General features: G+C 38.7%; 2 protein-coding genes across 2 annotated transcripts; both read left to right on the top strand.

Moving 5' to 3' along the window:
- Positions 1 to 27,698: 27,698 nt before the first annotated feature.
- Positions 27,699 to 114,011, top strand: LOC135470669 (uncharacterized). The gene is made up of 26 exons (XM_064749704.1): positions 27,699 to 27,786; positions 28,524 to 28,631; positions 29,004 to 29,113; positions 30,010 to 30,144; positions 30,640 to 30,774; positions 32,168 to 32,232; positions 33,425 to 33,486; positions 33,853 to 33,959; positions 34,512 to 34,698; positions 35,135 to 35,212; positions 35,571 to 35,725; positions 37,353 to 37,514; positions 39,628 to 39,786; positions 43,086 to 43,170; positions 44,595 to 44,782; positions 45,519 to 45,602; positions 46,120 to 46,335; positions 48,316 to 48,440; positions 48,765 to 48,783; positions 49,850 to 49,954; positions 50,188 to 50,306; positions 51,351 to 51,485; positions 58,062 to 58,143; positions 62,466 to 62,580; positions 97,433 to 97,641; positions 112,707 to 114,011. The coding sequence occupies exons 1-25, from the start codon at positions 27,699 to 27,701 to the stop codon at positions 97,636 to 97,638; spliced, it is 3,030 nt and encodes a 1,009-aa protein (XP_064605774.1). The 3' UTR covers positions 97,639 to 97,641; positions 112,707 to 114,011.
- Positions 114,012 to 132,252: 18,241 nt separating this feature from the next.
- LOC135469979 (Krueppel-like factor 4) lies at positions 132,253 to 136,873 on the top strand. The gene is made up of 2 exons (XM_064748656.1): positions 132,253 to 132,466; positions 134,139 to 136,873. Exons 1-2 carry the CDS (start codon positions 132,368 to 132,370, stop codon positions 135,327 to 135,329), a joined length of 1,290 nt encoding a protein of 429 aa, XP_064604726.1. The 5' UTR covers positions 132,253 to 132,367; the 3' UTR covers positions 135,330 to 136,873.
- Positions 136,874 to 144,179: the final 7,306 nt, after the last annotated feature.

Raw genomic sequence — 144,179 nt, 5'->3', positions numbered from 1 at the left:
CCACTAATTCTGCATCCCTGACTTCATACCTTAGTAAATTTCATTTTGTTCGGCACCAACGGCATTTTCTATCGGAACCTCTACGAGTCGAGTTCCGGTTCTAACGGTGCTGGCTTGGTGAAAGTAAAATCCATTATATTCTTTAAAAGACGCACCTGGAAATCGGTTAATGAATACCATTTCCTTTGAAACAGCAGCATGGGCTTCAGGTAACTGTTCACAAAATAGTGACGATGCAGATTTTTAGGTCGAACCTAGGTGATAATGACTTTTAGTTATTGTTGTCAAAAGAAGCTTATAAAAAAACTGGATTTGACATATCGGTGTTCACACGTATGTCTTTTCATCATTGAAAACTGCTATCTCTACTTCCAGGTATATTGATTTACCACTTGACAGCCTTAGCTGTGATCTGGATACTTCGTTTACTCTTATAATGAGGTTGAGGTAACAGATTGTCGCTTACATTTGAACCACAACAAATGCCTAATCTCTCGCTGAAAGTGATATTTCTATACCTCATGCATTTAATATCGTTATTATCATTATCTTTGTTTTCCATACTTCTGTTTCTTAGAATCTGCGTAATGTTTAATTAACAATTTTCCAACCAGACAAATTCCTTAAAGGTGGAGAAAACATAAACATCACATAAGGTTTAGATGAAAGAGTGTGAAAAATTAGTTGTAAATGTGATCTTCTTTATATTGTACGATTTTGTTTAAAGAGAAAAAGACAATTAAAAATAATTTTTGTATGATGGGTATTTGGGACCACCTCTTGGTATTATGTTGTCATATAATGAGGATGTAACAAATGTTTAAAGAATATATTTGCACTAGAATTTGTACTTTTCAGCTAACAAATGTGTTCAACCTGGACTTTGATCATATTTATATTTTTAATATGTGGTTGTCCCAAACACCCACCCTACACAAATATTTTAAAATACCCTTTTTTTCCGAAAACAAAAAATCGTGAAAGATTCATATTTTACAAAAAAAATTTCACGCTTTTTCATCTGAGTTTGGCGTCATTTTGAGGTTTCTTCTCCTTTAACAGCGATTGTCTCTATGAGATGCATAGAACAGACGGAATTATGTAGATCTCCTGAGAACTCCTACATGTAGTTATGTTATTGACGGGCGAGCCATAGCTATCAGTGTCACGCAGCTTGGCCACAGACAGCCCACTTATCACTTTCCCCATATAGTTAACTGGATGGATCAAAGTCATTTACTGGGACTGTATAACATTCAAAGAGTGAGTTTAAATTCTGATTGACTTAGACAGCCAGGGGAACATGTGTTGATTAATCCATGCAAAATTCAATACTCATGATTCCAGCAGAAGATAATCACATCTGATCTGCGTCATATAAAATGAAGTGAGCCAAGAGGGAGTGAAGACCTCAAATGTAAGTACAATCGTGATTACGCTAAGATCTGATTACACGTTGGTCATAATGAAGGAATTTCAATCAACGTCGGAAGTTATTAGTGCAAAGACCATAAGTCAAGGTTATTTCATCAAACGCCTTCACTCTAATAAGCTTAACTTATACAATGAGTATTATTTTCTTTAAGTAAATATTGACAGAGCGTCCATAATCTTTGGCAGTCAGCCTTATGATCGTGTCTAATTCCGCTTGACTTGGGGCTAGATGCTGGCTGTTCCTTATGCTAAATTAGATCGTCTCGTGAGATATGTGAACAGATGCATTCAAAGTGCAACTTAGATACGGGCTTGTCTCTAACTAGATAGAAAGATAAATACATAGTCTCAGTCGGTCCAATGATGGCTTTATTCAGTTGTTGCCCTAGTAGCTTGGGAAGTGAAAGTTTTAAAACTTCGTTCATACATATACCACCTTAGTTGAAATGAATTGCACAATCCATTTTGAGTTGTCCGCTTTTTGAAACTATATCTGTATTATAGGATGACCGTAAAAAAGTAACACCAAAGCGTTTTTTTTTATCTTTCAATGGGCACCTCACTTCTGTGAAGCGTTCACAGAAAATTAATTTTGCAATACAATAACCTCGCCCCAGTTATATTGCTATTTATTTCCTAATTTGGTTTATTGCCAAGATGATCCGGATGTGTAAGTTGATAAGGTTTTACATGAACAATTATAATAAAACCCTGATCAAGTTAAATTCACAAGACTCCAATGGTAACGTGTGTCCATATGCCAACTGTCACATTGTCATTGTTCCTCTTGTTTTACTCCCAATCCTGTAATCATAACATGTATATAGTTCTGATCTGGAAATAGTGACAAGAAGCTACCTTTAGAGTTTATTAATCCATTATACTCCCATCAAGTCCAGCCATTTTCACATAATGTGTTCCCTAAATTCATAATTGTGTTAAGCAGTATGACTGATTTATTATAGAAAGACTGTGTTAATAGCTATAAATACCTGAATACGAACTTTTTCCCTAGCGGAAGTACCACTGCCTCTGCAACATTGTTTCCAGAAGGTCATCAATCTAATTCACCCTTGACTTGACAGGTGTGTCAGAGGTCCTCCTATTTCACGGTGTATTCAATAGTCTACAGCTGGCGCTCTAGATATAATTAAAGACGTACAGCATAGGTAGCTGCGCCCATGTTTAGCTTGTGTTTTAATCGCGACAACAGGGAATGTCACGTTCATATTCATGTTTTATAGACCACAGGTTAATATTTGCACAAAAAGGAGAATAGGTCTCCAATTGATTGGGTAGAGGATAAAAAGACTTAGAAAACAGGCGTCATTCGCTGTTTTAATCTTCAATGTCAGTGTGAAATTGGACAATTAAGTGACAGAGAAAGTGAACCACAAGTATGCATTATGTACACAAGGTTGGAATATTTCCGCCTGGAGGCCGCTTCGTTCATGCATGTGTTGTTTTGTTACAGGGAGACGCGCAATAGAATCAGGGGAATGCCGGGAAAACGTGATAGTACCGGAAATACAAGATAATAAGGGACAGAACATAACAGGTCAAACGAGTGGAAAGAGAAGATGGGCTATTAACGTCCTATTTATCTAGCCGGGCACACACGCATGAAGTCCATGAAACCCATGTCGATAAGCATCATATGTCCATGCGTTACAACGATAGATCCTAAACGTGGATGCTTATTAAGGATCAGAAATTACAAAGATGTCCTGATGTTAGGCCGTGACATCATTCGCTACTGGATGGCATCTGGATCTGTGTCATAGTTTACAGACATGTGGACCATACTAGTGATTCGGTCCTCCATTTGCCTGATATTGTGGGCTATCCGAATCGCCAGCTCCTCCAAAGTGACTATTCTCTGCTTGTTTGACAGTGACATCACAGAAACCTGCCGGGAAGCACTATCTGACCTGCCTAGTGCCCAAGACACCAGTGTTAACATCTCGTTCAGCGCACTGACGCTGAAGGTGGGTAAAGATCTGACGTCATCTGTGGCTGATATTCAAGCCTCTGTCAACTCAGAAGTTCCAGATGTGATATTTACTATGGGCAGTATATACACGGCGAATGCGGCGTCTATGTTTGCAGAGTTTCTGGCTATTCCCCAGGTTTCATTAACTATGGATTCCATGACCTATCCGGTAAGGTGTCATCGACATTTTAAGCGTCTTCAACTCTTTGGTATCTAAGTTTGTTTTATGTGTAACCCTGTGCATATTTGTTTAGCGATCACTCGAAATAGGTCTTAGATGTGTTATCTCCAAACGATGTTTTGACATGTTGGAAGTCATCTGGGCGTGGACGAGATTTCACCTGTATTGATCTGTACTTCTGCGAAACACACAAAATGAATTAATTTTGATTTATTGCATGCTGTATTCCATTGTATTTCTGTTGATGAATGTTGTTAGTTACGCCACAGAGTCGGTTAGAGACCAAACGCTGAGTTCATACCCATGCTGCACGACATGTAACATTCAGATAATATACATGCTGTAATCCGGCAGTTTACGTGTAGTGTTGAAAAAAGCCGTGTTTAAAAAAGCAGTGAGAGGAATCTGTGCTAGACCACTCAAATTGAGGGACGTACCGTCTAGATGTAATATTTGATGTGGACAATATCTGATGACTTTATCATCGATATTACGTAACTATACATTATTCTTTTTTTCCTTTTTTTTTTAATATCCAGGAAATATTGTGTCTTGCCATTGCAAAACAAATTACTCAAATTACGCCCATTTGTCCAACATGGTGTTGTTTTGAATATTTATGACGTTACCCAAGTCAATGAGCTCTTCGTGTCGAAAACAAGCTGATGTAGTTAAACATCATGAATTAGAAAAAATATTCTACCTGCAATATTATGGACCTGCACAATAGTAATGTTGCCAAGATGAAATATTATGCAATGTTCAATGTACCTATTTCCAGAAGACATTGCTAGGCTTTCGATAACTACAAAGACGTCAGTTTACTAAATAAATAAATAAATAAATAAATAAATAAAATTACAGATTATATTTTCTCATAATGCAAAGAATGTGTCCCACAGATTTCCTGTAGGAAAATGTATAACTCATGACTACCATGGCATAACACTAATTCCTTCACAAAACGTACGCCTCTCCGGCCGTATGTCTTCCAGCAACTTGCGGATGGTCGTTTGTTTCCCCCGGGCCTCTGCCCGGTTTCCTCCCACCATCATGCTGGCCGCCATCGTATAAGTGAAGTATTCTTGAGTACGGCGTAAAAGACCAATCAAATAAATAAATAAAATATCAATCAAGTAAATAAAATAAATAAATTAATACGTACGTAACACTAAAACAGCAGTGAGTTTTCATTTTTTTTCCTGTTGACAGCTTATACTATGACAACGTGGTACGATTTGGACCAAATGAATTGGATATGGCGGAGGCATTTTTTTCATCTCATCGACACGCAAAATACCTCTGATATTAGTGTTATTTACGAAGATCATGCCTTCGATGAATTTCCGTTTCACATGAAACAGCTTGCATTAAAACGCCCGCATCTGAAACGCTTTAAACTTTTTAGGAGTTCCGAAAAAGGTTGTGAAGAACAAAACTTTTTGAGGAAATTGATTGCACTAAGGGACAATGGGTCTCAGCTCATCATACTGCATAGCGGACCGGAAACGGCGAAACATATATTACGCTGCGCAATCAAGCACAACCTTTTTCAATCTGGACATGTGTGGGTATCGACGAAAGGAGACTTTCGGCACGGCAGTGACGTCACAGGTTTACCTGTAGGTTTTTTAGCCCTGGAATACTCACCCAGCATAGGCTTTAAAACGGAGATTCGCGATGGACTGTCCGCCATTGTTTCAACATGGAGGCTGCTTTACCTGGAGGATGGGATAATTGACTGTAATGGTTCTGGAAAAGACTTGGGGGGAGCCCAGCGTTTTGTAAAGTAAGAAAATATATAGTGATACTCTATAATCTACTTGATTTCAAGATTACAGTTTAAATGATTTGATACTTGAATAGAGACTGAGTATTACGAATGAGTAATTATATTTTAAAATTCAAGAGTTTATTAAACATGTAAATGTATCACCTAAAACAGAGCTAAAACAAACACATTTATATAACCTATACCTTAAATGTTAGAGCTACACTTATGGTTATATAAAATATATAAATTTTCTGCCAGCAGTACTTATTTGAGTATTTCGTCGGTAAACATCGAAGGCTTAGACGTGTCCTTAGGAAGCCATTTTAATAGATTATTTGCACATGCGTCATCGTCCTTTGCTTTGCCTACTAACTCTTGAAGGCTTGGCATTCCGGACACATTTTATTTATTTATCCATTTGATTGTTGTTTTACGCTGTGTTCAAGAAAATTTCACTTATACAATAACGGCCAGCATTATGGTGGAGGAAACCGGGCAGAGCGCGGGGGAAACCCACGACCATCCACAGGTTGCTGACAGACCTTCCCACTTACGACGGACACATTTTGGCAGCCCACATCCACGCATGTAGACATGATGTGGCCCTCTTATATATACCAAACTCTTCCTTTGTCAAGTTGGCTTTCACACAGCTTGAAATGTGTGACGATATGCGTACGTGTTTCGCTGAGAATGGAACTGCACGCTGATTATATGGTAGGAGTAAAACCTTAAGCACGGTGACGTCACAATGAATATTCAAGAGGAAGAAAGGGGGTTTTCATGGGACATAGGTATAGGTCGTGTAAATGTGTTCATCTGAAGTTTAACAGCTTTGAAGCAATGACTGATACCTTTAATACCATGAGCTTTATTATCTGAATTCCTATTGCAATTTTGTCCACTTGTGTATCTATGTTTAGAAACATGCTTTTCGTTTGGAGGAACTACTATATTGTATGCTGGCTTGAACCAGGATTCTGCTGGTTGACTAAGCATCCGCGAGGCCTGGAGCTGGTTTCATGAAGCTCACTTAGCTAAGTGAGCCCTGGACTACCATGACAACGTATCTTGTAGAGATGTAAAGTGCACTTAGCTGAGGGCAACTTAACATCAAGTAACCTTCATGAAACCTGTCCCTGTTTACTGTGATTGTACATGTGTGTAAAATGTGACGAAAACGCAATATTTTGAAGAATTTTAAAACAAGTCTCGGCTTACAACTTGCCATATTTATCACTGCAATATCTTAAACATAATTCTGCTCAAGTCATGCGTCCAGGGGGCGATAATACGTGTTATTCACCGATAATACGTGTGACCATTTGCCAAGTATCAGACTGTCGTCCCAAGCTGTGAGTGCGTTATTTTTATATATTGTTATATTGCTAAGAAAATCGCTTCCCGTTATGGTTATGCTAAAGTTATGCTTTTCTCTCCGTTGCATTCAGGGCAATGGAAGCGAGTTGGAAGAAACCAAAAGTGACGTACAATCTGAAAAATCTGGTGCGTGAAGGTAACAGCTCTAGCTGGCGTATTGTCGGAAAAGTCCAGCGGAACTCGATTATAGTGGACACAATCATTTGGCCTGGAGGAGTTATCTATGGGCCGATTATCGTCCGTAAGAAGTTCTTGCGGGTTGCCACGGTTCCGGCACCTCCATTTGTTCAGTTCCGGGATCCGGATGATGACGAAGAAAAGTGCTACACGGATACACCTTGCCTAGAGCTCAAGAAAACGGACCGAGTGATAGACTACCTGGACGCATTTGTGAAAGGAGGGCCGCCGGAGGACAAGCAATTCACTTTTCTCTGCTGCTCAGGACTATCCGTTGATCTTCTGAACCGGATCTCTCAGGACTTGGACTTTGAGTTTATACTGTACTTTTTCCCCGCTAATGTCAACCGCATTGGAAAACTGGTAAATAACACATGGGATGGTGCCATTGGGCAGGTTTATTATGGCACGGCTGATATTATGATAGGGGCTTTTAGTATTACAGCCGCAAGGTCAGCCTGGATTGATTTTACGGAGCCGTTTTACCAGTCTGGTTTCACTATGCTGTCAGTGGCACAGGACCAGCAACCATCAATCGATGCATTTCTGAAGCCGTTCTCAACGGCGGTGTGGCTGTGTATACTGCTTGCAGCAACGTTAACCGCAGTCATATCATCGTATCTGGAGTGGAGGAGTCCCTACGGCTTGAATCCTTGGGGAAGAAAGCGAAACAAGAATTACACCCTGGGTTCTTCTCTCGTCGCTGTCTATTCCGTGGCTTTTGGTCATACGTTTGCAACAAAGTCACCCAAAAGCTGGCCCAGCCGCTTTATCCTCAACGTTTGGGCTTTGTGTTCAATCTTTATGATTGCCAGCTATACCGCCAATCTCGCCGCCTTTCTGGCGGGTAAGGAAAACGTCGTCTTTTACAAAAGCCCGACGGATCCTCGAGTGAGTGGAACGTTATTTTAAAAATTATCTCGAAGTAATCCCCATTAAATTACCAAGTACAAATTGAGTGAACGATCAACTAAGCAGCTATCATTTTTTCTAACAACAGTGGTGTCGGACCAGGATGGACTCAGGGGCCCAGGGCTCCGACACGTTTCAAGGGGGTGGGACTCAAATATGTTACTTTTTACGTGCCAGGGAAAATTCAATCCGAGAAGAAAATGCAAAGTATATATTGCCGCACCTTATTCTAAAATGTCAGCTCTTTAGCATTTACTGTACTAAAACGAAGCAAGATTCGATAAAAGTCATTACTGCTTAATCAAAGAGATTAACGGCCTACATGAATGATTCTTACTAAATAATGATTAGCAAGTATTCGAAGTTAAATTCAGAATTTTGAAATTCTTTATTTTCTCCAGATCAGTTAAGGGCGTTTAAAGAAGCTTTTTAAAGGGACATAATGACACGCTCATCTGTGACTGCCATATTAAAGTCGGAGCCCCAGCTTCTAAGCTCGGAGCACAAATGTCCTAAACTTAGGGCACTGACTTTTAATGTTTTAAATTTTTTGTCAGTTTTACCGCCCCGCATTCTTTTAGATTACATTTATGGCAATCTAGGGTCACTGAGCGTCATGGGTGTAATGCGCTGGGGTAGACTTTCAAAACGTTTTTTAACAGCAAGTCCCTTTAACGGCTCTGTAATCTTCAGACCCCACCAATCGGTGTCCTAGTTGCGGAACTGCGTGACTCTTAAATCGAGTAACATCAAACGTCGTGAAAGTTACGGAGAGAAACTGCTTTTGTCCGATCGACGGTAAAGAACATTTACCACACCTTCACACGCGCATTAAAACTTCCCTAGCGTAAATAAGTGTTAACCGAATCAAAAATGATCCATGACAACAGCAAAATTCACAAAATATATACATTTTCAGACACTCGGTTGACATCGATTCACGCTAGGGAAGATTTATTGTGCGTGTGAAGATGCGGTAAATGTTTCTTACAGTCTATTCGACGCATTGTACATTGAAGCAGTTTCTCTCCGTAACTCTCACAACACTTGGTGTTGCTCAAGTTACATTCCTTAACTATCGATGCTCCAAAATGAAGATTGCAGATCTCATCTGCGGCAATGTAGGGTCGCGTGGCTTTCGGTCCCTAGGCGGCCCATGGACCCTTGTCTAATGTGCTGTGATAGTTGTTCCTCACCCTCTGCATCACTTTTCATTTCCTTCCGACGCCACTGTACTATACAATGTATCATGTAGGCATACATACACAGTGTTATTCACTGACTGTAGGCCTATTCATAATAATTTTTGTACGGCTGTTGCATCTATTGTTTTGATAATCTCCTCGCCAAAGTAGTTTGAGAGAGGATAATTAAAACATCGTTTTTGTGTGTCCACTTCAATTGTTGCCATTTAGTTGGGCTTCTTTGCAAACTTCCAGCCTTTGACATACAATTCTTATGCACATTTTAAATAGTTTAGTGATACAACTTTTGACTAATTTTTGGTATTTTATAGTCCTGGATGGCTACGCTTCGCGGTGTTAGGCATAGTCATGGATTGCTCCCATTAACTTCTAAAGAAAATCGATTATTAGCCTCTCCGGCTCTATCCAGATACACCTTTACCATGCTTGGCGTCCCAGGGCATCTGATCGACTTAAAATCCTGAGTTGTCGATCACCCCAAAGGTAAATACCCATCTATATTTAAGCAAGTTCAACTTCTCCGCTCGCTTGAACTTCACAAAGACGGACGTCCATTACATGGGGCACACATGACCTTGATTTGCAATCGCCAGGCCCGGGACAGCTGTCATTTTGTGAACTTGGAATCAACAGACAGGTTGAGAATGCTGAAATATGGATGGATATTTACCTTTAGGATGGTTGATAGCCCTGGATTTTAATAGTCAGGTGACCTGCGATGCTAAGCTTTGTGAGGAATAACAGGATAGGCCGGGGAGGTTAGTAATCGACTGTTTTCCGAATATTTACGATGATTCCTTTAGAAGTCAATAGGGGCCCTCCATCGCTATTCAAAATGGTGTGTTGTCATCACATTTAACCTACAATAACATTAAAAGAGAAAGAGAATCATTTCGGGAGCATGACATTCTTTAACATGACTGCCACGGAGGTGATCGACGGAACAACACCTCACCACCCCAAAACTCCGGCCCACACAAAAAAAACTCTCACTTCCACCCACTCCTCAACCCCACCCAATCCATCCATCCCCGCTACATTAAACACTCTATAAATCAACTTTTAGTCTAGAATTCATACTATTGGCAATGTTAGAGAAACCGGAAATACCATATTACGTCATCCGTACCCAACGTCCATATGGTTAAAACGCAGAGCAGTGCCCTCGTGACGTCAGCGGTAACAGGTGCGTGGATCATAGAAAGAAGTTGTACATGGTCCATTGAAATTGAAAACATGGCGGCACTTATGATATTCTAAATGTGCACAATTTTGCTTACTTTGAACTGCGATATATCGGTTATACAAAACATGCAACATTACAAAAATAATAAGGTATGCTTTATTGTTGCATATTTACAAATGGTCTTTACTGTTGACTTTTCCGTTAAATACAGACCATGCGTTCATGGATGTCCTAGCGATAAATCCTAACAGTTTATTAACCTTTCAAAGCAAACTCAAAGCAATACCGCAGCTTCGGCGTGCAATTATAGGACAGTATCACCTTTAAACACATTATCAATTTCCGTCACCTGGCAACACCACACACACGCGTTACTTTATAGGATCTAACAAAAAAAGCAGGGTAGTTGTATATGGAATAGGGACGGTGCCCTAGTTTCAGTTCATATCCTTTGGTAATGTGTATTGTATGATTCGGTCAGTCGAAAACAAAACTTCGGTGAAAATTAAATTATTGTACCCAACTAAAAGTGACACCACAGGAGCCGCTACATGTAGGCCAGAATTCATGTATGGGTGAACAGGATATAGCTTCCCATGTGGTGATTTCTTAAACGTGGCAAACTAAGCAATGTCGCTCTTTTCTTATTTCGATAATCTCCCGGGACAGACACAGACACTCATTGTTGATTAGATAAAGGCATGTTTTAATTTTTTTATTTAAAACAAAACACATGTATATTAAAACTAGAACAGATTTATACTAAAGCACATTATCGAATGTTATTTTTTTACTGCTGTTGTTGTTGATCCAACCTTGAGATAGATATACAATCAACGTTTTTTCTTCCACAAAGATTAAGTCATACAAAAATAGAACACGCACATATTTATATTTAATGCACTGAATGCTCCAACGTTTGGCTTTTTACACTGCACGCAGATTACTTTATTTTCTTACAGTTAGCCACTAAGAGAGTTGCTGTTATTGGGGAAGCAAGTGTTGCGAATTACATTGAAAAGATGTACCCTGATCTTGCTTCAAGGCTAAATAAAACAAGTGTGAGAACTGCCCAGGGCATGATCAGTGAGATGAAGTGAGTATCAGTAGGTACATGTACTTCCGGCGATCCGTGTGTATTTATATGCTCAACACACTTTAGTTACTAGTTTGTACTTTTACAGTAACATTTGCTGGTAGTCTGGGCTAAAGTCCATCTTCAAGTAGATAACGGGCCTCTTTTTATATTTTAACGCAATTGCTTTGTTACGTAGACAAGGTGTTATAATAGTACAACAGCGTGTGATGTTATTTTCTTTCGCTGCCAGTGCTGTAAAAGTGCAAATGCCTGTCAGATATATATAACGTGATGCACAGTTACATGTAAACCTACTGCGGGCACCTGCACACTGCATTTGTACAGTATTTTATTTCATTTGTCCATTTGTAAGGTATATATGGCACCTTATATATATATGGCTTGGTCGTGCGATTCCCCCAGGCTCTGTCCCGTTTCTTCCCAACATAATGCCGACCGCCGACGTATAAGTGAAATATTCTTGAGTACGGCCTAAAACACCAACCAAATAAATAAATAAACAAATAAATAGCAGTGTAGATTATTATGGTAACTCTTGCACCTTTCATCACTAGGTCATACAATAAGTGAGCTCAATATCATTCCGGCCTGGGGACTTTCCGCATTTCCCCAATTTCATTGTTTTCAATTGTCGGCGCTCTTCTTCCGTGTAGCCTTACATGGCGTTCTCTGAACACAACTTACCTGCCACCAGTATGAAACGTGTCACACGTGGAAAAGTTCATCAGTATGCACTTTGCCAAAATTCAACAAATCTTACCTTCATCTTACCTTCTTCATATAAGTGAAAAATTCTTCAGGACGGCGTTAAACACCAGTCCGTTAATCAACAGGTCGTTGAAATTTGTTCAGTAAGGCTTAAAAGACAGACCTACTTCTGTAAAACAGGCGATGCCTTCCGCTTTATATCAATAATATAAATGTGCCGATATAAAAATGAGTTTCTTCACCCTGAAAAGGAGGCAAGTTATTTCTCTGTTAAACAATTTTCTTCGTTAATATCATAACTCTGAGGTATTCATTGCAGGAAGGAGCATTTTGATATTTTCATCCACGACTTGCCCATGTTGGAGTATGCCAAGGCAAGGTTGGATGGCGACTGTACGCTACGTGTGGTGGGCAGTACATTTGCGGATGACGGATATGGCATTGGCTTGCCCAAACACTCACCTTGGGAGGTATGGACGATGTTTACACACTAACACCTGACACTGCAGGAAATTTTAGAAGACCACTATATTGTAGGTGTTTTACTTCGGCCATGTCTGTCTATCAGCATTTCGTCCTTTTTCACTCTGTCCTACTCTGTTCATTTTCAATGAACTTTTAACACTTAATAAGAGCTTGAAGTAGTATGATTAAATTATGCCATTGAATTGTCTGGTAGTTTTAACTACTTGTCCTTCTTTTAGAACTGTTATTGGATTATGAGTTTACTGCTAAAGATTGATACATGGAAGCACGATACAACCAAGGTAATCTCCAAAGGTTATCTCTGATGTCCAAAGATAAAGCTAGGTTGTCGTCCCTGGTTTACTCCTCCCAATTACTCCGATGCAAACCTGGGCAATGCAATAAGTTTGTTAATGAAGGAAAATTTATTTTCTAGAAGTTTTCGTGCTCCTTTTGGAAATTCACACTCCTCTCATTAACTGCTTATTTTTCAAATACCTTGCTTTCAAGAAAGTATCATTTTAATTGTACTCCCGATGAATGCGGAGGAGTGTTCAGAGAAAAAGCCATCTGGGCCGATTGCACAATGCCATTTCAGACTAAAGTCAAAATTTAAAACCTCTTCACAGTGGTTACTTTTTGATATGGAAAGTTAAAATTTGGAGGCATTTATCTTAGGGCAACATTTATGAGGTAACCAAAATGTTAACTTCTACCGCTCAAATTTCATATCTAAACTCGAATTTGAAATGTTAACGTGTGTCATTAATGGCATTGAGGAGTCGGTCACTAATCTAGTCAATATTTTAAGAATAATAAAGTATGACAAAATTTGATATACGTAAAGCTGTGGTGGGTTATTATTACGACTATGTCGAAAATGTACACGATTACTCTAAATATCTTTTACGTAAAGGCACTGATGTCGGACCTAATACTCTCCTATGGCACAAGTGGTTTTCTTGAGCGACTGGAAAAAACTCATTTCTCCGAGTTAGTGTGTACTTCGAACGGCATCAAACAACGGGATGTTCAATACGGCTTCCAGCACACCGTAGGCTTATTCCTCATGCTAATAGTAGCCATTGGTGTCAGTGTGATCCTTCTGCTGTTGGAACACTTCTTCTACAGACGCTGTCTCCCAAGCCTGCGTGCCAAAAGCGACAATAGTGTCTTCAAGAACACACATATGATGTTTTTCAGTCAGGTGCGAAAGTCATGTATCGTAAAAATGTCGTTTAAATCTGAAGGCAGAGTGCAACCTAGTTCCAGTAGTAGACGACAAAACAAAGGTTCTGCTATATTAGATTGGACGTACATGCTTTGAGTTTCGCTTCATCCACGCGACAATAGTGTTTTCACCATGACAAGAGTCATCTTGTGTATTTTTTTATTGCTTTTAAAGAGTGAGTCTACAGAAAAGTGATCTTTGAAAAGCTTATGAACAATTTATTACACGTTGCTTTTCTGTGGGAGTGTTCTGAACAATGTATATAAATAAACACGTGTCGTTGTTGCAATTACAGAGGGTTTTTCGCTCTACTACATGTGACGAGATAGTTTCACCTTCACACGGAGCCAAGGAAATACTGGCCCAGGTCAAGAACAAACAATTTATAGACCTTTTCTTGAAGGAACAGCGCAAGGTATGTCGTCAAGAGGACAAACTGAATCAGAATGAGTAGAAAGCGTTGCTATACTTACATTAACGTCGTATTTTCAGTTTAGGTGGCCGATCGGGCTAGCACGCCACCAGGGCGCAATGACCCAGCAATGCCATCGCTTTGAGTTCAAGTACAGCTCATGCTGGCTTCCTCTCCGGACGAAAGTGGGAAGGTCTTCCAGCAACCTGTTCGTGGGTTTCCCTGGACTTTGCCTGGTTTCCTCCCACCATTATGCTGGCCGCCGTCGTATGCGTGAAATATTTTTGAGTACGGCGCAAAACACCAATCAAATAAATAAATAATGAATAAATAAATAAATATCATTGATTTAACACCCATAATGATGCGTCCAAATTATTATGGCCACCTGTTACCCTGTTATGTTTTTGGTAATTTATCTTTCCTTTCGTTGGCTTTTTTACTTATTTACACTGTAGTTCTGTAAGTTACACAGCGATGGTCAGGTTTATTGCCATGGCAACGTCAGAAAGTATCTCACTCACCTTCCACAAAAGCCATGAACCCAGCTTTGGAATGTTATCGTTAGTGGCACGGACTGAATATGTACGTGTGAAGGTCTGTCAGCAGCTTGCCATTAGTCATGGGTTATGAGGTTCTGTCCTGTTTCCTCCCTCCATACTGCCGGCCGACGTCGTATATGTGGAATGTTTTTGAATACGGCCTAGAACACCAATGAAATAAATAAATAAATAATCATTTATTTATTTATTTGATTGGTGTTTTACGACGTACTCAAGAATATTTTACTGATACGACGGCGGCCAGCATTATGATGGGAGGAAACCAGACAGAGCTCAGTGGAAACCCACGACCATCCGCAGGTTGTTGGCAGACTTTCCTAGCTACAAATAAATAATTAAATCATAAATAAATAAACATATTGAATAAGGTAAATTATCTGTGAACAGGTTGTGGCTAACCAAGGCAGAACTTTTCCCTCCTCACTGACAACAAATCAACTTTCCATATTGGCCACCTCATTAACACGGTAAGTAGGACAGCAGTATTTGTTGTTACTATAATTACTTATTTCTTCTTGCTGCTAGGGGGCCTGTAATTTTTAAACATTTACATGAACAGTGGGTAAATTGACAAGAGCCCTTATTCCACTGGTGACCATTTTGTCAACTATTACACTGTCATCGCTGCTCTGATTTTACTATCTATGCTGTATGCTTTAGCTATATTCTGGAAGTTGCGGAAACTATAGTTTTTGTCTGTTTACCATACGTGTTTATGGAGAAACCCTTAGGAATTCTTTTATATTTCATATAGTGTTTGATTGGTTCAAAGTCCATTAAGTATATCTGTGATTACGACATTTTATGAATTTTGATTTTATATAGGTCTATGTTTAGAATGTGGATCATTGCTTGAAGGCGTACGTTGTTTGTTTTGTTCTTTGTGAACAGATATTTGGGAAAAGATATTTTGCTATATATGGAAAAACTGACGCGTTATTAGCCTTAAAAGACTCATGAAATGCTTGTTTTATATGTCTTAATAGTAGTATATGCTGTGGCCTAACGTACACAGCTACAAAAAAATGCGTATCAGCTTTCTTCTTGAGCTTGAAGATGGCTTTCAGGTACAGCTTTCCTAGGGCCGAAAATTTAAGTAACCTGCTGTGGTTAGGTCAACGGTGATAGTTATCAAAACAACTTTGTTGGGGGAGAACCTGTGTTTGGAGCATGTTTATCGATCACATGTTCATCGATTCGCATGTTCCCGAGCATTGACGGAAAGTATGTATAGAATAGATGGGTTATTAAGAAATATAAAATCTACCTCAAAAAGGAAAAATAACTCCCATTGCTTGAGTATATCTTTCTTTATTTTTGCTTTAATCCATACTCTTAGTTTCGTAGTACATTTTCAAGCATCCTTTAATAATAGTATTATTCTTTAGGATTTTGTGGCTTTCTGTGGTGTCAAAGGAATGGCAGGGAGTCAGAGTTGTAAATATCATTAGCGTTGACTTCGTCAAGCGTTTTTTAAATTTGTATCCATGCTGAATTTTATATCAGTATATACTCGATGACGTTTATAATTTCTTTATAGGAGACAGCTTGAAAGCGTAGAACCAAAGGACGATTATACGCCATCTGTGCCAGAAGAGTTATGTTCGAGTGACGGAGTAAGTTCAAATTTGGGTCAGTCTGGATCCACGTTGGTCGTAGATGACGCAGGATCCGTAGTAGGTGACATTGAACTTCATCCTCTCGATTTCGAAGCCGTTTCGACCTGTTCATCAGCGGCATCGCCTCTGGCGTCACCTGGGATACCAGACAATGATTGGCCGAGCAACTGGGAAGAGGAGTGGCTAAGCGAGGATCCTGATGACGACATCGTCCGCGGAAGTGAGGGCACATTGGTGCATATGGGACACGACAACCTGGGCTTTGTGATGAATAACGAAAGGCATCAGAGCAATTCAGTCGTGAAACGCAATATTTCTCTAAAAGGAACTGAATGGGTGAGAAATCCTAAAATTGAGAAAGGGAATTTCGTTAAAAGCTTCTCATGGAGACCCTCTAAAAATCTTGCCAGTCTTTCAGAAGATCACCGGAGAACTCGTCACATAAGTTATTCCGGGAAGCCACAGACTGCCTCTGTGGGAAATGTATATAAAAAACCATGGGACATGAAAGATAACCGGAACAAATCCCGTATCAGGCGCAATACTTTAGAACATCTGTGTAGGACGTTCTCTGTTGATCTCATTGATTCATTCACATTAGACTCTCTATCGAAAAGTGATCTCTTGGTACTCTGGAAAGCATCTGAAATTAACCTTCGCAGACAGCTTAGTGAAATGGCTCTGCAGAAAGAGTCACTTTTGATGCTAGTAGACAAAGAGACTGGGAGAACGGAAGCTTCAGGAACTCCTAATAACGGTTCATCATCGGAAAATACGAGTTAAACACGAACTTTTAAACTGCTGGAGCCGTACTTCAGTGATTACTTTGAATTCCTCACTAGCTTACAAGGTTTATGTCTTTAATACTTTGTGCAGTTTGGGTGTATTTTTTCGCCATGTGGCATCTGGTAAATAGTTAAGTTTTATCATCACTACTTAGTTACTATTTTAATTTCACCTCGTTTTCTTCGATGTTTTTGTTTTCACTTTTAATCCTGTCAGAGTGCAAAAATTTAAGATGTTGAGCATGGGAAGAAAGACATAGCGTATGTTTGCTATTATGCATGTCGTCTTTTACCCTGAGCGTTTGTAACTGACGAAAACTGTTTCACGGTTGAAGAATTAATTCTGCTCTCTGTCCCTGTATTATAAATTTAAGTACAATAGTAAACAGGCCGGCTAGATAGCCCTTCTTTATTGCCTCTGTTTAAGCACAGCTTTCAACATTTCAATTGGCCTGTTTGTCACCCATTAGCACACCCGTCCCAGTATGGTTGAATATGGTTGATGTTGTTTTCTATTATTACGCGGAGGTTGCTGAAGTTTAAAAGAAATGACAACAGATAGTATAATCTTAGTGACTTTGGGATGGAAACATACCTAATCAGTCACAGGAATTTTGTTTTGACGTGATTGTTGACTATAAATCAACTTCTAATCTGAAATGAGATTAGAAGTCATTGTAAAAACTCCGGAAACTCACGCATACCCCAAGCTCACAGTCCACAATTAATTCTCCATATACTTGCACTTAACGTATGGCTTTACAGCACTGTCCCTAACTCTCTTGACTCCGAATACTCCGTTCCTGATAATTCTCGTCCCCTGAGACAACTACTGTCAAATTCCTGATAGTGAATGACCAGTGGAACATCTCACAAAACTGACAAACAGCTGATAGGGGTCAATCCAAACCAGCCAGTGAACAGGACTTTTCATTACCTTGGTCGATTGTACATCCGCCTACATTAACTGCAATACACATAATTGTATCCCTATAATGAAACTTTGAAGCCTCTGCTACAAAACGATATCGCTTATCAAGCAGTAAAAATCAGCTCAAACTAGCTATACAAAATATATCTAAATATGTGTTTTCTAGTTACCTGACTGTTTAAAAATTGATAATATGACGGCGCTCTAGATTTTTCTGAAACTGCATAATTTTTGCCGATTTGAAATTGCAAAATGTCGGTTGTGCTACATCACAAAAGTAAAAAGGTATGCTTTATAAACTTTGAGTTTGAAACTTTATCGCTGCTTATATACATTTGGTCTATTGTTGCCTTTTCTTTTAAACATGACCAAACTCAGGCTTGAATTCGGGCCTCCCGCGAAATAAGCCTCTAATCTGGTGTTCAGCACAAGACACATACACTTCTGTACGCTTTATAAATGAACATTCCATATATAGTTACAGTGAAATCATTTATTAACTCAACGTTGCCGTTACAACCGGTACATAAAAAGATCGCATTTCCCACCCTATTTTAGTGCAAAATGTTCATTTATGTACACGTATAAAACGGGATTTTGTTTTATCTGTCAATAAAAACAGCAGACGATCGGTCAACAAAATGGCGCCCACATTTGGCAACAGTGTTCACTTTCACGGTTCCCCTCTTGCTTCGAAGCGCTGGGCAACCTTTTGATGATCGCGGGTTTGCCGCGGGTGCTGCCACTATAACCCTGGCCGCCGTCGTATAAGCGAAATGTTATTAAGTATGGCGTAACATGCCCTTCAAACAAATAAATATAATAATTAGAAGCACTGGTTTCACTTGGCCTGTGTGTAACGCGAATCTTCCAACGCTCATCATTGTGAGTATGAAAGTATTGAGGGTTACAAAGCAGCCATATTATTCCTGCCATAGGTGACGTTAGGCAGTTTTACAGTCAGTAAGTTGGGCGAAATTCAAACCTTAGATACCTGTAACAGGGACATTATATCTCAATTCATAACCACTGTAAATGTATACAGTATCTCATTACCCACTTAAATTGCCATTATGCTAAGTCGTTATTAATGCATCAGTATTGTTACCTGTATAGACCATAGCCGTTGGATCCCTAATGGAGCCTTCCGGGTATAGCGACGTGCTCTGGGTATTTTTGGCACCCAGTCGATCCAGTGCAGGCAGACATATTGCATGGGTCAAACCATCCTTGTCAACAGTATTATTTCATGGCAGCGCGTATAAACGCACAGATCAGGTCACATCGATCGGAGCACTTTAACCATATTTGTTACTGTAACAAAACACCATTTTGCTCTCTATGGTCAAATGGGTTTTGTGTGCAGAACGTATTAATTTGCAATTTAGCGAGAAAAATCAAACAATATGTTAACAGTACCTATATATGTGAAAACAAACTCTATTCGCCTTTTAAAGGTTGAGGACTTCAGTTATGCACTACTGTGTGACAAACAGCAGGTACTGTGCAATGCAACGTGTACATGTGCTGGCAGACAACGTGCAGGAGTCATTGTGGTGTGTTCAACAGACCAGTTTAATCTAAGTGATTTTAACCGAATTGGCTACCAACCATAGCAGGCACGTGGAACAAACATTCCCGTGTTGCCAGACTGGGTATTCCACTGGAATCTTGTTCAAATACAGGTGCGTTGAGCGCATCAATCGAGGAACCTACTTAATTACTCTCTCATGCTGAAATAGAGACAATACGTGAATAAATGAAAACGGGTCAATAATTTAATGCACAGACACAGGCGTCATCTTGTCCCGTTTGTACCACTTTATCTTCCACCGGATTGCCTTATACATCATCCCATTTCCGTACACATTCGTAAAACACGTTTATGAACTAATCTGGCTGTGTAAACATCATTGGGAATAATTCGACCAATGAACTACCATGCAAAACAAGAGTGATACTTAGAAACGCATAGAGCCTGACCTAAAATAACTTGTACCTGATGAGTACTTTTACTCGTCAAATGAAGAGGCGAAATTTTCCAAAAATGATCGAAATAATCCATACCTTGTGAGTAATAAGAACTATTTATGGAATTAAAGCTGGGATTGGGAAAACTTCAGATTGAACACCAATTATATTGTTCCCAAAATTCACCTTTATCTTTAAATATTTGACCAAATTTAAAAATAAATTCCTATTGTATATTATTTTGTCGCAAAGCGTTCAGTTGCCTGAACATTTTTTTTCACAATAAATTGGACACCGATACATTCCAACGGAAGCCGTTCTTTTTTATAACTTTCTTACTGGGCAATCCTCCACGTTTACGCTCGGTGACAATTTTATGAGTGCCCGGTATAAACTGGGGGTACAGTATTACACCCCATGTTGGTGGAAAATATGTGGTCTTTCACGAACCTAAGACTGTGCAAATTGCTCCACGACAGTGCAAAACTTGCATTCTGCTTATACATTACTTCTGTATTGTGTACCGGTATAAAACAACACTCTGCTGAATGTTTTATATTCAATACCTTATTAATCAGGAATTTTTTCTGCTGGACTGAGGGACGCTCCTGTTGCGTAAACGATACTTAAATCCGTGCGAGCAACTCTCATCTGAGTAATCTAATTTATTTATTTATTTATTTATTTATGTATTTGATTGGTGTTTTACTCCATACTCTAGAATATTTCATTTATTCAACGGCGGCCAGCATTATGGTTGGAGGAAACCAGGCACAGCCCAGGGAAACCCACGACCATCCGCAGGTTGTTGGCAGACCTTCCCGAGTACGGCCGGAGAGGAAGCCAGCATGAGCTGGACTTAAACTCGCAGCGACCGCATTGGTGAGATGCGGTCATTACGCTGCTATAGCGCGCTAACCAACTGAGCCACGAAGGCCCCTCCCGGTACTCTAATAGCATCTGCTGTAACTCCATTAGTAATTCATGTATGAGGTAGGAAGTTCGAATCCATCTATAGTGTGATCGGCAGCGCAGTCTAAGAATTATTCATATTGTTAAAGGCGAAGGATTATTCTTATATACTTAATAATTTACATATAAACACTCTTAGTAATAGGTCCCGCTGTTTCTGTCAACCCCCACGGCCGAGATCGACAGAACTGCGTCAATAATTCACTTTCACCGAAGGTGCGCTACCGAAGGGCACTTATTCATTCACGAGGCTCAATGATGTAATGATAGAATGGAACAGACATGTTCAATCACACCTCGCCAAATCTTGCAAAGATGTACGCAAAAATTAAACCATATCAAACTGTGAATCCGATATGCTGGAAATCCCATTGCTCGTGTCACCAACAGATTCAGATATATGCGATTCCATGTAAACCGTTTCATCGCTTGGAACAAGGGAAATCACAGAAGAAAACTATTACATTTTTATCATAGCTTTTGTACCTATTTTCTGTAAATCTACCACAGTAGATATTTAATGCATAAATGTGCTACATATTTGTTTTAGGCCTTTATCAGTAAATTAGTGCTAATTAATGCACAGTTCACATTGCAATGCAATCTCAGTATTTGTAGAGGGGTTTCAACTCCCATAACACGAGAGAACCATCTACATCTTGTTACTCAGTCGTTTATATAGCTCTTCGGGTCAATGACATTGCAAATTTAACTATAAATGATAAATCACTGGATAAACACCCGTGAGTAAGCATTGGCACACCTGTTTACTGGGACGTCAAAGTGCGTGGATTTTCATCATGTAGGCCTGTTGCCTGGGCCATACCTTACCAATACCATAACTGTAGACTGAACTGTTTGGTAATGCTAAGAGTCGAGTCAATGGCAGATGACTGTAGAAGCTTTCTTTTGGTCACGTAACTCCATCGTACTTTACAATGACAAGCCTGGTACCAGTGAATGGCCGCGATTGCTCAATTCTGATCCTGGTGTAGCAGCTTAACATTAAGGCATTGCCCATCAATGCTGATATCATTACCTATTCATCTTGAGCACGTTTTCAATTATAAGCCTATACTTGAATCAAAGACGTTTATGGACCATTTGGAAAGTAGAAAAATGCGTCGGTGCACTGTTTACCGGCACATACATAAAGTCGATATACTGTGCATATATTGAAAATTGAAATATGCCACGTAGCATTGAGAAACGTGCGTGATACTGGCACTGTAATTTTACAAAAACAACCGAGGATCCTCTCACCGATGTGGTCGGCTCCTCGATCATTGCGCTGCGCTGGCTCGCAAGCCACCTCGGCCACGGATGCCGGTATTTCATAGTAAACATGCAGTGTCGCCATCGCTGCCAGCATTTAGCTAGGCCTGTTCGATTAAATTAAAGATTAATTATAAATTTAAGTCAGGAAGTCTGCCAGGTATACTTTGCGAAGGACGGTGGTTTCTTTACTGGTGTTTCGGTTTACTCCACCCATTAGACTGATTGTTAAACATCAATCAGTCAACCACTGTTAAGCTGATATTCATCATTGTCTGCCGTAAGTTTCGCCAAACAATTCACCTTCCAGCAACCTGCGGATGGTCGTGGGTTTCCGCCGGGCTCTGCCCGGTTTCCTCCCACCATTATGTTGGCCACCGTCGTATAAGTGAAATTTTGTTGAGCACGGCGTAAAACACCAATCAAATAAATAAATAAATCTAACTGAGAGAGTACTATTTCATCATCTATTGCGAAGACCATGAGGCTTACGGCGTAGAATCAACCTTCCTGTCAGCAAGATGAGAAACACCAAAGTAAACAACAAACTATGCATTAGTTGTGGGTAAGTTTATATGTAGGATGGTTGTACTGCCTCAGTTCCTACATGCGAGGAAGTTATCAGTTTTGTTAACCAATAACTGGTTCCTTGTGAATGAGTAGAGGCTTTATGAATGAAATGGAGATATGAAGTCACATGATCATCACAAGGTGTCGAGGTGATGAGAAGGTAAAAAGCTACAATAGAGGACAAACAACGTTCGTTAGGTATTTTCGTCATACAGTTTAACGATATGCATCCACATATTAGGAGTTCAGTTATGACAAATGAATTAAATGCAATGCGCCTGGCAGTACACATATCTCAAAACGTTATAACAACATGTAAAATTAATGACATTTAAAGTTCTACCTTTTTCTGACAACGCAAGAAATGGCAAAAATATCCCTGCCACGAAGTGACGGACTACTTTTATGTTTATCCGTGTTACAACATATGGGCCTTTCACTAGTAGCTGAAATGTAGTGTATTACTACGAGCCGGCAGAGGTATAATTAGATGATAGTACAACCGAACACGTGCTTATAGAGCTAACAGCGCCTTTAACGAAATGACGCTAACAAAGAAGGTATATCGTGATTAGATATTTACAGATCACAATTACAGACACCCTTAGAATGTTATTTAGACGAACATGTGTGTGGTAATACAGTAAACCACCAGAATACTTTTAAAGTTGACCAGAACACATTCACTTTCGATATCAACAACAACATGCACCGAGCACAACGATACGTCTCTCTCACACTTATCTACACAGTTTCATGATATGAAAATCACGGAATTTTGTTCTGTTTCGTTCATAGTCAACTCACACTGTGGGCAGCTACACATGCACGGTGAATCTGAAGGGATTCCAGTCCGTGACACGAGGTTTGTGTCTTCAGTGTTCTGGGCTAAACATCCAATACGGCTGCAAACTGCTTGCCGTCGCAACATTCCAGATAAGGAATATACCTAGGAATAAACCGTGGCGTTACAATGGTACAGTGTATATACCAACAACAAAAGCAGTCAACCCGTCATACTGGACCGATCAAATTACATGCAGTACACTGTTTGTCACAAATACGAAAAACAACACTACTGTTCTGTTTATTATTATTATTTTAATTCAACATAACTGGGGAAACAGCCAGGTAGATAGGTAAAGTAGTAATATTGAGCCTCATGTGTCGCTATAGCAAACAGACCGTATAGTCTCTCTCCGGGTTGAAGCTGTACGAGTTTCAGGGATTCTGGTCGATCATGGAGTCGTGAAGACACGTGAAGTTGTAACATCCGGAGTGAGAGCCGTCTATCTCTATCATACTGTGGTTGTTTCCTGGGGACATCATGGTATCTGCTGGGGAGTTACAAACGGTAGCTCAACGGTCCGTGACTAACGGAATGAAAAATTCCCAAACGACCACAGAACTACCGTAGAACAGACTGAATGAAAGCAGAAAATACCATGCGTAACCCGGATCATGGGTCTAGTGGATCTATTCCGCTGTGGCTCATGAGTAGTAAATCCAGGAGTGTGCCAGTTTGAATTTTTTCCGTTAGATAAAAGCGAAATCAACTCACCCGAACATTTCACTCGGTCAGGGCGTATGTAGACTTTATTCATTTGTCTGTTTGACATCGTACTCGAGAATATTTTACTTATGAGCCAGCGGACAGCATTACGGGGGTTGGGGGGTGGGGGGGGGGGGGGGGGGGTTGGTAACTGGACAGAGCCCGGCGGAAACCCACGACCATCCATAGGTTGCACGCTGGAAGTGAAGTCACAACGAACGCATTGGAGGAGACTCCTGGATCATGGCGCCGTGTTGGCGCGCTGATCACCTCGGTCACCGAGGCTCTCGCATAAATAGAGACCTACATTCTCGTTGTGTACAAATCGACTTACTGTAATAATAAATAAGGTACTATTGATCTTGACTAGTTACGCCACTATAATCCATGTCAAGCACAATAACAAATGTGACTGGTGTCTTCGGCATGGCGTTTCAGTGAGGCGGCACTATAAATTTGTCGACATTCATTCCAACTTGATCCACAGCAGACACCGTGATATATGGGAAATAAAAAGACGTTAAAACCCCAATCAAAATAAAGAGATATACAGCACTGTCGATCTTCCGTAGCTTATATTATGACTTGAATAACTACATGATTGCCACTGCCTGTCGATACACGCATTGCATCATTAATAAAACCCTCTACTCTTCAGTAGAATGTACAATTCAGTTCCAGGTGAGATATATTGTCCAGTCAAAGAAGGACAGTGGAGTGTCATATTCATGTAACTTGGGGGAAGGGGATGCTGAGGTGGCGAAACTAAAATATCAAGGCCCCATATGTTCAAATCTGTGAGATATATGTAGATTTCAGGGATGACGTTTTCTGTTACCGATAACATAATAGTGTTATAATAGTGAAACATTTATACAACAATAATTATCATTGTGTTTTGTTTTTGGGGGTTTTTTTTATTTATTTAGTTCATTGGTGTTTTACACCGTACCCAAGAATATTTAACTTATACGACGTCGGACAGCATTGTGGTGGGAGGAAATCCACGACCATCAGCAGGTTACTCGTTGACCTAGCCATGCATGACCGGAGTGACAGCCAGCATGAGCTGAACTTGAACTCACGGCTACCTCATTGGTGACAGACTAGGTTTTATTTATTTGATTTGTGTTTTACGCCGTTCTCAAGAATATTTCACTTATACGACGGCGGCCAGCATTATGGTGGGAGGAAACCGGGCAAAGCCCAGGGGAAAACACACGACCATCCTCAGGTTGCTGGCAGACTTTTCCACTTACGGCCGGAGAGTAGGTAATTATGATTGTGAACGGCTACAAGTCAACACACGACTTCATAAGGTGGTGTTATAAACATGATAAATGGACACTACATCCACATGTAGCAAAATGCCGTGCTATAATTTTTTCCAACAAGAGACTAAAATTAGATTTTGTCCGTCACGTAGGTGATTTTATACTCTCTAAAGTAAGTGAGGTCAAGGGCCTGTTGGAAAATTGTATTTTTGTGAATACCACGAAGAAAGCTAACAGAATGTGTTAGTCTTTATCAGAAGAATTTTTTCAGTTGTACATGTATCTATTTACAGTTAAATACCTGCATTTTGCATTTATAAAAAGCAAACTGGCCTTGCTCTGAGATATGGTCTCCACATATATAGAAGAAAGCCTTGTCACATAGGATTGACAATGTTCATGGTAAATTTGTTTCAGTCTAATGCTTAAAATTTTCATAAAATTTACGACAAATCACATTATATCATAATAGACATGTAGATCTTAAATGCGCTGGTTGCACGGTCTATGAGCATATACATAATAAAGTTACATGTACCGGTCGGTATAATATAGCATGACTGGCAAGGGAGTATATTATCCCAGCAAAGGAGAGTCATCGGAAACACCGTAATTTAATTTCCTTAACAAAAATATCATGCAATGGTACAAATAACTGCACTTTATCTAACAAACGATGTATCATGTTCGAGTACGAAAAACAATGCAGAACGCTTTATTTTATTTAATATTCGAAAAAAAAAAAAGTCTTTGCGTTAGAAATAATGTTTCATTGTTCTGCAACAACAGCTATAATTGGTATCGATTTATATGCTGTATGTAAATATGTTTAGATTACACTGTACAAGCTGTTGTCATCCTAACTGAGTTAGGTTGGCCTGTGTTGCAAAAGATAGTTAGCTTCTATCACCCTACCTCTGTTTACAGGCATGTATAAATCTATATATGTATTCATACGTTTAAGGTATTATACACAGCACTCCAGGCCGTACATAGGAGGGTCTTCCAACAACCTGCGGATGGTCGTGGGTTTCCACCGGGCCCTGTCCGGTTTTCTCCCAACATAATGCTGGCCGGCGTCGTATAGGTGAAATATTCTTGAGAATGGAGTAAAACACCAATCAAATAAATAAATAAATATTATACACAGTGTGAATTAACGAAATGTTGCGTAACAATCGAGGTTATTAGACATGCAGGATAGCACTAAAACAGAAAAATTATATTCCTGGTCTGCTACGAAAATTGTATATTTATCACTGATGTTGTTGTGATAGCTTTACACTTTTTTCAGTAGTCCAGTCTTATAATTTTCTGATTTAACGAAATGTTTTCTTAAACAATCTACTTAGCTAAAAAAACAGTATATACCTGCTATACTAGAGTCACCGGACCTGTGACCGGGTTTGTATGGGCCTGATGTGAATAAAACAAAATACCTGCAATTCAAAAGAGCCAAACATTAGTTTGTTAAGGCACTGCTCGGTTTCTCCCACCTGAATTGTGCTGAACCCCTCCCCCCCCCCCCACACACACACACACCCACACTCAAAATCCCCATACTGATAGGCCTACTTTAAGTTTTGCCTCGACCACCCTAATTTACCTTACGGATGACAAAATGAATTAAAAGATACACAGACAGACAGACAAACAACATTTCCCAAAATATATCAAATCATGACACGTAATGCAAAAAAAGATTCTCCTTTTCCATTCCTAGTTTGCAGTTTTGAAGCCTGAATAATAAAAAGCCACTGGGCATTTATTTTACAAACTTCAAGATTTTACAAACTTCATCGACAATTTATAACACACACTTGTCAATCCAACACGCAGGCCTACTTTGTTTTAGGCATCCAGGTACCTCACTGTAGGGCCCTGACATGATACGTAACCACAGTTCTTTAGAGTTACTCACACAGACCTGCTAGTTCGGCCTATTGGGCATAACTCAAATTCAAAAGTGAGACTGAGGGAGACTCCTTTCCGAGTTACGCCCCCTTTCAATGTATTAATGCGGCAAGAAATGGCTTGTCGTGAAGGACGCCGTAATGTTATGGAAGTTTGCTCTGCTCTGTTTTTCATATGTTCATCATTGGTTGCGTCCATAGATGGTGAGATCATGCTTTTTAACTCTACGGCCATATGCTTTGAAGTCAAATGTTGCTTTTATTTAAGTTTTTTGTAGGATTACACCTATTACTCATTTGCTTTTTAATACAGCACTGGGTGTCCGTTTTCCGTCAGTCACGTTTCCCAATTACCTGTAAGCAGTTTAAATGTGTAACGCATTAGCGTTGATTCGCTTTCCAAATGTTCATTGCGGAAGATACATTCTTCAAGTAACTGACATCATTCTACTACGTCATATACAATGTACACCACGTAATGTTCATATTGCAACTCCCGATGCGTTCAACCTGAGACAAATGTTATATTAGCTCCAGATTGATCAGATTCCAAATATACATTCAATCTATCATCTTATGAAAAATGTAGGCTATGAAAAAAAAAAAAAGAAAACACAGATCTGTGCAGTTTGCAAAATATACATTCCATTATATCTGGAGGGCTATGTAATATTTTAATTGTTTTCCCTAAAATGTAACCCTATTCATATACTCACATAACTTATCCAAAGCCTCTGATATTTCATATGATGATTCAGCTATATCAAGTTTATGGATTAAGCACACATATATGTGCTTGTTTTTGCCTTCTCACATTTTGCGACAAATTCGGTGTCCAGCCTACTTAATCAGTACAAAACCTACATGCTGTTTGGTAATTGAATTGTATGGTGCTAATTAATTAAGTTTTCATTCTTTTTATATCACTGATATGTTTACAGGTGTTGTTGGTACTGGCCACAGCTTATTCAAGGATTTCCCCATATCAGTACTAGAGAGGCATGTCAAAGTCTCCAGACACCTGCCAGTCTGTGTTATTTACAGGAAAGGTCTGTGCACCTGATAAATTGGTATTAAGTGGTATTGTAAACCTGTAGAGCCGTCTTTCTTACAGCAATTTTAGACTGAATTTGTATTTGTCCTGAAAAGTCATTTAAAGAAATGTTTAGAGGCAAATGAAGCCCATGACATCTTTTATGTCCAGATAATAGAAACCATAAATCATCTTTCTATGATGAACAGAAATTAGATATTAAAAAAAATAATTAACTTTTTCGTGTTTGAAAATGAAATAACTAAATTGTACAAAAAAAGAAAATTTTCAAAACAGTGTGACGCATATCAATGCGTTAAACTTTGACTCATTTTTATATATTATTTATTTAGCTTCTTCTATTTATTTTTAATGTCTTATGTAACAGACCACCTTGGATCCAAGCTTGAAGAAACTGTGTATGAATTGTGGGTAAGCAAAAGGAGGGCCCTGTCAAATTTCAGCTCTTGGGAAGTGGGCGCCATCACGATAGGCAAGGTAAAGTCTATACATTGTACATATGTTTGGATTTATTTAATTACTGGCAATTCTTCTGGTTTGGGGGAAAATGGATTTGCAAAAATTTTAAAAAATGGTCTTATTTTCATAAGGAGGCAGGCAATTTTACAAACCATGACAAATGGAACAGACTGAAACTCCTCTATCAGTGACTATTAGATATCAGAAATGATACAAGATGTGATGCCAAACGTCATCGGCTCAAACCTTCTGTCCCTGTTACTGTAATACCAGCAATGAGATTGTGGTTACTCTCATCTGTAAACATGGCATTGGCAATAGAGAGGCAGCCAGTGTAATTGGAATTACTGTTATCATGCTGTAAAGTACAAGAGAGCTAGCACACCCTTATTGGCATATGGATACATCAAATGAAGCATGCAAATATTACATGGGGGCATCACGTAGAGCTCAAGAGTGTATCAGATTGGGCACACCAAATTAAGCTGCACATCAAATGACAGGGGCACAGCAAAACAAGAGCACATTGGCCCCTGAAAATAGAGGAAATGGGCATGTCAAAACAGAGTACTTCGGCTCATCAAAACATAGCACACGGGCTCATCAAAACAGAGCACATGGGCAGATCAAATAAAGTACATGGACACATCAAATTACAGATCTAGAGATCACATTAAACAGAAGTATGAATTTCACTTTCCAGATACCTTTAGTATGAAGATGGTAATATTGGAATAAGCAGGTGTGTGTGGAAGATGCTGAAAGACCTTATGGCCTGAATCCCGCTATCAAAATCTACGGCCTATTTATATTTATGATGGCTCTGAACTACTTTGGGAGCTTATTTAACATACATGTATAATTTCCTTATTGCACATATGATCCTTCTTTTTTCTTTCCACATGTTTTTGCAGACAGCATCTGGCAGAATTAGTGTTCGTGAAGTAAAAGTGTTGCCAATATTCCGCTGTTACTTAGGCACCACTGCTGTTCACGACTATGAGGGGAAACCTTCTCGGACAGGTTTGACGAAGTGGATCCAGTCTTTGGTGAGCAAATTTAATTAATAAATTCTTAAACATTAATCTCCATTATGCTTATTAAAGAAGCATAATATTACTGTCATAACAGTACAATTATTTTATCAGTAAAATCAACCACGAAGCATCTTGCTAAGTACCCAATTCATTGACTTTGCATTTTTTGGAGATGTACTTCTCTGTAAAAAGCTGTACTTCTCTCTTAAATATATTTTATTTTCAAATGTATACTTGTATCCCTTCAAGTGGCAGGAAAATTGGAAGCTTCTTCTAATTATAATTAGAGAATTATATGTGAAAAAATATTATTAAACACAAGAATCTTTATGAATCAAGCATTCTTTATGTTGCTAAGATACAGGGGCATTGCATGTTGCCATTATTTAATATTTTGATTGTTTCTGGTTATAACCTATTATTGTGATTTATATATACAATTTCATGATAATATTGTAGTCCAAAAGATTTACTTCTCACATTTTTCAAATCTGTCTTTTTATACAGGTTAACTTACAGAGTAAACGACTTAAAGAAGGAACTGTGAGTTTAATAAACAGAGCTGTCCAAACAGGAAATAATGTTTTACTGGGATTTACCATGACACAATATCATGAACTTGTGGAAGAAGTCCTTTACCAGGTAAATAGTGTAAACAAGATTACAGAGATGAGAACCTGAGTTTTAAAGCTGTCTACAAAAAGTTGTGTTGCCAAGTAAATTTACATCTTTAAGAATGGCACTTATTTTTCTATTCATTCTTATTTATTTGTATGTAATTGGTGTTTTACGCTGTACTCAAAAATATTTCACTTATACGACGTCCGCCAAAATTATGATGGGAGGTGACATGGCAGAGCCCGAGGGAAACCCACGACCATCCACAGCTTGCTGGGAGACCTTTCCAGGTACACCCGGAGAGGAAGCCTGCAATAGCTTGACTTGAACTGACAGCGACTGCATAGGTGTGAGGCTCCCGGGTCATTGCACCGTGCTGGCATGCTAACTTCCTCGGCCACAGAGGTCCCCTATTCACTCTTATTGTTGTGATTGGTGATTTATTCTGCATACCAAATCATTTCATAATATGTGTTTTGATAGCAGTACTTTCAGAATGCTCTCTTTTTATTCATGTTTATTAAATGCTTCATCTATCTACTCAAGAATAACATTCTCCACTTTAGCCATGTTTACTAATGGCAGTCAGGTATAATGATACCGGGAATAAACCACCACCTTCTGTCAGGTAGCTGACAAACCTTCTGACTTTAATAAAGCCATAGTGATATGAGTGACAGCTGGAATGAAACGTATATCCTTTCTGGGGCCTCTGTGGCTCAGTTAGTTAACGTGGTAGCGCAGCATGACCCAGGAGCCTCTTACCGATGCGGTCGCTGTGACTTCAAGTCCAGCTCATGCTGGCTTCCTCTCTGGCTGTACATGGGAAGGTCTGCCAGCAACCTTCGGATATCGTGGGTTTCCACCGGGCTCTGCCCGATTTTCTCCCGCCACAATGCTGGCCTCCGTCGTATAAGTGAAATATTCTTGAGTACGGTGTAAAACACCAATCTAATAAATCAATAAATATATCCTTCCTTGATATCAATACAGTATAAAGCATTCACATGCCTTCAGTATGAGCCAGTGTTGCTCTCATGGATGTGTATGTTAAAAGGCTTTTATAACATGTTAACTGGCTCATCATTTAACGGCCTCCATTTGTATTTTACCTATACTAGTATTTTGTTCATGGCATTGCAGCAGAGTGAAAGTCAAATTGAATACAAATGTAATAGGTGTGATTTATGTGTGTCACCTTTGTTAATTTTCAGTGTCTTTTTCAGCATGTAAACAGTTGGAAGAAAAAAAATGTCCAGTAACAAAATCATGTAGCCATTAATGCTTTCTTCAGGCACACACTCATTTGATCAGTTTGTAACTTTTGTAGCTTACATCCCTACCACAGACTAGCTGTTTAGTAGAGCTATTACGCACCAACATTGTCTAATGTAGATTAGTCTTTCTATCTGTTAAGATTGCAGATAAACCCAGTGCTTACATAGAAGTGTTTCTGGTACACCATCATTCAACAGACAGCAGGTAATTGTTTTCATGTGCAGTGATTTATTTCATTTATTTGGTTGGTGTGTTACTTCGTACTCAAGAATGTTTCAATTATACCTTGGTGGGAGCATAATATGGTGGGAGGAAGTCGGTCAGAGCCCAGGGGAATACATGTGCAATGTTTAGGATGAAACCTATTTTATTCAGGTCCAACCCATGGGATTGATGGAGCAAGTGCGCTCATCTGTCAATGAACGTGTCCATGACACAGGTGGCTGCAGTCAATCACAGAAAATGGCACATCTAGCAGCTGTTAATATAGTATACCACAAAAACAGCTTGTGAAACAAGTCACTTGAATTGAAATTTGTTTCTGGTGAGAGGGAATCTACATTGTATACAGAGGCCATTTCTATATAGCAATTTTAGTTCCAGAAAACTCTTGGAAGCCCAAACCGATCAAGGTATATGAAAACCAAAAGAAAATTGTACAAATATATGATAGTTTACAAAAAAAAAGTTTCGTGCTTCATATACAAATTCATTTCTTTAACAAAATTAAAAGCTTTTGCGTTGCATTTCATAAAATTTCTTTATGAGCTTTCATAATGTCTCATAAAGTTTGGGATCAGAACCTTTATTGGTTTTTTCTAGATATGGCCTTGATATATAATGATATGTAACAGTTGGTTGGCTTACCTTTTCCTACCTATAGTAGCTTAGGCCTAAGCTGTGTATAGTCTAGTCTATGAATTGTTCATTCCTGCCTTTGCGATAACATTTAGTGGGTAAAATCGTAACATAGCACACGCTTTTCTTCATTGTAAATAATGGTGAAGTTGGCTTCAAGCAAGGTTCTACATTCTATTTGGGTGAGAAAAAAATTACCTTTGATAGGCCTTGTGCATTTCGGGGATGCCCCTGACAGAACAGAAGTACAGTTCATGCCTTGACACTGTCATACATGTTCGTGTATAGAGAAGTATATAACACATGGTTATGTTTCGTCAAGCCGTTCACAATTTCTTCTTCAGAAAACATAGACCTTTCCGGCAGTGTTTTCAAAACTTAATTGTTGGTGCTTGTAATTATTTAGTGATATTTTTTCATAACTATATGTGCATGGTGCAGAAATTCTTAACTGGACGTATATCTAAGCCATACATTCAATCTTTTTTCTATTCCCGTGTGTTACTTCTGTTTTTTTCTATCTGCTCATTTCATACAGGTCCCTCCAAGAACAATATAGCATCAAAAATATACCTGCGATTGTGTATCATGGAAGGACAGGTGAGGAGAACTAAGAATTTCATTTTAGCTTTTAGCTCAAAGAATTATCTGAAATACAAATAAATCTTCACAACAATGGCTCATTTCTTTGCTTGCCCATTCTTCCTCTTTGAGGGCCTAGTGCTTCTGAATCTAATGCTACAGGGAATAGGCCTCTAATTTGCCAATTTCAGACTATTTTCATTCAAGATTGGAAAAACAAAAAGCAACTGATTTTGCTAATGTAATTTGGACATAGTGAAAAGTACATTCAGATTTTCCAGAGGAACTGTGCAGGCATTTTTCTGACCACCAGTTCACATGCCTGTAATCCTTATACATGTGAACAAAGCATGCCTTCATTCAGTACTTCGTTTTACATTTCAGCCGATGGTTCAGTTGTCAAAAAGGCATTTTCTGAGCACGATTTGAATGTAAAAAGACTGGAGCTGTTTCTGATGGCTGTGTCAATTCCAGCCGTACACATCACTATGGTAACATATTCCTTATAAAATCCAAGAAACAGATCACAGACTCTTCTAAGCCATATATGATACACACCTTATTGTTGGAAGAAAAAAAAATAATCAAACAGATTAACAGTCCCCAAAATTAGTTTACATGAATATTTGAACCATTAAAGTTTGGCCCATTATGTCGTTTGTGATGTGACTGAGCTTACCAGCTGGGGATTTGAACTAGCGATCTATGGGTTTGGAATCCACACTTCTACCACTACACTAAAGGGAAATTCCCTCCAGCCCAGAAGTGGATATAGTACTTATATATATCACGCTGTTGCTCTGATATACATATATTTACAACAGTGCTGTTATTAAGGTGTGTTGTAGTCTGATATAAGTTGTCTCCCCTTAATGATTTTCCAGCAATTTTAGATGCTTTTTGCAGCCTCGTAATGAGCAGCAGGACAATCAGAATGTCCTACACCAGATAGCATTTTGACAGGGGCCAGCTATTTGGTACAGGGTAAAACTGTCATGTAAATAAAGTCAGGATTGAAAAACCTGTAATATTTTCTTCTACAGGCGAATTTTGAAGCTGAGGTTCTCCAGGTCAGAGAGGATTATGTCCCAATAATGATTTGTTTCTATGCTGCCTGGGCCAATGACTCACTATCTCACCTGTCAACATTTAAGAGAACAATAGGAGAATTAAGGGATGCTGGGGTGAAGATGAGGTATGGCATTCTGGATGTGGCTGTGGGTAAGGCAGGTAAGAAACTAGGCTGACACAGTGGTGATACAGCTGTAATCCTTAGAAAACACAATTAAGGCTCCCATGTTATTAACTGATTTGCAATTTAAAATAACCTTCAGATTACCACTCATGGCTTCTGTGTGAAAAAAAAAAAATGTCTTACACAATGTCTGAACTGTTTACATGATTGATTGATTGATTGGTGTTGAATGTAGAACTCGTTTCATTTATCACCATCAGTGTCATGGAGGAAACAGCAATGCCTGGGATAAACCACTGACCCTGGCCACTAACTCAGGAACTTTGCTATATATACATGTGACACACAGATTTTTGCTCTCAGAGCATGCTGAGTGTGTATGCCATATTTACTGAATGCAAGTGGTCTGCAACAAATGAATTCATCTGTTATATTTCTACGTTGTTGATTTCTGTATTTATTTTTTTCCAGCCGTGTCTCGTTGGGTGAGGGCTTCATTTTCTGTTCATGTCCCATTTACCTTGATATTTCACCTCTCAGAGTCTAAAGGTACAGGTAAAACTCATATTTACTGTCTGATAAAGGAACAATTTTGCCTAAAGTATTGGTATCATGATGCTGGTGCCTTTCTATTAAAACTGTGGCGTAGTGGATAGAGCATCTGCCTCGTAAATGTTAGATCCAGGGCTCAATCCCAAATCATGTCATTCTTAAGAGTTTAACATTGATAATCATCGTGCTGCCTCTGTTTGTGAAGCCTCAGTTTTAGACCCATTATATTTTTTATAAATATTATTTTGATAAAAGTGAGTTGGACATAGTTCAGTGCTTTGCAGGAACTTTGGCACACATCAGTTTTGAAGTTCGATGTTGGTGTCAGTGCCTTTCTTTTTGTTCTACATTGTAGTTGCTCAGTCCTCCATAGTTTTGTCCCCATCAATTCCCTCGCCATGGAGAACATACAGCCGCCTGATAGAGCTGGGTGTAAACCTGACAGATTGTAATGGCCAAAGTCTAAAGTCAGTGTACCTGCCATGGAGTCTCATGGGGCATCATAACCAGGTGAGGACAAACATTCAACATGTTCTCAACTCCATCTTTATTATAAGCTAAATCAATCACCTACATGTAGATGTGCTCCGTCCTCCAGAAAACACTGCTGAATTCAAAGTATTGTTTTTTTTGTCTAGTGATTGCCTTCATTGTTTTGTGGGGGAAAAAAAAACACTTCAGTTTGCCAGACATTGTGATTGAGTTGATTTTGACATTGTTAATGAAGCATGAAAATGTGGAAACATTTACTAATGAAAGTTTACCAGAGTTTGCCGAGGCGTTACACCATAGGTTTGTTTGACCTTTCAAACCTAGCCAAAGTCTGAAACTTGTGGGTGTGCACTAAACTCACCTGTCTCTAGCTTGATCTGACAAAGAGACTTACAGTAAATCTTCAACATTTTTGATCTATAAAACATTTTCTAAGTGGAATTTATGCATGAAAATGATGCTGGAATGATTTTTTTCTGTCACTAAAGATACAAGCTTCATAAAACTATGCAAATTATTTGTCTATATCCCATAGTTCTCTCTTAGAAGGTTTCAAAATATTAGTCACAGATGCGGTTGAAAACTAAAAGGTAAAAGAGTTAGGGTAGTTGTTCTTCCAAATGAATTCTCACCTTTGGGGAAATGAAGTCAGCTCCTTGACCCATTGGGAATTGAAATAACAAGTTTGATTTGTGCTTAACCAGCTCTTCATTCAAATTAATAAATTAATTTAAGGAGAATTTCAAAGGGTTTTGGTCTGAAATTGAAAGCTTTCTCATGGCGTTATTAAAGACTTGGTGTAGTTACATTTTTCTGTATTTTTTTTATATAGGGCTATGCATTTTATAACTTATTTTTGACCATACGAACCACACAACAATTTAACAACGTCACAAAGACTATACGTGAATCTTGGGCATGGCCATGCTCTGATAACAAAGAGAGATAACCTATGGACATACAACAATTCCTGGGATAAGTTTAAATATTTATATTAAAAATTCTTGATGATTTGTTTTTGCAAAAAAATTTCTACAATCTACAATACAGTAACAAAAGATGACAGTTTTTGCCAAAATTTAAAGCTTTGCAGTTTACCTTAGGGGTATCTGAGGGGCTGGTAATCACATGTATTGGTCTTTCATCATCTTATACACCTCAAAATCAAGAGACCTGAGATCAAACCCATCGTCTGGGTCATACTATAAAGACTTTAAAAATGGTACTGTCTTGGCACTCAATTCAGAGAGGTAAGAGCAAGGACATAGGATTGGTTGGCACGGTGTCAGTATAATGTGACTTGGTGGGGTGTCATGACTAGTGTCTTCAGCATGATAGTGTCTTCCATGGTGGCAGAAAGCACAGTATTTGTACACACACCCAATGTCATACATATATTACTCTCGAAACACATACGTACAGACATACAGATATACATACACACATACAGACACACATACATACATACGTTTTCCAGACCTACATTTACATGAACATGTAGTTAGCGACAAGTTGTTACAGGGAACTATAACTACATGTAGACCTCACTTTAATGAAATTACCCTAATGTCTGTATACTTTTCTCTATATACATATGTTCAAGCTTTGAATTGGATACACGGAATGCATCATTCTTTTATTGCAGGTATCCCATGTGTTTGAAGGTCCCTGGGGATGGATGTGTACAGACAATAGCCATAACTTAACAGACACAGTCCCATATGCACAGAGGCAGCCTTCCCAACGGCATGACAGGGAGGAGCCTAACAACGTGTCTCCACTACACAGTTCGTCTACTCACATTCAGGTGTGACAGTTGACATGAGTGAACAGGATGCATTTCGTAATGCATTTATATGTTGCAATCATTACATGTTTATTTTTACAGGCATTAGCTAGATTAATCATTACATGTTTATGTGTACAGGCAGTAGATAACTCAATCATTACATGTTTATGTGTACAGGCAGTAGATAGCTCAATCATTAGATGTTTATGTGTACAGGCAGTAGCTAGGTCAATCATTACATGTTTATGTGTACAGGCAGTAGATAGCTCAATCATTACATGTTTATGTGTACAGGCAGTAGATAGCTCAATCATTACATGTTTATGTGTACAGGCAGTAGCTAGGTCAATCATTACATGTTTATGTGTACAGGCAGTAGCTAGGTCAATCATTACATGTTTATGTGTACAGGCAGTAGATAGCTCAATCATTAGATGTTTATGTGTACAGGCAGTAGATAGCTCAATCATTAGATGTTTATGTGTACAGGCAGTATCTAGGTCAATCATTACATGTTTATGTGTACAGGCAATAGCTAGGTCAATCATTACATGTTTATGTGTACAGGCAGTAGCTAGGTCAATCATTACATGTTTATGTGTACAGGCAATAGCTAGGTCAATCATTACATGTCCATGTGTACAGGCAGTAGCTAGGTCAATCATTACATGTTTATGTGTACAGGCAGTAGCTAGGTCAATCATTACATGTTTATGTGTACAGGCAGTAGATAGCTCAATCATTACATGTTTATGTGTACAGGCAGTAGCTAGGTCAATCATTACATGTTTATGTTAAATATTCTCGAAACTTGCCATACATCTTGCATGCTTAAGTTTAATGGCTTAATCTGGTAGTTATTTTCATAATTATTTTCATAATTATCCCCATTTACAGATAGGTTAATTATAGTGCTTTTCCATGCATTCAGATTTTTCCCATGCGACTTCCCTAAAGCACCTCTCCCCATGAAACTTAATACCATACATGTACGTCATCTAAAATCATCTAAAGTTGTGCTTGCTTAAGTTTAATTACAATTGGGTAATAATTTTCTTAATTACTCCTGTTCAAGAACTTATGACAATTGTAATGGAAGTTTATGTATACAGATTTTGTCCATGCAACCCCTGCTAAAGTATTGCACCAATTTCCCTGAAACGTTATGTATATCTTTTATATCCTCAAAACAAGTACATGCTTAAATAATAATAGCATTCGATCTGATTATTTTTTTGTTTTTTTTTTGTTTTATTCTTGAAAATGTTGGATGAGGGAAGCAGGGTAATTCGGACATCTTCGTTCTAGTTATAAATGAAGACCATTGTGTACCATTGCTTTCTATAAGCTTTTGTTGTGGGAAACCATAGCCACACATACTCTGTAAGTAATTTGCATGAACACTGATTGGGTCTAAATGTACACATTTTCACAACATTTTGAAATTAAATCTCCAGTTTTTAAGGAAATCAATCAATGCAGCAAATTAAATACCTGTACATGTAAGTCCCATGAGGTGATGCCAATGTGAAGCAGAACCTTGAGCCATTCAGTGATACCTCAAAGTGGATTGTAGCACAATGTCTACAATGTTATAATTTATCAGTTTTCACTGTAATCATGGTAATACTGTACAGCCTTTAATGTAAAATCCATGCTGGCTTCCTCTCCCGCCGTACATGAGGAGGTCTGCCATCAACCTGCAGATTGTCGTGGTTTTCCCTAGGCTGTTCTCAATGAAATATTCTTGAGTACGACGAAAAACATTAATGAAATAAATAAATAATGTAAAATTATCATGATGAACTGGAAAAAGAGTATTTGAGGTCAACACAATGACCTGAAGAACCAGCTGCTGAGCATATGACAGGTTCCCATTGAACCCTTAATGCCTTGTCATTGTCATCTGACATACATACTTATATATGTACAGTACCTGTATCTGTGTTAATCAGTATCTACGCGTTTTTACATAATGCATAATGTGACAGCAACCTGCAGATGGTCGTGGGTTTCCCCACCACCCACCGTTAATGCTGACCGTCGTCGTATAAGTGAAACATTCTCTAGTACGGCGTAAATCAAATAAATAAATAAATAAATATAATGCATAAATGTAATCTATTTTCAGTATGACAGTGACAGACTAGAATCTCGTCTGGATACGCTACACGGCATACCAGTTCTTACAAACTACAGCTGGGAGGACATAATCCTTCGTTCCCACGCCCCCCATCATCCCCTGTACCCAGGGGGAGTCTGGAAGGGGGAGGTCACTAAGATTTCTCTGGTATGTATGAGGACCCATATACATATACCAGCCTGAGAGCTACCTTACATGTTCCCTAATACCTTAACCTTTTTGCGTATGAAAAAGCAACTTTCAGTACAATTTATGCACCTTTTTAATTTAATTTTGCAGGCAAAACTTCAGCAATTGGTTGGGATCTTCGATTCCAGTTCTTTACAGAAATGAGCAACTTAGTTTGAACTGAATAATGTCATCAGAATATGCTTGATTAAATATCTCGCAAACATGTGAAAAGGCTGAGAAAAATTACAGTAGTAACTTCATTTTCTTTTGTGACATGAGGAACTGACTCTGTGACTATAATTATAAGGTGTTTGGCGAGTTATTTATTGATGAAGGATGGAGTTATTATTTCAAACAAAAGAAGGACTGCATGTTGATCATTAATGTCATTTTATATAAAAAAAGGATTACAAAAAAAACATCTATTCTGACTACTATGACTGTCTACTAACCCAAATTGTGTTTTTTTTTACCCAAAATCCTTTCAACCTGAAAACGTGTTGATGCAAGTAAAGGCATTTTCAATGAAATTTTCAAATAAATAACTTGAAAAATTGGGATTTTTTTTCTTTTTTTGATTATGTAGCCTTAAATACTGTTTAGTCACTAGAAAACTGGTTTAGGAACTGTAGTAGGCTCTATCACAATACCGGTACCTCTCATGCATTTCTTCTTACACCTAAAGACTTACTTCTCATGCTCTCGTCTCCCAACTCACCCTTATGAATCTTCTTTTGCTCTTTGCAATCTCTCTTTACACTTTAGCTTCTATAGTTCTTATAAGCTGTCTCCTTTATGCCTTTCTTCTTAGCCCTTAAAATACATAAACATGTGTCTCCTTCATAGCCCTTAATTGGCCTTTCTAATAGTCCATAGTCTCTGACCTTAATCCTTAGCCTTTCTCCTTAGTACTTAGCCTCTCTCATTATAGATCTTTTCTCCTTAATAGCCCTTAGATCTCTCCTTAGTTTTTAGTCTGTGACATCTCTCCTTAGTCCTTTAAAAGTATCATTAACCCTTAATAATTCTACTTTTAATAGTCCATACCCTTTATTCTTAGTTTTAGGATCTCTCCTTTATATTTTTTAGCCTCTCTTTTGTTTTTTTAGTCTTTCTTCTTAATCCTTAGCTTCTCTCTGTAGCTCATAGCCTCTCTCATTAGTTCTTACCATTTCATATTTATGGCCTGTAGCCTCTGTCCTTAGTCCTTGGCCTCTCTCATTAATCCTTAGGCTCTCTCCCTGTAGTCTTTCTCTTGATTTCTTACACACTATTCTTTTACACCTAACACTCTCATGACTACTCTTATGATCAGAGCTCCTCTTTAATTAACAAATAGTATATGTCTGTATATAAGGCTGTCTTAAGCTTTGGGCTCTTTTCAACCTGCACACTCTTTTCAACCTGTGGATGGTCGTGGGTTTCCCCCGGGCTCTGCCCGCTTTCCTCCCACCATAATGCTGGCCACCGTCGTATAAGTGAAATATTCTTGAGTATGGTGTAAAACACCAATCAAAAAAATAAATAAATTCACACTCTTTTCATCATGCAGTACCTTTTAATACTCTCCTGTTGCAGTCATCGCATTGCTATTAAACCTTAGACTCTCTTATGTAATAGAGGAAATTATTCTAAGGCTCTTCCATTAGACATTAAAGTCCGTCGCCTTACACTTGCCTAAACGCTCTCTTATTCGTAGAGTGTAACAGAATCTTGGCAGCCTAGCTCATTCTGTTTGCTCAGTGACCTCAGGCATGACTCGTTGTCGGTCAGGCTCATACAATGTGAGATAGTTTTCTTCTGCCACACCCTTCTTAGATCAATGAATTGATTCAGCCTGGAGTGAAAATTTGTTAACGCCCTTGCCATTCTTGATAATACTTTTTGCCTCTTAAGCTGGTTGTGTACAGAACAGACTGAAGTTGCCATTGAGACGGAAGCTCGGAGATTCTAGGCTATTTATGCTTAATATATAAATGTGTATATAGCTGAGCTGCATTAAGGTGTTTGGATAGTACATGGATTTAAAATCGGGTAACATAAATTGGAGGAGTTTATTGAACAGATATCAAACCACTGAAAGAAGCATTATACTTCAGTATTTACTGTCTCAGTTTGTCATTACAGCATAGTGACATTGTCCGGTTACTGATGGGAACATAACTACTGACTTAATAGTTTGTCTTCTTGTTACAGTGCAGCGTCATCATCTTATACATGCACACCTTCTCATTTATTCAGTTACATGTCGTACAAGGTCACATGTGAGTTCAGCTCCAGCTCATGTTGGCTTGTTCTCTCTGACCGTACATGGGAAGTTCTTCCAGCAACCTGCAGATTGTTGTGGGTTTCCCGTGTTCTCTGACCGGTTTCCTCACACCATTACGCTGGTCGCCATCATATAAGTTAAATATTCTTGAGTGCATATAACACCAATCAAATAAGTGTAAATAAAAGTTTGCCTTGAGTAAACTGCTACCATTTGCTAGCTAGATACTATTATGAAACCTCCTGAGATTTAGAAAATATAAAAATGAAGTACAGTGAAAAGACCATTATTTTTCTGAAAATATGTTTTTTTGTTGTTTTTTTTTTTGTCACGAGCTTGGCCTATGTTTGTGGTGATTAAGTTTAAATACCTGGTATGACTTTCAGAAAATAGCTTCTGGAAAGGGCTTCCAAAGGACTAGTTTGGGTATTCTGTATTTTTAATAATGATTGTTGAACTTGTTACTTTTTCTGTAGTCAGCTGATTCATTTAAATTAATTGAATGCTTAATCAATGACATGTATGTGTTCAACAGAAATATATGTCTTCTTGACAATGGTCCAATCCTTATTTCGCAAAAAAATTGGCCATTGTTGGCTTATTGCAATTATTTTGAAGGTGGCCTTTTGGCACCGTATTTTCCACAGATTTTATTTAAGTACCTAAAATCCATACAGGTATTAGACTGATTCTGAGGTATTTTAATAGTGAAGCTAGATTTTACAGAAAATAAGTATCTTCCCAATATTCTGTAGACATGGTAGACAAAAGCAAATTCTTATGAAGAAAGCTATGTGCTGTTCCAAATGTAGTCCAGAATGTGCTTTTTATGGCTCATCAGAAATTCTAAAAAAAAAAAAAACAACTTAAAACAGTTTTGTGTATATTCATATTGCATGGTGTTTGCAGTGGTATCACATTGTTTATATGTCTGCATTAATGACCCTGTCTTGGCTATGTCTGATCAAATCACAGTCCTACATGTATAAATGGTTTCTTCTTGCAGGTTATTTATGTCATGGATGGTTGTGGAAGCTGTAAAAACAACATGCACACCTTCTCAAAACTGAAAAATGCTATCTCATTCATAGGTGAGCTTACAAATTTTGCTTTTAGACCACCTTTGAATTGAAATTTCCTTGTTCGACATTAGACAAAGAAAAGCCTAAGCATGTATTGCAAAGTAATCTGCAGTAAAGCTCCGACCTTTTCAATGATGTCCAGCTCTTTTTTTATGAAAATGATACTAATAATGATTTGTTTGTTTCATTAAAGATGCAAACTTCATAAAACCATGCCAATTATTTCTCTGCAGCCCATAGTTCTGTCTGAACGTTTCAAAGTATTGGTTATGGAGGAGGTTGAAGAAGCTAGTATTGCAGATTTATTGCAGATTTATTGCAGATTTCTTCTTCATAACATGCTACAGCTTTTATTATAATTATACATATAAATATATTTTAGGTAATCGCCATATAAATTATTCTTAACACTTTCCTAAATCGAAACCTAGTCCAGTTAATGCTAAATTCCATTAACATTACCCAGCCCACAGCATTTCTTACATGTACCTAGGTATTTAAACATGAATGTGGAATTCCAGAGACCTTCGTGTGATACTTTTACTTATGGCATTAAGTACCGTAGGGGGCCTCCATGCCTCATTTGGTTAGCACACTAGTGCAGCATAATGACCCAGAGGCCTCTCACCAATGCGGTCGCTGTGAGTTCAAGGCCAGCTTATGTGGTTTCCTCTCCAGTTGTAAGTTGGAAGGTCTGATGGCAACCTGCGGATGGTTGTGGGTTTCCCCTGGGCTCTGCCCAGTTTCCTCCCACCATAATGCTGGCCACCGTCGTGAAGTTGCCATTGAGACGAAAGCTCGGAGATTCTAGGCTATTTATGCTTAACATATAAATGTGTATATAGCTGAGCTGCATTAAGGAGACAAAAATTCTTGATACAACTACAACATTCACATTGAGCTCTGACTGGGTTTCCCAGTTTCTCTTGTGTTGCTTGTGCCATGACATGTCTTTTTGTTCCTTATGTAAACAATGGTATACTAATTGGTGTGATAAAAGAATAGTTTTGTGCGCAAATCTTACGGAGGAGAGCCAATCAGAGTTCACTGACGGAACAGATTCATAAGGTTTTCACTGTTCTAATACCAGATTGTAGAATGGACTGCCAAATGTACTAGATTCTATGAGACTGCCTTGTGGCAAAAACTTCTCAGGACTTCAACTACCGGTATCCCAGAAATCAAGTAGAACTTAATCCCCTTTTCCCCTGACTTTTTAATTAGATTGATCAATGCCATTCAAAGTACTTCAGGGCCCAGTTGTTCAAAAGTGTATTAAGAAGTAAGACTGGTATTGACTTTAATCCAGACTAAAGTGTCGTTCACTTTGTATCAGAATGAGACTGGTATTAAGATTTAAGCCTGGCTTAACTTTAATACACTTTTGAACAACTGATGCCAAGTAATTAAACAAAAGAAGTTGTTGTTTGCAGATGGAGGAAGTGTGTATTTGGTGAACTGTACGGCAGACAGAGAGCTGTGTAAGGACCATGGTGTCACAGGGTTTCCCACGCTGTCAGCGTATCGGGGGTTGGGTTGGCTGGGAGCAGGGCAATGTGTGGGTGATCAGGGTCTCTCTCGAGAGAAATACGTCAGACTGGATTATCATGGTGTCCTCCTGGTGAGTGATAGTCCAGAGCAAAGGCCATGGTTTGAAGGGAGATTGGGAAAGTCATGCCAAACAAAAAAAGAAGAAAAACAATATTATTTTTAGGCATATTTCATGTCTCTTTATAACCCATTTATGCATTTTTTTCTGTCAGAGACCAGAAAGTTTATGAAATGATGTCAGCTGAACTTACTGTAAACCAGGGACCAACTATGCACCCCGAGAAAATCAAGTTGTTTTGACAGCTTTCACTGTTGCTTTAAGAATGCTTGCTGTTTTATTCCGAGACTGGGAACCAACTATACAGTTTAAAAGCAGAGTTAAACCCCAAGAAGAAAGCTGAGAAGCTGTTTTTGTACTTTAATACTTTAGGACAAATCCTAAATTGCATATTAAGAAATAAAAACCAAGTGTTTCATGTATACTTTAGCAGGAACTGATTAGAACTCTCGTGTATGTAATGTTATAAAATATAATTATACACAAAGTTTATCAAATGCATAGACATAAATATTAGAGACCATTTAATAAACATTTCGAAATTTTCTTTTTTAAAATTATGGGATAATTTTTGAAATTTCAAAATTTTAGCTCATATTCCAAAAACTGCTGTTTTAACTGAAATTTCTGAACAAACGGAAATCTTAAAAACTGCTGTCCTTTATTGTTAAAGAACTAGCACATCAGTGCTAGTTAATATGCACACCATACATGTACAAGTGTATTTCTGTGTTAATTTGTCTTTCAGACTCAGCCAATAATTGATTGGTTCTTATCCCTGACAGTTGAGACTGTAGACAATAAGAAGTTTGACTTCCCTTCACTGCCAATGGTATGCCTTTCCTGAATTGTAATTTGAAAAGTACTTTATATAATAAAATTCATATGATGGCAATTTACAATTGACTTATTAAAGGACTGAAAAAGTTCAACAAAGGAAGGTTAATGGTGGACGTTCCCTTTGATTTGTGCGATTAAATGTTCTGAATATGTTCTTTGCTTTTGGTTTTAAACCATTTTAAGCTACCATCAACAGTTTCTCACTGCAGGTTAAATGGCAGTACCCTGTATTTGACACATAGAAATTCAAGCCCATTCTACATTTAGAGGTTAACTAGACAATACATACAGTTGTCTAGTTATCCTCTTAATTAATATGTTAGCATCTCTGTATTGCTTGTCAACTGTTACAGCATTGTCTTGTCCTAAACTGCTCTGTACTGAAGCAGGAGCTGAACACCATTTGTGAAGACTGTTTGGAAGTCATGACACTGCAAGCAGTTCTATGTTTTTGTTGTCTTTGTTCTTCACAATTTACAACTTTTACGGAGTGCTGCTTTTTATTTCAGATGGAAGATGTAAGGCTGGTTGCTAGTCTCATGCCAAAGATGTCGCGCTTTTTACCGATTCCACCTGGGCGAGATTATGAGTATTACCTCCCTTACACATGCTTTCGTTTGGCTTGTGAGAGACTGTTTGGCCTGGCAAAGTGTTACTCAGTCTATAGTCAGGACATCCCGCTGTCTGAGTTTGCTAGTCAAGACATACAGCTCATTGTAGCAAAGGTAAACTTCTTACTAAATGGGCCTCCATGGCTGAGGTGGTTAGCGTCCCAGCGCAGCGACCCAGTAGCCTCTCACCAATCGCTCATGGTGACATATTTCCTCTCTGGTCGAAGGTGGGAAGGCCTGACAGCAACCTGCAGATCGTCCTGTGTTTCCCCTGGGATCTGCTTGGTTTCCTTCCACTATAATGCTGTCGGCTGTCCTATATGTGAAATATTCTTGAGTTTGGCATAAAACACAAAAGAATTAAATAAAATAAATTAGTAACTTCTTTCCATAAGCTGTCACACATGTCTGTGACATTTTGTCAGCTTTAGTTTTGGGGTAGTTTTAAGTTACAGTTTTTTTTATCCTATTCACTGTGTATATTTGAAACAGAGGTCCTTACTCTTTCTTGATGTTAAAGGCGTTTGCGAGGAACTTTTTCTAGACACTAATAATCGCTCTGAGATGTCATTTCTATTTATTTACTTGATTTTTGATGAATGTCATACTCAGGAATGCTGGCAGTCATGTTTTACAACGTGAAGAAGTAGTCTTCAAGTGATCGACATTGGCCTTTGTAAACTGTGAGAATTGTTGACCACCCTTTTTCACTAAGTCACGAAGAACAGTGTTCAAAGAGAGTACTTGTATCAGTACCTACATGCTTGTCAGATCCAGGTCCTGGATGAGGTTCCTACTGAAGTGCCACTACAGTGTTCAGACCGACATGCGTTAAAAGCAGGGTTAATTGATAAGGAATCAAGATAGTATCAATTGCTTTCCTAGATTGTAAAAAAAAATGCATTGTATCAAAACTGCTGTAGTTAGTTTCGAAGGTTAATACAGATAAAAAAGTTTTCAGTCAATTCCAGTTTGGCCTGGCGTAATGCCATGCACTTGTCGTCCCCATCACTGACATATAACAACAAATAACGTGGTACTTTCAAATGGGCATGACGTCATTCCAGCGTTATTGCCGTTAATACTTGACATCCTATCTGCCTGATTCATCATCACATAAGGTTTAGTAAAATTTTTACAGAAACTGCTAAAGATTTTGTTTTTGAGAACTCATCACTTGTAAACTGTAGGGCAAAAATAGTGTAACTCATTGTAAATCTTTTTGAACTATGGTGTTGACTGTGTTGCCTTGGGTATCCTTCATATCATTTTAATATCTCCACCTGGTTTGTCTTGGGACTGAAGTAGCACTGTAAAAGTTTAAGAAGTAAATCAAATACACTTGCAAACATTTACAGTTTATGGATAACAAAGGGCTCTAATACACTGCCTGTGCACTTCCTCATATTAGCAGAGGAATAGCAAAAAAGAGATTCCCAGTGAATAGTTAAAACATAGTCTACCAAATTAAGTCACAACTCTGAAATGACAAGTTTTGTCATGGTTTTCTTTTATTGAGAAGTTGCTTGAGATTTTCAATCATGAATTATGAAATATGAGCCAGTCTGTTTCTTGCTTTAGTTGTGATATTATTTTAGCCAGTGGCAATATAAAGTGCATCTGCTAATCCTGACAGATTTGTCTGTAAGCTTGGTATAATCTTGGTTATAACTGAGTTGCAATTGTGGAGGTGCATGGCAAGTGATTCAGTTATGCTCATTTCTTTTGATTCCTTCTGGCAAAATCCTTAAATCTGTTTGTGTGGTCAGCATATCTTGTGGCTATCTTGTTACCTGGACATTGGAAACTTTGGCTAATAAATTAATTTGCAACCCAGAAAAAAAAACGGAAAATAAAAATGTAAAAATGATATCCTCAAAGTCTTTGAGAAAATTGGAAGAAACTTAAGCAATATTTCCTATTGATTGGTCAGTTATATATGAGGTGGCGCTCAGCCTTGGAAATAGCTGTTTTTGTTCTATTTATATCCATGGGCTTAAAAATAGGCATTATCATAATGTTTTGAAATATTTGAACTTATCTATGTTTTTCGTTTGTGACTATGGCATATTAATTGAGTTATTCATTTTCCAGGTTTCTTTGGTCCGGAAGGATGGTGTGGAGTTGACTCTGATGCTACTGGGAAAGTCATTGCTTGCTACACTAGTGGACCAGTCTGAGCCCAGAGCTCAGCAGTACCACAGACTTCATACCCACAGGTGAGTACACAGGATGGTGTGGAGTTGACTCTGATGCTACTGGGAAAGTCATTGCTTGCTACACTAGTGGACCAGACTGAGCCCAGAGCTCAGCAGTACCACAGACTTCATACCCACAGGTGAGTACACAGGATGGTGTGGAGTTGACTGTGATGCTACTGGGAAAGTCATTGCTTGCTACACTAGTGGACCAGTCTGAGCCCAGAGCTCAGCAGTACCACAGACTTCATACCCACAGGTGAGTACACAGGATGGTGTGGAGTTGACTGTGATGCTACTGGGAAAGTCATTGCTTGCTACACTAGTGGACCAATCTGAGCCCAGAGCTCAGGAGTACCCACAGGTGAGTACATAGGATGGTGTGGACCATGATCCTGCTGGGGAAGTCTTTGCTTACTAAACTTGCGAACCAGTCTGAACCCAGAGCTCAGCAGTACCACAGACCTCATACCCACAGGTGAGTACACAGGATGGTGTGGAGTTGACTCTGATGCTACTGGGAAAGTCATTGCTTGCTACACTAGTGGACCAGTCTGAGCCCAGAGCTCAGCAGTACCACAGACTTCATACCCACAGGTGAGTACACAGGATGGTGTGGAGTTGACTCTGATGCTACTGGGAAAGTCATTGCTTGCTACACTAGTGGACCAGTCTGAGCCCAGAGCTCAGCAGTACCACAGACTTCATACCCACAGGTGAGTACACAGGATGGTGTGGAGTTGACTCTGATGCTACTGGGAAAGTCATTGCTTGCTACACTAGTGGACCAGTCTGAGCCCAGAGCTCAGCAGTACCACAGACTTCATACCCACAGGTGAGTACACAGGATGGTGTGGAGTTGACTCTGATGCTACTGGGAAAGTCATTGCTTGCTACACTAGTGGACCAGTCTGAGCCCAGAGCTCAGCAGTACCACAGACTTCATACCCACAGGTGAGTACACAGGATGGTGTGGAGTTGACTCTGATGCTACTGGGAAAGTCATTGCTTGCTACACTAATGGACCAGTCTGAGCCCAGAGCTCAGCAGTACCACAGACTTCATACCCACAGGTGAGTACACAGTATGGTGTGGAGTTGACTGTGATGCTACTGGGAAAGTCATTGCTTGCTACACTAGTGGACCAGTCTGAGCCCAGAGCTCAGCAGTACCTCAGACCTCATACCCACAGGTGAGTACACAGGATGGTGTGGAGTTGACTCTGATGCTACTGGGAAAGTCATTGCTTGCTACACTAGTGGACCAGACTGAGCCCAGAGCTCAGCAGTACCACAGACTTCATACCCACAGGTGAGTACACAGGATGGTGTGGAGTTGACTCTGATGCTACTGGGAAAGTCATTGCTTGCTACACTAGTGGACCAGTCTGAGCCCAGAGCTCAGCAGTACCACAGACTTCATACCCACAGGTGAGTACACAGGATGGTGTGGAGTTGACTGTGATGCTACTGAGAAAGTCATTGCTTGCTACACTAGTGGACCAATCTGAGCCCAGAGCTCAGGAGTACCCACAGGTGAGTACACAGGATGGTGTGGACCATGATCCTGCTGGGGAAGTCTTTGCTTACTAAACTTGCGAACCAGTCTGAACCCAGAGCTCAGCAGTACCACAGACCTCATACCCACAGGTGAGTACACAGGATGGTGTGGAGTTGACTGTGATGCTACTGGGAAAGTCATTGCTTGCTACACTAGTGGACCAATCTGAGCCCAGAGCTCAGCAGTACTACAGACTTCATACCCACAGGTGAGTACACAGGATGGTGTGGAGTTGACTCTGATGCTACTGGGAAAGTCATTGCTTGCTACACTAGTGGACCAGTCTGAGCCCAGAGCTCAGCAGTACCACAGACTTCATACCCACAGGTGAGTACACAGGTTGGTGTGGACCATGATCCTGCTGGGGAAGTCTTTGCTTACTAAACTTGCGAACCAGTCTGAGCCCAGAGCTCAGCAGTACCACAGACCTCATACCCACAGGTGAGTACGCTGCTGGGAAAATCTTTGCTTACTAAACTTGTGAACCAGTCTGAGCCCATAGCTCACCAGTTCCACTAACCACATACCCACAAGTGAGTACACAGGATGGTGTGGACCATGATCCTGCTGGGGAAATCTTTGGTCACTATACTGACTCTAGTGGACCAGTCTGAGCCCATAGCTCACCAGTACCACAGACCTCATACCAACAGGTAAGCATACAGGATAGTGTGGATCGTGATGCCTCTGGGGAAATCTTTGGTCACTATACTGACTCTAGTGGACCAGTCTGAGCCCATAGCTCACCAGTTCCACTCACCACATACCCACAAGTGAGTACACAGGATGGTGTGGTCCGTGATGCCTCTGGGGAAATCTTTGGTCACTATACTGACTCTAGTGGACCAGTCTGAGCCCATAGCTCACCAGTTCCACTCACCACATACCCACAGGTGAGTACACAGGATGGTTTGGACTAGAGAAGTTCATTTCTTTTATCTTTCATATATTACGTAATAAGTCAGTCATCATGAATGGTGATTGTAGGGTCTTTGATTGTAGTTATAAGTCCATACAATATTTCTAAAGAATTGTTTGTATACGGTGGTTGTCATTTTTATGGGTGGAGTAGACCTAAGTGCCTAGGGTAATTAAACCATTGACTTTTCAGGTGCTCAGGAAAATTTTTCATGTGTGACATACAGATACACAAATGCACACCATATTGGTGGCAGCCATGTGGTGTGTCGTGAAGGTTACACTGATCAATTGGCTACTTGAGCATTGTTGATTGTTTTTTGTTGCTGTTGTCTCATAAACAATTAGAGCTAGAAATGTTATAGAGAATCTAGAAATTCGTCATCCATGGCTGATTCTGTCCTCTTGATATGTTATAATATTGGGTTACATCCTGTATTTTTTTCCATGCAGGTATGATCTGAAGCCTGCTCTGAAATGTGAGGATGACCATACCCGCTGCACTGAGTTTATCGTCAAGGTTACCAGAGACCACGCTCGCTTACCTGTCACTCAAATGACATCAACGCTCTTTCATACCAAAAACAGGTATGTTATGCCAACAGAAGTTCCGTAGCGGGATTAACTCTATACACCTTAATTTTTTTAATCCTCCCAGTTATATATGTATGTTTTCAAATAGATTATTCATAATATGGAATATATTTTGCATATAATAATTGCTCTCACTATTTGAATGTGCGTGTCTTCCAATCATCAACCATCACTTCAAAAAGCATTTATTTTTTCCAGATATAAACTTAATATCTGTATAGCCAAATATAGTGTCAGTATTACTTATAAATTTTTGTACATTTTGTTGACATGAATATAGAGAATTTTTAAGAGATTTTAAGCTAAATTTTATCCTTCACAATTTCCCATAATTTTTTGCTGTTCTTAGGGACTTGTGGCGATTATATGGGCAATAAGCTTTCCACTGTGCTTGTAGGGCTGTTTTAGTTGTCTTTATCAAATACATGCATTAGATTGCTTGTTTTTCACCAATAAGGAACACTTAGAGTTAAAATCTAGCTGTCTCACATGTATGAAAGCTGGACTGGTTTGGATGAGAACCTTGAATTCACTGCAGCCTGATAGCCTCCAGCAGATGAGGTACATTGTAGCATGTTTGAATTCAGCTCCAATTGGATCACGTGTAGCTTGAAGTCTGGAGGTTCATCAGGTACCTACAGGTGACAAGTTTCTGGTTTATTCCTTCCTCCATAAACCTGATCTATATCTTGTATCAAAGTGTATTAAAATTCACAAATTATTGGCATATTTATACACAGATAAATGCCAGTCATGTGCCTGTATATAGCATGTAGGACTGTTTTGATGCATGTTACATGAATTTTTTTGTGTTAATTATTACATGTGTGTATGTAAACATGTATTTCTTTCATGGCATGTGTACATGTACGTGTATTTTTGTGGGCTATAGACTGGGATATAGGTCACTGTGACATAGTGTATGTGTCACATTGTGTCTGTATAATTTCCTTTGTCCCTTCCGGCATGTCAGACAATTAACCTTGAGGGGGATCAATCACTGACTAGGTACTCATTAACACAGGTCATCATTTGTCACTACACACCGTTGAGTGGTGTATGTCTCCTGTTGTCTTGCTGTATGCTTTGGGTGTAATTGTGATTAATTGAATCTTGTGTGATTGTCTGATTCATTTGAAATATTTTCTAGCATGCAGCTAAATAATATATATGTATCATTCTCCTTTATACAGCACATGTGTCGCTCTCCACCTTTTGCTTTACATCACTGCCACCACTAGACAAACTTGACCTTTGGAGTCTGTGTAGCACACATAGGCTTGTTAAAACTTGGCCTCATCACTTATGTCCTTGCGCGGAACTATTTAATCAGCATTCATCAATGAAATAGTTTGATTTATCGGTTAGAACTATGTTGTACACACTTTAGATTAAGAGAATGCCCCTGTATAAAGTATTTTTAGAAACAAAGGCTGAGACAGTTTTTGTGCTCTGTGACATCACTTAATTCCTGCCTCATCGCCGTGACCTCAGTGACCTCGGCCTCGTTCAAGACTTTCTGTACAAAATTTGCTACTGGCATGACTGGTGGCAATGATGTAAAGCGAATTCTGTCGGCAAATCCAATATAATTTTGGTAATATCTTACATTAGCCCAAATAATTATACCTACATGCACCTGTCACAAGATATCAGCCTCTTTTGTGCATGTGTTACCATATAAAATCAGTGGTGAAGTTTCTGAAAGCGGGTCACATCATAAATTTTCAAATTTAAGAATTTATACGCTACAGTAATATTAGAGCATGAGTCTGATATTTACCGAAAAAGAATAATTTGATCTATTCTTGGAAAATACATAAATCATAAAATAAAATCAATCACTTCAGCCAATCAGAATCAATTGTGTATCCCTTTAAACTGCATTAAGATGCTTATTAATCCACTGTCTACTGTACCTGATGTTCCCGTAACAAATGAGGTCACATGTTCTAGCTTTCTGGAGGATCCTTCACTTAAAAGTGTTCAAATGTGTTGGTCGTTGTAGATATGTTTGCCTTAACAGTATGGTGTTACATATACATTCGCTGGCTTGACCTGTTCCATAAGATTTCTTTCATATCATATTACCATTTCAAGCTAGTTTTTCTGTCAACATCACATTTTTTTTTTCTTTTATTAAATATGAAGACTCACTGTAAACATCAAGGCTTTGTGTGGAAGTCAAATCAATGGAAATGAATCCAGATTACATATGTCTAAGTGTCAGATATATAAACATCAAATCCAGTATTAATTGAATATCAAATCCATTTATTGGACTAGAAAACTTTTTATGTGAATATGAAGTCTGTTTTTTAATATGAAGTTCTCTCATAGCTGTATGACATAATAGAGACTGAAATCATCTAATAGAGAATGAAATGAAGTGTATGCATGAATATTAAATATGTGAAAATCATATCGATTTGATATGACTTTGTAAGTACCAAATCGATATATCTGTGAAGTCTTCAGTTTTGTACTTGGCCCAAAAATAATTGTATAAAATAGTAGATTAAATGTGAACTAAATCTGCTGCTGTTTCATTTGATCGCTGCACAGCGGTATTGGTTTTTTGGTTTTGTTAAAATCGTAAATATAGAATATGACTTAATACCAGTATTGGCTAATACAGTTTTGAACAACGGGACCCTGTGCATAATCGTTTTGTCATATTAAACCTATTCCTGTATTTGCGTTAAACCCAATACATGTATACCTGTGACTCAGTAAGACGCTGGAGGTAAAGATTCTCTGTTTACTGAAGGTTGAATTACTCTCTACATCGGTGTATAAAAGAAAGCTTATTTTCAGTTTGGATAGATGTGTGTGTTTGTGTGAGAGCCTGAAGCTCTGGGTAATGATCAGGGAGGGGCCTCCATCCGCTAACCTTACTCTTTGTCTGCTTCAGTGCACTTATTATGAATGAACTGGCAAACCTGGCCGACACCTTTTCAAAACAAGTTTTACATATGTATAACAATTGCTGTGACTGTAATGATTAATGTAGGCTCTAATTCATGACGTCACACATGTCAGCAACAGGGTTTAATTGTCTTTACAACCAACAAGAGCTGTACTTTAAAAAGAAGTACCATTAAGATAAGGTTAGTTTATAATGTGTTTATAGTTTTTTTCACCTACATTTTGTCATTATTGTCACTCCTCATATAAGCTATAAAATACAGTGTTAAGTGTGATGATACACTTAATTACTCATTTTGTCTTAAATACTTAATAATGAAAAATTGCAACAAGTATAAATGTAAACATTGATTTTTAATAGGTTCTTCAAAAGCAGTATGCATGTATTGCAGAAAAAAGTAAATACCTGTTCATACAGGTAAATATTAATTACAAGCGAGTGTATAAAATGCAGAATGAGAATTAAATTAATTTTGAAACTGCGTGTATATTTCAGGTAACCTGTATTAAATGTATAGATGATCTTATTGTTAATAGTTCAGTTAAGTATAATGTATAATAAGTTTATGCCTGTGAAATACCTGGAATCAACAGTTTTTGGGTTTCATGCAGCTAGTTTACACATTTACACACCTATCATTTAGTCTCGCATTTTGGGGAGCTCTCAAAAGTTTATAAAGTCGATCTTTGACACTTCGTTATTTACACAGAGGAGCGCAGCGCATATTGACTAACAGGGAAGATGAGGAGCAGGACAGCGGTGATCAAGCCTCAGAGCAGCTGTGTGCGTGCGCGTGTGTGTGGAGGGTAATGAGGCCATCAGGCTTAGATACTCCACTTAGCGCTCTGCCAGCCAGCATGACTGGAGGGCTTTATGAATAGACCATGGGCAGGGCCAGTCTGGCTGATGAATATAAATAGGGCGAAAACCTACTCCACCCAGTTTTCACTGTTACCGCAAGTCAGCCTTTTTAGTGCTTATATATAGACACAGTGGGCCTGGTTACACAGGTATATATAACACAGTTACTGATCAGTCCCCTATTCACTAACATGTGATTGGTGTGGAAAGCCGGCCGGCTGTTACTACCAGCTGGGCTGACTGTGGTTTAACACTGGATCAAGTACCAATATGGTACAGTATGGTAGAGAGCGTCACATTGTCCCAGAAAGTGGCGCTTTATAAAGTGTGTTCTAAGAACTTGCCAAGTTCTGAAGCATCGGTGGCAAACTCTGTCATGGATTTTACCTGATGTTTGTGGATTACTGGCTTCTTAAGAAATGCCTTCCTACACAGGTAGTTTTAATTATTCCATGTTTAATCTTGTGAATAATTACCTTTTATATCACCATTTTTTTTGTTGTACAAACTGAATTTCATTTTATTTTTCTGGTTTCTTGCTGTGATCTTGCTGTGTGTTTCTCACAATTCAGTGTAAATCCATTTGAATTTGTATACTTATTAAATACCAGATGTAGTTGTACAAATTTAACATTTTCTTGTTTTTCAGTGAAGCTCTCTTATTTTACGTTGGGAGCAGAAGTGCGTTATATCGCTGTGCTATGATAGACTGTATGGCTGTAGCACCCAGTACTCTCTACAGCATCATGAGAACAAGCTGATAAATTTGTGACATTATATATGAATCTGTTTAAATGTCTGCGTGGATTGACTCTTTTTGAACAGAATTTGTATGTCATGTTTTAAATAACAGTACCAATTGATTGTTCCTTAAATTTAAAGAAAACACTAAAAATGAAGTACATGAATGTATCAGATGAAAAAAAAAAAAACACTAAACATTGTCCAATAGTTTGATTTATGAGTGTGTGTGCTCATTGGTAGAAGCCAAATGTGACATCACAGGTTCCAGTATTGTCAGAAAAGCTCACTGTAGAATCCAGATTTTCAAATGGATTTTACTAGATTAAAAAAATTTGAAAAAAAGAATTGATTTTTTTGGGGAATGTTTATTATGGGTTTTGTTGGACATATACTTCGTGTTTGTGTTTTCTTTACCTTTAAGCTTTCATTCGTTTTAGGACAGGATGCTTTCACTTTGACTTAATTGAACCCAGCGCACTGTATCATGGGCATACCATCAAATATCATGTGCATGATTTACGAGTCAAATAAGTAAATAGTTAACGAATCTTGCAAAAGATGTTTTCTTTCAGAGGCTGATGAGCTAGTTTAATGTTGTTAACTTATTGAAATCAGCAGTGAATATGAAGTCATATTTAATGATGGGCTGATTAAGTCGTGAGTGACAAGCTGCAGCCAGACGGATGATGGACTGGATTATAATATTTAACACTCCCACATTGTGTAAGCCACACTGTGGTCTATAGCTCCCTGATGTATAAAACCACTGTGCCAGAAAGCTGGAGTTTCATGCCGATCAAAGTTTCCAGTATTTTACTACAGTATAAGTACAAAAATTCCCCTGTGGTGATGAAACATTGATCACTTTATAGCCATTATAATTGTAAACAAATTTTAAGCTTTTTCTGTATATATGTGTAATTACAAAATGTTTTATTAGTGTACTTTTGGCATGATATGTGCTAGAATGAAGAATTCTGGAGTCTTTGTTTTACATGGATAGATTCACAAGTTCAAGCCTACCTTTGACCCATTCATATGAAATCACAATGTGGATCATGTGGCTCTACATTTTGCTATGCAGTAATTTTTATTCTAGAGATTTTTATTGCATGTATGTACCTGATGAATTCAGATACATTTTAATATAGGCAGTGTCAGTTTTTGTGACTGAGCTCTCACACAAAGACTGCTTCAATGGCCTAATGGTTAGAGCGTCTGCCTTGAAGTCAAGAGACTTCGGGATCAGTCCTGGGTCGGGTGATACGAAAGATTTTAAAAATAGTACTTGCTGCTGACTCGCTTGGCGATAACCAGTGAGAGGTTATAGCAAGGATACATATCTGGTTGGTCCTGTGTCAGTATAATGAGGCTAAACTTAGGTGGGGTGTCATGTCTGGTGTCTTTGGCATGATACGTCAGTGGCCTCAGCACTTTGGCGGCATGGACGGGCCCTGTCACAAGAAGACACAATATATGTCCACACACCTAATGACTCCTCCTCGTCATATGACTGAAAATTGTTAAATACGATGTTAAACCCCAAGCATACATACACACCTATATCTTACACAAAGAACTCAGGACAGTGTTTTAATTTAAGTTACTTTATTTATTTATTTGATTGATGTTTTATGCCGTTCTCAAGAATATTCCACATACGATGAAGGCCAGGATTATGATGGGAAGAAACGGGACAGAGCATGGGGGAAACCACAGACATCCGCAGGTTGTTGACAGACCTTCGCTACACCCCCAACTTTTTAAAATAAAATGCCTATCTGTACTTCATTCATTGACCAGTATTGTATTGTCAACTTGAAAGTTCTTGTATAGGCCTGAAGCAAATGGAAATACATGTATAAGAACATGGATTTCATTTGTTCAGTGGGTGAAAAACTCTCAAACTGTATGACATTTTACATGTTTATTTGAAAATGTGGCCCTTAAAGATTAACCATTTTTGTCATAAATTGTAAAGTGAATGTGCTTGTAAATTTATGTGACAAATATTTATTTTTGTATTCCTCCTGCAGTTTGTTTGCCGATGCCGGACTACCTGTATTGATAGCATTTGTTCACCAAGAGAATATCACAGCAAACTCCCCATTCCAGCGGGTAAGTTGTTTATGTAGGGGTGTGGTTAGAATCAAGTACTCCGTCAGCATATCAGCTCATATTTCAGTACTTCCAAGTGATTGATAAGCATGCATATGTCTCATTAAAAAAAAAACAGTGATAAGGCTTTTACTTTCAGCAGTAGACTTGTAGTGCCGTACATCTACTGTGCAAATACAGAGCATAACCTTTGACCTTAATTTTGCTCCTTTCACTTGATTTGGTGGTGAAATTTCCATTTTGTCCAATGATTTAATAAAATTCCTAAAGGTGTTTGTGCCTAAGCTTATAGATTTTATGATACGAGCGTTAGGTTACGTGTGACACACCCTGCATTGTACACTCAGCTTGCCTATCTGTCACTGAAGTGAGACTTTATTATACTCAGTTTGTCTGCCAGCTTGAATGCCTGTATAACTACCATAAATGTTCCAATAATTGCCCACTTCAGTGCTAGAGAAAAACAATTTCACAACTAGGATATGGCAAGGATTTGGTAAATGGCTCAAAGAAATTCCTACCAAGTTAAGGAATATAACTATAGTTATAAGGCTATATTTTGAAGCTGTTTTTTTATGCCAGTTTTGATAGGTAAAAAAAATCAACATAAACTAATGACACCATTTAGTTGTTAAATCAGCAGGTATTAAAATGACACTTAAATTTATTTATTTATTTGACTGGTGTTTTATGCCATACTCTAGAATATTTCACTTATATGCTGGCGGCCAGCATTATGGTAAGAGGGAACCAGGCAGCTAGAACCCAGGGGAAATTGGGTGACAGAGATCGAGGGTATAATAGTCTGTCCTGTAATGTGATAACTTGTGTCAATGGGACGAGTTTAGACTTCATACCTGACTATATCTGAGTTGGCAAGACCTTTATCATATCACAACCCACGCCCATTTTTCTCAGAATGATAGCTTATAAAAGAACACGGACCTTCAACGCTGTCTGCCAGAAATTAGCCGAGCTGCTGCATTTTCGAAAAAATATGAGGCACTGTTATTTGTGTGTGTGTGTGTGTTTCGCTGAAGCGTAAATTAATTGCACTAGTGTAAAAAGTGCTTGTTGACATGTAATCAATAAAATGATGGTGTAGAACAAGGGCTGCATGACGAGTGCAGATAACTGTGACAATTGTGAGATCGCTATATACCTGGACTCCACCCAGTCATAGAACCACTTTAATCACAGTTACCTGAATATCGCTGCAGCTGGACAAATGTGTCATCATCTTAGCTATGGCTGGAATTACCGCATATCTTCTAGTTAAATACATCAGTTAACATATACATGTATCTGGTTGGTTCTAGCATTGTGAGAGCGGGGACAAGTGTTGGTGTAGGCGCAAGTGTTGGTGTCCGGTTAAGGAGGGTTTCTTAGGTCCTGTATAATCGACTTCAAAACACGGGTTGAAGGTTAAGCTTTTTTAACCCCTATGTTATGGGCTCTCATACATGGATTGAAGGTTAAGCTTTTTTCACTCCTTGGTCAAAGGTATGGTGTGTAAATGTACATGTACATATTCGGAGAGTTCAGCTTTTTTTTAGTACCTGTATATTGGACATTCATTTATGAATTAAAGTTTAGGCATTTTTATACACACCTCAACGAAATTGTCGAGTACAACCAAAAATTGATGAATGCGATATCAGTCTAATTTTTGCCATTATTTTTAAATAGCCCAGATAGTTACCTTCCACTATAAATATCAACTTCGTTTTTCCACATTTTACTATTTAAAATTGGTAATAAAGGTCCAGAAATTTAAAAACTTTTTCAAACTTTAGAATCACTCTAGTTTTTTTGCCAAAAACCTGGCCTTGATCTCTAAGGATTGTGAATGTATCTGATGTGTAGGCTGGCCATTATCCTCATGCCACTGTATACCCAAACAGTAAAATATCAAAACATTTAACTTCTTCAGTTTAAAAACTTTGGTTACAGGAGCTGTTTACATAGATTACTTCTACTTCATCTAATCAGGAAAATGTTTATTTTACATACATAAGGGTCTTTTATGTGGTGTTAATAAAACAGTTACATTAAATAGTTAGCAGTTATGTTAACTAGTTAACAGTTACCGTTACTTTAAATACGTAACAGTTATGTGAAATAGTTAAAAGTTAGTTAACAGTTACGTTAAAAAGGTAACAGTTACCATTTCATTAAATACCTAACTGTTATGTTAAATAGTTAACAGTTACATTAAATAGTTCACAGTTATTGTTACTTTAAATACTTAACAGTTACGTTCAATGGATAAAAGTTATTGTTACATTAAATACCTGACAGTTACATTAAAATACATGGCTCATACATGTAGTTTGATATTTGATTTAAGTTTCACACAGTGATGACAAATCAAACTGTTTTGAACAGTGATGACTGCTATTCACTTCTGTGCAACGGTGTTACTTTGTGAATCCAGAAGTGTAGAAAGCTTGTATATATACGTGTACATGAAGTGAATTTATATCTCACATGTAACCTCATTGTCTATAACAAAGGAGCAGACAGGACTGTCCCTGAAGTAAATTGTAGGCATAATCCTGAGTGAGAACAGTTATGTTTTTTCTCTGTAGCTATACTTCAACTGAATGTATGAAGAGGTTGAGGTATTTTTCAAGGGAGATAACTCACGAATAGGTAGATATACGTAAGCTTTTGTAGACTACCTCCCTTGAATTGAACATTCGCTGTGGCATACATGTACCTTCACTAGTAACCTTTTCACGAATTTGCTCATTTAGTACAAGCGTGATTATTTCAGTGTTTTCTCCATGTCTGCTTTTTGTTAATGCTTCCCCACCAAGAGTTTCCATGGGATTTTCCTAAATTTTGGCAAACATCACAAGTTCATATTTTGGTGAACAGTGTCTCCTCTATATTGATATTTGCATGTTACTTTAAAAATTATACTTGTTGCTGACTCGCTTGGCGCTCAGCACAGAGAGGTTAGACCAAGCAAACATGACTGGTTGGCCCAGTGTCAGTATAATGTGACTGAGTGGAGTGTCATGTCTGCTGTCTTAGGCACTTGGTGGTATGTACTCAGACTGCCAAAAGAAGACACCTTGTATGTACACACACCTAATGACTCATTGTCATATGACTGAAAAATTGTTAAGTACGACGTTTAAAACCACCAGGCATACATACATATGTACATTGTAACTACATTTAATACCACTTTTGTTAGCAAAAGTACAGACTGAACGTTGGCAGTCTTACTGTGGTGAAGCCATTTCAGTTACAAGGATATTTTGATATTTTCCTCAGTGGACACGGTTACGTGTAAGGAAGAAATTTTTCTCACAGTTGTTAAGTACGATGTTAAACCCCAAGCATTCATTAATTCATTCATATGTACATGTTACTTTTGGGTTGCTGTCACCGCTTTTATAGCCTTTCATACAACTCTATTCTCTGTACTTATATTGATCCCTACATCTAAGTACTTGCTAAAAGGAGCTCTCCTCTATAGATACCTAAATTAGATCTCTCAACATGTGTGTACTGTATGACAAGGAACAAATGACACACACTTTGATTTTCGACTATGTTGACACCTCTGCGTCTCAATTACGTATGTATGTACAAATAAAGCACACACACACACACTGTACATCGCTGGTCTGTGTTATTTGTCATAAGCTAACATATCCCCCTGACACAATCTGAGTTACATTTGACTGATGTTCTCTCCAAGTTTCTGGTACAACACTCTAGTCAGACCTTTGTGTAGATGGAACTGAGATGGGACATTCCCACATTTTCACATTCAAAATGATTTCATTGGTTAACGTGACTTGGCCTTGTCCAATTGAGGAAAGGTGACTATACCTGATGAAATCATTTGGAATCTGGAAACACAGGATGTCTGGTTTCATTTTTGCCTATAACACACAAAAAGTCAAAATGGCAGACATACAGTGCCTATCATGTAGTATCTTTTGAGAGACGAAACTGGAGTGCAAGAAGATGAGCTAGAGCTCCTGCGTGGTTGATTTATTGATTAATGTTAGTTGATTATAGTCATATTCTGATGTGTTTTAATATCAACATTACTGACAGCTGAAACATGAAAACCTGACCGTATTAGGTCAAGGGGTTTCCCCCCAGTTTCCTCCCATCAAAATGCTGGATGCCTCCATATGTGTGAAGTATTCTTAAATATGCGGTTAAATACCAATAATAAAATAAAGAACAAAAAAAACACGTGACATTATGTATAAGTGAAAACATTTTGAGTGTGGTGTTAACCTGAACCCCAAACTATGATATAAGTAAATAAAGTCATGTTGTATTTTCAGATTTTAACCTCTGTGGGGTATGAGCTATACAATGAGGTAATCACTGTGACTGTGGATTTGGGAGAATTCCCTGGATGGGTAGGACAGTTTGTTCCCCTGGGGTATTACAGTTCAGGTAAGCATGCCTAGTATTAATTCACATTCATGACACCAGTTTATCTGTATGTAATTTGTAGTAAGTTGTACATCAGACATCCTTTTAGTATAGCATACAACAACTCATCTGTGTGGCAATGTAGATGTCTTTTGTAGCTTGAGACGTTTAAGTTTGTAATTAAAATGCTTTACTTAGGAATTATTTTCATGCATTTTTTAAAACTCACTCACTGCTACTCCAAAAATGGAGGTTGCAGTTTGCCAAAGGCTTGTCATTGTATTAAGTTTCATTATTATTATTATTACTGGCTAGAGTCAGATAGCACTTTTGTTATTACACACCCCAATGCCATGACGTCGAAAAGAAACATTTTGTTTTATGACGTTCCATACCGAGCTCAGCAGAATGACGACATAATACAAGATCAGTCAACTTTAGCATTTCTTACTTCGCGCAACAAGACACTTCATCATACCAGACGTCATGCATGACATCATACATACACAAGTCTTTGAAGGTCTACTGCTAAAAGCTTTGCTTAAACTTGTCAAAATATAAGTAATAAATAGAATATTGCACAGTGAAGGTTGACTATCATATATCATTTAAAATATTAATGATATTCAACCTTCACTGTACAATATCCTCTATTTGTTACACAAACATGGAATTGCTTCTAAAGTTGGTATCTGTATTTTACTGATAATGTCAGAGGAAATGGATGGCCTCTGGTTGTCTGTCTTGCAGTTGTATGGGGGTAATTTTGCATAAGTTAATAGTATTAATAAATAAAGCACATTTGTGTAAGATGGTTTGTTAACTGGATGTTTAAAATCAATGCTTACTAAATCACTCTGAGTTGTTTTGAAATTGACATTCTCGTTCTTTGTTCATATGTTACATTGAGGTATTTTGTCTAAAGACTCTGTGTAGCCCTTTCAAGGGAGATAATTGTTAAGCTCATGTTTTTCTGGAAATGAGTTAGGCATTATCTCCCTTGTATGGGGTGTTCATCCCTGAAAACTTTAACTTGCTTTCTCGGTTGTTGTGATCATCACAGCCAAATTTGATCATGCTGAATTTCTTGTGCAGAATATGTATGAATTTAACTCCCCCCCCCCCCCTCCCCTTAAAAAAACACACAATCCAAGCTGAAAATCCTACAATGAGCTGGATTGGGCAGGCTCACATGAGTGCATGTATGTAATATGTATGATAATATAAAAATTTTAGTATACAATGTATAAGTACATAACTTCAATATAAGGAATGCTCATGGGAATGTTTTTTTGCATTAAACAATTCATTACAGAATTCTGTGCAAGTATATGTATGTATAGGCGTATCACTTTGAAAGTGTGTGAGTACTGTGGCTGACACTCGTCATACGACTGAAAAATTGTCAAGTACGACGTTAAACCCTGAATCATATATACTATGGCTGACAGTGTTTGTTTGTTGTAAACTAGAGATTGTGACTGCCTTAATTGTTGAAGCAGAACGTGTTCCAGCTTTTATGGTACTTTATTTTCCAAAGAAGACATTTTTCCTTGCACTATTTGGTTAAGAGACCATTGTGAAGTTATTTCTTTCAAAGCAGAATTTGGTCCCACATAGCAAGGCATGTCAGAAGTAATTTGAAAGTGGAGCAACCATCACAAAAGAAGAGTGTCCAGGGACCACCTAGGCCCTGTAAAGCTTTAATTGGGATGCTAGACGCCTGGAAATGCCCTGAAATCATTTTACGGGGGTTTTATTCACATGGATCCATTGTAGTTTTATGTACTCAACAGTCTATATTGCACGCGTGTGTTCATGGGCTGTCGTTCTGTTGGTCGCCATTAAATTGTCTCGACTTTACCTTACCTAGCCTTACTGGCTGTACTCCTTCCGATGCCACCGTTTCATGTGAAATAAATGAGAAGTTTAGGGGTTCTCATTCAACTGACAGCTTAGACTGACCATTTTAAGGCTGATCTGCTTTGTCAGGCCTTGTTAATAGTCACTTTAGGAACATTGTGTGTGCTTATTGTGAAGCCATTACTAGTTTGTTTATTTGCCTTGTGTTAAAAATTGCTGGCAACATTATGAGGAGCACCAATTAAGCAGCTCTGCACGTGGCACTGTGTGTATTTCTGATAGTTGATTGATGGGTACGCCTACAATGTAGGTTGGTCTCTTTTTTGACACCATATCTTAAAACATGAGGCAGTAACTAAGTGATTGACCTGGATGCATGTGGGTCAGGGATATCGCAAATTTGGAAAGGTCATTTGATCATTCCATTTCCCTTTTTCCTGAGGACTAAGCGAAAATAGACCAGATTTAACGTTTATGATTTCTTCTGGAGTTAAGCTATCATAATTGAGATGGCAAGAACTTTGTAGAAATATTGACAGATTGTTCATATTTTATGGGAATGAACATAGATATCTTGTTTGATATCAGCATTATTAGAATATCATTCATATACCTTGACCATTTTTTTGGTAGCATTTTGAGCCACTGGTCGGTTAGCTGCATGTTGGTACCATTTTGAGCCACTGTTTGCTTAACTGTCTATTGGCAGAATTACTAGTTTATAACATTTTGGTACCATAGTTTCAGATCCTGTATGTTTGCTTAACTGGTTGTGGGTTCCATTTTGAAACACCATGTTTGCTTAGCTATCTGTTGGTATAATTTTAATAAGTTTGCATAACAGTTGTGAGACACTGTTTGCATAGCTGCCTGTTGGCACCATTTTAAGCCTACTCTTGCTTGGCTGTCTATGGACACAATAAGTTCAATCACTGTATGTTTTCTTAGCTACCTAATGGTACCATCTTTGCTTAAATATATGTTGGTATCATTTTAGTCAGTGTATGTTTTCATATAAAGAGTTTGTACTATTTTGAGACTTAGTACTTGCTTAGCTATGTGTAGATATATAGCAAAAACGGTGTGTTTTCTTAACTATCTTTTGGTACCATTTTGAGACACTGTCTTTGCTTAGTCTGTTGGTATCATTTTTACACAATGTGTGTTTGCTTGACAGTTTGTACCAGTTGAAGACTGGTCTTGCTTAGCTGTATGTGAATACCATTAGTTCAGATACTTTGTGCTTAACTGTCTGTCAGTACCATTGTGAGATACTGTTTGTATAGCTGCCGGTTGGTACCATTTTGAGACTTATCTTTGCATAGATATCTGTTGGTACCATTTTGAGATGGTACCATCTTTTCTTAGATGTCTGTTGGTATCAGTTTTAGTCAATGTATGTTGCATATAAAGAGTTTGTACAATTTTGAGACTGTTTTTGTTTAGCTTCGTATTGGTACCATTTTGAGACTTAGTGCTTGCTCAGCTATCTGTGGATACCATAATTTCAAAGACTGTGTGTTTTCTTAACTGTCTTTTGGTACCATACTGAGACACTATGTTTTCTTAGTCTGTTGGTATCATTTTTACACAGTGCGTGTTTGCATGACAGTTTGCACCAGTTTAAAACTGATCTTGTGTAGCTGTTTGTTGATACTTTAATTTCAGACACTATATGTACATATGTTTGCTTATTAGCTAACAGCCTGTTGGTGCCATTTTGAGACTGCTTACATAACTGTCTGTGGATACTATAATTTCAGACACTGTGTGCTCAACTGTCTGTTGTTAACATTTTGAGACACTGTGTTTGCTTAACTGTCTGTTGGTACCATTTTGAGATGGCAAGTTTGCTTAGTTGTCTGTGAATACCATAATTCCAGACACTGTGTTTGCTTAACTGTCTGTTGGTATCATTTTGAGATGTTTTTGTCTCATAATTACATGTTCCCCTGGGCTCTTGCCTGGTTTCCCCTCCGGCCATACATGGGAAGGTCTGCCAGCAACCTGCAGATGGTGCATGATTATTTTCCCAGGTTTTTGCTCAGGTTTTCTCCCACCATAATGCTGGCCATCGTCACATGCCAGTAAGCTAAATATTCTTGAGAACGGTGTAAAACTCCAATCAGTAAATAAATAATAACAGGTTGGCAGGCCTACCATTTTCAGACGCATGATGAAATACAGGTTGAAAATAGGTTTGTTTCAAAGCAAGAATACACCAGTAGTTTGGGTTGCCATAGTTACATATTGGTTGTTGACAAGACAGAATTGTTGATGTGTATGGCACACATGTTTTATACCTTAGAATATTGTACTTGCGCACATGAACCTTAAATTCTCTCCCTTCACCTGTTGACGAGTTATCCATTAAGGGGGCAGATTTCTACCCAGACCTTGGTGCTGTTGTGTAGGGGTATAAACTCAGAGCGCTACGCTGTGTGTTTTATAAACTGCGGAAGATAAACAGCGTCTGCTTAAAAGCAACAGCCATTTACCAGCGAAAACTGCCAGACATTTATCCCAGGCATATTGGAAAGACAAAAGTTATTTTCAGCGAGGCCCGTGTAGAATTTGAGAGAGCTGAGGATTACAGTGAACAGAGCCATGTTGAGGGCCCTCCCTTTATCAACATTCTGCACAGCCACAGCATAGCTCCTTATGTTTGATCGTCTTGTGTACACTGCTCAGTTGACCCAGAACCGGGGTTGTCTCCCCTGACTTGTGTTTGTAAACATGCCACCGTGCTCAACAAGAAGCAGGGAAAACTACATGTAGTACAGCATACCTGTAGATTGTCACAACAACAGCTTGGTTTGAATACATCTTGAAAAAGATTAGTGCCGTAGTTTGTTTTTCCTGTTCAAAATGTGAATAAGAAAACAATTTTTGATGTGGTTTCCAGGAGATTCTATACTATGAAGAATACATGTAAATGTAGGATTGAGAGCATGTAGGCTTTACAGCATTGTTGTCCATGATGAAAAATCAGTTGATACCAGTTTAATCAAAAAATTAATTTAAATTACCATAATCTGGCTTTCTTGAAATGTAAATAAAAATTGAACCATCCTGAGCCTGTGAAAGTTAAGTTCTCTGTTGTACTGTTTAAAGTGGGGTGGGGTGGAGGAGGATGGGAGGGGGGACCAGGGGTTGGTTTGCATATTGAAGCAAAACAAAATAATCATGTTCAAACCATGTAGATGCTGATCATATGATGTAACTCTGCCACCTGTGAATTTATGTAAGGTGGTAAACTTCTAGCTTTCATGAGGACTCCTGTCTGGGATAACATGTAGTCAGAGTGTTGTGTTTCTCCATATGTATTATACAAACAGTCTTACACTCGTTATGATGCAAATAACCTGCTGTTTGATAAACAACAGTCTGTTTTGATTGATGACCTGAGTTGCATGCAATGTCTGTATAGTGTATAAATGACGCTGGAGTTCGAAGTTACTTAAATTATTTCTATCAAGCTTTTGTGTTCACCTGCTGTGTACATTAGTTGTCAAGTAAAAAAAAAAGTGTGTAGTTTTTGTCAGAAAAGGTCTGGTGTGTGGAGTGAGAGGAGCAACAGCTGTGTGTGTGCCACTGTGCTTCCCTCTTCTGTCAGTTTCTGGTTTTACTTGAGCCGTTGTTGACACATGCAAACACGGCTTTCTGTGCTAGTCATTTCTGTATTATCCCTCTTGTTTGAACATCATTCAATTCTGTTGGCAAACACTCACAATTGTTATGACAAATTTCAACTGCTGGTCTCTGAGACATCCTTCAGGATTAGTTTAATTACTGGTTTTATGAATATTCATGACATCTGAACATTTGTTGGATGATAATTGGTATACCTTTTTGTTATAATGCTTTTTGGAAAATTCAGTGTGTCTTTATGCATTATAAACTATATTCATGTATTATCTTGTAAGGAGTTTATTTGGTTTCCTTTGAAATTTACTTTGTGTTTATTATGACAGATGATTTGAACAATTGGCCTGATATTTAGTCATGGTTAAGCAGATAGGGGTTTTCTGAGGTTAGCTGACGTGTTTTTGAGTACTGGTTGAAGGATTGGAGTATTCAGATCTGCACACTGGTATATTTGTTCCTGTTTGCCATGTAGATTGTTCTCCTAGCTGGCTCAAATATCTTTGTTGTCTCTGTGCATAAAGTAAAGCTAATCAAAAAATATATCTAAAAACTGTCAAAAAAAAAACAAAACAAAACATAATAAATAAAAAAAGAAGTGAAATGAATGAAAGTAATTCTAATAAAAATGGCCCTAATGTCTTAACTGCTTATATTCTGTCGTCACATTTAATCACTTCACTCCATTAATATTAAACCATAAAGAGGTGTTCAGACAGTTTGTTGTCAACAGTGGCCAAGTTTTTTTGTGTGTGTGTACTTACATGCACCTGTGTCAGCCATTTGTGTTCTGGTGTAATACAGGGTTTCATGTAAATATGTTGTATGATCATCAAAAGTCAGTTATAGAACAACAAACCCCTTCCCCCCAACCCCTCCCCCCTTTCCACTTGTGGACTGATTTATAAATTCTTGTTGCTAATGCTTTTCTTCAACACACAGCCTCATTTGCTTCTCTTATGAACATCATCTTTACTTTATTGATCTAATGTTTGAATAGGAGAGCTAGGTATATTGATATTTTAGTGATATTGAGTGTTTTGAGTAGAGTTTTATATTTTGTAATAGCCATGTGTGTCGAATTGACCTAAGTAAATGCTGAAGCTTTTCACAGAGAGATTTCCTTCTTGCCTTAACTTTACTCTCTGGGTGTAAGCCGCATACAGGTTAGTATTGACATAACTTTTCCTATATACATGCAGACCGAGAATTTCCCCGCTTTATTTAATCAACTCGGCAGCTCCTGCTCAAAATGTTTCGATTTCAACAGCAGCTGACGGATCCTTGATGTGGCCTGTAACCAGTGAAGCTCACACCTCAGCTTAGCAAATACAAAGAGTGGAAATCTGTGGCCGAAAGCCCTCTCCATACCTGTTTGGTATCCTTGACATTCAGGATCAATGTTAAACATACTTCTACATGGACGTTCTGCTCTAAACACTTTGTTCAGTCTTTCAACAGTTTCATTGTGCACCTTTTTGTTTTCTTCTTCTTGAGAACCTTTGTAATTCTGAATGTATTGATAACATTAAGGGATTTCATTTCCATTTTCTTCACTATAATTGAGCTCATGAAACTTGGCCATGATTAAATTTTGCCTGGAAATGCATGTACATACTTGCAGTGTCGTTAGCATTTTTTTTCATTGTCACTAAGTTAGGAGTGCATCTCTACTGTGTAGGATGTAAAGGGATTGCTTTGTCATTTGGGGGCAGTAGTTTATTCTTCATACTTCCAACCCACACTCCAGTGCTGCACACCACTGCACTTTAACCTGATCTTATTAAACTCTATGTAAATTTTAGGGGTAAGCAGTTTTAACATACATGTATGTGACCATTCCTACCCATTAAAATGTGTCTCTGTCACATATCACTTGAGACCACATGTAGATGTATGTGTGTACATGTAGGGGATGTCTGTGTCGTAAAATTTACCTCCCTTTTTGTACTACATTATTCAGTGTGCGGGATTGAACAGTGCGCCGGTTCAATTCCACACATAGTTCATTTTGTGGATTTGTTGATTCTCCTGCTCTCACTCTTTGTGGGACCTTGCAGTCGTGTGGCCATTTGCACAGTCTGACATTCGTTGCAGATCACTACATATGTAGTCTTCCACCAATATGGTGTGTATATCTGTACGTCAGCCAGGAAGAAGTTTACCAGGAATTTCCAAAAGTTTTACCTGTTGGAACTCAGAACCAGCTTTATTCCTCCACCCACATAACTGACTACCATCATACGGTGAAACATTCTTCAGTATGGCAATAAATATTAATCAAATAAATATAAAATCGAACACGAAATGCATGGTAACCTGTGAAAGTGAAGAGATTTTTTTCCACAAAAATGATGTCGACTATAAACAGTGAGAGAGGATAGAGAAACGCTGATTCTCTTCTTTTAAGTCATTTGAACTGTTTATTACATATTTTTTATATTCTCTGCCGTACATCTTATCGAATATGTATCAGAAGTAAATCACCATTTCTTTTGTTTTTTGTTGTACTGTCAGTTTTACCCCTGGAGATGAAAGCATTATTATCTTAACAATAATACAAAATAGCAAAGCATAGATACCATTGTAAGGTGAATCTGACAGGTATGATTCATTCCTATCTATTACATTGCCGTATAAACTTGATAAAACCCTAGTATTAATCAGCATTTAGATCAGGATCACTACAGGTTTTGTGTATCTGACAGTTATCATTGACAGCTTCATTAAGTAAATATTTCGGAATTAATTGATGTTTTGGGGGTTTTCGCATTTTTTTTGCTTAATGCAAACATTGTTTTTCTCCTGATCTGGTTTTGTATTAATTTTCATATTTAATTTTCTGCTGTGTGTGCTGTATTTAAAAGAAGATTGGAAGTGCATTACAAGCATGTGGTAATTACATTCCTTTTTCCTTGCACATCCCAGTATTTACAATTTGTAATGACCCCGGATCTCACCAGTGAGGTTGCTGTGAGTTCAAGTCCAGCTCACGTTGGCTTCCTCTCTGGCCATATGTGGGAAGCTTTGTGAGCAGCCTGTTGGGGGTTTCCCCCAGACTCTGCCTAGTTTCGTCCCACCATAATGATTGTCGGCCATCATCGTATAAATGAAATATATTTGAGTACAGCGAAAAAAACCTCTGTCTAATAATGAATTAAATAAATTAAAGGTACTTGAATCCAACTGAACAAACTGAACAAAATTTTGATTGAGTTCATGTGCACATTTAGGTCATATTTTGTACCTTTAACTTAGTCAGTGTTTCAATTAAATTTATGTGAGCGTATGGTTCAAACTTTCTAATCATGATATGTGCCTATGAAATGTAATTGTGTTATATGCAGGCATAAAGACAGGTTAGGCGACATTCCACTCTTATCTTCAGACTCCTAGCCACAGGCTTTAATTTGCAAAGATAACTAACCAATTATAAAATAATTTTAATATTATTTATGTACGCCAGCATATATAATCGTGTGTAATGTGGAATGATGATACCACCTGAATGCTGACCTGCAGGGATCTACTCGATCTGTTTAAATCATTTATTTTAGTTGGATGGAAAAACTTCAGTCTTCCTCAAGTTTATTTTTACAGAGAAGAAATCTATTTTTGTGCTCCTGTTAGAATAGTCTGGAAGGTATACAGGAGATTGATGTTTACCTTTTTTTTTTTTTTTTTCGACAGTTAAATTAAACCACATGTATAAAGGTTTGTCATGACAGCTAGCTGAGACAGAACATGTGTCTCCAGTGAGCTGACTGTTTTTTTTTTTTTGGGGGGGGGGGGGGTATGGCCTGTCAGTCACAGACAGAAAGACAGACACCTTACAACATCAGGAATACTAACTACATGTACAGTATTTAACCTAAAGTTTAGCATGAAAAATAACACTTTCAGAATCACATAAAGGTCTTCAAACTTTTCAAGATACTTTTGATGTCAATACTAATGATTTTCTGATTGGAAATTAATCAGATGTCCCCCCAAAAAGTCCTGTAAGGTGGATGAATTAATAAGGATCTGTCAGAATGTGTCACATGAATAATGCTAAATTTAGGTGAAATACAGTAATTTGATACTCTTGGTCACCAGCCTCTGACTCTGTCATAAATAACTACCAGCTAAAGGAACCTGACCTAGTTTAGTCATTTTTTGTTTTTAGTGTTGTCATGTGCACAACTATAAAATTCATCGGATTAAATGCATCGTTAATGGACAATCATTTTTATTACAAGTTGCTTCAAAAAAAAATTGCAGTACAACTTTATGAGAGCTGTGCTGAACGTATTTTTAGAGAGGAAAGTCAAATATATCATAGTGACACACATGGATTTCTTCGCATATAGCTACAATTATAGATATACACAATTCTATCATAGTTTGTAAGATTTTGTCTGCACATGTATGTAAATTATCTAAGTATTTTGACAATGTAAATCTGTTTGCTCTGTGATAACCCCATGTAGTTCTAGTTTAGTAATTTGAATAACATTTTTGCCATTATATTGTGTTGTAGTTATTCTGGTGACCATTTAATGTCGGTCTTCACATTTTGTCATCAACTTCTCATTTAAATGTAAGTTGTAAGTTATGTATGAACTGAAAATATATGTACACAAGAGTTTAGCTGCTCATCTTACACGATGGTTACGTTTCTGAACTGAAATTAAATAAGTGCAAATCCATGTAAATATTTTATATAGCGTCATATTTGTATGGTATGTTTATAGTTTCTATTCACTGCAAAAAAAAAGGAAAAGAACACAAGAAAACAACATTAAAAGGTAGTTGTCAGTATATTGTCAGGAATCATATATTGAAAAGAAGACACTGGAACTTCTCTCCCCTCTCAACATTTATCATTGTCCAGTATACAAATGCCCCAGGGGGGGCTAGAACAGCGTAATGACCCAGGAGCCTCTCACCAATGTGGTTGCTGGCTTCCTCTCCGGCTGTACGTGGGAAGGTCTGTCAGAAACCTGAAGATGGTTGTGGAATTCCCCCGGGCTCTGCCCTGTTTCCACGCACCATTATGCTGGCTGCATTGTATAAGTGAAATATTCTTGAGAACAATGTAAAACACCAATCAAATAAATAAATAATCAAATACCAGACCTTTAAACAGCAAACTGATGTACTCAGACAAGGAGAACAAAACGATGTGCACATGCATGTACCTTGATGTTAATTATTTATTTCACTGTGAGTTCAAGTCCAGCTTATGCGGGCTTCCTCTCCTTTCTGCCCGGTTTCCTCCCACCGTAATGCTGGCCGCCGTCGTATAAGTGAAATATTCTTGAGTACGGCGTAAAGCACCAATCAAATAAATAAGTAAATAAATATTTATTTGATTGGTGTTTTACGCCAAGAATATAAAAGAATATTTCACTTATACCACAGCGGTAGGTGGAAACTGGGCAGAGCCCTGGGGAAACCCACGACCATCTGCAGGTTGCTGAAAGACCTTCCCACGTACAGCCAGAGAGGAAGCCAGCATGAGCTAGACTTGAACTCACAGCGACCGTATTTGTTAGAGACTTCTAATGGGTCATTGTGGTGTGCTAGCACAGTACCCATGATGTTATTACATGTATGTATGCAACATCTAACATAAAAGTATGAAACATCTATTTTGTACATACATGTATCCTTGATTAAATACATATATTTGAAATGCATTTTTTTTTTGTTGCTGTGTGAAGGAGATAATATAATGGGGATAACAAATTGTCTTGAAATGGTAGATATTAATTTAGAATGGAGCAAGAAAAATGATATGCATGTCACATACATGTATGTAATATTTGAAAGACTACCTCTGGCCATTTTTTTCTTCTCTTTTTATATTATTTTTTTTTAAATCTTTAACTACTACTGTGACATGTTGGTTTCCATTGATAGATATCTAGCTCAGACATGTGACTATATCAGCTTGAACTGCAGAACATATGTTGTTAGCAAGTATAATGCTAGCAACATATGTATACATATATAATTGTTAGCAAGTAATTAGCTCCTGTGGATCAGACAGTCTGTTATACATTGCCCTTCAATATTTGTCTACAGATTCTGACACATTTGAAACTTTAGTTATTAGAAAAAAATGTATTTTTAATTATTGAGATATGACTCACAAAGCTGGGAAGATTGGACAAGGTAGATTTGTGACATGTAACATTTAGTCTGTTGTACTGTTTGAGTAGACTGGAGTCATGGAATAAGTCAGTTGTAGAGTTCATCCAGAATTCATGCTGAATGCATAACCAGTTCATTTTGAATGGCCAGTAAAAGGCGGTTTATCATAATGGTTTAACCTTTTTGCATGTTTGCGAGATGTTTATTCGAGCATATTCTGAAGGTATTACTCTGTGTACACTGATTATAAAGTGATACTTTTTATGAAGCCTTGTAATTGTCCAAACCATTAATAAGGTACATGAATCACACTGAAATTTTCTCTTTCGTATGTGAAAATGTTGCGGAATTAGGGAGTCAGTCTGAGAGATGATCCAAAATTAACATTCTGATCAGTTAATGCTGAAAGTTGACAAATAAATATATCCTTCTGGTTTATAATAGAAAGTTATTCTGTGTATTTCGTTATTTCGTTTGAACGAAAGCACACCATTCTGATCAATCAGTTTTGAGTAGAACCATACTGTTCCTTCATTTCTGAAATGTGAACCTATCTATACTTTTCCAAGCAATCAGTTTTGAAGGTTGATCCAGATTTGATATCATCCTGATGATTTGAAGTGAAATCTGGATGTTTATTTCACAAAACAGCAAATTGATATTTATATTATTGTAAATCCATGTGTGTAGTTCGAATTGGTTACTTACTTTTATTCCTTTCATTGTATGTACTTCTCCTTTTTGCTTGTGTAATGGTTTGTTGTAAATATTGAAGTGATATTAGCAGTGACTTACTATGGACAGCGTGGAAGTAATTAAAGTGTGTTTAAACCAATTCCTGAGGTCATCTATTAAAACTATTTATGTAAGGTATCATCCAGTGTAGTAATCATAGGTTGATAAGACTTGGTGTGAAATACTACCTGCAGGATTATCTTCATGAGATATTGTGGAGACGTGGCAATGTTCATTGGGTTATATTTGAATATATTATTTTTGTATAGTTGAACTTGAGATTAATTAAAACATAATAAGTTTGACTAATGACCTTGAATTTATCTGTTTAATCCCACAAGTCATGTCTTCTTTAGGTAAAGAACAATGTTTACAGGGTAGTTTAGGGTTCGGGTGAGGTTTGTTTGAGGTTACAAATTTTCTTCGACCCTTTCACCATTTAAAAATAAAAGGCTTGAAAATTAGACACAGGCCTATATTAACATCATGGACATGAACGATGGACATTATGCATATTTGGCTTTTCACAACAACAATCAATGGAATCAATGTCAGCCATGCTTAGCCAATTGATATTGGTTCCTGTACTCATAAACCTTGACACGACGTCAAACCAGAAGGCTCTTGTCTTCTGTTAGGGTAACTTGTATGTGCCCGGCTCAGCTCTCATTGAGCCAATGCTTTGTATTAATTCACAGGATTACCATTTATTATGATGACATTATTGAGATTTTGTTTCAGGCGAGCACAGGCCACAGTACCAGCTCGTTTGTCATAATGATGATGATATCATTCTCATTTTCAAATCAAATGATAAGTGGGAATAAAGCGGGAATTCAGTTGGTTTGTTGATATCGAGATGTTGTGTGGCCACGTTGCGCAGGGTTTGCGTTATGTTATGAATTCCCAATGTCAACAGCCCTGAATATTCTCAGCCTTGACCTGAGACTGGGAAACAAAGAGTCTGTTTGTTGTGAAGTTCTTCAAACATGTCAATTGTGATCTGATCCAGAGACGGCAAACATCTGGTGTGCCCGCACGAAACTGCTGTAGCCCTTACCCACTTTTATCCACCCTGCAATACGATACTTTCTCTTCACCCACTACCTTAAATATGGATTCTGCATTTTTCCACAATTCCAGATTCCACCGCCTGCTTGTTTTATGTAACTTGTTGGATTCCTCCAGCATTCCTTATGTAACTATGGATTTCCTTGCATTTTTCTGATTGACTTATGGCTGCTTTAAGGCTTTTTTTTTTTTTGAATGTATGTTTAAAACGAACTGTTTGTGTTTGTTGGTTATTTATAGTCTGCCGTCAAAGGTCGAAATCTCGATCCAAGTTAGAATGCTTTTGTGGTCAATTTATCATTGATTAAGTATTAACGCCGTACTGGTATCTCGTTTACCATAGATCTGCTTGGCAATTCAAAATGTTACCTACTTGTGTGGAAATTAACCGGCAGATCATGGTGGGTTTTCACAACCTGGTATATATGGGAAATATTCTGAGTAGGGCGTAAAACAACAATTAATATTAATATATATTAATAAATGAATTGTTTGGAATACTGTTTTTTTTGTTTGTGTTTGTTTTTTTTTTGCCGGTGGAAAACCACGACCATAGGCAGGCTGCTGGAAGATCTTCCCACATACGAGCAGAGAGGGTTTTCTCTTAGTAATGATCAGTCAACTTTAAGAGGATGAATATCGTGTGACAACTGTTTACCTGTTATCTGCCAGCATGCTTTCGATTCAAGTATCATGTTTACTGTTACGACATAACGCGTGACGCTTGACATAGTTGCATCAAGATAACAGTAGAGATATTGATAAGAAATGCCAAAACCTCTAACACATCTATTCCATACTTCGTGATTTTTTTTTTTTTTTGGGGCCTTTTTTTTGGCCTTTTTTTCTTGTCTTCTTGTGTTTTTTTTTTTTAAATAAAACAATACAGAATACATGTGTTCATTATTTTATGGCAGTGCATGTGGACCTATGACTTGTATTTTCGTGTAAGACGGGGGCGGCGCATGAGGGTCAGTCTCTATAGCCTGAGAGGTCTTGCAGTGGTGCAAACTGTCCTCAGGCGCTTTCATTGTGTCTATTTCTGGTACATATTTCATGACCTTAGTGAAATGTACACAGGTGAGATGTTTACACCTGTAATAAAGGTCAGGTGAGCCATAGCACGTCAATGCGGCCCCCCGGCCTTTGTACCTATTGTACCGATACTGTCTGTGGCATTCCGAGTTACCTGAGCCCTTTGAGAGAAGCAACTGACAGGTGATGAGAACAAACCGCGTGGGCCCGCCGTGTTCGCTGGAAACTCCATAGCTCTGGACAGTTAAAATCCTGTGTATAGGAAAAGAATGCAATTGAAAAGCACCCTTTATGGCGTTTTTGTCGGCAGTTTATTTCTTTTTTTTCTCCCTCTCCCTCGCGCTCTCTTTCATCTGAGTTATCATGAAATATCCAACTCGGTACAGACCGGACGTGTTGCCACTACCAGTCGAGACGGAACAGCCGATAACTCGCACCTCGCTTCATTTCAAATATCGCTGCCTCATTATTGTTGAGCTATAGATTCCATCAGCCTACATCAGTTCTCACTCTCAGCCCGAGGGGTTATGATCCAGTGAACACATACCCAGTCAATAAAAGCTTGTTAAATGGACTCCTCTGTGCTCATCAGTGAGCCTATCTACCATAAGACCACACAGGTCGCCCTTATAAAAAAAAGTAAACATTAGCACGAAAAAAATAGGCAGCAAAAACGGTAACTGATGTTGATTATGTTAACGTTATTTCCTTTACATTGATTGAGAGATAAGATGAACATCAACAGAAGTCATATTTATAGATATCTGTCAAGATAGAATTAAGATAATGTCAGACGATTTTGACCAATCGTCCGCGCTGTGTCACGTGCATATGCATACAGATAAGCAAGCGCGACCTCGAAATTCCCGGGGGAAACAATGCTTTTCTTTTTCATTTTTGTTTTTTTAATTATTTGCCCGAAGGAAACGCTCTTCTTGATTTTCTCACCAGTTGAGAAACACAGTGCCTGAATAAAGATGTAATCTGATGCAAGGCGAAAGGTTGATGAATGTGTCAAAAGGGTTCACCGTAATCATGCCGAAGATCCAAATTAGCAGTGAATTTTACCTCAGATTTGTTTCATTTTAAATGCAAGGGAAAATGAAAGCACTTTAATCAGGCCTCAGAAAACCTGCATAATTTCTTTCAACCATGAACGCCAAGGCTTTGTGAATGTGTGTATAATCACTCTCCAGTCAGTTTGGTCTTTTCGTTTTGTATTAACACGAACACTGGCTTTAAGGTTAAGGTCCCATTTCAGTTTTGATGGACTTTAAAAACTAGCTGTAGGAACAAATTTGAACGCTTAGGGTAAGGATGGCGCTGTATCGCCCAGTCGCCTTGCGAAGTAAAGTGCATATATGTTGTAAAGACTCTTTATGTTTATACCATCTGTGTTATAAAAACTGTTTATGTTTATACCATCTGTGTTATAAAGACTGTCTTTGTTTATACCATCTACGTTATAAAGACTGTCTATGTTTATACCATCTATGTTATAAAGACTGTTTATACTATCTATGTTATTAAGACTGTTCATACCTTCACAACATCACAAAATATACACAGTCCTCTCTGCAGTTCTACTAACTTTTGCGGAAAGTTTCTTTTTCAATGCAATTGATTTGCGATGTATTTTTATCCAGTTAACGATTTAACACCATAATAGATGCCATGAGCAGCTTATATCCCGCGCGTTAATGACTAATAATTTCGGTCAATAAGCGTTTCGGTTCATTAATAGGCCAAACGAGATTGTTCTCGAGTGCTGGCAGCAGCGCTAACTTGTCGATGGACGCGAGATGATGTCCCCATGCGATCCTGTGTTCCTCCTTACTTCATGTGGTAGGAAATGCATTATTGTTGGCAGGCGGGTAGAATATTTTTTCTATTTCCCTCGTTTTGAATCCTCTTGTAGACCATTAATCCCCGGTGGAGAGGGGACTAGGGGACGGGTAAGGTTTGTTCATGCAGATAAGCTAGCCGAGGGTGGTGTGGACTTAAAGTGGAAAATGATGTCCCTCGTTAACGACCCCTACCTGGCTTTCTCCTAGCCGGAAACTCACCTTAGAGCTGAAGAATGGTCGTCAAGTGACAGCAAATTGAAGGTGTGAAAGACCGCTGGTCCAGCGACACGCTGACCAGCACAATAACAGCACTCTCACAGTTGTCCCCGGTAAACGGACCAGTGATCAGGCACTGCATTTAAAATTAACAAAACTGAGTCATAGAACGTCTAACTCTCTGCTCTCAAACCTCCTCCTGTAATACGTGAAAATGCGTAAAATTCAGTTATATTTTAATTGCAAAAATGCATAGAAACTTTTAACTGTGGTAGTTATATTATTATTCTTTGCTATATATGTTACTTCTCTCTTAAAAAAGACAAATCAAAATCAAACAATGAATTGCTGAGCGATAAGTTTCCAGTGATTGTGCTGTATTATTTTCAGAACAAATGGATCTGTGATAAGTTAACGTTTACAACCGCAATTTTCGTCGTATTTACAGAAGTGTAATCTTGCAGAAAACAAGTTCTACATCTGTGAACAATTGTTAATTGTGTGGCTTTGTTAAAAAAAAAAGTAAGCTTAATCCACGTATAGTTTGGTGTGAATTTCGTATATACGTGATTTATTCAACAAAGGCAAACAATAATTTCTTTAACTGAGGAAATCTCCAGTGCCTTTACAAATGGAAAGCTCTGTTGAAAATACTGTCAGTATGCAGTACAGTGTGTATTGTCACATCGTCAGCCTCATCAGCTATATCCAAACTAATCTATTAGAATGTATATTTTTTTTCTTTTCATTTTTGAAGCTCTCTCCAGACGTGGAAAAACATTGTGTCAAGTGCTACAGCTCTGTTTATCTGTATGGAGACACATTTCATTTGCAGCCTTGTCTTTTATCACTCACGTCCAGCCTAGCATTAGTTTTAATTTGTATTTCATTAGATGTCATTTATGCTGTAGAGTGCCGGGTCAACAGTGAAGTATTGACCCTGGGAGAATATTGAAGTTGAAAGTCTGTCTGTATTGTTGTTTGCCAATCAATATACCAGGTAAGGGGTGACAGCTGAGCTAGAAGGAGACGACAATCTTCCACTTTAATTTTCTTAATTTCCTGCCAGATTTCAATTGTATTTCATTTTTTCTATTCTCATTTCCATGTGAGAGTTGAAGTTCTTTTTTGGTCAGGTGTACAAACAGATCTTCTGTGAGGTACTTGTAACCTCATTATCACTGCGTCTGGCATTGTACAGCTGACAAGTCGCTAGTTGTACACGAAGAAATACCTGCCCTGGAGAGGAACGGCGAACACAAAAAGAAAGAGAGAAACAAATTAAAGGACCGCCTTGAAGGATAATCCGTTAAAAAGCTATTTCTCTATTATCAATCTCTTGCTCAAGCCAGCTTTGATTGACAGTCCATCTGTTTTAAAACGCACAACTGCATCGGTTTGAAGAATATGGCGTATTCATCTTCCAATGGAAGATGACTTAACCCCCGCATAGACATTGTCGCATCTCTATGGCGATTTGTGGAAACAAGCTCTCTCCAGCTACTTCTGTTTCCAGATCCTAAAATTATAATCATGTGATGGAGAGAAAAACGCCAGTTAATCTCCGCTGTGATGATTGTCTGGCTTTTGTACTGATCGCTCAGTTTTCTGTTCCAGAACTACAAGTGTTGACACCAAGCTAGGTTTTCAAATTCGCCGTCGTAAAACTTCATAATTCCGTGATTGATACTATCCCGTGCGATTCCGAGTATTTAGACACTTGGCGTTGGCATATGATTGCCATATACGTGTGAGTACAAATATCGGTGCAAAGAGAAAAGAAGATACTTAGTGAATACTTAGGTTTTGACCTAAATATTGAAAATAAAATGTTTTTCAGAAATTGATTGCTGTGACTTTCTGGAAATGGTTCTGGAACGAGAAATTTTTTTTGACCTCTGGATATGACTTTTAAAAAAGACATTTTCCGGACTAGTTTTTTGAAGTTTCAAAATTATCATTTCTCTGTTCACTTGTACCTTATAATATATATATATATATATATATATATATATATATATATATATATATATATATATATATATATATATAACCCACTTCGGCATTCAGTAAAAGTATGTTAGCATGCACAGGATGGTTCTGCACTGAGGTTGCACCTGAATAGATGTTGGACAATAGCAAATGTGAAAACGGCCACAGCTGTGGTACCTTTTTCTTTATAGGAGTATGTATGGTTTATGGTACCATATTTTTAGGTACACCATATAGGTACATCTAGACTTGTATATGGGTTTGTTTGTCCTTTTGCCTGGTCTGGTACTATTCAGTGTGGGTGCACAGATGCTTCCTTACATGGACATGGTATCACGCTGAGGTGTCATCTGGTTTACTGGTCCATAACCCACACCGTTGACCTTTCCTATGCGGTAACACCGACCCACCGTGATACACACAAGTAAACAACCGGTAACACCTGGAGACACCTACTGTTTACTTTGTCCTTCTATATGGTATCCACGAATAAAAGACTGTTATGTGTGGCTTATGCAGAGCGAAGTTGTGAAATACGTTGTTAGAATATGAGCTAATTGTATAAGCGAGGTAAATTTGATTTTCCATGACTTCATACATGTAGTTACTATTTTTTTCCTTCTTTTGTTTAGACGACTGAAATGCAGTGGGTGGCAGCTGTCGTATATTTACCCATCAACCTCTAACAACTCCTAACACTCGAACTCACACCGATTTCACTTACTGATATGCTCGTACGTGGAAAGGTGTGCTAGCAGACGATCGTGGAGTTTTTTTCCCCACCATAATGCTGGCCGCCGTCGTATAAGAGAAATGTTCGGCATAAAAACCCAGTCAAATAAATAAATAAATAAATAAATTCACGAATACTTATGGTATTCGTGCTATAGATGAAACTATTTATATTAAAAATGCAGAGCGTGTATAAACAGTCGTATTAAAGTATTACAGTCTGAATAAAGTAAACATTGCGGTGGAACTAAGACTAAATACATGCAGGTCGTCGAACTAAACGTTTTTGGTCAATAATCTTTTATTGTTTCACGTTATAGACGAAACTGTACCCAAAATGTGGAATGTATTACGAAGCCATATTTCCGTGTCTTGAGTTGGAAGATGTCGGTTTAGGGCGGTTTCGAATGCAGATAATATAGCTAACGACGTACAGCATAGAGAGTAAAAACCAGAGCAACGACGACAGTGTGATAACTGGCAAATGGTCGCACATAACCGGTGAAATACGGCTTCTTGTAAATTTACCTCAGTTAGGGTTTCATGCTAACTGGTCTTGTAAATGCATAAATAGGAGCAATTTACACGCCCCCAATGGCTAAACATGGCTAAAGCTGAACTAGGTTAAAAAAAAAACGCATTGATGTTAACAGCCAATTTATTGGACTTGACTGGTTTGGAATTATTCAAAATGCTGTGTGGTCATCATATTTAACATACAGTCACGGCGTTGTTTTCCGCCGTACTTAAGAATATATCATTTGTACCCACGACGGCCAGCATTATGGAGTAAGTATACGGGGTATAGTCCTTTAGAAAACCACAAGCATGCATCGGCACGTTCCCATTTAGGCTCAGTGGGCTCCGTTGAAATTTATATATGTGTGTGTGTGTGTGTGTGTGTGTGTGTGTGTGTGTGTGTGTTCGCTCGTTCTCATGCACACCGAATTTGTTTACAGTGTAATCATAATGATCTTAGATGTAGTGAATATTATGCTTTTTGAAAAGCTGGATACCATACATCTCAGAAATCTTTAAACTCCTTTCTGTTTGAAAAAACTCAACCAGGAACCATCAAGTTCAATTTCTATTCGTCAAGCCCTGTCTGACAGAATACGGTCTCAATTAATGCTTATTAAAAGCTGCGATGTAATGAAATGAATCCTACTTCAGTCTGTCCTCCATCGACTCCCTCTTTGTGTAATTTTCAACGTATTTGAAAAGCATGAATAGCGGCATTGAAACAGCTCGAAGGATAAAAATTCATGTGTAAATAATGCCGAGTCATGTAAGAGTGGTTTTGCTTTTAAATACTGTAATTTTTACGGATGAAAGCAGTGCGTTTTCAAGGACAGATGTAGTGTAAGTGAATGTTCGAATTTCAGGTGCGATTCAACAGCCAGTTGTCGGCAATTCGTATTTATAAGAGCTGAATAGAACTTCCTGGAAACGGCTTATTATGTTGCATAGAAACCAGGTGAGATTACCTGGAAAACAATGCATCACGGGGACAAAGTACGTCTAATTTGACACTGTGGTGGATGAAATCTGAAGGAGAGAATCGATCTGTTTGAAGGATTTCTCTACTCTCTCTCTCTCTCGCATTGCATAATGTCCAAAACGAAAATTTATTTATATTTTTTGGATACGGGTGTGTGCATGCTTTATTGTTCTTTTTTGGACACGCATACATGTGTGTATTTAGGTTGATATGTGCTGTCGTCTTGTCATTATTGTTCACTCAGCCAATGCCGGGTTTTGAACAAGAAAAACGTGTACAGACCATTCCATACATTTCCATAATCAACAAACAGGAAAAATCCTGTTGGCATTACCCTCTATTTCACAGATGAGACTTATTCGTCGTTATACCTGTGGCCGTGTGATCATCATTACGTTTTACACCAACTTACGAGATGTAGTATATACGAACGTACGAACTGATGGCAAAGACGACGTTTGTAGGAACAAGACCCCAATAGTCTCCAGTCGAACGTGGGAAGATATGCCGGAAACCTGGGCCTACATGGTGGAGGATTTGCGGCCGTCGTATATTAGTGAAATATTCTTGAGTACGGCGTAAAACACCAGTCGAAATTGTGTAGCTCGGTGACCTTAAAAATGACACCAGTGTTAACTCAGTGCACAGTAGGCAGTAATCATTATTATGATGGTGTGTTTTTTTGGAAAGCATTCATGATTATTAGATGCCGTTCATTTTCATAAAAGATTTCCTGTAGTCATATGCAATCTTAATCCACGCGATAACGAGGTGTATGTGTCATCTTAGGGCGATGTGCCTGCAAAATTAACGAGTATGTAGACATTACCTAATGAGTGAGGAGTAGGCTATTCCACAGAACAGATGGCTTGGCTGATATATACAGATAATGGCGCGTGCGACACTCGACGGGACGCTTGAAATACCGCACACCATATATATGTATGTGTCATTTTTTAAAAGGAGGCCGAGGAACATTGTCCTGATATATATATATATATATATATATATATGTATTTAGTTCTTGTATATAGAAACGGTCGCAAAATGCTTTTTCACATACCAAATGAACTATGCTATATTTTTGACAAAAAGAAATCCGTACACAAGATCATTTGATACATGGTTAAATGTTCTACTTTATCATATAATTGCACACCCATATATACATATATATATACTTTGATCATACAGTGATACCGAGTGAATGAAGGTCAGTATTTTTAATTTTAAAAAGTATATAAAGTAGTAATTCAGCATTTTAAATTGATCAAGTGCGTCGTAGTGTTCATAGCAGGAAAAGTCAAAGGAAAGAAAGACAGAAGGGAAAAGGTTATTTTCCAGTCAGAAGCCTTATCTGGCGTGACAGTTATTGACCAGTGGGCCCTTCATTGGGGTGAATGACATTCGGCTGACTTTTTCCACGTGGTAAAATACTCACGCACAATAGACACACCGTCTATACAATAATACCCGGATTGAATTGACTATTCTTTGTCATGTATTTAACGTCAGGTTTATTTAGTGTATTTTTGCTACTTTGTGAGAGAGTCTATTTATTGGCCATACCATCCAAAGTACATACCGTGTCTTTTTTTATATACCCCCTGATATCAACATATAGTCGATCACATCCTTTCCAAGTCAAACCACAAAAGACATAGGTCAGTCTTCTACTCTTGAAGTCCAAATATAAAGTTCCTGCGGTTTTATGCCCCCTACTGACCATAGAGTAATTGACTTCTTGGACATATATGACCTCTGTATATAGCTAGTATAAAGTTTCGATTCCTGAACCCTTTCCGAGCCGGTTCACTGAGTTTAGTATTGGTTGTTGGCTTCTTTTGTGTGTGTAAGTCATTTTGTCAAGTTTGGCATGCAGGTCAGTGTATACCCTCTTAACCTGCCATTGGTGTGTCACTTGTATAAACCACCCGAAATTCACCTGCTTTTTCATCGCCATTCTTTGCCATGCACACTTCAGTGTATTGTGCTCATGGCTATTTGTTACTATCGTTGAGCTATCTTTTGCAAAGTTCATAAATATTTGAAATTATATAAAAGCCTCAGTGGCTGTTCGAAAATAAAATATTAAAGGGGGTTGATGTGATTGAAAGCTTAGCTGAAGGATTATCTCAAATTAAATGGCAGCAGAACTTGCACTTGAACGGCCCGACATGAGATTACCTGTAGGCAGGCGATGATCCCGGAGATAGACACGCATGCATAGTGAAAAGCCTTTGGTGTATTTAATCTTGATGCCATAAATACAGTCAAGTTGGAGAAACTTTGACATGACCTTTTAGCTCTTGAAATGTCGGTAAATAATGTAATAGGATATTACGCTATGCATCAAGGGAAAATCTACTGGTAAAATAAAGTTTTTTGCTTTATATTAAGGTGTTATTTTAACAATTCTGCCCGGGATAACGTCATGTTTTAATGGTGAAAAAATACACAATAAAACCACTTGAGTACATGAGAAGGATTTTGTTCAAGGTTTAGCTGGATTGAATTATTCTTTGATTTATGTATTTGGAATGGTGTTCTTATTCATCTTTTCATCTGTATTCAGTTATAGTTACCTTCCTCTCTACTGATTTGAACAGCCCAAATTTTGTCCTTAGGCTTAAAATCTGGGAAGCTGATTCACGAGTAAGCTGTTCAAACGTAGTTGAATGAGAACTGCTAAAAATCGTTGGTTTCATGCCTTTATTAATCGCATACTGAATCTATGTAGACGGAGCTGTGTGTTAACACAATGAAAGACAGTGATTCGGTATGACAGGGTTATTGTTTCCTGGGCAATCATCGCTTGGCTTGGGCAGATGTCGAGTGAGGTGATGGGTGCTCAGGATCATTGATCCTTTATTGCGTTTAATCGGAACATGTTACCTGACCATCCATACACCACGCCTAGCCTCCAGCAGATTTATTACGCTTTAAACAGATCATCATTTCGCCCGTTTTGACAGATTGCTTGCTTTTTCCCCCCCTTTACCTTGTGTTTGACGCTAGCCTCAGTTGTTATAGGGAAAACATTGCTAGAGGGCAAACGCGCGTTCTTTGTTATTTAAATATTTATATATGAGCAGTTTGCATTGTGCCTTTGTGGGTGTTTGGCATAGTCCTTTTAACAAGAGCCGTCTCATATTAGTGCTTATGTCGTTAATTCTGTTCAGTTCTTCGCCCAGATTGCCCAGGGTCATCATTAAAATAGGTGATCATACTCAAAAGACACACACTGCTTCACACCCCTAATAGATTAGAACGACCACTCTTGGCTAATGAATTACTATATTTTTCTCGCCCAAGGAGCTACAGCCATCAAAAGGCCGCTTTTTTTCTTCTTGTTGATGTTGACCTTAACACGTGCTTTAATGAAATGCTAATGACTGCACAGACCGTTAGGAATACATTTATTTATTAAAAGCAGTTAACCCCGGTATTTCACAAACCCGTCTCTGGCTGTAATCTACAGATCGTAATCCAGTGATATGCTTAACCACAATTAATAAGGAAGCTATATCGTACTTATGCAGGTACTTTTATGTCTGGCTTTTTTGCCTATATTAAAACGGTTTCTAAGAAGCATAAAACTCACAATAATTCTTCAGTAATTGTTTCTCTGTACACACTTTAGTGCGTGATAAGGTATTGTATACCGTAAAGGATATCTTTGAACCCGAAACTGAAACCTGAAACTTCACACAGGTATTTGTACGGGTTTTTCCAGATTGACACCTTTTCCTTCTAGTTTTTAAATTGTATTTCTAGTCGTGCGAGACTAGAAAAATGCATTAATAGGGTTTCGGTTCATTTTCAAACACGCATATTTAAATTTTTTTCTTTGATTATGTTTTCCTCAAATTAGTACTTTCTTTCCTCTTAGTGGCTACGAGGCCTGTGTAGAATTCCTATCTAAATCCTATGTATGTGGCGTAATGTTGTGAGCATGATATCTCAAAAATTAATAAATATAATTAAAGACGCACAGCACAGAGTAAAACTCGAGCGCGACAATGTGATAGCTGGTAAATGATCGCAGTTAGGAGGGTTAGAACGTCAGTTAGGGTTTTATTTTAACTAGTCATGTAAATGCTTAAATAGTGGGCCTGTAGGAAATTGCACCCCATCACCCACACGCCCAACTCTCACCTTACACCATGCCTTAATCGGAATTATTTAAAAACAAGGATACAGTGATCTGATAAATAATACTTAAAGTTTCCCGTTTTTCCTACATTTTACAAATTTGGGAATTATGCCATTCTCCTTGAGTTTTAAGCTTTACACTTTAAGGTTTCTAGATGTTCCCTGTAAATTTAAAAGGCTGGGGACGGAGGGGGGGGTGTTTTGTATAGCACAGCATCTAATTTATGCTGTAATTCGTTGAGTAGTATGTAGGTGTATGTGGAACTGGCCCTGGACTAATGATTAGAAGTGCTTGCCTTTCAGTCCCCGGGACACATGAGGTGCGGGTTCGAACCTGGGCTCAGTTTCACAAAGCGGCGTACGACATTTTTTTTTTATCATTCATTTGTCGTACGTCACTAATACCGTATCATTGTCCTATATATGGGATTATCGTACATGTACGGCATCTTTGTGAAAGAGGGCCTGGTCTTGAACAGGGTCGTATACATTAGTTGACTTTGTCTTCCACCAAAATGTATTATGTGGATATCTGTGGGAAGGGTTCTTAGTAACTTGCCAAAGGTCGGTGGTCTACTCTGACATATCAGTGTCCTTCACCCATGAAACTGTTCACCCATGGTATAAATGAAACATTCTTGGGCATGACGTTGAACAACAATCAAGTAAATGAATTTATCTAAAAACTGGGCTTTTTATTGCGAATAGTTAATCTTGCCTCGAAGGTAAGGGGACAGTTAGCTCACTTTACACTAAACCCCTATACATGATAAATGTACGTATACCAATACAGAGATGTTGTCCATTGAACATGTCTAGATGGATGTATTTAGCCCTTCTAGGCCTACATGCTGGAAAGTAGTGTGCACTCAATGTTTTATGTGTTCACAACCACCTCATGAAGGGAAGTTTATTTCAAAGATTTTATGTTCAAAATAATTTGAGTCCTGCGTGTTCCAAGTCTTTACATTGTTTGTTTTGTGTTTTTTGGCTGGGATTTTGAATGTATATATGCGATTGAAGAAGCCTTCCTTTTGTTGATGTTTTCTACAGCAGTCTAGAGATCGATCCTTTACCCATAACAGTTCTGCTGATATTTCAATGTTATCCAAATAGATAAGATGATCTCTGCTCAATGCGAAAGTATGCTGCCCTGCACGCAGTATTGTATAATGCTGGAAGGGGAAATATGATGCATTTATCTTAACCATATACTTTTTTTATACAAGTGCAGGATTATCAACAGTTTTTGTATCCTTTCACTTTGCACTGTTATATTCTATTGATGAAAGAAGACCATGTGGATGGGATGTAGTATTGCTTTTTTTGAAAGATTTAGGTATTTCCTTTTTTACCGGAAGGAGGAAGTGATGAATTCCAGCGTTGGTTGTTCTGTTGATACGAAGAATATATATAGAAGTAATTCAGTCAGCATTAATAGCATATATGTGCAGTGTTGTTGATGTTATTTCCAGTTTATGGCAGCCAGCGGGCTTCAAAGGTGCAAGGGTCTCCGTTTCAGACATATGATTGCAGCCTATATTTACTGTGCGTTTTGCTGAGATTTGTTTGGCATGGATTACAGCCAAGCTTATTCAATTGCTGAGTCACTATGCTACATGCCGAAACAGGCAAATGTCCTGATTCTGTGAAACTTTATATAGAATTCCTCATTAAATTTAAGTGGTTAACGCTGCCTTTTGTTCTACTGCAATAATAAAAGAATGGGTATACATCAATGTATTTGACGTTACTTTCAAGCCATGTATTTTAACTCGTTATATCTGGGTGTTTAAGAAATTTTGCAGTTGTAATTTATGTATTTTGGTTACTTTTCGGCATGAATAGAGTACCGACTTTCGTTTATTCTAAACGGTTTAAAGTGGCTGTAAAATACGTACATTGCCATCACACTTCTGTACTTTCTAAATCTACCTATAAATGAGATGTCAATATATAATGACGGTCTCCGTCGCGTGGAGTTAGTGAGTGCTTGGTGTCTAACGAAGGACTTAACAAGGAGTCCTTAGAGTGCATGTAATGTGCCTCCTTGTTGCAGGACGGATTTCCACCGGTCTTATCCAGTGCTGCTTCACGGAGACGACTTACCGAAGGCAAATAAGCCGCCTCACCCGAGCCATTATACTGATACGCGTCAACTAGTGATTACACTTTCCCTGAATACTGAACGCCAAGCAAGGAAGCTACAACCTCCTGTTTTAAGGTCTTAAGTGTGACCCTACCCTGGATTGACCCTGGATCTACCGCCCCACGAAGCGGACGCTCTGGCAGCTGAGCCATTGGAGCTGGTCTCTCGGGTTGTGTGGTCTTTATCTTTTCCGAAGATCAAGAACATTCCTAAATGTTATATGCAGGATGAAAATGACTTACGGGACGTAAAGACTGTACAGGACTGCCTTGCTCACCTTTCATGAGAACAATGTTGAAGGTATATCCAAACTGCATTGTACCTAATATGAGGTGTATTTGTTTTACATAAATGTATATTGGCAATTTTGTCCAAAATAAAAAAAAACATGAAATAAAGGTTTGATCCTAGGTCTGTTCGACTTTTGGTGTAATAGGTGAAATGTAATAACACGACATTAATCTGATATATTACATCTCACTGTGAAGATGAACAGATAGTTCATCTTTGTATATAAATGATAATTGTTAATAAGATATTTAATTCACTCAAAAAATTAATCTGTTCATTTTAACAGAAGTCAGTTGTCTGAGTGATGCTAGAATGTATTCTGCGATTGCAGGCGATTATTCTGTTAAAAAGTTATAAACTTATTAGCATGTATTTTCAGTATCGCATAGTCGTTAAGTAAATAAATAGTATATATGTGGTATAAGACCTGCGAACATATACTGAAAACATAAGTATTTGTGGTGGTAACGGTAGCCATTTCTGTATAGGCGACGCTTTACCAAACACGTCATATACCAGGTCTTTGATCTTGTGTTAAGAAGCGTAACTATGGAAGGCGTGAATGAGAGGAAACGATGCCAGGTGAAGTCGGTGCGTAATTCCCTGTGCAAGGCTGTGATCTGATAGAATCACATGCGGTTGAAAACAAAGCCATGTGTTCGTTTATCATTCATTCAAGCACGCTGAGTTTAATTTTTTTCATAGAATAGTAATGTGACCAATCCTTCATTGCATGTGCTGTCTAAAATGAAAACATTAGGATAGAGCTTTGATCAATCTTTCATTGCATTTCTGCTAATAAAACACTTCACAGTCAAACTATATCGGAACTTTTCTGTCACTTCCTCCTTGACAAGTGTCCTTCAGCCAGCGACTCTCGTTGGTTGCTATTAGCTGTATAGCTGCGTGTAAAACGTTTTTAAGGCGACCTCTCATGAGTGACAAAGGTATCAAATTTATTATGCCCATTTCGAAAACGTTTTTCTTGCTCAGGAGTGTGTGTACATAAAACTAGTGTCACAGTTGGTAGGGAGAATCGATCAGTTGATTGAAATCGATGATATCTTGATACGACTTCTCAGATACGATACATTCAGATCTCTTAATATGAACGAGTTTGAATAACGTACACAACAGACATTTGGGCTTCTCTATACATACCGCATTTGCCGACGTTCAAGTTTCTAAATAAAAGGTTGCGATCTCTCCATACATCACATGCAGGGTTGTATTTGTATATCAAGTATACGTTCGAACGAACTTCTGAATTCGTCTTAAGTCAAGTGAGAAAACGAAGTATAGACCCTGTATCTCAATATAGGTGACGTGTGCCTGATCTCAGTCAAATTTAGAACTGGAACGAATTTGTAGTTCGAATAGATTGTGTTGTAACTTCGGCTCAGATTATTGTGAATTATGTAAACATCATTTAAATATGTATACGCGGTAGTGTATTTGATAAATACAATTTGTACGCGAATATATACTATATGTGTATATATATATATATATATATATATATATATATATATATATATATATATATATATATATGGTTGACGCACAGATTGCACAGAAGGTCTACGATTGAGCGTTTATCCGCTTGTATAACACGCACCAAATGACACACATATAACCTCAAGAGGGCTCAGTCAAACGGTGTATACGGATGGCTTTTATCAATGATTTGGGCTCGTAATAAATCAGACAAACACTAATTAAAACCGACAAGCGCAGCCAGCGTACAAGTGAGAGCAATCAATGAAAGGTAAAACAGCACAAACTTCGACTGGATGCATTTATTACAGGTCTGAGTGCCCGCCTGAGGCTTTCTGCATTAACACACCAACGTGGGAAAAGCCACTGCTATACAGCAATCAGCACCAAACAAACGTTTTCTCTTGTTTTTTTTATTTTGTGTTTTTTTTTTTTTGTTTTTTTTTTTCAGAATGGTAATTTGCTGGCAAAGTTGGATTGAAATGATCCAGCGTGAATGAGTCCTTGCACGAATGATCAAACAGTTGTAACTCTCCAAAAATAATCAGCTTTCCCATTGGTGAGATCCTGTTTTTTTGGTTCCCAATCGTATGATGTGGTCAGGGACAATTTGCATAATTCTCCACGAATGTTTCAGGTCTATATGTATAGGATGGTATGTAATGTGATAAGGAGTGTGCTGAGGTGTTATTCTAATCTAAACCTATAATCACATGACTTGCGCTGAATGGAATATGCAATACAAGTAATATTAAGAGGTAAGTCGGAAGGTCTGTCACCAGCCTGCGGATGGGCGTGGGTTTCCCCCGGGCTCTGCCCGGTTTCCTCCCACCAAAATGCTGGCCACCGTCGTATAAGTGAAATGTTCTTAAGTACGGCGTAAAACGCCAATCAAATAAATAAATAAATAATATTAAGAGAATATTTATAAGCATTCTGTTCATGGCTGCAGATGAGATAGTTCCCAGAAAAGTCTCCGGAGTGTGACGGACAGAGCCGCGGTTACACCGAGTGTTCCCTATAAATAGGCTGGTTATGTCAGAGTAATTGAAAGCATCCAATTAGCAAAGATGTGCACCGTTTGCGAAACTTTTCTTCAGCTGCTTAGTATTCATGCATGTGATGTCCTAATTCAAGCGTTTTCACTGAGAGACTTTAATACTTTACATTTCCCACGAATAATGAAAGGACGTATAAATAAATAAAAAACTAAGATTTCAGGCTCAGTTTGAATGATTATAAAGAAATTTTGTTTCCCGTTTACCAACCACAGGTAATTGCACACAAAAATTCCGTTCAAAATTTTTGACTTTATAGATGTGTGCCTAAAACAACAGTTCAACAAGATCTTAATTATCAGAGAATATTAACTGTCTTCGGCTACTGGCGAATAAAGGAAATGTCCCACTTAAAACATGGCCACGTTCATCACTTGCGCCAGTGAGAATATTTTCTTTTAAACCACCTGGTTAATATTTTTCTACAATAAATCTGCATATATTGTGTATATGAACTGTTAGTTTATATGAAATATTAGATTTGTCTATCCTCGCCAACCACCCCCACCCCCCACCCCCGGTTCTGCCCGATTACCTCCCAACATGATACCATCGTATAAGTGAAATACTCTTGAATACGGCTTAAAACACCAATGAAATAAATAAACCAATTTGTTGTTGTTGTTCTTGTTGTTTATCACATTCTGGTGTGATGAAATCAAATGCCCACTCTGCTACATTCGATTGAATTGAACCTTGTCAACTTCATAATTCATTGTAATTTTTAATTTTGTGCTCATTTGTTTCTAACTGACTTTTAGTTTTGCCTAGAATTAGTTATGATGAAACTCTACATAGGAATTGTTCTGCCAATAGAGCTCGTCAAATCTACGCGTCGAAACATTCGTGTAACAACCAAGAAGGACGTTCCGAGTCAATAATCGCAAGACCAATTCCCAAAACAACGTTTGACTCAAGCTTCCAAAGAAATAAGAAAGTATATGAAGTTTCTCACTTTAGGTTAGGGAGATCATGTTTTCTCTCCATGCAAGTAATATTAATCTTTATCAAGAGAAACTATATATGCGCCAGAACTGTGGAAAATCATGGAAGAGAAATCTGTCGTCGACCAAAATCGACATTGTTATAGTTCTTACACAGTTATGTATGTAGACAATTGAATCTTCAACTAAATAAACTTATGTTAAGTTTACTTTGTGTTCTTCATTGACAGTTTGTATAGGTTTTGTCAAATCGTATTTTGATCGCCTATATATGGAAAAATTAATACGTATGATGAAGGCTCTTCAGGCAGGTCCCGGGACGACCATCTCTACATCTACTTCACCGACTGCTCCAGGTTAACGGTTGTCCCGAAGCGTTATAGCCAGACAGGTATAGAGTTCCGAAGAGTTGGTCATCAGCCGCTACCTGCCATCAGCAAATACTGAATTTGGGGGGCGATTGTTAGAAGTTTACTGACTGTCACGATTGTTTAGATTTTCTGGGGCTACCGGGCTTTAGTTATCGAGAAAATCACGTAGCACTTGAGGTTTGCCAGGGCTTTAATTGGATACCTTATATCGATGTACACAGATAACTATGGGCACGCCGTTGATGGTCTCCTCTCGCGCTACCGTCTCATTCGACAAGGCGCTTCGCGTTCGCCGTCAACCGACAATTATTATGCCCGTGTTAAGTTATCTGCGCCAACATCTGACACAATGAAAGTTTTTAGTTTGTCAAGCGTGAGATGTCTTTCCGTTTAATTTCCCCACCAGCTTCTGACACCAAATAAACCGCTATGTTGGTGGGCATCAGTTTTATCACACCTGTACACTTGAGTATACCTGTGAAAGAGTCGATAACAAAAGTTAAACCGGTTTTTATGATGTTGCAGAAAATTATGCCTCACATGGATGAGACTGTAACGCAACGAACGAGGGAAGTTTTTCCTATTTTTCTTTGTTTGGTCTTCTGTATCGTCATAAACCATACAGTTTATGACTTTGCAGATGACACATTTCATGTGGCTGTTTACTGGCTGGTGTAAACTGTTGCAAATCGGACGTCTGCAAGCATGATACTGACCACACCTGTGCTTTGCAAAAGATGTTATACAGGTATATAATGGTCATTAGTTTCCTTTACCACATACCATAGCATGGAATATGCTCAAGGGCTCAACAGTCACAGATGAAAGAGGTTTATTTTATCTTTGGTCGATTCCTGGTCGTTTAACGGCGCATTCCGGCGCATAGAACGCTGTGTCCAGTAAAGGATAGGATCATAGTGTTATACATACAGTTGTATCTATAGATCCTTATAGTCGAGAACATCGACGGTGTTCCGTCCTAGTTTTGTACTTTATATACTTTCGTAGTTCTTTGGTGGCTTGTGTCAGATGTCGTTTTTGGGAATTGGTCGTGGGATTATTGACCTAAGAGTCCATATTTATTTATTTATTTGATTGGTATTTTACGCCGTGCTCAAGAATATTTCACTTATACGACGGCGGCAAGCATATATGGTGGGAAGAAACTAGGCACAGCCAGGGCAAACCCACGACGGTTCTCAGGTTGCTGGGAGAAAGCCAACATGAGTTGGACTTGAACTCACAGCGACCGCATTGGTCAGAGGCATTTAGGTGACGCCGTGCTGGTGTGCTTATCCTCTCGGTCACTGCCTCTAAGCGTCCGTACAGGTTGACGGCTGGTGTACGAGTGTTGGTTTAGACGCATAGGCTCATACACTAATTCTTTATGCGCTAGCAATGGTACTTTATATCTAACCATTAGTTCTTCATCTCTGAGCCATATTGCATTATTTTGGAACTTAATGTTAAAATGGTATAAGGACAGCTTACCTGCTGATCTCTGTCACAGTTAATTCATACTTGCGTCGAAGATAATGCAAATTGTAGCGTGATTTTTCTTTGTTGTTTTTTTACTCTGGCAGTTTACAGTGTTCTTAAGACGTACATAATAGTTTGCCTGAATTACATCTTCACTTGCGGTTTTGAAGTGTTTATATTATTAAGATGCCACTATTCTGACCTTAACATTGGCACCATTTGATTATGTTGAGGCTGTCTGTGTATCTTCGCATAATAACGAAGGCCACTTTCTCCACGAGTCAACTGTCTCCCGGGCAGACTGCCAGTTTGTCCACATCCTTGTACACGCTCAATTTTTAGGCCTAGATGCGAATTTACAAGAAAATAGATAAATCATTTCAATGCTACAGTTTGACTGCCCCAGACGAAGGTCTTGACAATTGAAACAGTTTGATTTTTATTTAGATATTTGTCACATTATTGCTTTTGTCTAATGAAAATGCAGCGTTCGATGGTTCTGCAATTTTGAGACATACGTACATATATTTTATGGCTGTAGCGGGTTGCGGATCTCGAGACGATTGGGTTAACTTGTCGTAAAGTGACAGGGATTCGCTCTTTCCATACAAACTTACGCATGTGGTTTAAACTGCAAGTCCTAATATGAGGACTGTACTATCATGACTAGTATAATTCGGATTGTTCTGCATAGCCCAGAATATTCTGAAATAGAGCTGCGTGTTTCAAGATCGGGTTGATTGTTAAAATAATGTCAAAAAATGATCTTAGCTTTATCTTCCAAAGATTCAGGTTTTCGGTTTCACATCAGCTTACAAGAATATTTAAACATCTAAAAGTTTTGTTCTCTCTTTTTCTGCGTTCATGACAGATGACACGTGTAATTCTTGGGATATACTTGGCTTTCCCAAGTTCTATATATTTCTAATAATATCGCTTAAATGGTTTTGATCTTTTGCCATCCTTGGATCGTACAACGTTCAGATTCACTGCAGATAATCGTCATTGGATAATACTATAGTATTACTGACCAATCCATAGCTGTTTTTCTCTGTGTTGGATGAACTAATTTTAAAAAAGAGCCGAGGAAGCGCTTGCCTGTTTTGTGGTTTTACCTTGTTGCGGTTAAAAGGCGAGTAACAGCCGAGGCAATTTGATTCAGTTAAATGGCCTGTTAGATTATTGCAAAAAGCCGCTGTGACAGCGGGCTTATTTCCTGTGATCAGCGGCGTGCCGTGGTTTTGCCGTCTTACTCGCTGTTCTCTGCGCCATTAATTGATATGGCCTGTGGTGACAATTTGGCAAACGTCGGAAATGCTAACAAATGCTGTCGCTCCTCACCGTTTGCGACAGCGTGTGATGTGTACGTTTTTTTACGGATCAAATGCGGTGCGTTGTTTTTCTGATCGGTTTTTAAAAATTTTTTGGTCACTGGCGGGCATGAGCCTCTTGATTTCATGCTGGTCTCTATTCGCACTAATGTTTATTGAACTTATCGATGTTATCTGCTATATATGTGACTTGTCGTTTCATTTGCTCTCCATAAAGTTAATATCCTCTCATGTCGGATGCGCATCTGGTATATACCTTCAGAAGAGCATTGTCTAGCGTTAATAGACCGGAAGATACCCTGAGTATATTATGTGTCCCCGGCCTCAGAATCCATTTGAAGTTTATTTCTGACACCTTATCTCAATGTAAGGCGTAAACTAAATAAAAATATCTGTTTGCAGAACACAAAACTGGCTTAGGGGACTGAAAACAAACACCATGCCCGTAGTGCACATATTTTAAAATTGCTTGATATAAAAACTATCACCATACCGGAATTTTTGAATTGCTACGACTTAAATGAATTTGTTATTTATGACGAGCACTTCTAACGGGAAATTTGTCACTTTGTTTTCGTTTGATGGGTGTCTTTTTTCTCATTCGGAAAATTTAATACCTTTAAATTTTCGTAAATCTGCGTTGTCTGTATTTTGGCTTCAACAAAAAATGCCTCTTTTAGGAAAAATGTCTGTAAAAATTATTAAGATCGTTTTGACAAACAATGGTTTGGAAATATGCCCAGCTATCATCTGTAATATTCTAATATTGGAATGTTATTATGTCAATCAAAAATATTAACCAAGAAATGTTCTTTTCCAGATGGTATGGACAAGGTCAACCTTTTCGTGTACCCAAGACTATGCTTAATCTACTGGAGCGATCATCACAAGGCGGCTTTCTACCCTCCACTGGAGGGGACTGATTACACTGAGGCTTACCAGTTTACCAAGGAAGGGATTGTGGACTTCGCCAAAGCCGTTGTTAAATCCCCTAATATGTTCATGGTAGCTACGGAACATTTTTAAAAGGTATATGATATTTTACATGCACTTTAAAAACCTTTATGTGTTTTTTAAATTTATTTTATGGGTGTTTTACTTTGTAAAATGTGTTGTCATGAAATATTTGGAAACTTCTCAAATTAATAGATTATGTCGTTTACATAAGCCAAATAGAAATGGCAAGTGATAAAGCGATGAATTTTATTACCATACTATTGCTATAGATCCAAAGCGATTTTAATAATTTTACTTCAACGCAAATATTCTTGTAGGTAATTTTCTCTTTTCGAAAAAAAAACAAAACAAAACAGGTAAATGTATACGTGCATCTTGATTTAGCCTTAGATAATGTCTGCCTGCTTGGATGTATATGCTTCTGTGAAGGTTTAACCATAGCTATATTGGACTGATCTGAAGCATCAGTGACTAATTAAAGAGTTGAGCCGTTGACGGTTGATCTTGGCACTGCTTATGGCGGCCTTGGACCGTATGGTGCGTTAGGTAACCCCGAAGCCCGTGTGTGTTTTCCCTCCGAGTGGAAATCATAACACTAGAGTAACACGAGATGTCTGCGCCTTTTAAAGGACATAGTAGACTCCTTGAAATCCTTTTCTGTCAACTGATGTGGATATTTCATTGTTTTGTTCTCGACTCTCGCTTGTCATTACGCTCACTCGTGCTGGTAATTGCTCTGTAATGATGGGGGCCATAAGACGCTTATTCTTAAGGGTATCGGTTAATGAGCTCTTATCTGGAAAATTGCCCTGAAATAAAAGCAGGCTGATGTACGTCCAGGTGGGCAACATTGGATACCGCTGTTTGATGGGTGTTTACAATCAGCCGAGACTAGTATTTCCTGGTTTTTAATGTCACCCCAAACTTGTAATCACTCGGGGTTTCAAAACCAAGACGATTGTTATCAGCTATTCGGTGTCCCGGATGAAGCTTGAGTGAGCCCGCATCTTTCAATTGCCGTAACGGAGGCTTTGTTATTGCTGAATTCAGCCCCAGTCCGCTTGATGTCGCACAAATTCCTCTGTTATTCTGCTGTGTAATTTGAGGCTCCTTGCCATTGTGTCGTTCAAAAAAGGGATTGGACTAGACGTTTGTTTTGTAGGGTTTTATATTCTGTGTAGACGTTCAAACTCCTCGTTCAAGCAGATTCTACATTATAGTGGTAAAAGCATACCGTTGATCGACAGGTTGGTAGTGGACGCGAAATAACAAAAAAAAAATCACCATATGATGAATTACGCTCCGATATATGCAAAGTACATGTAGCTGCCATTTTTGAGTGTTCATTTTGGAGGATAGATGTGATTATCCTTGCAAACATGTTTGAAAGTACTATTGAGAAATATCGCGTTAATACAAAACATATAGCCTTTGAACCCGTTTCCTGAAAAATTTCTTTGGGCCAAAAAATAGACGGTTATTGTTTTAGCCATCCATACAGACGCTCAGTGACACCTCAGAAAATTCATCCACTTAGAATCACCAACTCCTGGTTGAAAATCTGTCTGAAACAATGTGGGTATTAAACGTGCCTAATTGGTTTTGTTTTTACCCATTTCAACAGCAGCGGCGAAAGGGATTCTCCCATGATGGTTTTAACTATATAAAGGAAGGGTTCAACCCATCGGCTTCGCACTTGCATGTCTGATGTGTTGCTGAGGAGGCAGGAAACTGCAGTGTAAAGTATTCTAAAAACTACTTTTTGTATGTAAGCAAATTAGGCATTGATGACCCCCACACAATTTTCACTGCCCTATACATATACTTTATTTAGCTGTGGAATGAATACTAGTACTATACGAAGTAGAGGCATGTCCTTTACACCGTGTGACATATATGATAAATTTCTAATGGACAGTGCACTAGGTCCTTAGGAATAATAACTGTAGCAAGGTATATGACATACCTCCCTCATTGGCCCATATTAACATGCATATTACAGATTATCTCTCACAACGAAATCCACTGTGCGATCCTAGGAAATCTTTATTCTCTCTGTGGGGACTGCATTAATTAACTGTTGTCTGTACTCTCAGCTACCTAGAGGAATTAATAAACGAGGAAGTTAGATAGTTATATATTCATGAACGCGCATGCTTTTGACATAAGATTTTTCTTGACATATGCATGTATATAGGGGTGCATTAAGGTATGAGGCGATATATTGTACCATATAGGCTGTGTTTAATGAAACAGTACGCTGCCCGGTTGTTCAAAACTGTGTTTAGATTTAATACCAGGTTTAACTTTAAAAGTTTTCGGCTTTTATTACCTAATGTTAGCTAATACACTTTTGTACAACCGTGCCTCAGATCGTGAAATGTTCCGATAACTCGCGGCTTACGCTCATGTAAAGGTGACTAAATTGTATATGACGATCTTTAATTTGGTCATTTATCTTTAATGCATCTAAAGAGTAGAAATCATCTATCGCAAATGTCGGGATTCAACAAGAGTCGGCCTTTTAACGTGCAAACAAACGTAAAAGGTGCAGTAAAGGTATGGTCATGGTCCCTTGTCCCATATTGTGTGACTTTCTATAGCTTGCCGAGGTTGTCTGGCATGGCACAATGACACAGACGTCAGGGACCAAGATAAATGTCACAATACTTTATATCTTCTAACATTTGTGGCTGCTTTCATTTTTATTTTTCATTCTGTAATTTGTATAGCGCCACAGCTAATAACCAAAATCTTTGTAGTTAGTGAACTTCAAATTGAGAAACGAAAGGTTGAAATCTAGAACATGACAAAACCATTCCGTCGCCTTGGACTGTATAAATGCAGTTGTTCCAGGTAAATATATGTAAGGGATTTCACCTTTGCTGTATAAATAGTTGATACATGAACACACTTATCAGTTTCTCTGACATCATTAATGACGTAAACGAAACCCTGGCGTCGGAAGTAATCGTTTGTTCCCGTGATAGGCCGAAGGTTACATAATAATACAATGTTAGTATTCCCTGAAATTTATAGAAGCCTTTGGATTGAAAGCTACATCATTTGGCAGACAGTTGAAGCACAGTGTAGAATAATGGAGATTACTATCGATGCTTTCTCAGAGGATCCATATATTTAGGATCTAGTCGATGCAGATTTCGCTCTCCCGTTAACCACAAAATTAAGCTGTATAGTTAAACCGCTATGGGTACGTCTGGTTCGGCCTTAATTGGCTGTTGGCACTGAGGTGATTAGACTGTGTGTGAAGTTGCCGAGGCTATATTTCTAACTCTCGGCAAATCGCGTACCAAGTGATACTTTACGGTAACCGGATAAGCGCGTTCAAACGTCACTCTGTAACCTCTGACACAGGAGCAAGGACTATACAGTCAGCTATCCGTCATAGCAACGAGATTTCGGGGTTAATAGGCTAAAATGAATTCCCTTACTGCCAAATCACTTTGTCCAATTATCCCGTCTGTAATTAATTAAACATTTCCAATGCGTCTATCTTCTTATGGAGGCATTTGGCTGCAAGTCGTGATCCGTCTCCGGTGCTGGCGATTTCCTCTCTCTTGTGTCGAGGGCTTTGTATCAGTGGGGGAGAAAAATAATTGACGATATCGGGGCCTGATAGAACAGACCTGTCAACGTGCGCGGCTGTCACGTCTTTCTCCTTCGAAGCTGTCGTCTTATCACGTTATTCTGGATAAAATCTATTTGTCTATGAGGATAATGTTTATTTTGCTTTCCTGACAGGACACTGTAAAACCAGGTTTCTTCATCAGCATTCAGCTCGAACATTTCATCTCCCCTGCACGTGCTGTGCTTCTTTTATGTAATGTTTTGTTGAAGCGGCATGACCTTATATATAGGTATTACTGATGTAACACAATTACTAATTCATTGTCTTGGGATTTTATTCTACTTCGAATTAAGAAAATAATGTGTCAGGAATACTTCATCAAACGCGGCCACTCAAAGTTTATTAAATTCTATCGAGAGTATAACGCTCTGGTTGGCTTAGTCCGAGGTTAGGGGCTGTATAAGCATTTATATTTATTTCATCAGCTTTCCGCTTTTATAAACTGTTGCAATCAAAGAGAGACCTAGAGATCTATATTTGTAGTCGATCTGGAAATTATTAACGGATTCACGCTCTTGCCTGCATGCAGCATTGAAAACTGTTCACTTCCTCTCTCTTACATATCATCAGCTTATATATTATTTGTATATTATTTCTTTGGGAACTGGTTTTAGGCTGTTTTGAAAATAGGTCTTGGGACTGTATGGTTTATGATTGGTATACGAACGTCGGATTCAGTTTCATGTTTTGCCACAAGGCTTGACTTGATATATCTAAATTGGCGCCCAAGCAGAAACGCTTAGGCAGTTCATATCATGGAGTAACTTGATCCTTCAATTCCAATATCCAAGCGAAGGAGCATTTAGTCCTCGTGGAAATCGGTTACGTTGGACTTTGGACTTCTAGCATAAATTTGCATTACAGTATCACAGCTGTTGCGTTGTTCCCAAAAACGGGGTGTGAAATTTATGCCTGCAGCACTAGATAAAAGGGAGGTGGAAATCCGTCCTGCAACAAGGAGGCACATTACATTCACTCTAAGGACTCTTTCGTCGTCATATGACTGAAAAATTGTTAGCTACGACGTTAAACCCCCAAGCGCTCACTCACTCACTCAATTTATGCCCGTAAACGTTTAGATGTATTTTATTGCACACCAGATTTATATTTAAGGAGGTAATATAACATGTATGATATAATGAAAGTCATAGGCCCCATACTGCCTAGTCGAACAGTTGCTCAGTCGTACAGTTGCCCGGTCGAGCAGTTGCTCAGTCGTACAGTTGCTCTGTCGAACAGTCACCCAGTCGTACAGTTGCTCTGTCGAACAGTCACCGAGTCGTACAGTTGCTCTGTCGAACAGTCACCCAGTCGTACAGTTGCTCTGTCGAACAGTCACCCAGTCGTACAGTTGCTCTGTCGAACAGTCACCCAGTCGTACAGTTGCTCGGTCAGACCTAATGTTGCCTCAGAATTCTCCGCTAAACAAGATATGCCACGTGAACACAACATCGTAATTCGACGCCTGTACGATGACATGGGCCGGTTTCACAAAACTTCCTCAGTAAACCTTTATCTAAGTCAAGCATGTTTCTCAACACGTTAGAAGCACAGTATAATGGTGCTTAAGCGAAACACTGGTGCTAAAGTGACAAAAATGTGTTAGTATACTTCAAACTGGGATTAAGTCTATCATAATCTCAGCTTAATAATGCCAGGACACACGATCGAGGTGAGAGTTCAAACCCGGCCTTCGGCACGGAATTAGTAGATTATACACTGCCTGTGGGGCAGTGGTGACAACTAGACGGCACTCGTTTGCCTTTATCTTGCACAATACGTTATGCACATGTGGGGAAAGTTCGTCAGTAAGTTGCTGTAAGTGGGTGGTTTACTCCAAGCAGTTCAGCCTCTTTCATCCATCGTGTGAATATTGTATATAAGGAAATAACTAAAGAAATAATCCAAGGTGACCCTTAGTTACGCTAGTTAAGTTGCAAAACAGCTTTTCATGACAGTCCTGTGTCTTGTTTAAGTTTGAACCCGGAATTTGATAATGATCCTACGGCATAAAAATTACAAATTGCAGAACTCCATGATCTTAATGTCGGTTAGGCATGCAGAGAGCTGTGTTATATACTTTGTTGTTATGTACCGTGACTCGGTAGTTGTACCGTATGCATATTTTTCCGCGTTTACAGTTCTTTGAGTTTTCTGCATAGCTTCTTGAGGTTTAGGCATTTGTAAAGTCTGACCCGATTCAAGTTCAGTGGTCTGACAGTGGTATATACACTTTATGTATACACGTTTGTCATATCGTTCCGTCTGACCACAGGAATTTTTCTCACGTCACTGTACAAGGAACAAGCAAAGTTAGTAGCCTGTAGCACGAACCAGGTCACCTCAATAGGACGCCTGTAGTACTACTGTGGGGGAGTATCGCTGGTTATTTTTAGCCCTCAATATAAGGCGAGCAGTTTTCGGATCCGGGCCCCATTCTCGGCCTAGCCGCACTCGTGTAGACATCGCTGTAGATTATGGACAGTTGAACAACACTGCACACCATCTGTAAATCAGTGGCGTGTTTTCCTCGCCACGGCTCAAGGTTTCGGCCTAATGACTGCCACTTGTTGCTGCCCCCGTCCATCACTTACACCCACCTACAGTACAGTCACGCTTTAATATGCCATAGCACCCGTACTACCAGCAGATGGTTTTAGAAGTAGATCTTCTCTAAAGAAATTGTTGTTTACTGTATGACGAAGCATTTTATTCCGATAAGTAATTAACTTTGTATGCGGATATATCTTTTGGTCTAAAAACTATCAATGCACAGGGGTTTTTTTAAATTGATATTTATAGACAACCAGAATCACCAGATAATCTCGTCTAACGAGCATTACACTTTGGCGGCGCAAGGACGCCACCAGCTCAAAATGTACAGTACAAATTTCATTTTGTAAGTTCGCACTGAGTGAACATCAATTAATTAGAGTGAACTCTTGGTTAAAACATCGCCTTAACACAAGTTAATTTATCATTCCTTTATGAAAAAGTATGTGGGTTATACTGTCTTAGTTAAGTGTCTGTTATGCATTTCTTTAACAGAGCATTTCTTGAAATATTTAACTAAGGTTGTAAACTTTTACAGCATTTGCCTACCTAGAGATTTAGGTGCTACTAACTTTGCGAATGGTTTAGGATTTGGATTTCTAGCAATGATATTTAATTTACACGATTGCACTTTTCAGGTCTGCATGCAGCGAATAGTACATCTACAAATTTATGAATTTTCAGTTTTCTAGACTTACATAGTTTGGCTGCAGGTGATTCAACTTTAAGTAATTTTTAAGAAACTTAAAAATTGAAAATTTCATTTATGGAAACGACGATGCGTGATAAGAGAATTCTTCACCACGCATTTGTATTACCTGATATATAGAACAATATATAGTGTGTCGATTTACTGACGCGCGCCGCACAGTAAAGCTGGAAGTTCCGGTGCATTGTGGCGTAATATATAACATCAGGTCATATATGCATTCACTGTGTTGACGGACACAGATTACGTACCCTGTTCACAGCGAACCCTTCTTTAGCGCGTCAGAACTAACGTCAGCTGCACAAAGAATGAAACTGATTCTAGATTTTTCTGAAGGACTGCTAGATATTTGGTGTCTTGAGGATTGTTTTAACGTTCTTCCCCACGTTACTTGTAGACACTATTTGAAGTTAGTTCAGAATTGCTTCGGGTCGACAGAGACAGGGTGTAGCTCAATGTGGTTAGAAAGGGAATAACGAATACGGGATTAAAACACTTGCTGGATTGAAGTATACACAACGTGCTGGAGTATGTAACATCTTTGACGCGATATGCTATCTACTTATACTCTTTTTCTTTGTTGTCATTAGACACTTGACTAATTCGTCCATGTCGCTCCTTTTTCTGAAATTCGATGTGCACGTTTCTAGAGTTTCTAGTTTTATTGATTAAAACTGTCTCTGCATTAAGACACGAAAGTGCGTGCTCTACGGGGTGAATGAAAAACCTTGTTGTCGAATTAATATGGCCTCTTTAAGCATCTTCTGCGGGTTCCAGGGAGTAAAATGACGTTTTGTTTTCATTTACAGTGTTGTAGATTATAGATGTATTGCCTACGATCTTTGTTGGGTTTGCGTATCTTTATCTCTATGATGTACATATGGTGCAGTATGTTGGTATACTGACTCACCCGTGATTAAATAGTTGCTAGCAAACATGCATAGCAATAGTACAGTAGTTGTCGTTTTTAAATTTCCTGGGTATACAGTAATATTCTTAATAATTTAATATTCTAATATTCTCACAGTCAACTAAACAAGTTTTCATTGATAACTGGAATAATATTTGAGACAGTCGTGGGTAGTTTAGTTTTACCAGAGTTGCTTTAGTTTATGGTCGTTCTCATTATAGGCTTGAACGCATGTGCATAATTTCATGTCGTTGGATATAGTATAGGGCAGTGTTGTGAAGTCTATATTGCATTCCAGTTCTTTCTTCTTATATAAAGTTTTAATATCCGCCGTGTAAATTTAAAGCTGACAACAATTCAGTTCAGACCTACCTGTTAAATTGATTGGGATATATGTGCATGCGTTATTTGGGTTTGTGATAAGTGACATTAAGTTGTTTACTTTGAATTGCGCAGTGGCTGTGAAGGCTAATATGTCATTGATATCAAAAGCATTGTAACCCACTAGTGTTTGCTGAACACTTAGGGGGCCCTTGTTAAAATTTATAGATTAAAAGCACTCTCTATCTGGTATTGCGAATCGGGTTGAATTAATATGGCAGGAGATGCATCATGCGTAGGTGGCGAATATGTTCAGTGGGAAACTTTTATGAATTTATGACAGGTTGACTATACCCTTACACTGTAACATGCCCTTTTTGGAAAAGGCGAACTCCTGGGAAAGTTTTTCTTTTAGTGGTCTCGCCATATTCAGGGCTGTTGGCCGTATTTCCCCGGACCAGTGAAACAGGCCTCTGATAAACACGGTGACCTACATTGCCCGTGCGTTGCACCATGTGTCACAATCTAAGTCTGTTTTCACTTTTCTCTGTTTATGTGCTCCGTTTATAGAATTGGCTGGGACCATTTTCTCCATGCCAAGGATCTCACGAGTCCAGCATGTTAATGTTTTTTGTTCTGTTGTTGGACTTGAACAAAGAAAGATTTTAGTTTTTTTTTTTCTTCACATGGTATGAGTCTAGGTACTCTTTCTTGAATTAAACAATTAAACAGTATGTCGGACATCTATATTCGCACGTTTGGGACAGTTTAGATATGTTCCTTCCAACAATACTCCCCCATAGTCCGGGAACAAAGTCACTGCTGTGCTTTTGATTATAGGTTCTCAAATATTTGGTGGACATTAGCTAATCTCAGCTTGACCGGCCAGGTAGCCCATGTGGCTAAAGCTTGCTCGGTTCTGCTCTTGACCTGACCAGGTTAAAGGCTACGCTCTATTTTCTAGGTCACTGGCGTTTGCAATCCGGACACAATAGACTGGGGTAAAATTGACATGGAATTCTTTAAAGAAGTCGCAAGCCCGCCAAAAGCTGCCTGGCTTCGTGGAAATTAGGCGGGGGGAAAGTTGGCGGTGAGCCAAACGTGACCCAAGACGTGCTGACAGCTTGAGACATACACACAAGAGCCAAACAGAAAACAAAAAAAACCCAGCATAGCCTACATTGTACAACTTTGTCGTTACAACAGCATGTCTGCGCTGCTTCCCGCTGTTTCTGTAATTTGCTGAACAGGAAATGAACCTGCATCTGCAAGAAATCAGAAAATCCACCATATAACATTCGACTTCATATCAAATTTATCTGTGATGGTTGTGGCGCTTACGTATTAGATGTCATTAATTTGTTTCAGTACCTGCTAAGTGTATTATGATTGTGTGACTGAAATTGTAGAGAGCATCAACAACAGTAAACATTCGTTGTATGCGTGGATAAAGCTAAACTAGATTTAAGTCACAGGTAATGTACAAACACGTGGTGTGTCAGTGTGTCCGAAAGAACATCTGTTTGTTTTATTCTGTTTTGTCCTTTTTGGCGTTATTGGTTTAATCTTAGCCTGGGCTAATCAACTTTATGTTGTGTTTATCAACTTGTATTATTCTGTTTTTGTTTTGTTTTGTTTGTATTTTTAAGTTGGTTGACGGACGGTATTGTTACTCTGCATGCCGTGTTTTATGTTTGCAACGATGCACATGCACGTATTATTGATGAAACCACGAGAGGCATACATATGTTTCAGAAGCTTGCCCCGGATATTGTAGGCCTATTAGTATGAGAGTAATGCAGTGGTATAAATCTGCTGCGTTTTTGGCATATTCTTGATATGCTAATAGAGCGCTGTGTGGTTCCATACCTTTCAAGCTCAACTTTTACCTCCTTTATAACGTTATACCCACATACACAACGTCTTACCCATAAACCCTGCAAACGGAACAAAAGTAACCTAGTTCGGGGAGAGAGTAGGCTTCATCCGATATAGGACTGGAGAGACGGTAAACATTAGTCTGGGAGCTCTATTTTTGCCGTAGCGAGACACAATGTACTACAAACATAGCAGCAACATTGAATGCATGACAAGTATAGTTGTTGTAGGCTGGAATGTCAAAGTTCACCAGACCCAGGCTGTGCAGGCTCGCCGTTGCCCTACAGCAGTTGAGTTCAATTAAATTTGTGCCCTGGATTTTAGGTGCAAATATTAGATGGCTTGACTATAGCATTTACATAGATTCACCAAGCTTTCTATAGACACGGCTGTATTTACCCTGGTACGTATATCCAGATCCTAATCCCTGAATTATTGGACAGGTCCGTGAGAATCTCTTAAACTCTTCCCCAACGTCACGTATGAGAATGCACGCGCACACATCTACCACTGTGTTGAAATTATCATACATAGGGGGTGACGTATTATCCCTGACCAAGTGATCGTCTCACCCGAATTCCTGCATTGTCAAAAGATTAACACTAATTGATCTATTTATTTTATTTCATTGTTGTTTAATTCCATGCGCAAGAATTGTTCACTTACTTGGTGGAGGCCAGTTATGCCGTGGATGGGACAAGCAGGCTTAAAACCACCGACCTTTGGCAAAAACACTCACTACTTTGCGGTTTCTCCCAAAGATTAAATCATATTTGTCGAGGGTTGGGGGCCCTTTCGTGTTTTGAACGAGAAAATGATAACTTTCTGTGATGTTATAGCTGTGATGATACACTTTTGGTTTTTAATAAACTTTGGTTCACGTGAGTCATTAAACGTCAACCAATGTGTATTCATTCTGCTCTTTTTATAATGCGAAGTGGTGCCAATAATGCCCTAGGGGTGACTTGTACGTAGCGATGCCTGACTGAACAAAACTGTTTGAGTGTTATGGAAACGACTAAGCTGAGCCACTGTCTGGCTAGCCACACTATTATTGTGCAGGATGGCAGCTATAATATCACCATATCATTGATTTCATACTATTACACCATGTCATCCATTAACGAAGTGTTAATTAATTTGGTGTGCTCAGCGGCATAAGACTGGTGTGTGATCAAGCATGCTTAAATTCATGGCATTAATTCTAGGGACAGATGAAATCTAATTGATGTGTCTGTTATATCAGTTACTCCAGTTAACACACTCTCAATGCTTTGTAAAAACAAAATGGCGAAGTAAATAAATATCAAAACACACATACATTGTAACCGTATGCATTGATCTTGTTTTTTTCATTTGTCGTGGTAAGCAACCTTGGCGAAGACAGTGGCCGTGTTTTCCTCCTGAAATCTGAGTAATAGATTAACATTTGTGACAAGAATCAGGTATATGCATACAATTGTATTTTGGCGCTTAATGTGAACGAAAAGAAAAAGAGTTGGTATATAATGGGTGACGGGATCTACAGTTAAAATGGACATGTCAGGTATATACCTGGGTTTCAATATACCTGGATTTCAAAAGTGCTGTATCCAAGAGAAGGGCACGTATTCATTTTAGTCATTAGGTGTCGGTTCAGACATTCATGTACCACGTTCAACGAAAACCTCCAAAGAACTAAGACAGCATATAACGTGTTCAATTAAGGCTGAAGAAGCAGTCAACAGTTTTCAATGATGCCGGAAAGAGGCAAAGAATGTTTCAGGCAAATAAATTTAATCAGTATCCAAATCGTTCACAATGGTAGTTGTAAAAGTTCTTAATCAAAACAGGTATTTAAGCTGCGCTTCACTTGAAATTCTTTGTACATCTAGCGTGAACATTTTATTGAACATGATATACATCTGGCCCCTATCCTCGATATCGCAACGTTCTAACCTTTGGTTTCAAACAAGGCTATATAGTCCCTTGTATACGCGTACACCCATTTGTATTAGTGTTAGTGGGTAATAGACTTCTGCTTTCCTTACTCGGAACACACAAGCGTAATTCTGTGTTGACCAAAGAATCCTTGCACACTGGTGTGGAAAATATTTCTCGAAGGTTGTTACCGACCTGGTTTCAGAGACAGTGTAGTTACAAGACCTAATACTAAGTTGTCTTGAATAACACGTATAAATGTGCTAATGCTTCTTTTCCTATATGCTCTCTGCGTGTTTTATCACACACGATTCTCTTAAAAAATACAAAACTTGTTAGATCGCCTTCGGATCGATGTGTCTTTTTTTTGTTGTTTTTTTTTTCACACCACTATCTGAAGGATTTCCTCCACTGTCCTTTGAAGACGGCATAAATATACAGAGTGCTGTCGTGTATTGCCTCAGCATGAGCAGAACCCTGTTTTTTCACGTATGTCTATTGTCTATAGTCGTATGTTTGAGAGAGTTTTTCCCTGGCGCGTTTGAATTGAAGGTAAAACGAAGACCGTTATTCGCTATGTATTTCTCCACCAAGGACGGAGATATGGTTTGATATACCACAATCCCCAAGGCTACCAAATCATTCAACAACCAGGGCCTTTTTTTCACAGCTGCCTCTGGCTGTCTCTCTGACATTGGCGTTTGTTAGCTCTGCACACACAGCCTCGATTCCCTGACAAGTCCATGTGTGAATAACTTTGATTCGTATTTGGCATTCAGATGTTTACTCACCAAATATATAGCAAGCCTTCACTTAATTGAAGTTTCAAGTAGGTGTTTGTAGCCCGTGAGGCGCGCAGTAATGTCAGAGAATAGCATAGGATATATGGTTAAAATGTTACAGTTTAATAGCCTTAATTAAGACACTTGATCTAACTTTGGGTGGTTTGAGGTTTTATTTCAGCCCAATGTTGAGCTCATTAAGTCCAAAATCTAGATCACCTTCAAAGTATTGCCATGGTCTTAAGAATCCCAGGTATTTTCTCTTTGTTGGACATTTCAAATGCCTAAAAGGCTGCTACATGTGTTAGATTTCTCTAGGTGGATTAGAGGGAGATGTTTCGGATGGCGTGTCCAGCGATGGGCACTCTGGCGGAAGGCTCTTTATGTATGACTGACCTTCAGCCTCTCGTTCTGGCCTTGACCTCAACTGACCAAGCTTTCCTTGACAGACTCTTATTCTCTCTCAGACGCAATTTATACTCAGATATCCAAACCACACTTGCTTCTTTTATCTAACAGAAAATACGGTCGAATTTGAGTATTAAACATTTGTTGTGAACACATTTAAACGAATTCTGTTGTGTTTCAACGTATTTTGCGTCTAAGGTTAAACACAGCTGCTTTGTAGTTAGGGTAATATCCAATATTGGGTCCGAGATCTCAAAATTTGTAAGATGTGAAAACCAGTAAATCTTCGAGGCCTTGAGATTAGATACATTATGCAACGCCAAGTAATACACTTTCACATTTTTGTACTTGTTTTCCTTTTGTTTGTTTTTTTTCTTAATCTAAATGTTTATAAGCAGCCGATAAAGAGGACCAGCATACATTGATTATAATACGTTGACAGTGGCTTATTTTACGAAGCACAAAGGGCCCTACATATACATGATGCATGCATAAGGCAGAAGGGGCCTTATTGACGACGATTCCCAGATTGCTGCTTGTGTCCACTGCATCCCCAAGATGTCAACCTACCTCATTACGTTCGCACATTTGCAGTGACGCGATTTTTATCTGACCCTTGCGGACCCTAACCTTCCCTCCTCGTCAGGCACCCCATATTTCTATGCCCACTTCATTACGTTCCCAGATTTGCATAGAGGACACTGCATTCCACAAATTGCTATCTAGCCCATCACTTATACCCTAGATTTCTACTTACTTCATTACGTTCCCAGATTTCTACTTACTTCATTACGTTCGCAGATTTCTACTTACTTCAGTATGTTCCCAGATTTCTACTTACTTCATTGCCATTCCAGATTTCTACTTACCACATCACCTTCTTAGATTTCTACTTACTTCATTACCTTCTATTTATGTCATTACGTTCCCAAATTTCTACCTATACTTCATCACGTTCCCAGATTTCTGCCTGTGCTTCACCAGGTTCCCAGATTTCTACCTATACTTCATCACGTTCCCAGATTTCTACCTATACTTCATCACGTTCCCAGATTTCTACCTATACTTCATCACGTTCCCAGATTTCTACCTATACTTCATCACGTTCCCAGATTTCTACCTATACTTCATCACGTTCCCAGATTTCTACCTATACTTCATCACGTTCCCAGATTTCTACCTATACTTCATCAGGTTCCCAGATTTCTACCTATACTTCATCACGTTCCCAGATTTCTACCTATACTTCATCACGTTCCCACATTTGTGGTGGTCCCTCTACATTTTTACCTGATCGATAACGTCACGCATATTTCTTCATTTAGCTTCCCATATGTTTTCTGGTTCTTTGAGATTGTCATTTAACGTGTGTTTGTGGATCACTTTGTTTCTGATGGTGTATTCATAGTTGTTTCCGCGAAATATCATCCTTTCTCTTACTGCTTCGTATAAGGTTGTTTTCTTTGCGAATATTGTCACAAAAGGGATTTGGGGATATAATTAGTGCAATGCGAAATCCCGCTTCTCAAAGTGAATTTTCTTTAAAATGATGGCTCAGAATTCTGAATACGAGTGTCTCTCGATGCGAATATTTTCTTTAAAGTGTGATGTAGCCTTACGTGAATTTCGTTACCTATTTTGTGTCTAAATTTGGGTGTGTAATACGATGCATGGAGGCTATGAACTGAATATGGTAACGATATAATGTGCTTGATCTTGACGCCATTTGTTTTATTTGTCGTTTAGAGCAAAGGCTCAACATTGTTACGATATGAAAACTTGTCGAAAGATTTAGGGCTTTTAATTCAATATGAAACGCGTTTTGTGTCCTTCCGCAATTTTCGAATGAGGAAATAAGCGAGGCGGTTGCGGCATGGGAGAAGCGCTATTTCAGATGGAAGTGTGGAAAGTGTTGCCTTACAGGTTTACTTTGCGATAGATATTTCTTGAGCGTTTACCATGCCGATGATAATCGTTTTCCTTTGTTTCTTTTTCTTTCATTGTTAGCCTTTGCCGGCGGTGTCGAGGTGTGTATTGTTCACTATGTCGTTTGGAGTGTCTTCACGGGCTCCCCGTTCGGCCTAGGAATTCCTCACCTTGAAGATGGCCTGCTCTGTATTTGGCGATCATGCCAGAGACTTTAAACAGAGCCCAATAAACACAGCGAGAAAACAAAAACCAGAGACTGGAAAGAGCCGGTGAGCATACACCCTCCACAGATGATGCAAAAGTTACTCTTCAGCATGTCTTTCTACCTGACCGTGTATTTAACTTTGTTTGTTTTTGAATTTGTGTGTACACACACAAGGAACGGGCGATCGCTTTGATACAGAATATCTAAACAAGATGTATCCCAATCATTCCCTTGAATCTGATTAAGAGGAATAGCTCATTGTATTTATGAACACGTTTCTACATGGTGAATGTTAAAAAGTAACATAAAACATGTTGCTTTGCTCCCATGGTGAAGGATAACTTTCACTGTAGATGTGATTTGGACATGGTTTATATCTAAAAAGAACCCTCTCCTTTATGTATGTATATGTACGAATTAAGTATTTATATTATAATACTCAGAAGTAACACTACCCACCCACCCCATTAATGTTTATTGTCTTGGGTAATATTTTAAGGAAGAAAAAAAAAGTTGTATGTAAAAGTATTATTCGTGAATATGTGCCCCCTTTCCACGGTTTGTATCAGAATACGTTACTATAGTCAAAAGTTGCTTTACGTCAGGAGATTTGTCAGGTACCTGGTCAAGGGTGGTTTCTCCCGGTTTCCGCTCTCTTGTATCCACACGTACACCTGACCACCGATATATGAGGGATACAGTCTTTATATACAGCATGTGAGTTTCTCTTCGAATATTATTTATTCAGAGCTTTACTTAATCTGTATTCACGTTTGTGTATATTACTTATATACTCTTTGTGATTATATCCGTTTTACTGAGCATGTAAATGGGTCTTGTTCCTGTCGGTATTCATTGAACTGAACTGTGAAATTTACCCCAAGCAAATAACTATAGGTCAACTTCCATCCTGTTTGTAATACATCCGTGTATTGATTTATTTGGAAACTCTTTTGCTTCCCACTTCCAGTGTAGTGCAAAGAAATACCTGTCTAATCTCATTTTATATCATTAGAGCTGTATTGAAAAGGGTTTTACATTATTGTGAAACATTTACATTGTGAAACAATTGTGACATTCAGATCTCGAAAGAGTGTATATTATATATCATGTATATTTTGTGTATTTTCAGCAGTATCTGTGTTGCTTTTTGTAATATTTACTATTTACATTTTGTCAAGAGGATAATAAAAATTACCATTTTCTATCACTTGAAGATGTTTCTGTGTCCCTTAATTGAAGATATAACATGATATTCTTAAAAGAAAAGACATTAGACCAAATATATATATGTATCGATGAAGCATCTCAATTGAAATGCGTACATTTTCATTTTTGTGTTTTATAGCCGGAATATCGCACCTCGATGTAAGTAAAAACGCCTACATCGAAAAAATGGAAAGTACTTCCGTGTTATCGATTTTGACCAATCAGGCGCGAGTTATTTCAATCACTTGACAACATATCTGTTTCAATTGTGACCTAACAGGATCTCATTGTTGTTAGTTTGCCATTTTGCCAAAAGGTAGGATACGTGTTACGCCATATTGTTTTTCCGCTTTTGTAATATATGGCGTATCCCATGGTCCAGTTAGAATTTCAGGTTATAAATTGGTTTTTGAAGTTAGTAAGCATGTCTGAAAAGTACAGCTGCGATAGTTTAGGCTTGTTTTAAGGCCTCCTCGTCTGAAATAACTAATGTTATTATATGTCTTTCCTTTTGAAGTTCGGTACACAATTGGTGTGTTCTGTAGAAAAGGATAGCACCTTGTTTTTTTGCGGATGGTCGTGGGTTTCCCCCAGGCTCTTCCCGGTTTCCTTCCACCCTAATGCTGGTCGCCGTCGTATAAGTGAAATATTCTTGAGTACCGCGTAAAACACCATTCAAATAAATAAATAAATATTCCTTACTTTTTCCATTCTGCTGTCACGCAATGCTTTAGGGAAAAGATTGGATCCGTGTCATATTCCACCGAGCGATTTTTCACTTTAGTCAAAATTAAAAAATTCGGTCCAAATGTTTGTATAGATAACAAGCGTAATTCACGCTGGGGGGTGGGGGGAGGGGGGTACTTATTAAAACATTAAATTCAACAATTTTGTTTTTAATTGTGTCCATTAGGATCAAAATAAAGCCTATCAATACCTTCACATTACTTTCAAATTTCGATTTCAGTCCAAATTTTTTTTTATAGCTTCCATCATTGTACATTGCACCGCCATGTATTGACCAAAGAATGTCCGGTCCACAAACAAGATAACCGGGTTCAAGACCGTGGCTTGACGCAAAAATGATATATATGCCTTGTCAGCATACTTTGAGGCGTCATGTCGGGCATCTTTGGCATGGCGATCCAGTGAGGCAGCACAGTAAAAATACCGGAATTTGAACTGGTATGCTGCATGAAGACACTGCTTCGTTACAGTACATAATCACAGTACATAACCAGTTTCTAAAATAATCGATGGAACCATTTCTGAACATGTTCCAAAAATATGTAAACTTGTCTCAAGTAAAAGTATCATAAGTCTGATAGATGATGAGAAAGAACAGCCCTGGTGTTAGCAGGGAATGCTCTAACATTGTTCTTACATCCGGCGCGAGGGAATGTTCAAGCATTGATCTTCTTTCATCGAGATGGCGCTTATTTGAATAGGGCTATTAGGATATACATGAATATCTAAACTGTTTTTGGCCTGCTTAATAAGAATGGACATTGAGCTGGAAATTGGATTTGGAATATGTACATAGCTGAATCTTTAGTGATCATTCCCCTGACTGACATTTAACTAGCTTCATTTCAGCCAACATTTTAGGTCTGTATGTGTTGCTTTGCGTTTTGGGTGAGAATGTTCAGACCTGACGATTGCTGAGATTCTTTGTGTTCACCCATCCAGTGGATAAACTGGACACCTTATAGTCACTTAACATTTGAATCATTAAAGTTTTGTTGGCGACACAATTCGAAACACACGAAGGATGGTGAATTGTCATAGCGCTGCTTTTCGACATAAGTGAAAAGCCAAGTATTTGTCAGCGGTTAAATGAGCGCTTTAGAATCTTAGCATTTAAATTTACATATAAACTTAAAAAGCCTTTTGAAAAACCTGAATGAAATGTTCGTTTAGGCCAAATTCACTCTTTGACTAAATGGGTTACTAAAGCATATCATGACTTCTTACTGCCATCATTTTCGCGTAATTGGAGGCTACGTATATGACAATGTACTTTTTCACCTCCAGTATTCCCACCAGTGAATTAAGTCCGACAACACGACGAAGAAATAATACCCAAATGTATTATGTATGTCTAGCATAGATTAACATCCGAGCAACATATAGCTATACGTATCTGTCCAAACTATGTTTACGTTTTCGGTTTTACGAGAATTCAAACGTGTGTGAAGAAGGCAACCTTTTGACAAGCCCTCATACCTGCCCACCCGTCCTGGCAAAGTGTCTCCGGTGATTTGCCAGCCAAAGACGCGCTGGATATTAATGGTTGAGAGAAACATGCGAATCCTCGTCTGAAGTGAATATAGATAAAGAGATGTTAGCTATGTCAGTTATTTCCATACACCCATGCGGTTTATGCCCCAGATATCACTGGTTTTGGCAGGCCGAAAAAGTGTGCTAATCATATTACATTCAGGAAAGCATATATATGAATGATCTAGATGAGTTTTGTTGTCCTTCGGATTTGCGAAGATATATTTTCAAACAGCGATTAACCCAGGCAGGCATTCGACGCTCTGTCTTCAGGCGTAGTATGTGTTGTCCCAGTTCCTTGGCAGCTCTGTTCGCCAAAGCTGAGCGGCTGGGTCGCCTCGAAAGCCTGCGCCCCAGATTTCACCGACCGATTTGTCACGTCTTCAGGTCTCCGTCACATTCCTGAGGGAAAATTCAGGAAGTGAAGTGAACTGACCTAGAAATGCGCTGTTCTCAGTCTGTGACGCATCGTTACACGCTTCCCATTGTACCGTTATTGAGTTTTGCGCCAACGGCATTTCTTGTTCAGTGTAATTTAAACCGAAAACTGACTTAAACGTTTTAACCAAGCCTTACTGTCAAGTATGGCTGTGGCGTGTGGAGAGCCTACTCGAACTGCCGGCCATTATCATAAGTGAAGTGCGTTATTTTTGTAAATTTCTTTTCAGACATAAATAACTTCATTCCTATTTTAACAGAATGTGAAAGCCAAGGCTTCAACCCAGAATGCTTTTCTTCGCTGTGCTACTCATATATATATTCAGAAGAAAAAGTTCAATAAGTTTTGACATTGTTGAAATCAACCCCAAATCAGAAGGACAAGATTTTCGACTCCCACTTTCCTAAAGGCTAAGTAAATCTCTGAGAATAGTTACCTGAATCGATCTGCCACCTGGAAGCTTCCTGTTTGGAAAACGAAATTGTTTAGGCATAACACAGTGTACTGTGTTTGTATAAACGTTTAGTATTACCTATACACTTCAGATTTCCTTCGACCATGTCGATAACGGTTACTCGTCGGGATAAAAGCAGCTATTGTCATTTTACTTTTTTGTAGAGGTGCCGTGTAGAATTTGCCAGAGCTGTTGGGGTTATGCTTGGCACGCGGTTGTCTCATCTGAGTATAGCCCAGCGTTGCCCGGTGCCGCTGAGCTATAGGGGTCTAGGTCAAGGTGAAAACCTCTGCGATCCGGGAGGCACAAGCCGTAACAGTTTGGACAAGACAACGGTCAATCATTCTCTGACACTTGTTAAGTTCACGCAGGCATGAGAACGATTATCGGCTTGGTATCAACTTCGCCCAAAATTCTTAATATCTCTTTTTTCACATTGGAAAAAATGTTTTCCTCAGCATAACTCGGAAGGTCCATTGTCCAGCCTGCATGAGATACAAAAGCCATTTGGCCATTCCCCCTGCTTTTGCCTGATGATTGTATATCTGTCGATTTCAGATGTGATTGCTTCGAATAAATATAGTTCTCAAAGTATAGCCTCAGATGTGTTGGCATTTTTCCAAGTTTGCGAGAACAATCTGCACAAGGCATGTGGTTTCGTTGAACACGGTATGTGAGCCATAGTCACAGCATCGGTAAATATTGCAAAACTGCCTTCTCATAGTTGCAGGCGAAACATTTAAACTAAAGAAAAAACTCTGAAATTATTCAGTTTTTCAAAGGGAAATCGACACAAAACATTATACTGTTAATTGTTAAGTGTTCTCGACACTGATTGCCAGTTAATCTGAAATTTTATGGTCGAACACAACAAAGATTTACCAGAAGCAGTCATCCTAAGATGAACTGTCCATGAACTTATAAATCTATAATTTCGTGTAGTTCAAACTACTGTTCAGTTGTAAGTGTTAAGATACAACTTCTGAATACCTTTTTTGTAACCCCAGCATCTAGTAGTTACCAGCGTCCCCTACATCATGACAACGTAAACATAACCCTATCGCTTGTAGTATCAAGACAATCGGAATATTTCCTTGCACTAGATCGTCTTGGCTATATCATACAAATGTGAAAGGACGGTTTAAGACTTTGTCGCTGATGAGATAATTTCCCCCTTGACAGTTTTCTTTCTTTTTACTTTGATAGAGCTAGACATGTTGAGTGACATTCATTACTGCCAGACATTCATCTCCGCAAAATCTTTTATTTCACCCGCCCAGTTTCAGCAATGGTTGGTCCTTACATTGACACGAGGGAACACCATTACATAATCCTCACGGTCTAGATTTTTATCCTCTGGCCACATTTGACAATTACGGGTGTCACAGTTGCTTCGAAATCCTAGACAAGTTATCAGTCATGTCCGCGGTGACTTTACTCATACGGTGTTTGGCACACGTTTTTGTTTTCATTTTCCCCTTGGGGTGCCCTGTGGAGTTTGACTTCAGCCGTAACTAACGTTCCACGGTGTGTAAGTAAGCTTCTTATCTGTGACTGTCTTAACCAAACCTGATTTGAAGTGGCCAGTAACAGAGTTTGAAAGATTCTTTTGTTGCTACAGGTAAAAAGTGTTCTTCTGATGGATAATGTGACAGTCATGTTAGCGGCAACTTTTGGCTATATTAATTTACCGATTACCTGTTTCTCCGTGTTCCGGAGGCACAAATGGTACCACTTCCTTCTTGAAAATCTTAAGTTTACAAACCTGTAGCTCCTCAATTTTCTCCACCTCTCGTCTACTCTGTATAACTGTACAAGTTTACAGAAAAAACCCATCTTTTGGGGGGGATTGTATTAATCCAGTCTAATGAATCCAGAGCACCCTCGCTGACTCATTCAACTAAAGCGTAGTTCACGCCGCAGACGATGAGATCACGAGATCGAATCCAGCCCTTGCTAGTTCACTTCGAAACCTTGTCAGACCCGCGGGGGCTTATACTGAGCACTAGCACCGTCAACCCAGACAGCCTTAGACGAAATAGAAAAATTTTGAGTTTATATTTTTTCCACCACTCTCACACTTTGTGAGACCTAGGCTACACTAAACCTGGGTGTTGTTGTTTGCGCTGTCTTTCCAAACATTGGAGGTTTACACTGACCACTCCTCTTTCTTGAAAATTTCTTGAGTATGGTGTTAAAAACACGAATCAAATCAATCAAATCTTTGGCTACGTTGTAAAACACAAATAAAAAACATAGATGATTGAATAAGCCTTAATGTCTTATATAGCAGGCGCATACATCCTCTTATTCCATATTCGTACATGTACATACTGGAAATCACCTGTTCATACCGTTTTGCAATTTTTAGCTCTTGGAATTCCACGCAAAATAATTGAAAATAATGTGTTATTGTGCATTTCCACATACGGGTAACGCAAAATGCACGCCATTCATTGCTTCTTCAATTCCACTTTTGAACAAATTTTACATAGCTGAACCCTGCTAAGCTCTGTTAGAATTGTTGTTCATCTGAGAGAAATGATGCACAACAGTCAATAACATTGGATTAAGAACATTTGCGTTATATAACAAACTGAAACTTGTGCCATTAAAGGCCACGTGCACATCGATTGCTGACCAAGTTTAGCAGGTTGCTTTGCCGTTGTCGTTCCTAGGGTGTTGACGAAAGTCGAGAGGTTGCCTCTCTATTGAAGGACCCGCTGTTGTAGTCGGTCATTCTTCTGGAGTGCGCCTAACACAACCGATGGTAATGTACACAACCTTGCGGTGACAATGAGAACAGAGTAGCTGTTTGCTGTGTGCAGGACCGAACATCTCCTGAGGAGTGTTCGCCTTTCACCTGATGATGTTTGTTATAGTTTAATGTAGATAAAAGCCCTATTCTCTTGTGTTCTGGGACAGATCGATGTCTCAGTGACTGGGAGTTCATTTTTCTGCTGGTTTCTCACCCTTCGTGTCATATTGTTAACGAACGCTGTTCGCCAACCCATAACTCAACCCGCCGGCCGACGAAAGACAAACACATCGAGGATTCTGTCAACACAGAAGATCGGCTAAGCCTTGATTAATATTGTGCAGCAATCATATAGCTGGGTGCCAATTCACCTGGATCCTTCAATTACCTGTTCGGAGACAAACCAAGTAAATTCGGCTCCGTGTGTGAATCGGCTTGATCGGTATCGGCCGTGCTCCCAGCAATACAACTCGCTCCCGCGCGTGTCTGGTTCCACTAGAGCAGGTTTCCTACCAGAGACAATGTGGCCTCGTGGCCTCTGTCAGGACGTGTGTTCGTTTAGACATCTCAAACAGATTAACATCACAGCCTATGTCAAATCATCTATCACCATAAAGTGAAATCCACAGATCAAACATTAATTGTATTCGACTTAAAATTAATTCGGTGTCATAAACCCTTTGTGGAAAATGTTAATTTGTTCTTAACCAAGGTTTTGAAAGCTATATAAAAAATAGGGCATTTCTTGCATTATAGTCTTGGTGGGAAAGGAGCCATTATGATTAAGATAATGTCCTCCAGAGAAATTTCGATTTCTGCTGCATATTGTTTACGATAGCCGGATGAAGATATCTAGTGTGGATCAGCATTTTGGAAAGCACAAATAACTTTTGCCGGTATCTTTAATGTTGTCTCTCGACCTTATATACAGAATCTGATGATCCAAAGCTCTTCTGCTGGTGTGACTACATGTTAATAGAATTTTAATCGTTCTTTTTAATGTAATGCTTTCACCCGCTCAAACAAACTTTCATTCTGAACTGCACACGTCTGCATTACTTTCTTTGGTTGCAATAATATGCATTTAATTATTTGATTAACGTTTAATGTCGCTTTCACACATTTTTCATTATAATGCTGAGTTATTTTGATAGGATAAAATCACGAAACTTCGACAGATTCCGGACAAACCTCCCGACGTATTTGAATTCGAACCTGCGACCGTAATACAGTCTCTTTAACGGAAAAGACAACACGAAGCATACTAGTAAGTTCTCATCAACTTACAGATAACACCACTGAAAACTGTATCCAAAAATACCTTGATGGTAATCGTAAGACAGTCTTGAACTGAATCAAATACATTTATTTTATTTATTTGTTTATTTGATTGGTGTTTTACGCCATACTCAAGAATATTTCACTTATACGACGGCGGACGGCATTATGGTGGGAGGAAACCGGGCACAACCCTCCAATACATTTACATAAACATACCGCCTTTCATGCACATGCACGTACGTCATCTAAAGCTCATTTCATGCTGATTCCAAATATAGTTTTCGTTACTTTTTTACGTTTATTTTTTTTATATATAAACACAAAAGTAAAAAACGTCTGATGTTTTACGGTGGGCCTTATTGAGAAGGCTTACGCTCAGTGATTTCACAGTTTCTTTGAAGTCTTTTAACGTGATCCAAGTGTTATATATGGACATTATGGTTTACATTCTCATTATAGTTAGCAAAACCCCCTTAGAATGAAAATATTTGAATGCATTCTGTTTGAGAAACATTTTGAATATAACCAAATTGAACGAGGTATTTACATGTTCATACAGCTGGTTTGAATAATGAATAATGATGACGGTGTCTTATTTGTGCGTTATGGGGGTGGGATCGGTGGTTTTTGTGGCATTTATTTTCATGCGCGCAAAAGACGCACACTTATTTGTCTTACTTTTTTACAGTGTGTGTTTGTAACCAGCCACAGCTGTGACTTTGTGTAATTCCAAACAGTACACACTATACTACGCCTACAGGCCTTCGACTAACCCAGTGAAGTTTTCATTTTCCTGTGATCGCGTGTGTTATGTAGGCATGTGTGCGTATACTAAGCGTCTCCACTAACTATGGCGAAATCTCGACGGTTGCCCTTTGCCGCTGATCGACCTATAAGATGCTAGCAGAGAGGCATGAGGCTAATCCTGGACTTAACACTTTCCATACAGTATTCAGCAGGGCGCGTGAGCCTGTATGGACACAGACTACCACACTGGATGTCGTCTTGCAACGAAAACTTGCAAAGTCACAGCAGTCAAATATAACCTTCTAGACCTTTCTACTAGCGCAGTAAAACAGTGACCAGTTGAGCAAACAGTTCTACAAGACCTGCGTCTGTATGTACGAGGTATACTCGGTGCATTACTTTTAAGCAGTATATCCTACACACGTGGACAAATCCCTTGAACGGACTGAGCATAATTCCTGCCGGTAATACTGTAACTGAGCAGCCTGAATGACATAGCCCACTGTCCGCGCGCAAGCGCCTGGGCCTCCCCATCAGCCAGAATATACCCCTACTCAGTACCGTCACCCCGTCATAAATGGTATTATCGCAAGGAAATAAATAAAGTTTTGTCTAATTACCACTTTCACGTGTTATTTATGATGCCGTTTATGTTATGGTTTGAAAACTGACGAGGATATTATATATACATCTTTTCGTCCCTTTGAAGCAGATAAATTGCTTTTTTATAACAAACAGCGCAGTTAACTGAACAATTTTCTGTAATTTTTTTTCCTGTTTTCTCTAGTGCAAAGTTCCAGTTTTACTGTTGTCGTCAGATCCGTTTGTGCTATCCTCGTCTACCGATGGAATTCGGCATTGACCCCGCTTCGGCTGAAGGCTGCTGATACATATGGATAGCCGAACCAACACGGCGGTCCCACCGTTAACCGTTAGATTCAAATGTCCAGTTAAAATGACCGACCACAGGGATCGACTGACCTTCGGTATAATGCCATGTACAATACAGTAATGAACATGTTTGACGGGCAATCGTCAACAGAAAATCCCCATGCTTGCAAAAAAAAAATACATATTTTTTCTGTGAGAGGCTATATATATGCATGGCTGTAGATGATAAGACGATCTGATGATGTGTCATTTGTTGTCGACGGTTTAGCACCACAACTTGGTGGGCCACACATCCTGTGATACTGATACGTGTTAATACCTCTACTTAGACTCCTAACAACTGACCCATGACCAAAAACACAATCGTTTTTTTGTTTTACAAAAGCTTGCGCGTTTTTGTGTTCCCTTAATGTCCTTGTCATAGATTTATGGACTGATATGCATGTATTTTTTTTTTCAAGAAATATTTGCACTAATGTTCTCGCGCGTGTGTCGTTCTTTTTTTGTGTTGGTTTGCTTTATTTTAAGACCGATGGACGGGGGTAAACTATTTTTGCACAGTTTGTTAACAGCTGCTATAAAGCTTTAACATTTTGTGCCAAACAAATAGTTCTTCAAATTGTCGATATTTAAATTCATTAACCTATGTTGGTTAAAATTCCTTTACGTAAAAAAAATGGACACAGTTTTGTAAAGTATCAGCGAAATGTTCTTACTATTAAGTATTAGTGACGGAAATGACTGAGTATGTAGCCTTTTGTAGCTATTAAATAACAACTAATCTATATCGTTTTAGGAAGATTTTATTTATTTATTTTATTTGATTGATGTTTTACGCTATACTCAAGAATATAAAATACGACGGCGGCACACATCATGCTGAGTGGAAACTGAGTTGAGTTCCATGCATATATATGATTCTTGTTCAATGTCTGTATTTAAAAACCAAACACATATCATATTTTTTGTGGTGGAAAGAATAACAAATTAAGTTCATATGTTAGATTTAAGAACATAGCACACCGCTACAGCTATAGTATGTGAAGCGTGATCAGTGTTACCGGGGATATTGGTTTGTCAGAAAATGACTTAAGTTTCCACTCAAAGTGAAATTTACCGCAACGTCAAATAACCTTACAGAACATGTGTATACTAGTATGTAGTGGCTGGTGGGGTGGAAATATATTTCTTGTTGCGCAAACAAATTTAATACCAGTAACAATCACCTTAAATTAATTTTTGTGTGTCTGTTCGAGAGGACAAGGCTGACCCCTACACCTCCGTTTTATCACCATTTCATTTTACATCCCAATTCGCCTGTTATGTGTCAACGGGGTGAAAATAAAAGCGTAACGGCTTTGTTATCACGACCCTGTCTGCTCGCCCACCATCATTACCAACGTTAAAATTGTTCACATTCTTGTCTATTTGCGCCGTTAAAATTACCCCTATTTGTCAGGGATGATTCCGCCGTAGATGAGAAATTCTCCCCAATCTCAGGATTCTGATCATTGTGACGAAGTCCAAAGCATGTTAGACCATTTCAAATCCAACAAATGTGACGAACCCGTTTTTTTTTTTTTTTTTTACAGTTTAATGTGATTACGTTAAAATCCATCGCTATGAACAATACATAGCGAGTATTTAAATTTCACATTTGTTATATTCGTAACATGTATATCCACTGCACAAATACTCTCTGTAAAATATGTTTTTTTTTCTAGACTTTAGGCTAATGTTATTTATTTAGTTAGTTAGTTAGTTGAGTTGTTTCACGCCATACTCAATTTTTTCACTTAAAGGCTTTTCTTCAGGTTTTATTAACTAAAACGTCCTCGGAATGTTGCATTTTCAAACGCAGGGCAACTTAACCCAAATACATGTATATATTGTTACTTATATAATAGAAAATGTTTGTTATCCATAAATAAGTATTTGTGTAATATTTGCGTATAAATTGGTCTTACCGTACAACCGGGTGCGTGGAAAACAGTACTGCAGAGTACAGGCGCGTCTTATTTCAGAACCACTGACACTAACCAGCTAGACAACGGCAAGTTTGGACCAATTTCTAATGTTAGGCTATTTCCAGAATTGATAAATTTCATATCCCCATTAATAATCCTGTGTGCATGTCTGCGCAAACATATATATATTTTGGGTGTGTGCTTGTTTTGGTTGTGCAACTCTTGTGTTGTGAGATAATTTTAGGACCTCAGCTTATATAGCCTCAATCGGGGCTACAAGTGGACAGTAACTTGAGCGTGGGTGTTGGGTACTAACAGAATGTGCACCTCGGATATTATCTGTGGGTGAGAAACGAGTGGGGGAGGGGGGAGAGGGTAGTAATAACTGTAGACGGTGGCATGTAAATGTATGTAAAACACCGTCGGAAGAACAAAATTTTGTGGTTTTCTGTTGTTGTTTTTTTTATTTAATGACATGGATATTTAATTAGACACTCATTATTAAACGTTTTGTTAATATAATTATCCCGGTAGCCATAACACTAGACAGTTCATCAAAATTCCCAATTATATTCACAGCCTGTGCTATGAGCAGCTGTAAGGTATTCTTGACACGCTCACCTGAGCGCTAATCACGTGACCCACTGTCATCCCGGCATGTTTATGTCTATTTTTAGAAAACGCGTTGGATGTGAACTCACGAAATCTTTACAAATGGGTCTAGCTTTGTAACAGTGCTGTTTTCGCGAAAAGTCTGCAACTTTTATCTTGGATTACTCTGTTGAGGTTTGAAGATCATTTGTTTTCATGGACGCCGGCTTTTGTTATGAACAGCTCCTACACCCTGCTTGTTTGATATATCTCCTTTTTACTTTAATGCACTTAAAAGGCCTTTGGCCTCACTAAAGAACACTATAGAAGTCATTTGAGTGTAAGTATACAGGAATCTTCCCGTTTAACTGTGGTTTGCTTGGACTGTCAGTTTGTCTTACATTTAATTCTTCCTTCTCTGAAAAGTTACGAATGGACCCGTCACATAGTAAACTATTTGTCGTCAAAGGCTTCAATACACATTGTTCCAACTTCGCACGGTCGTTTTATTACGTCACTCGTTATTGGGTAGTTTATTGACGTCAGATACGTCATCTATTATATGACAGTGCATTTTCCAGCGGAGGAATGTCCGATAAAACCAGTGCACTCTGTTCTTTGCAAGTAATGACTTTGTTAACAGTTCGAATTTCGGATAAAATTCACCTAAAACGGTGGGTAATATCATCAAAGAACTAATCAGGCTGCTATTAATGGGGTTTGTATAGATGCCTTCAAGAGCACCCCGCCTAGATTCAAACAGAATTGATGTGAAAATAGTTGTTAATCCCATTCTTTTACTTTCGTGGGATTTCCGCAGTTTGATGTTGTATACGAAGTTTTATAGATTCCTACATAATGAAAACTCGAAACTTATCAAAATTTTATTAGGTGAAACTTAATTGAAAATTTTCAGGGTAGTATAGGGAACTTACAAGAGTACAAGTTTATATAAAAGTTTTATCCCATATATACAATGCAACATTTAAGCGTTTAGATTCTGTAATCAATGAAATAAGTATGTCATATCGTTCAGAAATATTTTACAAAATTTTACAGCAGACGGACAGAAAAAAAAACAATTCTAATATTTATTAGTAAGCGTGGATTAAGGAAATACCTGGGCTCGCCTAGTCGAGATTGAACGTGTTGAACCATATCATGTATATACACTGTACCGGAACTAAACACCTGAGAATGTCTCCTCATCGAACTATGACGTGCGCGATTGGTCAATTTGTCGCGTGGTGATAGCGATACAAATTCATGAACTCCGACGCAGTAACATACCAGAGCGACACTCCGCATTCCTTATCGGCACACAACCTATACAAAACATTACCTACTTTCAGAAATAGTGATGTATGGAGGAAATTTGTAGTGTTGTAGATGTTATCAGTAGATTACACCTGGAGAAGGCATAGGAACAATTAAGTCTTTTTACCTATTTATTGTTTGTTTGTTTCAAATTAAAGGTCCGAATGAAATTCTTGTAGTTGTATTCGAAGAATGGATAATTACACGATTGGTTGTCTGGCGTAATCAGTCATGGATGATTGGTGCATGATTGGACTTATTGAATTTACTCAATTTGATAGATAATTCATGTGTAGTCTGTTATTTAAACGGCGTTTATTGGTAGTAGAAGGCCGAACTGTTGACTGATTAAATGATTGATTGTCACTTGAAATCATTACAATAGTACAGCACGCAATGCCTCATGAGTGATACACAGTCGACCAGTATCATTGGTTAACTTCTCGAAATGTAATGGCGACTGTAATGGCGTCAACAGCTCTGTCAGTCATGTGCCTTTCGAGGCCTTGTACAGTTGTAGTGACGCCATCAACGTGTGCTTTTCGAGGTCTTCATTTACAATGAGGCCAAAAGCTAGTAATGCGCGGACGTACCTCTTGATGTCTGCAGTGATGAATTATCAATCCAGCGATAATCTCTCTAGACCTTAATCAAATATACAATCATGTTTCCTGTGTTATCAAAATGACAACTACCTCGTTTTTCATGCAGTATCATCATACTGTTTGCAAACATCTCAGGTTTTGCATATCGCATGAAGCTGAAACAGATTATATATATGTAAAAAAAATATGTACTAACTGAAAAAATACCGAAAAGCTAGTGGCCTACGTGACTCATTGTCTTGGTGAATGGAGAGAGAGAGAAATTAAATCATTGCAGTGTACTGATAAACTCTACATATCTAGACTAAATCGCCTTAGTTCGCCAAGCATACCTAAAATTTGTGAGAATCAATGATAAATCTGAGGGAAGCCATTCTTCTTTACATTTATCAGTTATTTTGAGACATATTACAATAGAGGCTAATGAGCGGCAGAAAATAACGACAAATTTATAAATAGATATGTCAGAGAAGAGAAATTGTCGTCAGTTCAGTGGGCCTCTCTAGTCTCTGGTACATTCTATGTCACTTAGCTGTTACGATGCCCTTAGATATATCTGTTTCAAGACAGAGCTTGCTGCGGACGTGGGTTAACGCATGCAGCCACTCCGCTTTTTAAAGCTTTTTTTCTTCTTTTCTAGAAGTGTTTTGTTGAAGAAATGCAGATTGTTATAGGCTTAGTCTATGAAATGACTATCCGTCAAGCGTAGCCTTCCACTTCAGAAATAACTACAAACTTTCAATTACTTGTTAAGAGTCCAAACTTTTAAACTAATTGTAATGGGGGACTGTGCTTAGCGATATATGCCGTGAATACACATAGCATAATATAGTAAGATCCAGAACAACGTGAAATATCCACTATAAAGTGAGAAGTAAAATTTGTGGAATTTATATGAAAGTTTAAATTATTAAATTCCCCATTAACTTTGCATGCCAAGCTGGCCAAAAGGTGGAACGTGTGTAGAAGGTTTTTGGAGGTGAAATGCGACTATACGTATTTGTCTCGTCGTCTTTGATCTAGTGTGTCCTTTTGTAATTTTTCTAGATTTTCAGTTCATTTTAAGCATTAAGATTCTGAATTTAAGCTGTAAAATACGCCAATCAATCTGTATTCTGTATGATTTTTGTAAAAATGTGGATCGTTAATTATAGTATCTGTTATTATAATATTGATGAAGGCTCCTGTCATTCCCGGATATAAACAGTTGTGTTTTTAATATGTTTTTCAATACTCATGTACATGGGATGAAATAAAATATATATATTCGTTCTAATTATACCATGGTCTCTTACCGGTAAAAAGACCGATGCTGTATATTGTCTCGTCATCTTGTTACAATGAAATTAACAACACCATTGTTGTTATTTTTGTAAGTTTTATGGGATCTTCATTATCGATGATTTACCTGCTTTCATCAGGTGCAAGAAAGTACCTTCGTCAAGCGAGTTATCTGCACTGATCAGTGTATTCCTGGCTCTCCCGATCACATCCTTAATCGATAACCTAGTTGTTGCTTTTTTTTTTGTTCTCTGCTCTACCTGTCAGACTAAGAGAGACAGGTACATCAGCTGACTTGATCCACACTGAACTAAGGCGCACTTCGACAAACGAGAGAAAGCAATTGAAAGCAAACAAAAGCGCCACCGATGACAACCCTCTTGGTCCGATCTCCAACGACCGTTCATCCCATTATTTCGGTTCTGTCCGACAGGGAATTATAACATGAAGGGTTTTGGAGTGTGCGCTTATTGATGCTCTCTCCATTCCTGCAACTCTCCATTGTTCTCGGTGATACACCGGAGACTCGCCATCATCAACCTGCCGTGAGAAAGCCACCGGTAACCGCCGCTTACCGTTTTCACGTCTCTCTTCAGTTTCCGACTGCTCTCCAGGCTTATAAAAGACATCGTATTGATCATTTTCCACCGCGGAGAAAAGGCACAAAATCAATGAAGCACGATTAAAACTTGTTTGTCTCGCTTTCTATAATTGTTGCGCTAGATTGCAGGCCAGATTCTGGGATTCTGGCACCAGATAACAAGGCTTTCTCGCCGTTACCTGGCCATCAACATTGACCTCGGAGCCTTGCTTGTGTGACTATTTCAACAGAGTATTTAAATTCACAGGAATCTACACTAATTTCGCAGTTACTTAACGCATATAGACTGTACAGTCAAAATTATGAAATAGATTTTAACTTGGTGTACTCTTAAAACTACTGACTTCATAAGAATTGAAAATAAAATCTATTTTTTTCATAAATAAAAGTTAACATATTTGCTACAAGTTGAAACTTGTCTTTTATATAGCTCCATTCATCGCATCTTATTTTAAGTATTTTATACCAAAGATTCCCAATTTCACGAATGCAACCACACAGAAAGATGAAATATAACAGACCACATAAACCTCTATTTTATCGTATGGATGAAAGTCAACTCTCCGAATTTATCATTACCCAACTTGTCAAGTCATTATAAATTTGAACCTGGCTTTTTAATATAAATACGAACATGTCATTCTCTGTATTTTCGTGAATCATGAAGGTGTTGAGCTTGGCTTCGTAGATTTCCACAAAATAGACTTTTCTCCATAGAGGTCAACGTATAGATCGTTATCGTCTCTTTTGAATTGACGATAAGAAAATTCAACATCAGCAATCGCGGATCAAAAAAACATAGAGATTTTCTCACCACTGTATAGGTCTGCACAGTGGTGAGTGCATCACGTATAATTATGGACATGTATTGAGTATGTGAGTATATTAATTTGATGCGGAGTGATAAATCACGCTGGCGCCTCGTCATTCATCTATAGCGCTGTACACAGCCGATCCGGAGCGCGATTGTCAAGGTCAGGTGAAATCCCCTGATGTGTAAGGAAGGAACTGGACGGTCAAACATTGCCTGAACGCCTGTGTGTTTGGGGAAAAAGCCGTTGTTTTCAATTCCCGAATCATTCCATCTGACGATGGTGTGGAGATCCCCAAATTCCCGACAAATAAACTTTGCTACTTGACGGCCTTTGCTCTTGATCAAGACAACTCGAATTGTGTTTATGTTGTTTGCAAAATTTTGCGTGAAAACAAATTTAATCCTTTAAAACTTATAAAAAAATTTAGGTGAATTAAATTGGTTTACTGAGCAACAAAAGTAACAATTAATTTGCTGAAAGTTTATTTTTCTTTGTAAATAAAAACTATGTAGGGTTTAGATTTACGCTTTTTGATGAACTTCCAAGCATTAGATGAGGATGTCACTCAAAAGCCGAATGGAGGTTTAACTAATGTAAGGCTACAAAGGAGGATTAGAGGATAGTAAGGCTACAAAGGATGAATGGAGGACAGTAAGGCTACAAAGGAAATCTGGTACAGAAGACCCATTACAAAATGCATGATTAAAAGCAACACTCCCCTAGCTTGGAAAAAGCAGTACTTCATTTAATATCATTGCAATAAGCCTATGAATACCACATCGGTATAATAAATGTGACTGGGCTCGTCTAACAGCTATAACAACGCTCTACTGCAGATAATTTCTTTAGTTGCATTTTTTTTCTCTTTCGTTACGATGTGGACTATAATAAACATTTTCTGCAATACTGCCGTGTACATCGAACGGGGCCATATAGTTAATGTGATAAGTGTAGATAAAAAAATGACCGGGTCCCTCAAGCCGAGTAACTAAACACACAAACACAACGTTCACCTGCGACGGCCTATAAAGCCTCCGGCAACCAATGGCGGGTATTTAAACAACACCATTCTCATCTGCTTTTTTTTCTGTGACAGAAAGTTTTATATACTCAGTCTGTCACCCGAGGCATTTTGTTTTCATACAGATACGTTCTCCGTTTTGATCATTATTTAGCTGGCATTATTATTTATAGTGTATCACAAACGCAATCAGTTCTTGACAGTAAGCATATCTAACTGTATACATACTGAAGAAAAAAAAACATGGCGTTAACATTTAAAAAAGTAAGCAAAAAGAACTTATGTTGATACAGATGTGATACGAATTTTGTGCCTTCAAGTTTACGTATAAATACGCATAAGACTAGTTATTAAAAAGTTAAAAGAACATACTGCAAAAATTAAGTGATAATTAAGTATATAAGTGAACATGCATTTGTGATATTACCTTTAAGTTGTACGATATAATTGTACGCAGATGTGATTATTCACCAGGTTTTGTATAACCTCAAGAAAGTTATATTTACATCTACGTCTATATTAAGACTCAGGGATTTGTTGATATGTAATATTACTTCTTCTCCTTCAACAAAGTTCTAGTCAAATGAAAGACGCTAAGATTTACTCAGAGTTTTATATATATACCCGTTCTATAAATAGATCCGGAAAGCTACTGGTGTCCAGTGAACGGTGTATTGATGCTGTTATAGTGGGTTAGCTGGTGAAGGGCTGGCCTCAGCCAAACCCTGGCTGCTTATGAAAGTAAGTCTTGATACAGTTAATTGTAGACGAATGTTCCAGTAACATTAGCCATTATCGCAACACACAGGACTCGATGACATTTCCCCGAATACTCTCCCACGTACTTATACTATTGTAGGATGACTAAGTTCAGAGTCCTTCTGTACTTCTGTTTGTTTATTGTTATTCATTTGAACCTGCTACGGTAACTACCTCACGACACAGCGAGCTAGACGTCAGACGCACTGCACCTCGACTGTACCATCTCCCTGTTCTAGCCAGGCCAACAGGCGTTATATACCCATCCAAAAATAGCTCCCCCAAATAAGGATTTTAGGTCGGCTCTCAGCCAATGGGAGGGCTCGGCGGGCTGACGGCTGCGGCCTGCCGTGCACGGCGACTCCGAAGGTAAATACCCGGGCAATAAACTATTGATGCGAACTATAACACAATCAGAATAGTAAGAACGGTCGGAGAGAGCAAACCTGGGATATAATACTGGAGGTTTTTACCATAGGATTCGTGAATAGGAAACTACCCCGACACAACATTGAAGCATGGCTCAGGTGATAGACCCCATGTTGACAGCTACTAATGCATTCAATAACACATCAGGGATGATGACCAAGTATGAAGAAACAATGGAACTGCAGTCGGTAAGTGCCTCAGTCATGAGAAGTTGCAAAAAAAAATATGATTAATTTACAGTTCGTTGTTTACTGGATTTGTATTGTTCTTTTATTTTTTATTGATACGTTATTGTTATTTAACTTTGTATATTAGGCCTGTACCTTGTATTACTTTCATATGATAACACTAGTTATAAGCCTTGTATAAGATGAAAATTTATTGGATTAAGTTATTTGTATTTTAATTTGTCAGTTATCCTACACTTGCATAAGTTTCATATCTAGGGGCTGTTATATTTTATGAGATCACACCCCATCATGTACGCATATTAACATCTGCTTTAAATACTTCACCTAGTCGTAAGTCTTGTACAAGTCATTTATTCGTTGGATTAGGAGTTGTTCTGATACATTAAAAGTTAAGGGTTACTTCAGATATATACTTCCGTAAATATCAGAAATTGGTCTTATAGACTTGTGAGTTTAATGTAATTTAACTAGGCCGAGAGTTATTTGTTTCTGACGTTCAGGAAGTATATTGTACTTGCATGGGTTTCATGTATATGGGTTTTGGTAGTTCATCAGGTTGCAAGACTAATGTCCTGTTTGCAACTTAATAGTTGCTTTCGATATATGCTTAAGTTTTGTCTCTGTAAGTATGTGAAATGGCCTGGTGTTTTATAGATCTATATATCCATGGGTCTTTTCCACTGAATTGTTTGTGCGATAGGCTCGATATTAAACTGCATACCGACAGTACACGGAACTTACCGACACGCAGCCCTCACATCAATGAGAATTTCGTAGTTTTCATTTCTCTGGGGTACATTTCGCTGGTATGCATATCTCTTTCAAATCTTTTTTATTTCGCCTGACATGGGTAAATAAAACAAGAAATCGGCCCGACAAAAAGGATGGCCTATTATGCTTTATTTTCATCCTTTGGTCAATGACCGTGTGTCCGGTCAGCCGTGGTCCATTACCCCGATGACCTCACACTTCACACCTGAATATAGGTCATGTTTTGCGAAGCGTGCAGTTTTCTTTTAATATCTTGACCACACGTGAGACCGTACTGATTGGTCAGTACCTGTATTGTAATATCGGCCTTCTTCTGCTGCTTATAAAACACCAAGCAACAAAAAAAGCACATTATTTATTGTATTGTGGTCAGACTTGCCAGTTGTGTTAGCTTGACCAGGGAAAGTCCGAGTGATCTACGGAAGGCTTATTTCTGGCTCATTGTCAGGTGTCAGAAGGAATTCATTGCCATTTTATAAAAACTGACTAAGCCATAGAGGGCAATGATTTGATGGGTGGATAATGGGATCGAGCCATTGGCAACCTTTTGCCCTTGATCAGCTCTTGTTGGGGGCCACGACCTTGTCGAAAGTCGTCGTCAGTTGTCTATCATTAAGCTTCCGAATGGCTTAGCCCAGCTTTAGTGTCCGCTTTTAATTTAGGCAGCTTATTACTGGGATTTATCAGTAATTTGTGGCCGACATGAGCATGTGCTCTGTGGTCAGATGTCCAAATCATTTCCTAATCAGGTTGGATTGTGTTAGTTACACTTAGCGATTTTTCCAAACACTGAAACATTCCAATTCAACACTTTAAAAATGTATAAATGGCATGTTTAATGTATATTATACTTCAAAACGAAACACTTTTACTTATATTTGTATTTTTTGTGTTGCAGCCGTGGCAGGATGTGGAGAACTTCCTTTACCCGGACAATAATCCATACGAAAGTAGTATGGTGCAGATGATATCCCAAACCAATATGCCAGCCATAAGCAACAGCGCTAACTCCTACAATCCCAACGTGCGGAACGCGACGACGGCGATGAACAACGGATGTATGACCACCACAGCGGCGAACAACGGCAATATGACCAGCCCTTCCATGGCCTCACCACAGTGTAGCCCCCAGTCCCAGATACCCAGTGATGGCGGTGATCAGCAGCCTCGGGAGTGCTACGACGATCTCCTGGACCTGGACTTTATTCTCACCAACACGGTGGAGAATAATAACATGTATCCTGAAGACTCCGGGCTAAAGGTGAAACAGGAACCTGGCACTGAGCGATTGCCTGATTTTAATTCCACATTTTTGGATATTCCAGACATTAAACTAGACAACAACATGAACGAAATGCCCATGGATCAACAGCCACAGATCACTGTAAAAGTGCCAGAATACAAAGCCGTAGTGCCTAAACAAGAGTTCCGCCCAGCCAACAACTGTGCCTCCTACAATGCCATGATGACTATTATTCCAGCTTCCCATCCTCAGATGCATTTTATTCCCGGTCACATATCCCCACCCGCCTCCCCAGAGGTGCACGAAGAAAAGACCCTGATGAACAGAGACTACCGTCACGCCATGAGTTTGATGCACCCTCACCATCCGCAGCATCCCCATCCCCAGCAGGCGCAAATGCTGATGCCTCATCAGTTCATGGCCAAGATGGCCCACCATCCTCAGAGCCACATGGTCCAGGTTCCTCATCAGATGATAACACCGCCCTCCTCACCGCAGCTCGTTGACCTCCTCCTTCCCCAGGCCGCAGTGGATGCCCCTCAGCCAAAGAGGAGAGGACGACGGACGTGGGGCCGTAAGCGACAGACCAACCATACCTGTACCCACCCGGGCTGCCAGAAAACTTACACGAAGAGTTCTCACCTGAAGGCTCATCTACGCACTCACACTGGGGAGAAGCCCTACCATTGTAACTGGAAGGGTTGTGGCTGGAAGTTCGCCCGCTCTGACGAACTGACGCGCCACTACCGGAAGCATACGGGCGACAGGCCTTTCCAATGTCACCTATGTGAGCGAGCGTTCTCAAGAAGTGACCACCTGTCGTTACATATGAAACGTCACATCTGAACTGTAAATACAATGAGACTTACAGGACTTCCATTCCTCAAGAAGGAACCTATAAATCCACGAGATCCCGCCACAGGCGTCGTTCCCTACAAATAAGTGATGTAAACGGCTCAAGTGTAACATGAGACTCGTTATCACGAAGTGAATTCCCAGTGTTCGGTTCGGACATTTGTTGACATTGAGTGCATATAACATATTTGTGTGTCTGCTGGTCAGATACATTCTAACACACTATGCAAACTTCAATATGACAATTGACGGACCATGGGTGTTTTGTCGAGAGTAATGGAAATCTTCCAATTAGGACAGACGAGGCTGTTTGACAGCCTGTGTATGGGAATCGACTGCGGAACTTGTGCCTCAATGCCGAAAGTTGCTAGGCATGCTCCTTCCCCGCGCTTGCGCTGGCCGGTCCCGAGCGACAAAGTTGGGAGAGGGAGAATCCCAGATGGTGGAGAGTGCTGAAGCTAACGCCGTAGGGCCCAGAGCCCATGATATTATATTATATACAGTCTATGTGACGATTTACAGGATAGAGCTTTGAGGTCGGAGACTCTTATCTACTTTATAAGCCAGGCATTTTGACGGCTTCATATCTGTATAGCCTTAAATTAACAAAGTAATGCGTTGTTATATTCCACCATGCTGGACATGGTTCGAATAGCTATTTACTTTTCTTCTTTGTTTTTTTTTTTCAATTTTTTTTGCTTAATTTTCAGCGTGCATGGCATACGCACTGAAGTTCAAAACGGTTTTAATGTGCATGTATATTATTATAGGACTTATTATAAATATCAATATTATTGTATCTTACCACCGCGACCTGTCTGTCACAAGTAATATATTGAAAATGTCGCTGCCCTTCATGTGTTCATTACAGATCAGTGTATACAAACCCTTGTTAAAAGTGCAATGTAGAAACAACCCGCAGCTGCTTCTCAGTCAAGTCCGTATCTGTTACGCTACTCATGCACTCCAAAGCATTACGAAGCGTACGGAGATGTCCCATTAGAACTCAACTTGAGTTTTATTTTGTTATTGTTGTTGTTAAAAACAGACAGCTGCATGGAAAAATAACTTGACATTAAAAAAGTGAAATATCTACACAGTTTTAAGTAAATTTTCAACGATAGGAAAACATTAAGTTTTGTAACTGCCATATTGTTCTCCTTGAGCCTTTTTTATGATTACGAATATTATTTCTGAGTGCTATTTTTAACGTTTGTTTTTTCCCCTGTTCTTGTTATTTTGGGCTCCTTTACCTTCTAAAATATTTCGGCTGAAATTGAATGAATTGTATAAAAAAGCCGGATGCGGAAAAATTCCGAATTCCGTTCAAAGAATCTCGTCAATGTGCCATGACAGAGATGATATTTTTGTAAAATATACCGAAAACTAGTCAACGGAAAAAACCACGTAGGAATGTTTCCAGCGTTGTTATATATATAAATATATCTATACTTACATATAGTAATGACCCTGATGGTCCCAGCGGGACCAACCTTACACCGAATCTTGAACAATAAAATTGTTTTGTCACAGTATATTCCTGTCTTTGGCGTTTATTATTGACAGATTTGCCTGAGCTTATTTACTGCTTGATTGTTTATGATCCAACTGTAATTGACATTACAGATGTTATCCTTGACTTTTTGCTGTGACTTCATGTGCTAACAAAGGGGAGATACCTTGTTGCATTCCGTTATGTTGAGCCGTGAAGACAATTTGGGCCAAGTTCAGAGACTTGGGCGAGATAAGCCTTCCTGGTTGACACAAGATCTCTATTCGCCCGAGCTAACAGTTGTTCTCATAATCCTTAGTTTTACTGAGAGAAATTCTCGCCAAACACAGCTTAGGGACCGCGGCCTCAGAAGACAAAGCGGAGTTAGGCTATCGTCATCATCCAGTGATCCTGATGTGTTAGTGAAGGCGGGCCCTCACTGCTGTGACAAGAGGCAGACGCGAACCCCTCTCCTCATGCTATCCGACGCGGGTAATACGTGGATATTTCCTAGCCATACTCTTAAAATAACGCGCTAACGTGGGGCAGTTAATGTCAAAACAAATTGAAAAAGGAAATTATATTTTTTCATTGATATATTTATTCCCTGGATTAATATACATTTTAAGAAAGTTCTGATAGCGTTTTGTTTTGAATTTCATTTTTGCACAGCAGCCTTGTAGTATTTGGCGAACAGTTTAACCTTAAGAAAATTTGTTCCTTTTTATAAAAAGCGTTAATTGTTATTGCCATCAAAACTATAGTGCTTCCGCAAACTCGGCATTATTAAAATCATTCCCTCGTGACGAAATGCCTTGTAAACAAAACGCGTCTTGGCGTATCGATGACATATCTCCGCCCAATACAGCTTAAGTCTTTCTGCCGATGCCCAGTACAGCAGAATCAAACCGTGAAATGGCTGGCATTTCAAAGATCAGAAAGGCTTGTATGAGAATTGGCCGTTTGAAATTGTAGTTACATTCAGTGGGTCGGGTATGTGATTACGTTAAGAAGAATTGTAGGGATCTCCACCTGGCTCGTCGCGAGTTTCTTTGTTTTGGCGAAAGCAGGTATTTGGGTGTTAGAACCCCAGATGTCGACGTGTCCCCATTTCTGTCCGAGACAGGCGGGCCAGCAGAAGTAGGCCGCTCCAGTTGAGCGGTAAGGATTAGCTGGGTTACGATCAGCCCGAATCCGACCTTGGTAGAAGGGAGTCGTGATCAAACCCCCAATCCTATGTCGCCAGAATCATTAGAGACAACAACTAAAGCGCTTTGCGGCAAGAGAATTCAAATTGTTGTGTTATTTGCTAAAACAATAGCCCAATATTTGCCAGCAGCCAAACAAATTCAACAGACAAATCCAAACCAGGAAGAAAGGTTGTTTGCATTTCCTAGTGTGCTTGTAACAAACAAAGCATTGAAACAACAGAGTTCAGCAGCTGATACAGTGGAAAATCGCCACAGAATTCATGTTCGTCAAACAAAACAACAGCGATTCTGACCTTGTGGACCAATGCCAAAAAGACATTCTATCGACCGAATCGCAACGACCACCCAGCCATTGTCTTAGTGAACAGACTTGGCGAACAAATCGAACGCTCTATCGCTCGTTCAGTGTGAAGAGAGATCAATGGAGGTAAAAAAAATACAGATTCTATGTAACGCCTCCTTTGTCATTTGTCTGTGTCAACACAATGTAACGAGTCATATACCCACATTGATTTGTGTTTTCCTCTACCCTCACTCAGGCAAATTGGTATTACACTTCTGTCGCATACGCTCAACACGACTACAGTATAGCCGGAGCACCCATAGTCCTATGCGGCGCCCGTTCTATATTCGATTTAATATAATCGGCTAGAGATTTAACTCGTCGATATGTAATTTATTTATTACTGCAAAATCCATAGATTTTGATTGTTTGATTTGATCTCCCGGAATCTCAGCTCCTCTTTGTATAAATGAAGAGTCAAAATGTGTTCACTCAGCTCTATTTTGCCTGAGATATCAGTTTTGGATCCGCGTCTAAAATATATGTATTGATTTATTTGATTGGTTTGATTTACGCCATACTCAAAACTATTGCATTATACGACTTCATTATGGTGGGAGGAAAACTGACAGAGCCTGGGAGAAACCCAGGGGGAAACCTATGTCCATGCCGCAGACTGCTGACATACCTTCGCAGGTACGACCGAAGAGAAAACCAGCATATGTTTTTTTTTAATTGAATAAATTGGATTCATTTACTAAGACATGTTCCCCAGAGCTACAATGTGGACGTCTCAACTGTATATGTTCTCAGAAGTTAAAAATTGTTATAGTACTGTTTGCGTTGTTCACATGTATACGGCCGGCGGCAACACGTACATAACTGTAGCAAGGAATCAAGGAACAGATCTATTTATTTATTTAAATCTATCAGGGTTGTGCACCGCAGTCATGAAAATATGTCACTCATGCGACGGCGATAATATTTAGTGGGAAGGAAACCCAATGAAGCTTCCTGGAAGCTGACAATCCTCTTCACTAAAGGCTGGGTCCTATACCAGCGGGAGCTGTGTTCATAATCGTGACCTGTGGACTATATAACGACGGAGGTCATAGGCACTGTCCTATGTGAACGGCCAATGAGTGTAAGGTTGATTCGATGTGTCGATTATTGGCGCAATTACCACTCCGGTCGCTCTGAGTTCAAGTCCAGCTCAGACTGGCTTCCACTCCCGACGTGCCTAGAAGTGAGTTATTTATTTATTTATTTATTTGATTGGTGCTTTACGCCGTACTCAAGAATATTTCACCTATACGACGGCGGCCAGCAATATGATGGAAGGAAACCGGGCAGAGCACGGGGGAAACCCTCGACCATCCGCAGGAAGCTCACAGACCTTTCCACGTACGGCCGGAGAGGAAGCCAGCATGAGCTGGACTTGAACTCACAGCGACCGCATTGGTGAAAGGCTCCTGGGTCATTATGCTGCGCCAGCGCGCTAACCAGCTGAGGAGTGAGTAAGTTCCTGAGCCGTACATAGGAAGATCTGCCAGTAACTGATGTTTGACAACATACCCAAGGATATTTCACTTGCACGAGGGTGGCCAGTATTGTGGTGGGAGGAAACCGGGCAGAGCCCGGGGATACCCAGTATTATTCGTAGGTTGCTGCAGACTCACCGGTTACTACATCTCGGGTTATGTAGATTGGGCATGCAGAAAAAAATCAGGGGCCGCTTTCATGAAGCTTACTTAGTGTTAAGCTGCCCTTAGCTAAGTGGACTTTACATCTCTAAAACGTGCTTTGTCGTGGTAGTTAAGCCTTTACTTAGCTAAGTGAGCTTCATGAAACCGGCAACAGGATAACTTAATAAATTTCAATGACAACAACCAGAAGTATGGAATGTTATAGTTAAGTGCCAGGCAAGTTTTTCTATCTCAAAGCTGAAAAGTTCATACTTTGTGTTCATGTTGTGAGTTCGAATCCCAGTCTTTACCTGTCACAATAAACTGATTTGTTATATTGATTACTTGGTATTCTGATCTTATCTGAGCCTGCTAATCAGGATGGTGTTTAATACCTTCAAACACAACTTCATCACGCCCACGGGAGCCCTGACATCAAGGCTGATCTTCCACTGGATTGATTAGTGTTTTTACACCGTAATCAAGAATATTTTACTTATACGACAATCTCTCATCCGAATTCAATAAATTAAGTGAATGTGAAACATTTCTGGGAACGGGACGACGAAAGATTGACGTAAGACATAGGGTGGCACCCAATAGATGGTTTAGATCAGCCAAGGCCGACGACACATATGAGACAAACAGCGGCTCCCACGCCAGTTTTCAGTGCAGGATGTATTAGATTTGAGCTCGTGCGAAGCCCTATTTGTGATTGGTCAGTTTGTCGCCTGGTGATATCGACACAAATACGCCGACGCACGCGCATAGCGGAAAGACACTCCGCATTCTTCCTGGTCAGATAAGAGTTATAAAACATTACCTGTGACGTTAATATTACGCCTGGAGACACTAAGCAAAGGTTGTGACCCACAGAATGTTCTCAAATTGGATCAGTAAATCATTATGTTTGTGACTAAGGTTATGACTGTCAGTGTATTTTATTTATTTATTTATTTATTTATTTGATTGGTGTTTTACGCCGTACTTAAGAATATTTCACTTATACGACGGCGGCCAGCATTATGGTGGAAGGAAACGGGGCACAACCCCAGGAAAACCCACGACCATCCGCAGGTTGCTGACAGACCTTCCCACGTACGACCGGAGAGGAAGCCAGGACTGTCAGTGTACTTGACATACCTGAAGTATTTGGCTTATTTATACGGATTGATTTCAGTTTTTCATTCATAGAGTTTAGAACACTAAAACGTCAAAACTTTGAATTATTGCGTCATATAGAAATATTGTTCTTTACTATTGTATAGGTTAGAATCTGTTCAAAGTATTTCTTAATATATGTTCATTTATTTATTTGATTGGTGTTTCACGCCGTGTTCAAGAATATTTCACTCATACGACGACGGCCAGCATTATGTCGGGAGGAACACGGGCAGATCCCGAGGGAAAACCCACGACCACCCGCAGGCTGCAGGCAGATTAAAATGTGTTTATGATTATAGACACCATATAATATAAGCCACGATGGATATACTCTCTGTTTCTTGAAAAAATGCAAGTTTACGTTTCAACAGTCACCGCATCTTTATAGTTCTAGTAGAGGGGGAAACAACACGCTTTCTCAGTGAGATATGTACATGAAGTAAAATTAAGAAACGCAAATTGGTTTTGTGCTATATTTTGTATTCTGTCTAGTGCCAACAATTAACGGCCAATATGTTCATCTTCTTCAGCATCTCTAATATTTTCGTGCTACGTGACTTTTTAAACTAGGAACAGATTTTGGCTTTTTAATTGTGTGGTTGTTGATTTAATTTGTAAAGAGAACATTTGTATCACAATTTTCCAAAACTTAACATATAACAGTTTATATTCTAAACATTGGCAGTTTTATAGTCGATTCGCTCCTTAACGGACTGTTGTCACACAGTAACGAGGAGTATATTTGGTTTCTTGAACTCCCTTGGTCCAGGCGGTCATAACAGGAAAGATAAGATGTTTTAGTGTCTGTGGGTTTGATTGGCTGTTTGTAGAGGTCATCCATGCGATCAAGGTCAGCAAATATTCTGGTGTTTATTTCTGGTCGATAAAATCTTCATCCCGCTTTGTTTCTGGTTGTACAGATTTAGAAATCGCACAAAAAGATCGAAGCTCAGTGGCCGGGGTCTAAGAAGCATCGATCCGGGTTAAATAGAAAAACAAATTGTACAACAAAAACACACTCCGACTTTTAAGAGGAAAGCAAATGTTCTTCAAATGGGCTCAGCAATGTGGAGTTTTCGCTCAAAAATCGCTAATTGACCTTCAAAGCGGCGTTATTAGTTATTTCATCAGCATGCCCCAAAAATTAAATCGCGATTTGTAACCTGCTGTCATAATTAAGTGTTCTTGTAACCCAGCTGTAAGTTATTATAAAGACGGGGGCCAAAGGTAGAATAATGACTCATACTAATAGGCATATTTTCACACAATCAGACTGCTTTTTAGTTGACAAAGCAAAGTTTTGGCATAATGCTTATCTCAGATATCCGATAGATTACATAATAGATTTATATTTTCGACATACGAGGCAATTAATGTAAGGATGTGCACCGGGGTAGTTTTGGCCATGATTTACAAGAGGAACTGCTATTATATAAACAGGAAGACGTCATTGCTTTTCGCAACGGGGGTGAAACACGATGAAAAGGCAGTAATGTACTTCGATGGTAACAGCCGGTCATGCAGTCACATTCTTCGACTCGAACGAAAGCTTAAAATGTTGAATTTGTTCTTAGGGCTACATTTTGTAGTATTAGTTTTTATTTGAGTCTGTGTACAAAAGTACGGTAAGGACAGCAGATGGTTTATTTTTACTATATCCACGTGTGTCTTAATAACGTCGTTGTGCTATTTAGGCTTGTTCTGGAATTTCCCTGATCCTGTGTATTTTGTAAACTCAAACTCAAGGAATCTTCCATGTATGGTGGTCAATTTCATGGCTGGGGAAAACCACCGACAACTGACAAGGCTACTGACGAACTTTCTCACGTGTGAAGTATACGCATTTGTGGTGGAAAGCAAGACGCCACAAACGGCCTCTCGCCTGCCGTCGACCACTTATCGTGACACAAAAAATGTACTAGCTGTGAAATCCACACGTTCCTTGTCCATGATCGGGATTGAACTCTTGTTTCCTTTACATGGTGACTTGGAGTCAATCTGGCTTTTAATAAAAACAGATTTTCAATAAAATTCGCCAATTTAAATTTGGAGATATTTCCGTCTTTGATATACAAGTTAAAGTTGAAATGAAATTTAACACCTAGCCTTTAGAAATGCGACAGGTAACAAACATTATATACAAATGTGCCTTTGATACCACCTGACCCGGGTTTGATTCCGAGGTCTCCCGACTTCGAGGCGGACGCCGTAACCATTGGGTCACCACAGCGGTCTATATCCATTAGAACAGGCCCACCGTACATACTTGTCACGCATTGTTCTGCAGAAAAGTTGCTGACCCGAGTTTTTCAAATTGCGATTTGTCAGGTCCACCTTTTATGGCGGTGAACATCTATTACGTGCAGAATTGTACTGTCATCCGGGGCATTACTTTAACTCTCGTGAATACGTCTGGTTATTGCCTTAAGTGCGCATGCACTGCTTACAGAGTGACACTGCATCATGCCACCAGCGATGACTAAGCCACATAATTACCTATATCCCTGATACTCATCTACGGGCGCTAATGCAGTTTCGTCAAACAACTCGTTATTGCTATTATAACAGATGCTCGTAATAGCTCAGGACGATGCAGCGCAATTCAGAAAAACCGCTGTTCAGTTGAGATAATTCGTTTGATAGTTTGATGACGCACACACAATAGTGGCATGTATGAATTAACGTAGAAGTATGTATGCTTACACTGATGACTACAGTAAAATAGCTCTGGAATAATACTGATATAAAATTATTTAAAACATTAGTTCTAGAATTATGTAGCTCTGCTTTGGGTTCCCAGACTCTTTATGTCTCAAATATAGTTGTTGCTCTCAGTGGGATGCCTGTGGTTTTATCTCCTTAAGTTTTGTTTTATGCTCTGCGTATTGCAGTTTTGTCCCGTAGGGTTATATGTGGCTTTATGTCTCTAAGTTAGGTGTCGAAGGTCGGTGGATTTCTCCATGCGCTCTGGTAAACCCCATACATGAACCTGACCTCCCATCGTAT

Source organism: Liolophura sinensis, chromosome 7 (genome assembly GCF_032854445.1).
Source record: "Liolophura sinensis isolate JHLJ2023 chromosome 7, CUHK_Ljap_v2, whole genome shotgun sequence".
Lineage (NCBI taxonomy): Eukaryota > Metazoa > Mollusca > Polyplacophora > Chitonida > Chitonidae > Liolophura > Liolophura sinensis.
The sequence above is the reverse complement of the archived record's forward strand: the minus strand, read 5'-3'. Positions and strand labels throughout refer to the sequence as shown.

Excerpts from the sequence above, each read along its gene's own strand:
- LOC135470669 (XM_064749704.1), top strand. The coding sequence starts at position 27,699 with ATGGCTTGTCGTGAAGGACGCCGTAATGTTATGGAAGTTTGCTCTGCT. Across the intron at positions 34,699-35,134 it reads TGTGGCTGTGGGTAAGGCAG|CCGTGTCTCGTTGGGTGAGG; the intron begins GTAAGAAACTAG and ends ATTTTTTTCCAG. Across the intron at positions 35,726-37,352 it reads TCATGGGGCATCATAACCAG|GTATCCCATGTGTTTGAAGG; the intron begins GTGAGGACAAAC and ends CTTTTATTGCAG.
- LOC135469979 (XM_064748656.1), top strand. The coding sequence starts at position 132,368 with ATGGCTCAGGTGATAGACCCCATGTTGACAGCTACTAATGCATTCAAT. Across the intron at positions 132,467-134,138 it reads AAACAATGGAACTGCAGTCG|CCGTGGCAGGATGTGGAGAA; the intron begins GTAAGTGCCTCA and ends TTTGTGTTGCAG.